This window comes from Leptodactylus fuscus, chromosome 9 (genome assembly GCF_031893055.1).
Source record: "Leptodactylus fuscus isolate aLepFus1 chromosome 9, aLepFus1.hap2, whole genome shotgun sequence".
NCBI lineage: Eukaryota > Metazoa > Chordata > Amphibia > Anura > Leptodactylidae > Leptodactylus > Leptodactylus fuscus.
In genome coordinates, this window is record NC_134273.1 from 32,232,623 (window position 1) to 32,375,935 (window position 143,313).

Below are 143,313 nucleotides of genomic sequence, written 5' to 3' on the forward strand. Positions count from 1 at the left end.
CTGTGTACAGGGGCCACTATGGGGCATAATAGAGCGCGCAGGAATGCGGCGGGGGGGTCAGTCAGACGAGGTCTTTAGTTTCGGTCAGGAAGGGGGGGCCATGTCAAAAGTTTGCCACGGGGCCCCGCCATTCCTAGTTACGCCACTGACTCTACTGATGGTAAACTCACCCTTATTAAAGGACAGGTTGACAAAATGCCAGTGGGTCTTTCCTCCCTGAGCCAATTTTAAAGTGACAACCAACATGGCTACACTGTCTTCCTCTATCGTACACACACTTGGTTATAGGCTAGTGATATGCTGCCATTTGCTAGGACTTGGAGACCTCTTTAAGGTTTATTAGCATTTGTCATTCATTTTGCATTGTACTGTATAATTACATTCTGCTACCAGATAAAATTGGGGTGAGGGGCACAACAGGGTCTCTAACCAATCTCATAAATGTAAGACGCACAACAGTAAACACTAATCCTGGAGACCTCACCATTAATGTGATTATGTTAGTAAGGACAAGGCTTCTAATGACTAGGACAATGTCAGGTTATTTTTTTTAGAAGGGACGTACAGGGCAATGAAAACTACATGCAATTCTAGGAGTTCAGTCGAGCGTTGCCAGGGCTACGTCTATTGCTTATTACTTACCTTAATTGAATTATATGCAAATCAGGGGTTAACATAAACATGGGGATCCCAAGTACAAAAGTCTAAATTTCTCTACTGCAGTTCCCGTGATTGGGCCGAACCACATCCCACCCACCCCCGCCCCCACCCGCTCCGATCCATCAGGACAAGGTGACTCTCTTTACGTATGTATATCCATATATTGTGGCCGGATGGAGCACAATATTCCGTATACTGTTTGTTATATTAACAGCTCCTCTATTAAAGCCTTTTGTATTGTACTCGGTTGTATAACAGGATCATTATTAGCATTGCAAAAAAAATATAAAAATAAGCAGAAAAACAAACATTTTCTGTTAACACAGCGAGAGCCGAGCAATGTCTGCACAGCCTCCGAGCTACGGTCTATGGGAGAAAAGTAATGAGCTTCATAAGGGCTTGTTCACTAGCTATATACAAGCAATATGTGGTACGGTACATATAAACCAGAGGGCCTGGCCCCCTCCTCACACAAAGTACAACCTGATTTCCACCAGATTCAGATGTTAGCTGCCAACTGGCCTGAAATTCCAGGAGGGTGTAGCTTATAAAACCCATCCAAAATTTGGTGGCCCCATGCGGTTTAGTTCAAGCGTGCCAGTTTTGGGGTAGGGTCAGAGGTAACAATTAAACATTCCTATATTACCAAAGTCAACATTGAAATATGGAGGTCACATACAGAATATGCCCCTGAACCGTCAAACAAAAAACTCTGAAAACATCCCAACATTTCCATCCCTTTATATCACTCAGATAGGAAATTAAAATGTACAGTCTTAGGGAAGCTTATTACACTAGCACAGGGACATGGACAAGCAGGAAAAGTCCCCAATGTCCCTTTATAGTGTTAAAAAAGTCTCCAACAGTCTCAATAAAACATGTCGGGGTCCCCTCACCACTCCATTACAGTCCTGTGTAGTTTTCTAATGGCATCTTGATCCACCTTTGTAATGGACAAATTATGTCACCAAACCGTTCGGCTTGAGGATCTGGACTTCACTGCAAGGAGACCACAATGTCGCTACCTTTTAAAGTGGTTTTGGTGTTACTGTTCATGCAGGTAAGTGCACCAAGAGATCAGGTAAAAACACAGTGTGAATACAGGTCAAGGTCAGGGCTGGCAGCACAGGTTCAGTAGTGAATAAAGAGGCAGAAAGTCAGAAGAATGGAGACAGCAGACATAGACGAGGTCAGGACACAAGCAGAGGCCAAGACTTTAGCATACAGGTGCACCAAACTTTGCTCAGGCAGGGTGTGACAGATAAAGCAGGCTTTTATACCTGCAGACTGACAGATATGGGAGAAGTAGTACAACGGAAAGCCATGTTCTGGACCTCTGTCTTGGCACCCTCACGTACACGTTCGCTTCCCTGGTTACAACAACCGTAGGTGTCTCCACAGGTCAAACTTCCTCAGACTCAACAGCAAAAGAAGATAAAATGAATACACCGGATAGACTGAGATTGAAAATTCACATATACTGTAGAAGAAGATCACAGGCCTTCCCCAACCGTATTTGCCATTACAGCTTTGTCGAGACGGCAAAATAAGTGTCTGCGTATAATGGAGTGAGGGAGAGACGCCGAGAATGTTTTATTGAGGCTTTAACAATAATTTAAGGGGCACTGGGGATTTCTCTTGTTGGCACAATTTATTTTGCTGGTTTAATCCTTCCATGAGATGCACGTTTTAATGTTCTATTTCCAAGTGATATAAACACTGGGATAAAGGATTAGGCTATTAGGACATTTGCAGAGAGATTGTTTTTTGCATCAATGTACATGTCAGTGTTTTGTGCAAGCAATATATAATGTATTTGAATGGAACTTGTCATCAGGTGTGACCTGGCCTGAGCACAGGTAACAAGAAATCCTGGCAGAGTCCCTCATGGGCACAAGAAGAAGAGTCTTTGCACAGGTAGGGTATGCAATGTGGCATCTTCTACCTTGCTTGGTAAGTCTCTCTGCTTGCGTGCAGACAGAGGCTTGTCAATAGACTTGAAGACATGGAGAAGATGGGGTCATTTATTAAAACCAGCATTTTTGCTGACCTGGGATGCACCAGAATTATTAAAGGGCTTATGTGGTCATATTTTTTGCAGTGTATTTGAGTCACTGTATAAACTTCCTTAGGCCTGGTTCACATCTGCGTTCTGTAATCCGCATGGGGACTCCCCGAATGGACTACTGAATGCATTGACAAGTGGTGAGCAGTGAAAACACACGGATCCCATAGACTATAATGGGGTCCATGTGCTTTCCGCACGGTCTCCGCACGAGTTTTGCGGACAGGAAAGTAGATCATGAAGTATTTTCCTGTCCGCATGAATCGTGTGGAGACTGCGGAAAGCACACAGACCCCATTATAGTCTATGGGATCTGTGTGTTTTCACTGCTCACCACTTGCCAATGCTTTTGGTATTCTGTTCGGCGGGTCCCCATGCAGACTCCCCGAACAGATTACCGAATGCAGATGTGAACCAGGTCTTACTCTATAGATGCGGGTCCTCCAGCAACCCAATGATTAGCTTTTCAGAGCACAGTAGGGGGCAGAACTGTGCAGCTCCCACTCTTGGTAACATGATCGACTCCATTGTACTAAATGGGCAGTGGTCATAATAAACTCTTCCCCCACCCCCAGGATGGTGGATGCTGGGCAGTGAAATAGGGATTATTATGCAGATGTTGGGCTTTGGGGAGAGTGTCTGAGCATGAGTGCTGGTGGACGTGCACATTGCTACACCTTTTGAACACTAGGTGGCACCATATTATGTAATACCTTTTCACCAAATCATTATTTTATACAGCAGGTAAATGCAGGTATTGTTATACAATGAATATAATATTTAAAGGAAATCTGTCACCAAAACCCACCATATCAACCACAATTCCCCAAAATATTTGTGTTACTAATCACTGGGGTGCTACATCGAAATTCTACAAGTCAGAGATTTTCAGTATTCCATACCTGACCTTTATTCTGTCACTGAGATAAATATGCAGTGTAATATTTAGTGGATGGCATTCGCTAGAATCCCATCCACTATGCAGAGACTATAAAACGCCAGATTTTTCCAGGGTCATCTTTTAATTCTACAGTATATTGTAGAACTGCTATTTATGCATTTTCCTAATGTATTCTCCATAGGCGGAGCTCCACTTTAAGTGATTTATGAGAATGCAATAATACTTTTTTTCCCATAGAAACGTAGTAACATTTTCCCATATGTTCCTGGCCTCAAACCTACGGCAGAGACCGACAGAAGATTCCCTGATGTCTTAATTAGTCTAATACATTCTTAGACATGGCCAATAATATTACAGATATTATTCAGATCCTCTGTGTATTATATTCAGATGTCAGTTATCCATGTTGCTGGGTCTGTAAGTTGGTTTAAGAATATCCCTATATACTGTATATAATTATATACGTGTCATTTATTATATACTGGTGCATTATCCTCATGAGGAAGACATGTATAGTATGAGAATGGTTCAGCTCTACAACCTTTTCTAGACTGATAAAAGCAGATTTTTAATGGGAAATCACAATGATAATTTTATGAGATACGATGTCTACTGTCTAATGGATGTATTGGATCTTTTAAAGAAACAATAGACATAAATATTCAATAACTATATTAAATAATAATAATAATAATAATAATAATAATAATATAATATTAAAAATAAAACCTGAGACTGATGAATTCATGGAACACTTTGGGGGAAACCAAATTCACACTTAATGCTGCTGGGAATCTAGGGTTGATCCAATCTGAAACATATGCTAAAAATTAGAGTAAAATGGACTTTAACCTATACAACGTCTTATCACCGCACACATCGTCTATACATAGTAACTTCAAGGCTTGCAGGCAGATTTTACAAGCAAATGTTTCTGCCATTCCTGCTGAGAGAAAGAGGAAGAGACAGTGAGAGAAGAAATTCCATGACTTTATAAAGCCCACCCTCCTTACAGTAACCATCAGTCACACAGAGTCTCTCGCTTCTTAAAGGGGAACCATCTTTTCCTAAATCCATAAAATTCAATATAGAGTATTATTACTCTAGGAGTTCTTGGTTTCCCCCACCGCCCTCCCAAAGCCATGTTACCCACTTTGGGTAGGGGATTAATCTGGACGTTCTGGACTGTACTTACCCATGTCCAAGAAGGCCTAGCACAAGAGGATTAGGCCTTCTGGTCTCCACTGCAGACAGTGGGGGAGGTTTCTGATACAGCAAGCTGCCTTGTGTTGTTGACATTCAGTTGAATAGGGCTGAACTCCAGACGTAAGGCTTGGTTCACATCTGCGTTCAGTATTCAGTTCAGGGAATCCACTTGGGGACCCCCCGAACAGAATACTAAACGCATTAAAAAGCGGTGAGCAATGGAAGCACACATACTCCATAGACCATAATGGGGTCCGTGTGTATTCCACACGAATCATGCGGAGAGGTAAGTAGTTCTTGAAGTACTTTTCTCTCTGGATGACTCGTGCGGAAAACACACGGACCCCATTATAGTATACGGGGTCCATGTGCTTCCATTGCTCACCGCTTTTTAATGCGTTCGGTATTCCGTTCAGGGGGTTCCCAAGCAACTCCCCGAACCGAATATCAAATGCAGATGTGAACCAGGTCTAACCCTGGAGCTCAACAGATCATTTGGAATATCCCATAAAAGTTACCCATCATATACACAGTCTGTGTCTTCTGTTGTGTGTGAATTGCCTATAAATGTACCGTATTAGACTAGGTCAGGTTCGGTTACATCAATTCTTCTATTTCATTTTTTTGTTCCATCCAAATCATTATCTCAGGAACTTCAGGAAGTTCGTTTGGTTTCTAATTATGGGAAATGTCATCTTCAGTAAGATCAGAACAGATGATCCACATTCTGTGAGCGTCCGGCCCGTCATCTTTGGCAGGGAATGGATATTACTGACTCACATTTTCTTTCTTGTATCTCCACCAATTCTGGACAGTTATCAATTTTTTCTGAACATAAACAGATTAGTGTTAATCCTACTGTATTCCCTGGGTACGAGCCAGTGCCAGTTAAAAACTGCTTGTAATAAATAAGCACTGGCACCAGGTTACAGCATAATGCAAGAAGCCGTCCATCTTGTATGTACCACTAAGCACCGAATCATCTGCCTCATAAATATGTACCAAAGTGGTTTTCTGACAGGTAACAAAAGTGTCTCTTTAGGGCCCCACGTTGAGAAAACGGCACAATTTGGCTGTGGCGGAATCCTATGCACACATTGCAGAAAAATATCCACAGCGGAAATACTGGGATTTCAAAAACCACAGCGTTTTTGTAAACTGCAGCATATCAAACATACTGTACGTACAGAAGCGCTGGCGGTTTCCATACATGTATAATAGGGACAGAATGTCTGCAGAGGAAAACTCTGCGGACATTCTGTGAAAAGCACTGCAGATAAAACCGCGATGCTTTTTGGCTGTGGCTCGCTACATGGTTTTCCAGAACTTATTAATTAATGACCTATCCTTAGGATAGGTCATCAATTGAAGATTTGTTGGGGTCTAATATCTGGGACATGGATAGATCCTGAGCTCTGCTGCAGCTTCACAGACCATGTAACGTTATATCACATGGCCTGATTGCAGTTCAGTCCCATTCAAATGAATGGGTTGAGCTACAACACCAAGCACTGCTGCTGTACAAATGTACAGTACCCAAATAGTGGCCAGGGATCATGGTGCCAGAAAACTGCCCATCCTTAATTGATGACCTATCCAAAGAATAGACCATCAATTATTTAGCCGATCATGGATAACAAAACCAAAAGAAGCGTTACACACCTTGCTAGTCCCCATCACTCATTTCATCACTGCCAGTACCCCAGCTGCTCTTTATTTCCTGGTCCCTTTTGACACACAGGAAATATCACTCAGCCAATGACTTGCCACAACAGTGACACACTTCCACCAGTGATTGGCCAAGTATTATTTTCTGTGTGGTCGTGAAGGACCAGGAAGTAGAGACCAGCAGGGGAACCAGAAAGAGGGAGCAACAAGGAATTGGTGATGTACTGGCTTCATATTTTTCTCCTATTCTGATGCATGTGTAAACAACACCTTTAATTGTAATGAAAAATTTATAACTGGAGGATGGAGGAGAGATTGTAAAGATAAAATTTAGGAGCCTTTAGGTGCTGCTTGACACCGCTTAGATGGGGTACAATGAAAGGAAGCCATGATGCCCATACTACCATTTTCTACTCGTTTGCTAAGATGCAAACCCCGTGGAAACCATATGTTGTTCTTACTACCCATTTATTAGGGTAACAAGACTAACGTGTGCAGGACTCCTCTTTCCAGGGGCCCCATCTTACAGGCACATTGATCCGTGCAGGTATTGTTATACAGTGTTCGTGTTTTCTATGTATGTACAGATAGGTACAGTAGTAGTTTATTTATTTTTACATTTATTTCAGTTTTTTATGCAATAGCAAAATTGAACTACTTAGAAAAAAAATATGAAAAAAAAATTATCAGAAAACAAATCACAACGAACATCTGAATTCACAGGACTTTCTGCCAACTTATAAGGGACGGACTTTAATTTCCACCCATTAATAGTCCCCCGCACTGTTATATTTAGTATTTTATTTGACGTGTATCACACAAAGTCCCAATTTTCATGTAAATAACCTTTCCAATGTTGATAAATGCTCTTATTAATGTGAGATAAGGACAGAATAGATCTTCGCTGTAGAAGCCAGTAGACCTTTATAGAGACAGATGGGGACATAATTTATTTGCCTTATGGTAAAGCTTTAATAAATACTAGAGTACAGAGTGAAAGCGAGCACAAACTTATAATGAGTTTCCAGTCTGTTGGCCACAATGCTAATCTCGATTCAGTTCTTAGTACGTACTTAGTTCTAGGACGTCTCACCAAACATACATCATAGCGATATTCTGTTTCCAGGGCTTTGATCCATATCAGGTTTTATATACAATTGCAGAGCTGGGAGGAGTAGACAGTCTCCGAGGGCACCACTAAGGAACCGGGGGTTGCAATTAAACATTAAAAAAAAATTTCTGTACTAACAATTTAATGCTTTCTCTGTAACTTGTCAGAGTCTTCCTATAGAGCTGACTAAAGGGTGAGCACAGTACAGGGGGCAAATTTGGCATTTCTGGGGTCCCAAGTAAAGTTGTATCTTTCCATACTAGCCCTTAGTGCCCCACACATAGTGCAATTACCTATTAGAGCGCCCACACATGGTTAAATGCCCCCTCAGTATCCACACACATAGTATGATGACTCCTTGGTACCCCCCCCCCCCCACACACAGCATAATGCCTCCTTAGTACCCCCACACACAGTATATAGCTCTCTTAGTGTCCCCACACAGAATAATGCCCATTTATTGCCCTCACATAGTAGAATGCCCACTTAGTGCAGTCGTGTAGTATAATATCCCATAGACCCACCACATACTATAATGTCCTCCCTTAGTGGTCTCCACACTCACCTGTCACATCAGCTGTAAGGCCGGTGCTGCCATAATGAAGTGTCTTCAGGAGCAGGGATGAAAAGGAGAAGCCAGGGGTGCGGTGAGGTGAAATCAATATGTAACATTAGCTATTGAAATAATCCAACAGGTACGGACTTTAAAAAGCTGCACCTCGGTATGTGGTGAACAAGGATGCCCCTGATCTCTGGGGCCATGTATGATTTGGCATAACAGTAAAACCATCTTCCTAATATTGTGCCAGATAACCTTGTGCTGCAAAAACTTGGCATGGACTCCTCAAGATCTTGGAATGTGCCCTGTGGTGTCTGGCAATAAAGATGCTACCAGCAGATCCTTTAAGATGCAAAGTGGACCTCCATGGATGAAATTTTTCCAGCACATCCCACAGGCACTCAGGATTTGGAGAGCAAGTCAACACCTCAAACTCTCTGTCATGAAGAGGTTGCTTGAGGGTGGGTTCACACCTGCGCCTGGTCTCTGCTTTGCAGGTTTCAGTCTGCGGCCCCTAGAAACTGGACAGGAGACTGAAACTGGCAGTCAGTTTTCAAACCCATTCACTTGAATGGGTTTGCAAAGTGACCGCCCGTGAGCGTTTTGTGTCTATCCGTGGCGAAACTATTTTTTAATCAGACACAAAGTCGGACATGCCAGACTAGGCCATCTTCTTCCCTTTCTCCAGCTCTGATACTCATGTGCCTATTATAGGTGACTTTAGTGGTGGACAGTGGTGGACATGGCTAATCGATATATAAGAGGTGAGATAAGGATCCAGGGCAGGCCGCAGTAGCTGGCAGATACGAATATAGACACAATATATAGATACTACAGCTATGGGGATAGTTGGGGGTCGGGAAGTGAAGAGTATGTATAATAAATAATAACACTAGGGATATAGTGAGAGCGCAAAGATATAACCAGTTGTCTATGTGAACTATCACGGTGTCAACTATGAAAGTCAACCATCATGGTTATTTTTAAAGACAATGGCGCCCCATAATGAGACCTATGCCTTGGGCATGGAAAGCACTTGTCTCGCTACTGCATATATGATTACTGCCGGGGAACTGAGAACTATATCCAAGCCTGATGGCTGCAATTGCTGCTCCATTAACCTCTATCCTGCTGTCAGGCTACATCTACATCACTGCCGTTACCTTTACCTCTATGTCACAGTCTTGCTAAGAATTGACCACAGATCACATTGTCTCCATTAAACATATGCAGGGATGGAAGCTGCTGCCTCCTCTCCACCATCATCTTTCTCTACACATCACAAGTATTATAGGGACATCGCTCCGCACCCCAGTCAAACGTTTCCCGATCACATAACACAAGACTTTGACATTACGAACCGCCATCTCTTTTATCGAAATTCCTAATATATTCCCAAGGCCGTGGTCTGAACTAAAAGTTGTTGCTTTTATTCCGGCAATCTCTGTGTGTGGCAGCGCAGGTCACATCTATGTATCATCACCAGGCTTGTACCCGCTGTATCCGTGCCCCTGTCGATTTGTTAATGAGCCCCGAAAGGGTCTGGTTCACTCCCGGCTGTACTAAACTTTTTCTTGAACTCCATGCTATCAAAGAGATGGTAACAGTGTGAGGTGGAGCCCCGGGTGCGGAATATTGGATTAAAACTTATTAAAAGTGATTTTTAAATGTCAGTTTACCTGGTTCCATTGGGTTTCTTAGCTCTGAAATGATAAAATATTCACAATTTCAAAGCTTTTGAAATGTGTCAGCGTGAGGCCTGGACCTTAAACAGATCAGTCAAGAGACTGAAGGTCAGAGAGCCCACCGCGCCTCTGTAACACGCGCTATTCATCCAATATGTTTGTAATTGTCTCTGCAGAGACTTTCTAGACTGCCGTTTCATGACCGATAATGTCACTTAGCTTTGTTTGCGTCCCCGCGGCCACTACCATCGCATCGCCAATTCTATTACATTAATGACATATTAATACATGCACTGGAGGGGTCTGAAATGTACAGTACTGAGAGCGGATTACAGATGGATGTAATGTAATTCTATGTGTCATATACTCTGCAGAACATCCAATGCAGTCCTATTATCCAGACACACGTCCCACTACTAACTATTACACAGAGATCAGACATCAAATTGTTTAAGTAAAGGGGAAATTGTCACTAGAAGAGTCATGCGGAGAGAAAATCTGTACTTTTCTCTCCGCATGTTCCATACGGACACCGCGCAGAAAACACACGGACCCCATTATAGTCTATGGGGTCCGTGTGCTTTCACTGCACACTGCTTTTTAATCCATTCGGTGGATCCCCAAGTGGACTTCCCGAACGGAATACCAAGCAAAGACGTGAACCAGGCCTTACAGATAATTTGTAACCATTGTTTTCCTTTTTCACTTTTTTGTTAGTATTGTACTTGGAAACATTTAATAAAAATAATTGAAAAAAAAGTCCTGACACTTGTCAATTCTGTAGTTTTCTTAACAGCAGTAACATCGTTGACATCAAACACAGCTAAGGGTCCATTCACACGGAGTAACGTGCCACGTGATGTGGCACGTATATGGCATTTGAGACTTTGCGCGCCGTAAAAGCTCCCATTGATTTCAATGGGAGCCTGGATCGTATACACCGCGTTATTTTGCGGCCGTGATTTTGCGTGTATACGATCCAGGCTCCCATTGAAATCAATGGGAGCTTTTACGGCGCGCAAAGTCTCACACGCCGTATACGTGCCACATCACGCGGCATGTTACTCCGTGTGAATGCACCCTAAAATTGATATAGAAGATAACACCTCTATAGATAACACCCATAGTGACCCATCATTGCATTCACCATTGACAATAGATGATGTTAAAGCTTGTCGATGACCCCATCTCTTCATAGAACATATCCAGAAAGCTCTTCCATAGACCTCAGTATGTTGCCTACATACTGTTTCCTATAGGCTTTGCATGCAATGTAGTAACAGCCCAGGCCCAAGAGACACTCTTTGTTGCCACTCTCCCTATTGACTTGAATGCTTCCCCCCCCCCCCCTATAAATTCTAATAGTATATTGAACATTAATATTCAAAACCAGAAAGGCCCTGTAAGATTTAGGACGACATTCTTATTGATAATGGATAGGTAAAGGGAACCTGTCAGCTGGTTTGGGACTCCTAAACCTCAAGCTGGGGCTTAGCGTCCCAGAACTGATTCAATTATTTTTGCGGTCCCAAAAATGTGTAAAAATTAGGTTATAATGAGTCCATGAGTCCGGTTAAACTCTTGTCACTACACCTTGCTTCACAGTACTTGCAGCCAATGTACAGACCTTGTGCACTGACCCCAACTTCACCAGGTGAAAAGCGCACATACCGATGCGGACTACCAGGCTCATCTGCCAGGGGAATTTTACTCGATTTTCTACAAATACATTTTGCATCCATAACATCGCTTTGGATACAGCCGAGCTTCGCCTATCGGGAGCAGCCCCGGACCATAGGTTTCTATTCTGTATTTCATTACCTGGGTGACAGCTGGCGTGAATATGGAGGAGCATAACATGCAATTAGGACAGGATTTTACAATCAGAATGCAGAAATGACAAGCGACGTAAATTCAGAGGAGATAACCAGCTCTTGTTTTGCATCTCTTTACAAATGAATCATTTGCATTTCAATAACATCACTCTTCGTTAATCACAGATCACCCTGCGGAAAACGCACGCATTATATCTGATTGAATCAAAACAGTCTGCGCTTCCAATTATAATGTGACTGGTAGGAATGACACATTATCAAAACCATTTCAAAGAACTATAGCAAGAAAGATTTAATTGTCTCTTAGATAGTCTAAAAATGTAATTATTCGCTAAAGTATTTTATAGGCTGAATGGAAATGTTACAAAGAACCAGAATCAAGAGAAAGATTGTGGTAAGACATGGTATTACCTGCTGACTGCACTAGAGGTGACAATACTGGATGTTGCATGTGGTATATAACATTGTAACACGGTTATTACAACAAGGTAACACTAAGGGGAAGTTCAGACGGAGGTTTTTGGTCCAGAACCTGAGGCGGAGGCTACCTCAGATTTCAGACCAAAAGTCGGGTAGCCGTGACTGAAATCAGCTCTGCATCGGCATCCAGCCGCGCACTCCGCTCCGGATTAGGCCCAATGAATTGGCCTAGTCCAGAGGAGGGAGTGCCTTGAGGCCGAATCGCGAGGCGAAATGGTTAGAGCTGCTTTGCACAAAGACTAAAGTATAACACTTTCTTCTACGCAAATTATATAAGGGGGAAAACACACCTGCGCCCCTGTGCACTCTTTCCTCCTAAGCCCCAGAGATACTGGATTGGAGACGCCTTCCTGGTGGTCGGATTTAAAGCTCATTTATTTGGGCTAAGGCCCGTAGCTATAAAGTGCTGCAGGAAAAAAACGCAACAGGAATGCATCGCAGTTCTTCCCGCAACGCTTGAACCAGAAAGTTCGCAGAGTTTTCATCCGCAGACTTTCTGTTACAATTATATCTACAGGGAAGCTGTGGGCGTTACTGTAGATATAATTGACATGCTGCGATTTCCAAAACCGCGCCAGCTTTGGAAATCGAAGCATGTCCACACAGCGGTTTTTACTGCAAAGTGGGCATGGGATTCGCAAGAATCCCATCCACTTTGCAGTTACTTACAATGTGGCGTTTCCAGCCCATGGGGCCCCGGCCTTGAATGGGTTTTAAAAGCAAACTGCTGGTGTCCGCCTTCAGCCTCTCTGTAGGGAAACAGTTGTTGTTTTTTTCACCAGACATAAAGTCCTGTATATCCGACTTTGTTTCCGGCCAAAAAGAAACGGTTTCCCCGTGGTGAGGCTGCAGGTGGACACCAGCAGTTTGCTTTTAAAACCAACCACCGGGAAGCCATCCCCTGTCCAGTGTCTCCAGGGTTTAGGACAGAAACGCGTCAGAATGACACAAGGGCACAAGTGTGAACGTCCCCTAACTGAATATGGCTATTTAGCGAATCACATGAGAGATAAAATAAACCTTGCAAAACTTATCTCACAAATATTTGAGAGGTTCACCCACCAAAACGTTTCAGTCCAAACCAGATTTGCTCTTCAGACCCCAGTGTATAATAATTGGAGGTGCGGAAAATTCATACTTAACACCAGAGATCACAAAGGAGCCAAGAGAGGTGAAGGATGGTCTCTTCTCATCAGTGGCCCTAGATGATGACTGGGGCATTTTGAGTCTCAACACTTTAATGCAAGCATCCTGACATTGATGCCCATCAAGTGACCACTGATGCCCAATCCGAGCCCTCTGCTGTCTTTCGGGGCCAATGATGTCACCAAGGAGGTCGGGAGAGTCCGGAACATAACCAGGAGAGAACACCTGGCCCTGAGAGAGAGAACAGGAGAGGTAAGGGAAGGGGATCATGACTGTTTATTACATTCCCACACCTCCCCTGAGCTTCTCTATTATACTGTGGGGTATGAAGAAGTCAGAAAGTAATAATGATTTTTGGGTCACTAAAATTAGAAGCAAATTCCAAGTACGGGATTGATTTGTAACTGAATAATGGGCAGACTGTACATCATTTATTCTTGCTTCTCTTCTACAAGCAGGAGATTTATATGCTAGAGGGTCACATTGCTCTTCTCTCCATATCTGTATTGTCTGAACATGGGGTTGAACCCCGTAAGGCGTGACTAATAGAGATTATAATAAAAGCTCTGACTATTTTAGAATTTCTTTTATCCGGATTATTATTATCCTAGTGGAGAGCACAATCCAGCGAAAGATGCCTTTTATCCGATTTTTAACTGTTTCCTGTGCCACTTATCTACAGGAAACAAACTACCAGCTGGGGGTGTCAATGACTTCTGCGGCCCCCTTATCTATATACGCATGATACTCATTTTGGTGTTCGTTGAACCAAAGAACGTGAGCAGATGAGCTATCGCTCTATGGTTTTAGCCCCTTCGAGTGAATATATGACTTTATAATGTGAAGGATCCTTGTTTTTTGTATGGTTTACTGTCTCCTCTCCTGTACGATGTGGAAAGATGAAGGTGCTGCCTCAGGTTGGAAAGGATTTGTCATAGGGAGAAACAGCAGGGAGAAGTGCCAAATTTGATTTTTGCTCTGGGTAACCAAGTATGTAAGATATGTCTTTGTATACCCCAAACTGGAAAAGCAGCTTTGTTTCATTGCAGATTTTTCTACATTCTCTGAGCCAAAGCCAGGAGTAAATTGGGCAGAAAGACGTAAAAGTCCTTTCTTTATATTTCTCATTCCTTTTGTAGCCACGTTTGACTTTGGCTCAAAAAAAGCAGCAAATCTGCAACGTAAAAAGCTGCTTATCCACAATGTGGGGGCTTAGCCTTGCTCTGTGTATGCCGCACTTTCAGCCAAGTAGGTTCCGTCTTTGTCCATCATATATCTATATTACAATAGTCAGGAGCTAAAGAGTTATAACTCCCCGGGTCACCAATCTTCATGGTTGTTTTGCAACTGAACACCCGCTTTACCATTCAGCCACACCATATCCCGTCATGCAGTACTTTAATTGGGGTACGCCCAAAAGGTGCCCCTCCCTAATAGGATCACCCACTGATTCATGATATAGATCACACTGTGAAGAGCTTCCTCACTGTGGCATACTGTGGGTGAATTATTACTCTTGGTAAAGTACATAAAGAAGATAATAAGACAAATATCTATATTAATTATATGAGGCTTGTGAAAAGGTCCAATTAGCGAGAACTTATTATAGAGACATCGCTCCAATAAAAGATGAGTTATAAGACTGGGGATTAATAACCAAATGTGGTAATAGGTGAGACCTCGCAGAGTAAATTGAGCATTGTTGTACAGAGTCTCACACAATATACAGAATAGGAATAAATCTGAAAAGTCAAAGACAGGCAATGAAATATATCTAAGAAGAGATAGAATAATGTAACTTATGAATTCATTAAGATGATCAAGTGGTGTGTGACCTGAATACAGTGCGCACACTTACCGGATTACCATGTTGTTAAAGGGAACCGGAGATTTCATTAAAAGTTGAAATCTGTGCAGGGTTATGCTGGGCAGTCTGTTTTCTGGCTGTGTAAACCTTCATACATGGATCCTGTGATGTATTAACCAATGTATTATTTTCTTTAAATGTACATTGTGAGCCCCATATAGAGATCACAATGTACATTTATCAGTATGTCTTTGTAAAATGGGAGAAAATCCACGCAAACACGGGGAGAACATACAAACTCCTTGCAGATGTTGTTCCTGGCGGGAATCAAACCCAGGACTCCAGTGCTGCCACTGAGCCACCGTGTTGCCCCTTAAGCAATGTATTATTGTGTATGTCATTGCATAATCATATTAGTCATATATATCTTTAGTGAAAGTTTTCTTTATACTTGTGTTATTAGTCCATCTCCGGCTAGGTTCGCACCTGCGCTCGAAGACTGTTCAGGGATTCCACCCTTCATTGCACCTGAAAAATGCAGAGAGAAAAGTCCTGCTTGCAGCATTTTTCGGGTGGAAAAATGGTGGATCCCATTATAGTCTATGGAGTCCACGAGTAACTGCCTTTTAAGTGGATTGGGTTTACAGTTTTCAGGTCCTGAAGAACGGAAACCTCAATTCAGGAATAGAAATGAGAAAACACTGTTCGGATCAGCCGTTCCGAACAGCACGCTCCCATAGAAATGAATGGAAGCACCTGGCACGTACACTTTGCCGGCAGCCGGTCGCCGTGGCAGGTGCATCCATTCATTTCTATGGGAGCGTGCTGTTCGGAACGGCTGATCCGAACAGTGTTTGCTCATCTCTATTCAGGAATGAACCTAGGGCCAGCGGTATTAAAGTGCACAAGGTGGAGGGGGGTCCGAGGTGAAATTGCTTTTCCTGGCTTTTATTTTTGCACAGAGATTTTCTTCACAAAACTGTATGATAAAAAGACATATGCCTACACACATAGGGCCTGGCATAAGTGAATCATTTGCCTAATAGTAGGGGGACCCCATAGGACAGTCCCGGTATGTTCCAACTAAGTTATCTGCGTCCTCCGGGAACAGATACATTTAGTACAATGATGCAGCAGAGACGTGTCCGGTTCATTGCTTTACCATTCTGCCCTTGCCCATGTCTTGGGGTCAGTAGGCACAATGTCGTTGTGTTACTTACATTGCATCTATTGCTCTCTGAAGCCTCTGGGATCAGGGATAGAAGAGAACTAAAAAATGGGGAAAGTTGATTATAAATAAAAAATACCTTTCTTCGAACCATTGCACTGCAGAGGCAACCAGGGACGGGACATGAAATTGTGGGAGCAGAAGGAGGGGGACATGAAATTGAGGGGAACAAAGAGGATAGGAGCGTTATACTGTGAGGGCAAATGGATGGGGATATTATAATATAATCTGTGAGGGACCACTGGTGGGGGAGAGGGCAGATTAATTGTGGTACGGGCCATTATATTACATGGGGCCACTGCAGGGGCATTTGACTGTGTGATGGGCCACAGGGGCACTAAATTGTATGGGGCCAGTAAGGAGGCATTATATTGTGTGAAGGGGCATTATACCGTAAGATGTGAGGCTCAGATAAATCCTCAGCTGTGTTGATGGGGAGATTACTTATGAAACATTTGCACTGGGTCCACCATTGACCACACATTTATTTTTTTAACCACGTTTTTAAAAAACTGCAAATATATACATTTTTGGATATCATTTTGTAGATAAACGTACAGCGTAAACCTGGCCGAAAAAAGCACAGGGACCCGAAATACCGAGAGCCGTCCGCTAGACAGGCTATAATGGGGTCAGGACTTTTCTCTCCACCGATTTTAGATGGAATCTGCTGCAGGGTCTCCTATGGAGACTGTAACGCCAATGTGAGCCCAGCCTTAGGTTAACAGGCTCCAGTTTTGCAAATGACATTTAATCCCCTGTATTTTCACCCCTAGATCTCTTGCGTTTGGACAGCTGCATACATTTATATAAATCTTGTACAATCTTAAGTTTATAAATCCACCGCTGATTCCAGTTTGTAGGAAGATTTTAGCTCATCCCCTCTAGAACATCCTCCACATTTGCTGTTATTTTGGTCACTATCCTCTAGTAATAATGATACAGTCACGGAGGAGCCCTTCGCCATTATGGAGAACACGCCGCCACCCAAACATCTCATTTGGTTTCCAGACACCTGAGGCTCCTGAGTCTTATGTACCTAAAATGAAGTTCTCCGCCGAACAGACTAGTGACACATATCCAATTATTTCTTTTCACTTGGGGTCTTTGCAAACTATCACATTTATAATAAGACTCATTAACATAATTATTAAGGTAATTATCTATGTTAATACAGAACAGCACCTGTTATGTAATATGATAGAATGACCGTAATGAAGCAGATGTGTGACCGGCTTGTAAATGGAATTAACAATACGCAGTAATATAGTATAAACAGGATTAGAGTTAATGATGAAATACATACATATCTGCTTCAACAGATTACAGGATATGAGCGCCATCTAGTGTCTGCTTGAATATTGCAGGTATAACCACAAAATAGCAATAAAAGCTAAAACAAAAAAAGTATTTGAGTTAAAAAAAAATGAAAATTTCTAAATAAAAAAAAGCAATGAAGGTCTACTGAACAGAAGCAGGATCCCAATAGGGGCTGTAATATAGGCCGTAAAATGAACGTAAAACTGGGCTTATATTAATATTTTTTGAGTAAAAATGGCACCTATCAAATATTATACCTTCATTTGGCCAATTAGCAGATTTTAACGTTGAACAGTAATGTGCGGAGCCATCTGCTTCTGCCTCCATATACTGTATACTACTCAGTCCAGCAGTAGCCGTAACCACCTGATCAATGAAGCCTGCATTATGGAGGGGGCCATGTGTAGACCCCCACAGATCAAATTGAAACCCGAAAAACAGAAATCCTTTTAGGCCAGGGCTCACGTCTAGCAAATCCCATCCCCAAGTGTGGGAAAATATATGCTGCAGACATGCTGCGATTTCCAAAACTGTCGTGGTTTTGGAAACTGCACCATGAGAATTATACCTACGGAAACGCCAGCGGTTTCTCTATAGGTATACACGAGGCGCTGCCTCCACGGTTTTTCTTGAATGCTTTTTTTTTACATGGGGCCATAGCCTTAAATTAAAGCAATCTGTCTGGTGTCATGTTCTCTTATAAGTGTACCTCTAGGTTAGATTAGGGATAGAAACACATGGCATTGTCACAAACTTTTACATTGGTAAAATAGGGTTCTATACTCGTGCCCACAGATTGACTGGGCTAACCCCTATGGGTGGGGTTTTATAAGCCGTACCCCTTTTGGGTCAACAACACATGTCCAAAGTTGATGGGGTTTGTTTCCAAATAATCAGAACAACTTTTTAACTTGGAGAATGTGATGAAAAATTTGCTTTTCCCATTGCTAACCTTAAAGGGGCTGTCAGGGGACCTTGCTTACATTTTGCCCTTTTATAATACAAGTTTTCAGATTTGGGAGACTGCTTGCCTATTTCTGTAAATTATAGTCAATTTGTTCCACATAATTTAATGTCCCCTCAAGTGGCCTGCACAACATAATGTCCCCTGCTCCCTCTGACCAATGAATGGATATATAGACATTATATTACATACAGATTAAAAAGTTATACTCTCCTGACTAGAGATGAGCGAACACTATTTGAAACAGCCGTTTCGAGCAGCACGCTCCCATAGAAATGAATGGAAGCGGCTGGCACACAGACTTTGCCGGCGGCCGGCCGCTTAACCCCCCCACGTACCGGCTACGTCCATTCATTTCTATGGGAGTGTGCTATTCGAAACGGCTGTTTCGAATAGTGTTCGCTCATCTCTACTCCTAACCCCAGCTGAAGAGGCCCCTGAAACCATAGGGCCCAATACAGATACAATGTTTGCCCTATGGTAAAAACAGTTCTGCCACTACCGCCTTTCTCCATTACAGTAGATGGAAGTGTTAGATTTTTGGATTATTTGGTTGTTGACCGCAAAGCATATAATAATTATAATAAAAAGTTTTATTTATATAGAGAGGTAAGTAGTGAGAGCTGGAGATAGACTGGAGAAGGTAAGAGGGGAAAGGTCACTACTGCAGGTCATAGGGCGAGAAGAAGAACGGACCATGGAGACAGGATGAAAAGATGAGAATGAATACGATGAAGTGATGTAGGTGAAGGGGGATCAATGCCGCCCAACCGTCCGCCATATACTACACTACACTCCATATACCACACAGTGTATACAGCCAGACTGCTCTCCCTATATGCTACACATACACAACTACACTACACTCCATATACTACACATATACAGCCAGACTACACTCCATATACTACACATATACAGCCACACTACACTCCATATACTACACATACACAACCACACTACACTCCATATACTACACATATACAGCCAGACTACACTCTATATACTACAGGTATACAGCCACACTAGACTTCATATACTACACATATACAGCCACACTAGACTCCATATACTACAACTAAACGTATACAGCCAGACTACACTCCATATACTACTGCACATATACAGCCAGACTACACTCCATATACTACTGCACATATACAGCAACACTACACTCCATATACTACATGTATACAACCACACTGCACTCCATATACTACATGTATACAACCACACTGCACTCCCTATATACTACACGTATACAGCCACACTGCACTCCATATACTACATGTATACAACCACACTGCACTCCCTATATACTACACTGCACTCCCTATATACTACATGTATACAACCACACTGCACTCCCTATATACTACACTCCCTATATACTACATGTATACAGCCACACTGCACTCCATATATACCACACTGCACTCCCTATATACTACATGTATACAGCCACACTGGTCTCCATATATACCACACTGCACTCCCTATATACTACACTCCCTATATACTACATGTATACAGCCACACTGCACTCCATATATACCACACTGCACTCTCTATATACTACACGTATACAGCCACACTGCACTCCATATATACCACACTGCACTCTCTATATACTACACGTATACAGCCACACTGCACTCCATATACTACACGTATACAGCCACACTGCACTCCATATACTACACGTATACAGCCACACTACACTCCATATACTACACGTATACAGCCACATTGCACTCCATATATACTACACGTATACAGCCACACTACACTCCATATACTACATGTATACAGCCACACTGCACTCCATATATACTACAGGTATACAGCCACACTACACTCCATATACTACATGTATACAGCCACGCTGCACTCCCTATATACTACATGTATACAGCCACACTGCACTCCATATATACCACACTGCACTCCCTATATACTACATGTATACAGCCACACTGCACTCCATATATACCACACTGCACTCTCTATATACTACACGTATACAGCCACACTGCACTCCATATACTACACGTATACAGCCACACTGCACTCCATATATACTACACGTATACAGCCACACTACACTCCATATACTACATGTATACAACCACACTGCACTCCATATACTACATGTATACAGCCACACTGCACTCCATATACTACATGTATACAGCCACACTGCACTCCATATATACTACAGGTATACAGCCACACTACACTCCATATACTACATGTATACAGCCACACTGCACTCCATATATAACACACGTATACAGCCACACTGCACTCCCTATATACTACATGTATACAGCCACACTGCACTCCCTATATACTACATGTATACAGCCACACTGCACTCCCTATATACTACACGTAGCAGCCAGACAGGACACAGAATTCCTCACGTGCCAGGCCCGCTCCCTCCTAAGAGCCCCCTGCCGGACACTGCCTGTACTACAGTCTGCTGTGACGTGACCTCCCAGTTTCACTTTGTTTGGCAGGAAAGGACTTTGACCCTGAATTCGGGAGATGAGCCGACACCCCGAGACATGAGCGATGATCCCCCGGTACCGATCGTGTGAGTACATAACCCTGAGCCCGAAGCGATAGTGGAGGAGGGGGCTGCGGTATTGCGGGCTGCGTTACCGGATAGTGCAGTTTGTGACATATTCACTGACGCATTAGTTATATTTCTCCCATTATTTTGCGGTCAGAAGTTTGTATTGTGTCTGCTCCTCCTGCGGGGATGTGGTGATACAATGTTATGGGGCACATGTGGGAATGTCTGACAGAAACCCGCTGCGGTACTGAAGGCTTGCTGCAGAGTAATGGCAGGGGCTCATGGCAACCAGACTCCAGCTAGTAAGCCCAATGGAAACTGAAAGCAGGGCCCTGATTGGTTGCTAGGGGCGACTAATAATGCCTCCTACCATAAGAGCTGCGCCCCTCACCTGAGCCCAGGTAGATTCGGCCGGGGGCCACATGGCAGGGGGTGTTGTACCACACAAAGTTGCACAGCTAGCCTAGACACACACCTCTAACTTGTGTGACTTATGGGGGACATTGCTCAGTCTTTTAGTGACTAGAAGTTGCAGTCATGGCACCCTCGGGGGTAACAATGTGACTCCATTCGCTACCATTAGTGTAGTAGTCGGAGGATGACAGGGCAACCTTTGGTCACTTGATGAATGTCGTGGCCACAATCGGTGTACTCCCTAGTCCTAATGTTCTGCTACTCCCATTGAAGTCTGTGGTAAAAAAAAGTTGCACGCCATTTGCAACCAGAATCCAACAGGCTTGGATTTGTTGCGACTGTCACATCACAGTCGTATATTGCTTTTCGTCATCGTAGACACACTTTGAAATTTTTGTCGCATGACATATATGGCTGTGTAGCCCTAGACCACGAAGACGATGGCCTCTGTCATGTGTAGTACTAGGAAGGTGGATGGAGGTTCTCACAAATATTTATACAATATTTATACAAAGTACAAAAACAGCAGCGCAATTTTAACCGCACCGTATTATGGTTGTGTAGTCAAGGTGTGGCGGCCGCCAGTGATCACACGATAATATTGTATAATCCTGTGACCATTGGTAGCCGGATGAGAGCAGGGTCTCTGTTACATGTGCATGTGTCACACACCCTTAGGCCTTGTTCACATCTGCGTCGGTAATTCGTTCGGAGGAGTCCACATGGGGACCCCCTGTATGGACTACTGAATGTACTGGCAAGCGGTGTGCAGTGAAAGCACACGGACCCAATAGACTATAACAGTGATGGCGAACCTTTTTGAGACCGAGTGCCTAAACTGCAACCCAAAACCAAATAAATTATCACGGAGTGCCAACACAGCAATTTAACCTTAAAACTCTGTGGGTCCACAATTGCGGACCCACAAATTACAGTCATGTGACTGGGGCTTTACAGATCTTGTACTGAAAGGTAAAGGTCTCTGCATTCTGTACTTTTAAACAATTAATTTTCACTATTTACATCGCACAGGATCTGTTTTATAGTTACCGTGCAATGTTATTACATCCTGTACTAATTTCACGTCTGCTATAAAACAAATACTGTGTGATATACATAGTGAGGGGACCCCACACAGTACAATCTGCCCCTCAGTGGCCCCCCCACACAGTACAATCTGCCCCTCAGTGGCCCCCCACACAGTACAATCTGGCCCACAGTGGCCCCCACACAGGATTATACCTGTATACTCCACAGTAGCCCCCTCCCACACAGCATGAACTGGTCCACAGTAGCCCCCTCCCACACAGCATGAACTGGTCCACAGTAGCCCCCTCCTACACAACATGAAATGGTCCACAGTAGCCCCCTCCCACACAACATGAAATGGTCCACAGTAGCCCCCTCCCACACAGCATGAAATGGTCCAGAGTAGCCCCCTCCCACACAACATGAACTGGTCCACAGTAGCCCCCTCCCACAGAGCATGAAAGATCCACAATAGCAGCATAAAATGGTCCACAGTAGCCCCCTCCCATACAGCATAAAATGGTCCACAGTAGCCCCTTACCCACACAGCATGAAAGTCTACAGTAGCCCCCTCCTACACAACATGAAATGTCTACCGTTGCCCCCCTCCCCTGACAGTGCAAACAAACACAATATAGTTACCTGAAGAGCTGCCGGGTGTTCTCTCTTCTGTTCACTGCGCGCGCTGATGACTTACGTCATCACGCCCGCGCTTGTTCAGAGGTCACACTCTGTAGTCAGTGTAGGCCGCGTAGTACGCGTGGCCTACACTGAGCTACACTGACAGCTTTCAGCTGGATGCGCATTTGCACAACCAGCTGAAGGCAGCGATCGCTCACTAACGGGGAATCCTGCATCGGATTCGCCGTTAGTGAGCGATCAGGGCGACAGCACGCGTGCCAGCAGAGGGGGCTCTGCGTGCCCTCTCTGGCACGCGTGCCATAGGTTCGCCATCACTGGACTATAATATGGTCCAAGTGCTATCTGTACGGTCTCCGCACGAGTCACACGGACAGTAAAATAGATCTTTTCTGTCCGCATGTTCTGTGCGGAAAGTACACAGACCCCATTATAGTCTATGGGGTCCATGTGCTTTCACTGCATATCGTTTGCCATTGTGTTCAGTAGTCCATTCAGGGGGGTCCTAATGCAAACTCCCCCAAATGGAATACTGACGCAGATGTGAACGAGGCCTCAGCCTACATTCACATGAACATTGTGAACGGCTGTCACATGGCTGCATTATTTTCAATGTCTGTGAATAAGGGTTATTGACATTAACGGCAGCCCCTCTGGTGCAAAACGGCTGTGAAAAATGGACGTTTTTTTTTTTTTTACAGACATTTTGCACCACGGTTGTGTGAATGTTGGCGCATGCTGCCTGTTTTCACCACAGCTTTTGCATACTCAAATACTGATGATGAAACACTGACTGTGAATATGGCCTTAATATTAATATATCAACTTGTAAAAATTCTACTTGGCCATTTCTTAGTTCCAAGTATTTATTTATTTTTTACCTTGCTGGCTAATGGATGCAATTACTACTCTCCTAGGATCGGTCACACAGCTCTCTAAGGACCCTGAATGGTAATTGTGCCCTATATCCTTTCCACATGGATTACTTCTTATTCCCATCCACGTGCGCTGTGTGTGGAGAACATGGACCATGTTTCCAACAGATAGCAGCCAGTCCTCCTTATGGCATCCATGTGCTGTCTGTGCTTTTTACAGACCCAGACGCCACAATAATACCCGTACTGGGAACGTTAGGCTTTCAACAAATTCTCTAGTCTGTTAATAGACTGTTTGCAGCTCGATCGGAGCTGTGGAAATATTTTCAGACTCCGAGGTTTGTGCTCAGTAGTAGTTAGAGCTCAGTCCTATGATTCACTGTGTTCATGGTGACTCAGGCCATGGATATAGTGACTCATAGGACGGTGCACATCTGCACTTACTACTACTGAGCACATGCATTGACGCTGGCACATTTTCAGTGTGGGCACTAGTGGTTGGATCTAGGACTGAGTCTGAGTGACTGGGGGCTATAAGCCCCTGGGTCAGGTAAACATACAGTAGGCAGCCTGGGCGAGTATAATCGAGTGCTATAGTACAGAGTCATATACACTATATTAGACTGTTTGTGTCCCAGTCCAGTATAGTATATCAGACTCTATACTTGGCTATACCTGGCTGCTGTGCATTCACTCACTGAAGTGAATAGAGTTGGGGTGAGTCTATGTCCACTGCGGCAACATTTCTTCCCCTGTTCCTAAAATTGGTGGGGTTTGAGCAGCAGTCAGGCCACGATCGATCAGAAATTTATGCACTGTGTTATGGATAGAGGATAGACAATTTTTGTGATATAACCTCTTTCAAGCCCTGCCATTGACATCCAGGGTCTTAACTTTTAGGTGAACCACAATTTGTTAAAAAAAAAAAGCCAGGTCTCTGCATACATCTCTTAGGGCATTCACATTGCATTTATTGATGCAGATTTTAAGGCTTGTATGCTGACATATTATTTCTTTGCATTGCTGCAGATTACTTACTCCTTATTGACTAAAAAAATACTCTTCAACATTGTATGAATAAGCTCTAAATAGGTAAATTTGCCCTTCAGGAATCTGGAAAAGCTGGATACCATCTATAGGTGGCTATATTGGTCATCACTCAGCTTTTCCAGAGAGAGCTCCACCCAAAAAGACATTAGCACAGGGTTAAGTGCTGTGAAGGTGAGAGAAAGTTCTCAATGCCAGCTGATCCTTAGATAAGTCTTGAAGTGGGTGACAGCGAGGTCCGGGCACTTGTGCTAAGCAGAAGGATCACTTTCTCATGTACATTATTGATTTGTGAAGTAGAAGCTTTCTGCACACAAGGGGTTAAGCCTGCCAAAATTTTGGCTTTTAGCAGAGCATGACTGCTGCACCGAGCAGGGAAGGGAAACCACAAGCAGGATCCAGTTCCACCTTAACCGGAGGGGAGGGTTCTGGGTGTAACCCAAGCTGGGCGCTTGCTGGGTTTGGTTTCTTGCTTCTGTCACTGACAGTCATCACAGACATGCATGGGAGGGACAGACAGACAGCCAAACAAGGAAGTCCTCTGCCTCAAGATTGCATTACCAACCAGAGGAGGTTGCAGCACTTCCTAATCTCACCATGACAGGTCAGTGATCCCCGACCACCCAGTGACTAGTAGTGTGACCGAAAGTTATCAAGTACAGGAAGGAGGTGAAAGTGACATTGGGTAACTTTGTAACTAGTGATTTATGTCTGATAACATTTTGTCAATGAAGTGTTAGAATAAGCAAATCCTTGCGAAAAGTGAAATCGGCTCAGTCATTGGTCAGGGGTGATGTGAGGACGAGCTGCTGACACAATACCGCTGCATTACGTTCCATATACAGTATATCTATATATATATATGTATATCACAAGTGCAGTCTGCCAAGACGTCAGGGCACATCAGTCAGATATGTCAGCTCCTCAGCTGTCTCTAGTCCCTGGCTGCACGTATTATATTCATATATATTTCTAAGATTTACATTTTTTTGTGTCTTTTATTATGAAACATTATATTGGCTCACTGATTTTTACGGCCCTGTGCACACTACCACAGTCATGTGTGAGTCCGTGGACACGGGGATGAGATTTACACGGATAGGATCCATGTCTTCAATAGAATACACTGACCGAGTCACAAAAACATACAGGTATAGGATCTGTGCCAGGTTTTGTAGCTAGTCCTATGGCTCCCACACAGATGTATAAATACTGCAGCTTTGTGTATGGGGCCATAGAAATGAATGGGTTTGCATGCTATCCAGGTCTGTAAAAATATATCGCACACTGACCAAAACTGCAGTCATGTGCATGGGGCCTAAGCTGGATCTGTCTTGCAGAACTACAATTCCCAGCTGTCAGTGCCTGTGGGGAGTTCATGGCTGTTTCTGGGTCTCCCATAGATCTGTAGGCATTGCTCCCTACTCTTGTGCAGTCCGCACTACATACAGTCCTATGAAAAAGTTTGGGCACCCCTATTAATCTTAATCATTTTTAGTTCTAAATATTTTGGTATTTGCAACAGCCATTTCAGTTTGATATATCTAATAACTGATGGACACAGTAATATTTCAGGATTGAAATGAGGTTTATTGTACTAACAGAAAATGTGCAATATGCATTAAACCAAAGTTTGACCGGTGCAAAAGTATGGGCACCTCAACAGAAAAGTGACATTAATATTTAGTACATCCTCCTTTTGCAAAGATAACAGCCTCTAGTCGCTTCCTGTAGCTTTTAATCAGTTCCTGGATCCTGGATAAAGGTATTTTGGACAAACAATTCAAGTTCAGTTAAGTTAGATGGTCGCCGAGCATGGACAGCCCGCTCTCAAATCATCCCACAGATGTTCAATGATATTCAGGTCTGGGGACTGGGATGGCCATTCCAGAACATTGTAATTGTTCCTCTGCATGAATGCCTGAGGATTTGGAGCGGTGTTTTGGATCATTGTCTTGCTGAAATATCCATCCCCGGCGTAACTTCAACTTCGTCACTGATTCTTGAACATTATTCTCAAGAATCTGCTGATACTGAGTGGAATCCATGCGACCCTCAACTTTAACAAGATTCCCGATGCCGGCATTGGTCACACAGCCCCAAAGCATGATGGAACCTCCACCAAATTTTACAGTGGGTAGCATGTGTTTTTCTTGGAATGCTGTTTCTTTTTGGACGCCATGCATAACGCCTTTTTTTATAACCAAACAACTCAATTTTTGTTTCCAAAATGAAGCTGCCTTGTCCAAATGTGCTTTTTCATACCTCAGGCAACTCTATTTGTGGCGTACGTGCAGAAACGGCTTCTTTCTCATCACTCTCCCATACAGCTTCTATTTGTGCAAAGTGCGCTGTATTGCTGACTGATGCACAGTGACACCATCTGCAGCAAGATGATGCTGCAGCTCTTTGGAGGTGGTCTGTGGATTGTCCTTGACTGTTCTCACCATTCTTCTCTGCCTTTCTGATATTTTTCTTGGCCTGCCACTTCTGGGCTTAACAAGAACTGTCCCTGTGCTCTTCCATTTCCTTACTATGTTCCTCACAGTGGAAACTGACAGGTTAAATCTCTGAGACAGCTTTTTGTATCCTTCCGCTGAACAACTATGTTGAACAATCTTTGTTTTCAGATCATTTGAGAGTTGTTTTGAGTAGCCCATGATGCCACTCTTCAGAGGAGATTCAAATAGGAGAACAACTTGCAATTGGCCACCTTAAATACCTTTTCTCATGATTGGATACACCTGGCTATGAAGTTCAAAGCTCACTGAGGTTACAAAACCAATTTTGTGCTTCAGTAAGTCAGTAAAAAGTAGTTAGGAGTATTCAAATCAATAAAATGATAAGGGTGCCCATACTTTTGCACCGGTCAAATTTTGGTTTAATGCATATTGCGCATTTTCTGTTAGTACAATAAACCTCATTTCAATCCTGAAATATTACTGTGTCCATCAGTTATTAGATATATCAAACTGAAATGGCTGTTGCAAACACCAAAATATTTAGAACTAAAAATGATTAAGATTAATAGGGGTGCCCAAACTTTTTCATAGGACTGTATGTTTCCAATCTGATTATAGAAAAGGGACCCTTGGTGGGGGGCCCAGCTCTGCTAGTAGTGACAGCCATTATGGAAGGTATGTGTGTGCGTGTCTCAGCCAACTATACTTTATAGCTTTACGTTACATGTTTTTACTGTACTTTGCAGGTGTTGTATACATATACGTTTATACCATCCAGATCATAAAAAAAGATTTAGAGAAAGTTTACCCTTTAAGGCTGAGGCCCCATCTTGTGGAAACGCAGCTTTTTTATTGCAGATTTTGCTGCATTTTTTTGAGCCAAAGCCAAGAATGGCTACAAAAGGAATTGGGAATATATTGGTAGTTCTTATAGTTCTCCCATCTATTCAATCCAGACCTGGCTTTGGCTCAAATGCAGCAATAGCGGCGACAAAATAAGCTGAATTTCTGCAAAGTGCGGCCTCAACTCAAAGCTAGTCGTGGTACCAGGATTGCAGCTTCACCCCTTGTAAGTAATGGATGGTATGGATATCTACTCATGTCCATAGCTGTCTCCTGCTGTACTTTATGTTGCATGCAGCTACTGTTCTGAACTTGCCTCGGCCCATGGAGGAAAGCAAGTGCAAGACAACAGGCCGATGAGTAATCAGCAGCAGCTCATAACAATACTTATATTATTTTCTAGCCTATGTTTCAGAAATGACAGCTGGTTGGTCCTCTTTGGTCGACCTTCTACCATTCCATACCTACTAATCTTATACATAGATGCTACATCAGCCAAATGTTAAAGTCTTTACAAAAAAAAAGTTACCACCAAGACTCTGACATTGACTTCATAAATGGCTGCCTGCCAGTGATTGAATTCCTACTTAAGGCCGGGTTCACACGGAGTATTCTGGCTCGTCATTTGGTACGTAGACGCCGCGGGAGGATTTGCGGGCCGTATACGCTCCCATTGTTTTCAATGGGAGCCGGTACCGTACACGTGGCGCTATTTTGCGGCCGCCGCAAAATCACGCCCGCAAAATAGCGCCGCGTGTACGGTATCGGCTCCCATTGAAAACAATGGGAGTGTATACGGCCCGCAAATCCTCCCGCGGCGTCTACGTACCAAATGACGAGCCAGAATACTCCCTGTGAACCCGGCCTAAGCAAAAATACAGATGTAGCAGAGTTACGGTAATCCAAATTAACCACAAAAACCAATGAAAAGTCAATAAAAAAATGTTTTTTCCCCAATGACATTTCATTGATTTTTGTTGTCTTCTGTGATAAGATGTTACTCTACAGTAGTTTAACCACTTGCAGAAGTTCAGGTTAAAGAGGGCCCTGGTAGCAGAGATATCAGTGCTGTTAGTTTCTGCACCGATATCTCTGCAGTGTCAGAGGGGTCGGCCTTACACCTCAGCGTCATTGGTGGGTGGTGAGGAACATCTCCTTCACGGTACACTTCTATAGGATTTTATGGCCTATCCTGGCCTGAAGGGGGTCGATAGACGGCCCCCCACACTAGTCTGCTGTATGAGTTTGCACCTGGTATACAGAATACAAGGCCAGAAGCAGATATCTCCTATCCTTGTATACTACACATCAGTTCCTATTGATGCCCCATTGATAGTTCACTGTCCGAGCCTGTGACACTTCATTCATTACAGCTTTCTAAAGTATTACTATAATGTTTAATATCCATCTGTGTTTATTCTTTTGATTTCACCATATCTATCACATGACCCTGGGCCGTAGATCACATGACCCTGGGCCGTAGATCACATGACCCTGGGCCGTAGATCACATGACCCTGGGCCGTAGATCACATGACCCTGGGCCGTAGATCACATGACCCTGGGCCGTAGATCACATGACCCTGGGCCGTAGATCACATGACCCTGGGCCGTAGATCACATGACCCTGGGCCGTAGATCACATGACCCTGGGCCGATTTTTTTATCCACTAGGAGTAAGCAGAATGAATGACAGAGATCTTAGGGATAGTTCACACGGGGGCGTACTGGCGGATTTGGTCCTGGTTCTGACGCAGGAAGCCGTGTCAGAATATGGCCAAATTAAAGGCAAACATGGTGGTTCACTAGTTAGCACTGCAGTCTTGCAGCGCTTGAGTCCTGGGTTCGAATGTCACCAGGATCAACATCTGCAAGGAGTTTGTATGTTCTCCCCCTGTTTGTGTGGATTTTCTCCCATTCTACACAGACATACTTAAAGGGGTTGTCCCATAGCAAGGATCCTATCTATACTGCTAGTTTATGTGTATTTAAGACTTTTTCTAAATGCATTGCTTTATCAAAACTGCTTTGTTTGGCCGCTATCTTAATTTATTCACTTCATTGTTTACACTACATTTCTATGACCAGGGCCCTGGACCACTGGCTTATTTGCTCATTCTCTGTGACTAGCTCCCTGCTCTCAGGGGAGAGGGAAGGGCTGAGTGCTTGGAGTAGCTCTGAGCTGTGTATAAACACATGAGGGAAGGGGAGAAGGAAACACAGCCCACTATTTCTGGAGGTAGTGCAAATGCAAGCATGAACCAAAATCAGGATGTAATGTCCATATATGCATAAAATCCCACATTTAAGAGTAAATTGCACGGTTTAAACTCCACGGTTAGGAGCAATTCAAATGTCCCTTAAAAGGAATTTCTTCCAAGGAAAACCAGCAATCTTCAGTTATGTAAAAATTGGCATTGCTTTATTCTTTACAGATTGTTTTTTTTTAAAAAAAAACATGTACAAAAAATTTTTTTTAGTGCTTCAAAAAACGCATGACACACATAGCATAGTATGACTCACATAAAGCGTAGAGGAGCGCTGGAACTGACGCGTTTCGGTACCGTGTGTACCTTAGTTGTAGGCTACGACTAAGGTACACACGGTACCGAAACGCATCAGTTCCAGCGCTCCTCTACGCTTTAACTGAGCTGTGTATGTCTGACAAGTAACGGAGCTCCTCAGATAGGGGAGGGGGAGGCGAGAGCTCCGGTATTTCTGAGCCGTCTTATCTCTTGCTCTTCCACTTATCAGCCGGTTTAATTGAATTTGGCTGATAAGGGCTGAGATAAGGAATCCGGTACCTCTGTATGTAATGCAAGCTGACTCAAATCCAGCTCTGCTACATCAGCTTCTGCATCAGCTTTATACTGTGGTAATGCATTTACAACCAATCCCTCATTACTGACTGCAAACATAGCAGATAGCAGAGCAAGTGAAACCCCACCTACCAATGTGCCGAGAAAACCAGGAAGTGAACAGAGCGCACAGCCTGCAGGTGGGTGAAAAAGGGTTATGGGAATACTCCTTTAAATGAAAAAAAAGTACATTGTGATCCCTATATGGGGCTCACAATCTACATTAAAAAAAAAAAAATATGGCCAAAATCCACCTGCTGCGACTTCCAACAGTCGCAGCACTCCGGTCCGGCGTCGGCCCAAATAAATGGGCCTAGTCCGGAGCATGCTGCAGTGGATTACGCCTGAAGAAAGGGCAGCTCGCAGTCTACATAGACCACCATTGTGAGGGTGCGGATTATGACGTGGATTCCACGCCAAAATCCGCTCCGTGTGAACGGGACTTTAGAGTACTGTGAGGAATTGATACAGAAATTATATTGGAAAATTATATAACTTTTCATTATACAAACAATAATATTTATTTGCTGAAACTGGAGAAGCCCTCGTAGCTGCTATAGATTTCAGTTCTCATTTATGCCAGAAAATGATTGTAAATAATGATAAATGTGGCCGGGCCGATGGAATCTGTCCCACAGTTTCTGGATGTCACACTTCCTATTTCTTCATTGTACCTTGCAGATAATGTCCTGAGGTTTCTCAGATCCATTACTCTTCCCCAGAGATGAAATAGTTGTGTATGAAGTTGAGCGAGATGTTAAAACACGAGAGGTCAGCAGTTATTTCGAGCTAATGGAGCCTTTTTACTTTTTTTTATCTGTAGGTGCCAACACTAAATAGAGGCCTAGGACTAAGCATTTTTGCAGGGCTTTTATAATAATTTATATGGCGATATATTGATAACCTATGCTAAGCTTCTTCACCGATCAGCAGCTAATACTCAGAGAATGGAGCAGGAAACAGACAGCGCTGTTCTCTGTGTAGTGGCCAGACCAGGTACTGCAGATCAGCCAGGACTATTCCTAGAGTCCTATCTTGGGCCAGCTGTAGTGTAGGTGTAGTATAGCTTTATTTCAGCAATAAATCTATGACTGTAAGCGTCGCGCTGGTTAATGTGGCTTCCAGTTATCTGCTGAGGCAGATTCCAAGAGATGTTAATGTCAACTATAAAACATTTTTCTATAAGTTTACAGTCTCATCTTGAGAAGGTGCAGGAAACACATTGTCCATCCCAATCATACAACGTATACTTTATAAGGGTATAAACCGAATACCATAAGGTAATTCTAGTTTATTGCTTGTACAACAATAATGGAGTCCTAGAATGCCAGAAATTCCATTTACAGATGCAGAAAACTTTAATTTACTTCTTAGTCTACATTCATACTTGCATCGGCCTCTCCATCAGTCCGGTCTGCTGGGGGACGTGAAAGATGGCTAGTCCCTCCACCAAAACAGCGGTTACCTGCAGACTACACAGATTATAATTGGGTCCATCAGGTTTCCAATGTTCTTATACTGAAACCGATGGAGAGGAAAGTCCTGCACAGAGGAATTTTGTCGTAAACTAAATTCCTATGTAGCAGAATTAATCTGAACTTCTGCAATTGGTTAAACTGCTGCAGCATTATATCTTATCACAGAAGACAACACAAAACAATGAAAAGTCATTGAAAATGTTTTCCAGTGACTTTACATTGGTTTTTGTTGTCTTCTCTGATAAGATGTAATGCTGTAGCAGTTTAACCAATTGCAGAAGTTCAGGTCAACTCTGCTACATCTGTGTACCGGTAAAGCAGATTTTAAAGGTGTGTTCACAGGGAGGATTTTGGAGCAGGCTTTGAGGCAGTCTTGGATAGAAAGCCCCTTATCTGCCGTGTTGGACCCTTCTATTTCAGGTCACTGAAAAAAAGAAACCTCATTCCCTATCTCACTGCAGTATCCACAGCAAAATGACTGCTGAAGCCAGAACTTGTGGCTCGTCCTCAACACTCTTAGGGTCAGTGCACACTGAGTTTTTTGCAAGCTGTGTATGACAATATACTGTATGTCTACAGATTTTCTTCTATAGAGGTGACTGTGTATCTAGTAGTGGCAAATGTCAGCAGAACCTGTTCGGACTTTGTGAGCAGTATGTCATCCATAGGGTATCCTTATCTGAGTGGGAGGTGTATGTATATATATATATATATATATATATATATATATATATATATATATGTGTGTGTGTATATATATATATATATATCATCACTTTATGATCTCTCAGGGTCTGACCTCTGGGGCCACCCCAATCCTCATAATGCAGGGGTCACATTGCTAGTTTACCACTTGTGGGGAATCGCTCAGGTAGATGCCTGTAGCAGTGCAGGAAACAGGAACACAGACACTGAATTGCACACAAGGTCAGGCTTTATTCATATGTAACGCATACACTGCTTTTGCAAAGCCACAGGATAAACAAAAAAGCCTCGGCTGAGAGACTAACTTAAATGTAAGGAAACTTTTCCCTGACTATACAGGAGCCTGGCTACCAGTCTCCCACCTTGGCAACAACAACGGGTGGCACAGTACCTGCTTTGTAGGTCCGGTCTGGACAGGTCAGCTCTGTCTGTGTGGTGCCACCCTGCTAGTCCTCACACTCAGACTGTTATTAGGGCCTGATTAGTCAGCTGACCTCCCTGGTGTGAATCTTTACCAAACACCCTTTAGATGCCTGGCTGGGACATACCTGTCTTCCCAGACCACACCCTTCATTCTCTCACACACTGCATCTCCAAGTTTTCCGCGCACAGTGCTGCAATGAACTGAACTGCAGTTTTCCTCATCACTTACGGAGCCGTGTAGCATTTCCCAAAGTGGATGACGGGGACATCGCTCTGCGGGGACAAAGAGTGGAGGTGACACAACACTAAATTATTGCCTCTTTATTATGAGATTCCCTAAGGGTTGCAGAGGTCGGACCTGTACCAGTCATGGATCTCTGGAGATAATGCATCTGAAACATGGCAATGAGTTCAGCGGTCCCGTTGAACTTAATGGAGTGCCGCATCGTGCCCAACCTACTGCATAGTTCAGAACTGACTGCAGAGCACCTCAGGGGGGTCCTACTCCAACAGATCAACCAGGGGAATGGTAACACCTAGTTGCCAGTTTATTCACACATTTCTTGGAGGAATAACAGAGGAACAGCACAACATAGCCTGTGATTGGGCCTCAGTGGGTCACGTGGCATCATAATGCATAGACGTAAGCGTCAGAAAGCTTTGTGACCCTCAGCGGTCCCTGACGTCAGTTAGAAGACCCAAAGACAGCAAGAAGTCATGCTGGAGTTCGGGAGACGTGAGTCTCCTGGGCCTCCTATTAATATAATTATACTCTGGGGTTTGTACACACCCTAGAATATAATAGCAGCTCCGGTTCAAACAAAACCGCTGAGCGAACCTTTTGAGACGAATGTCACGAGGTTCGCCCAACACGCACTTATACTGTAAACTGGGCGTGATTACAAGGGACGTAAACTAAATAATTGCCATTAATTGTAATGGAGGTAAGATGCTCTATTAATCGCAATTTTGATTTAGGTCACAATAGTCCAGCCCTAGTCAGATCCATCGTCTTTACATATTCTGTTCTGACAGATGTTTATTTTGTATGCAAAGAGGAGACTGAGCCCAGGATAGAAGTTATTATACAGTAAATGAGACGAGTCAGCCAAGAGATCAGCAAGAGGATTAGTGAGCGGTGTGTCGGGACGTTGTACAGAATATACTCTACTAGTAATCACTGCGGCTGGAAGAGGCCATACAGTATTACTCATAATGTCATTACGGTAGGCCAGCAAAACTACCAGTGTTCGGCATGGTGGCCACTTTTGGACAGTCATCAGCCAACTTGAGCAGATCTACTGAAATACTTTCTATTAACTAAAATGCCCCATCGGACAATACACTGTCTACCTATAAGTATTAGGACACTTGTGGTAGAATAGAAAAACAACATTTCTTCCTATCCTATAGTTGGTAGAGCCCAGCAGATGCTTCCTTACTGATGGGATTGATGGACACAATACTCCCGGATACCTGGTGAAACTCCTGGTGTATGTGAGCCATCAGTTGGGTGCGGTTTCTCTAGCCAGCACCTGTCGGTCTCTAGTATCTCTCAGTTTCGGGAGTCTGCCGACTCGGGGCACATTCAAACAATCACCGTCCACTTTCCACTTCGTAATCACATAGGCCACTGTTGATTTTGGGTGATTCAGTTCGCTTGCTATGTCCCTGAAGGATCAACCATTTCTGTGGTCCCCACAATTACCACTTTCTCGAAATCGGACAACTCTGCACTTCGTGGCATCTTGCATGTGACTAATGCCAATGCTGTTTCCTATTTAACGGCGAAGGCGTGACGTACATCACAACCACAGATATCTTCATTTGCATGGGTGTCCAAATACTTATCGGTAGATAGTCTATATAGTTGCTAATGTTGTCTTTGGGATTATTCATGTGATTGATCCCATCATACATTGGACAGCCACGTGAGCCATCTGAAATGCAATGTGTACGGCCTGCCATATTCCCCTCTCTCTATTAGGCTCCTGCTGAGAGTGCATGTGTATGGAGGTGCCGTGGTAATAATGGTCAGCCACCAGTAGTACACTGTATTGTTTCCTATACATACTGGCTGCTGTATGGCAGGGATATTCTTTTACAACTTTTTCAATATACCGCACTGTTGCGGACCTACTTTGCAATGTATTGTATAGCAATTCCTTTGATATTCCACAAGCGCCTGGGTACCATAAAGACCTGTCGTTGGGCTCCAAAGCCACCACAAAGGAGTCCGTAATTGGCATATTTAATCCAGATTTGTAGCACAATGGCTGTCAGATGTAATGGTCCTGCCTGAGTGCGTATAGCATCGGCTAATTGATTCCTGACAGTCTCTGGGGTATTGTAAAAGGATTTTGATTGTCTGCACAAATATAGGGAAACGTGGGTTTTCTATGGGGAATATTGAAAGATGAAAGAGTGATTAAGACTGAACGAAGCAAAAGAAATATTGTGATGAGCGGTTTTATATATATTGCTGGGACGTCTCTTTTGTTCACTTTCATAATCAGGAATGGGGCTGAAGGCACAGTAGGGGGTTATACGAAAAGGTTTGTACTAAAAGGTTTGTAAACTAGAGTTGGTCGGACACATTTAAGAACTTGACAATTTAAGAAGGTTCGGGCAACCTACTGATGGAAACGGCGCCAATGTTGTCTCTCCGTCTTTCAGGTTGGTCAGGGGCCCAAACAATGAAGAGCCTGAGCCCTAAGACAGCGGGCTCACATGGAGCCCACTGGACCCCGTTGACTATAAAGAAGTCAGTCACATGTATCTATCTGCGGGGCTGGGTTCTGGTGATAGACTCCCTTGATTCACAATAGCTTTGTGCTAGAGCTGGTCAGTGGTTATACACCTGCAGCCCCTATTGATTGTAATGGTGACTCCGGCACAGATGTGAACCCAGCCTTAGGTAGACAAGTCACCACCAGAGGTGTCAGACAGCAGCATAGCCCCCCGCCCCAATCAGAACACATACTTGTTTAGCTGAGCCAAGCATTCATGTGTATAGGGTGAGAGGAATAGCTGTCGATTCCTAATAAATGTATAATGCTGGTTGTTAACCATTTTTCAGGTAAATCTTCTAGATTCTTGATAGACGAGCTCTTACCATTCTATCATATTCTTCTATTTTCAGACCTCTCTTATACTGACCGGTTACTACAAGACACTACGTACTTGAAGAGCAATAGGAATTTGACTGAACGAATTGTAGACAAAATCATTCTGCAGCTAAACCGCGTCTATCCCCAAGTGCTTACCAATAAGGAGGCTGAAAAGGTAACATATGTTTAATACCACTGTGCAGAATAAAGGACTTTATTTAATCGGTCTCATTGGCGTGTCTACATGTTCTGGTCCTGGCAGTGCAGTGAGATGGTAAAACTCCATTGTTCCAATAGAGGAACTCACAATTAAGAGAAAATGCTTCAGAATTGTTATTTAGGTCCCAAATTGACATGTTAGGAATAGTGCCATAATGTCATTAAATAGGACCTTTCACCACCTACAACAAGTCCAGTTATATACATCATATTATAGTCACTGTTTCACTGATTCTGGTAGTTGGAATTTTTTCTCTAGTCCCTACCGTTCCTGAGCAATCAATGCTAGTTTTGGTGCCTGATATGCTATGTAGAGGGCGGTGTCAGGCAGGAACAGACTAAGGATGTGATTCTGAGCTTTGACACTGCCTGCTTCTGAATTGGAGCTCTTAATCACACCCCTGCCTGACACCGCCCTTCTGACATTATTGAGCTTACATAGCACTTCAGGCACCTAAACTAACTGCGCTTGTTGCTCAGAAATGGCGGGGGCTACAGAGAAAATTCCAACTGCCCTGGAATCAGTGGTGCTGCACCTATTACTAGATGATTAGAGCTGGAATTGGTGGTGGTGGTGAAAGGTCCTTTTTAAAGGGATATTCCCATCTAAAAATCAGGGGCTGCCCGACCCCCAACTATCACCTAGTGGAGAGGTGGCTGTGTGTGAGCTGATCCCTACATTCACTTCTGTAGATGTCCTGAACATAGACAATTCTGCCTTCCTAGCTATATTTTGAAGTGGATGGAGAGAGCTGCACACACGTGACCACCTTTCATTCACAGTGGCTAGGGGGCCCTATTCTCAAAATCGATGCAAGTCACAGAGGTGGGGCCTTCATACATCACACATGCTATATATGTGTCTGGGAATACAGTTCTAAATGTCATGTATGTTTCCAGTCTCTCTTACAGAGTACCTACAGTTATAACCAACCTTTCATAAATGAATAGTACAGGTGGATATAAGCAGCTATATAAAATACCTTAAGGAGATCTGTTTCCTTCACCACTGATTAAGCTATTCTCCTGCTCTTGATCTTCAATCTGTTTGCTTACTTAGAGGTCCATATCTATATTCAGCTCACACACAGAAGTCTATGGAGAAAGGAGGAGGAGAAGGCTGCAGCCGGCTGGTTAACTGAATATTGCCTCATTCTGTGGTGTTATCTGGAACGTATAGCAGTAGCAAAAGCCCCCGCTCATGGAGCAGTAGACTGTAGAAGCTGTGTATTTTCCAGCAGCCCCCTTTCTCCCCTCCCCATAGACTTGTATGTAGAAATAACTAGAAGGAAGGACCAGATTGCTTCTATATTACAAAGTTTCTTATATTAACCTGTACTGTTCATTTATGCAAAGCTGTTTATTCCTAAAAGGACACTTTAAGTATTGTAAACATTCCTATAAGGCTAAATTCACATTAGGTTAATATTTCTTTGATCCATCATAGAAACAGAGCAATGGACTGAAAAACTAATGTAATGGTGAATGCAGACTGATCACATTCTGTCTGCATCCATCATTCACCCAGATGTAAAAACAAGATGGAAGCTTTCTACCATCTTGTTTGTTACTGCTTTAGACAGAAGATAAAATTGTGCATGAAGGACTTTACGCAAACAAGGCAAAAGAAGGCTGCCATCTTGTTCTTTACACTAGAGTGAATGATGGTGGATGCAGATTGTGCTCCGCCTGCGTCCGTCACTACATTTGTTTTCCAGCCATTGTTCAGTTCCTATGACGGATTAGAGCAATGGACTGAGATGAGGCTGATGTGAACGTAGTCTTTATCAAAATACTACTGAGATAGCATCTCCTTCCGGCTGTAGATTATAAGTACCTTGTTATTCTGTACATTGTGAAAATCTTTATATTTTATGCCTTAACATGTGATCCTTCACAGTTTAGGTGTCTGCAGACCCCTCTACGCACCCGGCTGTCCGATCTCCTGAAACATCTCACCAAAAAGGGGGAACGAGAATGTCAGGAGTTCTACAGGGCTCTACAGAACAATGGAGACAAGGTCTACGCCACGCTGCCGAGCAGGAGCAGCCTGAGTGAGTGACGGCCGACAGTGGCATCAGATCCATTACATTTCATTAGAAAGCCCAGTCAGCCATAGTGACACCATCTCCGATATCATCAAGTGTCAAGTGCTGCCCATTGTAACCTTCCTATGTGAAACCAAATGGAATAAAACATGGACGTTTTGACAGCCTTTCATGGCTGAGCTGAGAATACTCGTGTCTCCGGTCGCCTGAGGTGGTCGGGATTACGGAAGCAGCCAAACGTGGCCATGCTATGCTGTTCCCATAAATACTATGGAAGTAAATAGGAATTATAGAAACGGCGTACAGTAACTCCTGGGTCAGAAGGGCTAATACAGTACTGTGCACAAGTTTTAGGCAGGTATATGAGGGAAGGGGGGGAATGCTGCAAAGTAAGAATGCTTTTGGAAATGGAAGTGTTAACTTTTGTCAAGTGAGTGAACAAAAGAGAAATGTAGATCACATCAAGCCTGGCAAGGAGAGGCCTGAGCGGAGCCACACAGGGGACACGTACTCCCATAGGAGGGGGGTGCACAGATTTATCAGCATTTGTTTCTGTGATGTATAATTCAGAAAGTTTTGCTCATATTTGGATGTGTTTTTGTTACCGCAGATCTCTCCGATCCCTTAGAAATCAGTCCCAACCAGGAGAAGGTTATCCTCAATGACCATGGTAAGTAGCCAGGTCACTGTGTTGTAGCAGAAGGGGTCGGGCTTTTTTCTGTCTGTGCCGGTTATAAACGATACAGAATATGATCTTATATCTTAGGTTATCATCCTGTAGGGCTTTACCACCAGGACGTTCACTATATAGAGACAAGCAATGCTTATTCAATTCAGGCGTTTCATTCAGTCCCATTGCCAGTCTATAAAATGCAGCCCCTAGCCTTGTACTTAACTTTAGGCTAAGGCCCCATGTTGTAGAAAAGAAACTTTTTCTGAGCCAAAGTCAGGAGCAGATTTAACCCTTAAGTACTATCATGGTTTCTATCATAATGATATGTCTATGGTAGTGGTGTATGATAGACACCATGATAGTACTTAAGGGTTAACAAGTGCAAACAGTTCCTTTATATATCCTATTACTCTTGAAGACACTCTCGTCTTTGGCTCACAATACAAAAAAGCAGCATGGGGCCTTGCATGCATTTGTTATAGAGTGGGTCGCTCTCTGAATTCCAGTCTCGTACTGTAATAGGATGTTATAGATGTAACAAGTCAGTTGTAGAAATCCCCCCCCCCCCTTATATATTCCGCAATCCACTGTGAATGGTATTATTGAAAAAGTGGAAGAGTTTAGGAACCACAAAAGCCCACCCAAGAGCCAACAGAGCAGGAGCGCCAAGTACTGATGGACACCGTACATAGAGGTCTGCAGAGTCCAAACCTCCTCCGGCATTAACATCAGTACAAAAACTGTGCCCCAGCGGGAGCTTCGTCCATGGCCTCGCAGCTGCATGTAAGTGGAGTGGTGTTCAGCACAATGCCACCACTGGAGCTCTGCAGAGTAACAAGTCCCATATCTATCTGACAGTATGATGGGCCGCAACATTACCTGCCTGACTGCATTGTGCCAGCTGGAGGAGGGATCATGTTATGGGGTTGTATTTAATAATGTAGACCCCATAGTTCCAGTGGAGGGAAATCTTAAAGGGGTATTCCCACGTCGCATACTCACCAGTATTCACTGCTGTAAAATCTTCTTTCTTCCTGGTTTCTTGCATCATTTGGTGGGTGGGGTTTCACATGCAACCTGCCGTTTAGCCCCACCCCCAAATTAGCGTGTAGCTCCGCCCACCCATATTGGAGTATGAAGTACAGGAAGCAGCAACTCCATTCTGTGTTACATAGAGAGACTGCTTGTCTCTGCCATAATGAAAAGAAATTGAATTAGCTAGCCTGATAACTGGGAGAACAGAAGAAATGAAAGCAGCTCCTCTCCCCTATCTGAGTGCAGGACCTAGGTCACGTGGTGTAGACACAGGAATAGCTAGAAACACAGGCTCGATCCCGTGCACTTAGCCCCTCCTCCCTCCCCCCTGAGAGCAGCAGATACATCACTTGACTCATGAGCAGCTAAGTCAGGGCTGTGGCCAGAAAGAATTGAATAATGTAAGATAGTGGACAAACAAAGCAGTTTTGCTGAAGCGTTGTATTTAGGAAAAGTCTTATATCCACATTAACAAGCAGTATAGATAGGATCCTTGTGATGGGACAACCCCTTTAATACTTCAGCAAGCCAAGATATTCTGGACATTTTATACTTGCTTCCAACTTAGGAGAAGATCCTCTTCTGTTTTCAGTTCTGTCATTACTTTGACCCAAGGTCCATAAAGGCATGGTTGGGGGAGTTTGTAAGCCCTGATCTCAACCCCATCATACCTTTGGGGTGATCTAGAACAGAGATTGGGCGCCAGGTCTTCTTGTCCAACAGCATTGTCTGATCTCACAAATGCTTTTCTGGGTGAATGGGCAAAAATCTCCATAGACGCACCCCAAAATCTTGTAGAGTGGAAGCTATTTTATCTGCAAAGGGGAAATCAAATTTGTATAAATTCCTACGGATTTAGAATGGGATGTCATAAAAGTTCCTGTAGGTATAATGTGTGGGTGTCCATATACTGACCTCATGCTGTGCTTGGTGTACTTGTCATAGCTTTGGAGGGTACTTTGCTATTTGAGTAGGAGGTACTTGGCTTGCAAATATTTATTCTAGATACATTTTGTATTCTGTTGATTCATCTGAATCTCATTTTTATTTGTCCCAGCCAACAATGGAGACACGCTGCACCTCATTTTCGGGAACAGTGGGCATCGCAGCAGTTGTACTCCCACCTATCTTACTCTTACGCTGTAGTGAGCTTAATATATTCTCTTGCATGTTTTCCATTCTCAGGGCCCGTCTTCTTCCTGGCATGCTTTAGTGTTGCAGCAGGACTGGCATTTTTAATGTATTACAATAACGTAGGTAAGTGTCTGTAAGATTGTATAAGGGATTTGTTGATGTGTGTAAGGGATTGTATTGTAAGTGATTATCTGTTAATAAGTCTCTTCTCCTGTAATATCTGGGAATACTATAGAATATGATATGCGGTTTTGTACACAAGGCATATTTATTCTGCAGCACCCTATGTATTCTGTCCGCCTACACATCACTGTCAGCCTGAACACCAGAATGTTATCACAGTCACATAGATCTGCTTTACAGACAGCCACTGTTAGGGGGCGCTCACACTACCGTTGGATGACCATCATGATGGGGTCCATTAAAATAAAAAAATTACGCCTATTATAATGGACATTAACATCAGTTAGTGTCCGTTCTGCTTTCTGACCATGCTCAGAAAAAATGGACAGTAATAAAGGACAGTATAAGACAGGGCCCTCTGTTAGCCATAGATATTAATGTTACATAATAAGACTCTTCACATCAGTCTTAAGTCCATTTTTTTTCAGAAGACCCAAAAATCCTGCACCCTGCGCTATTATCTCCACCAAGATAACTGAGTTGTCAGATTTGGTGAAAACGGACCCTAGTGGGGAACACACCGAATCTCATTGATAATAACATCTTCTGGCAGACTCTAGCAATGGACAGTTTCCATTCTGTATCTCCTGAGAGTGCTGAATCCCGCACAGCCAGGACAAAGCCATTGAACACACATATTGTGTAGTTGGACAATATTAGAACTAATGGATGAAAGTCCAAAAAATCATCAATCCAACACCTTGTTTTTTACATCATCATCTGATCTGATCCGCTCAGGGTCTTACTCAATGTCATATGGCTGGAAGAGAAGCTTAGGCTAATGTTCACACAATGGATTATTCCACAGCTGACCCTTGGATTACCACTTGGGTATGCTGATCCATAACTTGCTGTGGTTTCCGCATGTAATTTAGATGTTGAAAACAGCTGTAAAATATATATATATATATATATATATATATATATATATATATATATATATATGTGTGTGTGAACATACCCTTAATATGTAGCCATAGATGACAGATGGGGTAGGGGGATAGGGCATGTTAAATTTCAACACTCGATCCTTTTCTTACTGAAGATTGGTCACCATCAGAAGTGACTTATCGTGGTCTACTCCCCATTAAGAACACATTCACACTTTGCTGAACCAAATGTGCATCTGTATGGAAAAGTGAAGAAGAATAGCATTCAGTCAGCAGACACTTAGGCCCTGTTTGCAAGGGGCTAGTGACTGCGTATTTTGGTCCTGATTCTGACGCGGAAGTAGGACCGAAATGCGCCTGTTGCAGCTTCTGACAGTCGCGGTTTCCCACTCTGGAGTAGGCCCAAATGAATCGGCCCAGTCCAGAGGGTGCTGCCGCGAGGTGGACGCCGGGGCTGACCACCTGAACAAAGGGCAGCTCGCTTCTTTTTTCCATGAGCGGGAACATACAACTCACGTAAAAAGGAAGCTAGCGGTCTACATAACCTCTATTGTGGATTCTGAGGTGGATTCGGCATCAAAATCCGCCCCCTCTTGCCCTGTGTGAAAGAGCAAGATAAAATTGATTGTATATCCTCGTGATTAGACACCAATTTTAGATCGGTGGTGGTCCAGCGCTCAGCACACATCATCTACTGAATGGGCTGCAGTGTTCACACTTGCAAAAATCCACTGTGTGGGAGTGCTGAGAGTTGGATCTCCACTGAAGTAATATGTATGGCCTTTCTTCAGGTTAGTCCATCAACATTATCGAACTGGAAAACCCCTTTAACTGATACAAGGCCGGGGTAATGTAACCGTTCCTATGCTACATTTTGGAGGATTTTTGTATTTTGCTATGATCCATCCATATTTGACAACTTATGTTCCATTTCAGAGCCGAAGACACCAGGCTCAGCCAAAAAAGTATTTGGATTTACAGCCATTGGATTTGGGCGACACATCCGAAATATCTTAATATCTTTTCTGGAGGACGCAACATTAGGTCAATGAAAACCTCAACCTCTAAGTGACAATATACTTGAAGCAATCTGCCTTGCACTACTCCTTCACCAAAGATTCATAATGCTATATGTGCATGGTGTCCTCAGGCAAGTATATGACATGAAGCTGTCCTGTTGGAATTTTCCAAAAATATCACCGTCCAAAATTTTCTCAGAGTTTATTGTGGACCAAAGGCCAATACTGACAAGTCATTACACGGACTATGGTAAATTTACTATATCGTCTATTCATACAGAAACCGTTACTGAAAAACACACCAAAGTGCTTAAAATGGGTCAAACTAAGTGTTTTTATTATTAGGAAGTCTTTTCCGTAACATGTTTTTTTTTTTCTTTAGTTTTAGAAAGCTGTTTTACTATTATTTTCATGACTGATGGAATGGCGATGACTTCTGGGTTGGTTCATGCCGGGGTATCCTGAATTATCCATGTCAGTCTATTGCATGTTTGGTGCCTTTTTGTGTTTTTATGTTATACTTATTTTAACCTATATTTGTTGGGGGTTGGATTTTCTTTCATTGTAAAGTGCCTCGGAGCTATATCCCATGAGCGGTCTGCCTGCTTGGTGTATGTGCAGCATATAGACAATAGGATGTGACATCTAGCGCCGGCCCCTGCGGAGCCGCTTCACCCAATGGACAAATGGCCAATGTGATATAACCCTGAAAGTGACCTCTAGAACTGCACTGTTAGATTCTCCAGATAGAAGATAAGTAGATAGAGCTGAATTTTCATGATCTGTATATATAAGATGTTATACGCTACAGGAATCCAATATATAGCCTTTCGCTGGTCTAGTGTACGAACTATAAGGGCTAGTTCACACGGGGCACGGGATGGCGTATTTTGGTCCTGATTGTAACGTGGGATCCCGTGTCAGAATAGGACCAAAATGCGACTGTCGTGGCTTCCCGCTCCGCAGTAGGCCCAAATGAATGGGCCCAGTCTGGAGGGTGCTGTCACGGGACTGAATCAGCCACAGAATCCACCTGAAGAAAAAGCAGTTCACTTCTTTTTTCCACTCATGGAAAAGGGGAATCTAGCCGTCTCCATAGACCTCTATTGTGAGGGGGCGGATTCGGCGTCAGAATCCGTTCCCTCTTGCCCCGTGTGAACGAGCCTTAAGGGCTGTGCACGCAAGAGTGAATCCGTCTATTCACATCAATGGATCATGGATTGTGCAACAGAAACTTTTTCAACAAGTGAGAATTTTTAGAATTTTATATATATAATATAATAATATATATAATAAACTTTTTATTTTTTTTGCTTTGCACAGGGACACAACTTTCTTGCCATCGGCCACAGTCAAATGTGTCGGCGTTTTAGCCACTTTTCAAACATAAATGATGGCAGACCCCAGAGAATGTACCCGGCTTATGAGGCCTAGTCATAAATTAGGTGCAGGGATTATCAAAAGCAGATAAACGGACACAACACGGATGTAAAAAACAGAGAGATTCAACTATTATTCAAGCCTATAAAACGGACACGGTCGTGTAATTATTACGGTATTTACCTGACCATGTCTGTTTCTTGTATCCACATATGGCAGGTTTGTTTTGCATCCAAAATCTGTTCCATAGATGTTAATAGAGTTTCCTCTGCTGCAAGCTTGTGGATTTCTGTAAGGCTGCCTGCAACAAATCTGCTGTGTGTGAATATCGCCTAGCTCTTTAATAGGTCCCATTGTGCTATATACATAAGGACTATTTTACATGGATATATACTGTTCAGTATTTGTAAGCTGAAACCACTAATGAATCCTAGCCGTACTAAAGGTAGAATGGACAGGACCACGTATTCATCTTTCATATAAACACTATTATTGTCTATGGAGAAATAAACAGAATTTGACTTCTTCTTATAGTATCTAGTTCACATAGACTTCACCTAACATCTCCAGATTAGTTTCTACGTGTTCTATATGGCTGCTGTAAAGTATATCCCTAATTGCTGTTAACTTGAATCTAAGCAAGATGGCCGCCCACATGAACATGTCCAGAAAATCATTTTTAAAACCTCTACAATCAGACAGGTAAGAAAAATGTAATACCGTATGTATAGACATTCCCTTTAAGAGCACCTAAGCTGCATGGACACCTCTCCGCCATATGTAGAACTTTCTGTACTTCAGGCTTGGCAGATGATCTGATCACTCAGGTGACCCCCATGTATTTGCTGAGTGCTTGAGGCCAGTAAGTGTGACAGTATTCATCTCCCTTGTGACTTTATACTCAGGTGTACCAAACCTCCGATGGTTCTTACTGTAATGTGCTCCGTGACAGATGAATATACTTGGCCAAGGTGGTAGATTCGCTCTAAATATTTTATACATCTGTATAACACTTACAATCTCCTCCTAACATGTTGTCATAAAAGTTACAGGTCAAAAAAATTCTATGGATTGTCCAGAATTAAAAGAACATGCTTGCCGCCTTACAGGAACAGCACCACACCTGTCCACAGGTTGCATGTGGTATTGCAGCTCAGTTCCATTGACATGAATCAGGATGTGTTGCAATACCACACACAGCCTGTAGATGGCTGCAGTGCTGTTTTCATTTGAATAAAACCAAGTTTCTAATCCTGTATAATCTGACGGTAAATCAGGGGAGAGAGAAATCTGAACAGATCCCTTCTATCCATCAGAGCCCCTGTGAAAACAGAAACCATTTAGAGTCAGTGTGAACAGGGTAGAGGAGACGTGTCGGCTCTCTGGGGGAGGGATCGACTGCTGGCAATGAGGAAAACTGGGAACTGAACGGTTTCCTACATGGATCAGTGACTCAGGACGGGTCCTATTCCTATCCGGTTTTGCAGCCGTGCTTCCATGTACTACATTCATTAAATGAGTGGTGCCGCGGAAGCCATTGCATGGGCGGCACACGGATGACACCCATATACTGGCCATGCCATTCAATCACTGTCAGTGGCCCGCATATTGTCATGTGCAAACAGGCCTTAGGCTGGGTTCACACCAGCACTTGGATTCCATTCATCAATTCTGTCCCCGAAGTTGCTTGATAAATGAGGACAGAAAAGTCTCCCCCCCCCCCCCAGCAGGACTTTTGTCTAATTTTTTGGGTGGCAAGTTTATGGGGTCCAGGGGTAACCCGAAGTGTGAACCTAGTGTTACTTAGTAGAGACAGTAATACAGCTCAATGTAAGCAACCTCTCCCTGTGCACAGTGCTCCGGAGCTGAAATCCATCTTCAGTGCTTGCAGTGTGTTGATTTGATTGTAGAATTTTAGACTCTTCTCCACTGTGTGAATAGATACCTTGTATACTCTATGGCCTTGCCCTGACTGCCATTACAGCAGAAGGCTATTGGATTATTTTTCTACATTAAAAATTTTACTCACTTATTATTGTTTTTTGTATTTTTATATAAAATTATCAAGTGGACAGTCCATTTAAAACTACAGCCTACTGCAAAAAAGTGCTGCGGGAAAAAACGTGGTGGTAACGCTAATTTTCTGGTATACAAGGCATAAAAATAGCTCTGTGGCACCTTTGCCTCTTTCTCCAAAAAAGTGTCATAATAAGCATATGGAGATGTGATCGGGGAGAACTACAATAGCCACAAGTGTACCCAAAGGGCAGTTTGGCAGAGGTAGCCTCTCATCATTTAACAGGTATCCCCTTCCGATGGCTTCGGGGCTATTGAGACTGGTATGAGTAATGCCAGTCTTCATAAATCTGCCCCATTGTATCTACAGGAGGAGGAAACTGTCCAGCAATCTTTGGTTTATTATAAAAGTACATTTAAGGGGTTTTCCTATCTCAGTGTTTCAGCAGTTTGCCTGCAGTCTCTTCTTCTCACTTCCTGTATTTCTCCTCCCCTCCCTCTTGCTGAACGGGTCTGAGATGGATCACAATACTTATGGAGATCATATAATATGCACATGCTTGTAGAGGATGGACTCAGTGTTATCTGTACATTTACATATAGAGATAACAGACAGGGCTTTAGCTGCAAACTGCAATTAGCTGAACTGATTGTCACTTGTCTTATCTCACAGATCTGTAAACAAAAGGAGGAATAAGTTCACATAATAGGCAAACAAAGCAGCATTTCTAAAGCAATATATTTAGGAAAAGGCTTCAATTTCCATAAGCTACCAGTATGGATAGGATCCTTCAGATGGGACAACCCCTTTAAACTGTGCATAAAAAAATTACATCAATCTTTAATTATAAAACACAAGAAAGAAGAGAGACTGCCACTGTCGTATCCAATAGACACAAGTCCCATACAAAGCTGGAAGGTTTGTATGCTTCAGCGGTGCAGTGACCCATAGATCTCCGTCATATCGATCCCTGCAGAATCTCGCCCTTGGCCACATCACATGCCGTCATGCTTTGTTAACACATCCAAGTACCTGACAAAGCGTGACCGTAGATCACATGGCTGTAAGACTGATTCTTTCACGTCTCAAAACAGTCTCAATTTTAAAAAAATAAAAGGTTGGTTTCACTTATTTTACTAGTGGTCTATATACCTTGTACACCTCTGCTTTTTCTGCATGCAGTCTTGTCATTTTTCCTTTCAGTTTTCTTTTCTAAGAAGGTCTGAAAATTATAACACAGCCAAAGCACTACACTCATTCTACCACAAGAGGGCACACAAGGATTACACATTCTTAAAGAAAAATGACTAGACAGAGGACAATGTCGGCCATCTTACTGGTTAGAAAAGGAGTCTAATAAAACAGAACAAAAATATGGAAAAAAAAAACTTTAATAAAACAAAGTATTTTAAACACAAGCGTATAAAACTACAAGTGGTTTTATCGAACTTTGATCTATTTTTGCATACGTGTGCAGTATATCCAATGTTTCAGTGTATATGTGTAAGGTACCAGATAAATATACATATACATATGTATAACACATCCTTTGTATACAGTAAAATTCCTTTAATCCAGAAGGTGTCAGATTAACAAGAATTATAGAGGCCGAGATACTAAACATGCAGCGAAATGACATAAGATGGTGCCAATGATCCTCCAGCTTGATCCTGGATTATTAGGCATTTGCCGGAGACAAGTACCGGACTACTAGATGCTGGATTAGAGGAATTTTACCCTCTAACAATATATTCTTCGGTGTAATAAACTTTATGGGGCAGGCTTATAAAACTATTTTAGGGGTGAGGACACACTTTGAGGTGTTTCGATGCAGTTTTTATAGTCTCATTCAGGCTACGTACAGTCACACCGGCGTTGGGTGTCCGCTCGGGGATTCTGTCCTGCAAACAGGACTTTTCTCTATGCGCTTTTTGGACGGAGAAGCACCGGACCCCATTGTAATCTATGGAGTCCACAGGAAACTGATAGGGTTTCCTTTTTTTGGGTACCCGAAGAACGGAAACCGCAACGAAGGCGTGAACCGAACATCACTTTGCTGGTAGTGCAAAATGCAGAGGTTTTTTTTCTCCTACATTTCTGCAAAAGCCAAAACCGCTGCATATCCGCAACAGGGAGCCTAAAGCCCCATATTGTGGAAATTCTGTGTTTTCGGCTACATTTTACAGTACCAGCAACGTGAATGAAATTTCGTTTAATGTCATCCACTCATTGCGGCAAAAAATAAGCCGTGGAAAAGATGAGTTCTCAAAAAATGGAGCAAGTATGTTATAGTTCTGGGATCACCATCGGAATGAGGAAAAAAAACTAAGCGAAAAATGCTGCAAAAACCTGAAAATCGTGCAACACATTTTAGCTGCATTTTACTACCTATGGCCTTAGCCTAACCCTACAGCCACACGACCATGGGTGGAAACGGCCCAGAAATACGTCGACTTTCACGGCCATTTTGCACCCAAGATTCCTCACACATTGCAGTGTATGGTGGGATCAGTGAAAACGCACAAAAATAGAGCAGACCACCAAAACATCAGCCATGTGAATAGCCCCCATTCACTAACATTGAAATGAATGCGGTCATGTGGCCGTCGTCAGTCGTGTGAATATAGGCTTACATGGATTATACATCTTGATGATTTTAACAGCTTTGGTTTTTATCCAGCGAATATTTTGCGTAACAGTTTCTTGATCTTAAGGCTTCTTATTGTCCCAAATCGACAGGACGGTCCCCTGTATTACCAAGAGAAATTACTACACAAACCAAGACAGCGTTCAGACACAGCGATTGTCACAGGGAATTGTAGACTTGGCTTAATGTTATCTGCGTCTCATATTTAGGATCTAATCTAGATATAAAAATAATCTTAAAGGGGTTGTATGAGATTAGAACGCAGTTGAACAGGATTGAACTGTAATCCCACACACAACCTATGCCTAAGGGTGGCGCTGCTTCTGATCTCATACAACCTCATCTAGAGATTGGCAGTGAAGACAGGCTTTTTACTCAGGTCCATTGAGTATCGGGTACTCAACTTTATGGCTACTCGGTAAAGAAGGCCACCATAGTATTGCAACAAATGAGCTTTGGTTTACGACTAGGCCTTCCCTTATTATATTGCATAAACATGTACTATATAACATCACAGTGTCACATATATCCATAGGTCCTGGGTTCCCCAAAAATCAGCAGAATGAAGGTAAAGCAGCTTGTATGGGTGATATATCTGGTACTGCAGCTCAGGCCTATTCAGTATTTAAAGGGGTATTCCTAATGTAGATATTTATATATATACACAGCATAAATTGTCTAATAGAAGCGGGTCCCATCCCTCGCTCTTTCCATTTACTCCTTCACTTCCACAGGAGTTTGCCAAATTATTTTGGAACTCCCAAAAAGTGAAAGGAGAGAACCCTGCAAGTGTGAGGAAGAAACCCAGCCATGAGGTTCTTATTGTGGCCAGATTATAAAGTCAAGGGAAAAATCCCTTTAATCTGTCACTTTAAAGGAGACATTTCTCATGGTGCCAGTGGAAACACATTCCCTTGGCTTCTGGTTTTCACAGACTGATTCTACATTTTGTCCTTCCCTACACAAGTACATTGCATCACAGTGACCCTATGGACTGAAATGCCCCATAAAGTGAGAGCCAAGGCTTTGTATTCTGATACTTCAGAAGTCTTGGCATGGAAGTTTGTAGAGCTGCAGCCGGCACAAGTAGCCAAGGAGCGCATGAAGAAGCAGGAGAAGACGGTCATGTATCGCTAAAGTAAGGAAACCGTAAAGGGATCGACCATAAAACTAGAGGATCACCATATACAGTACATCCTGGGCTGGGAATGTGTATAATACGAGGGTGCACTGGTAATAGTAGTGCGGCATCTCTCTTCTGCATGGTTACATGTAGGAGGAAAGAAACCCTTAAAAGGTATATAGCATGCTATATACAAAACCGCAGGACATCAACTATGCGAGGCCCACACCTGCGCTAGGGTCACACTGCCACCATTGAAGTCTGTTCTTCTGATCCGACATAGGATCAGAACAAGAGACTGAAACGTCAATGTAATAACTGATGCAGGTGGAGCTTCTAACTTGGGAGAAAGCTGGATGTAAGCTTCTGTCTTGTTTTTCACATTATAGTTAAGGGAGATGAGGCAAACAGAGGGTGCTCCATCTGAATCAGTCTGTTACTCTCATCTTATGACAGATCAGAACAACGGACCTCAATGATAGCAGACATGTGGTGACTCAGTTATACAGTGCTTGGGCCAAATGACTAATATGATTTATAGGCTGGTGCGGTACAGCTTTACGGTTATGTGAAGATATGTCCTGACAAGATACTTTTCCATCAGGAAGGGCCGGCTTCAGGACCTGGCACAGCTGCCCTATGGTGAAGGCACTTTCTCCTGGGTATGTAATGCTCCTCCATCTACGTCTTAAGCACAAGATACCGGTTATAATAAAAAATGGACAAGGGTCAGCTACAAAATTAGAATTGGTCCCAGTCTGGTGGAGAGTAACACCACTTCAACCAGATTGCCCGGGCAGGAAGACTTTACCCTTGCTTTACTTCCCCCAATTTCCTTCCCATTATGCTGGACTTCATTGCCAATGTGGTTAGACCTGAGAAGAAATTATGGCTATGCAGGTTTTCACCGCCTGCCATTGGATTTCTCTGGTACATGCTTTGGTCAGCAGCGCCATAGTCGTGAATGGAGCGCGGGCCACACATTCACAGGAAGGCCGTGTCCCCATTCTCCCAATTGCTGGGGGTCCTAGCAATTGGACTCCGAGCGACCTGACTCTTATACCCTGTAAGTGTTTATAGGATTACAACCCCTTTAAGCCAATAGCCAGAATTGTCACCAGTTTCAGCTAATACATCTAGTCTGGGATCAAAGATATCCCCTTCCAAACACAATGACTTTTGGTCCGCCTTTAGCAAACAGCAGATTTTGCTGAAGGAAGCCTTGGCCAGCTGTGAGTTAATGTAGTATTACATGGCAGCCATTCTGATGAGCGGCTCAGGTCCTCCAGATAAGGAGTCACTCCTAGACAAAGTCTCACCATTCTGCTTCACAGAAAGGGAACCTGAGTATATATTCTCGAATACGGTATATGGACAGGAGTGGCCTTTAAGAAAACCCCTCTTTAATTCCAGCCGTAAATCAATTCCAACATTGACACAGCTGTAAGATTCGCACCGACCACCAGGCTTCTGCGGCTCAGCTCGGATACTGGCATAAGAATCACTGCTACCCCTTGTACCCAGACATCCCTGTACATTTTGCATATATGTTTGCTTAGTATTACAGTACAAGAGGCTTCTCTTATTTTGTTCCTTAAGTTAACTAAAATCATTAAAAAAATATTTTGTTAAAAAACCCTAAACTGATGTATTTACATCATGCTAGTAAATGGCTACAGTACAGCGGAGAGTGGCACGGGGGGATTGTGTGACGCGCTTGTTATTTGGCTTAGATGGTCCCCCCCACAACAGCACCGTGGTTACATATACTTGGGATAATATGTAGGCGGCATGCAGTGTAAGACAGAAGTTTTCTCCAGATTGCATCATCTTCTAAATGCCCGTCATTGTGGAGTAAGAAGACAAGATGAGTCACCGGACTATTCACAGATGCCGAATGTTCAGTTCTGGTCCACGGAGACTTCATCAGGACTGAATAAAAATCCACGTTCCCCGATCTCCGGATTGTTGTATCCTCTGAGGGGGGCAAAGAAACATCACTGACTGCAAAAACTAAATGACTTCCATGTGTCTCCTTACAGTTTATCCAGGGGGTGCGACTCAATCCACATGTTGTATCCAGGGGGAGTAGGCGAATCGGAAGACTTGAAATGTTTCGGTAACCGGTATCTTCTTACATGAAATCTACAGTATAGTATATCTATGTGATAAATAAATCTTCTCTTTTTAGTCTATATCTAGAAAAAGAGAAAGAATTTCTGTTTTAATGTCTAAAATTGTACAGATTTACTAAAAAGAAAGAAGGAAAATTTTGCTTATACACTATGGTGATAACCGCACAACCAAAAGAGGGGGCGAAAGGGAGGTGACAATATTTTCACCAGAAAAATGATTTTTCTTTTGAGCTTTTATGTTCATACACATAACATAATTTATAAAGAATTTTCTATTTTATTTTTTTTTTAATTTACCATTTCACATCCATATTTTTATTTTTAAAAAGTACTATATCCTGCAATTTTCACTCTGGCCACTAAACCTATTAACATACTGACATTTGCTAAGTCACCTCATTTACATCATAAAAACGAAATACAGGATTACAATAGAAGATAACACCTCTATATTCACACTCATCATTGTATCCACCACTGACAACAGATGATGTCATAGCTTATCTACTCCCCTCCCTGTACAGATCAGGTCTAGAAAACTACCATAGGTCTGAAAGAGTCGGTTTCAGTCTATTGCAGACTCTAGCCATGAGACTGCTGTAAAGCATATCACTAAATGCTGTCCACAGAGAAGAGCAGAAGCTTAAGAAAGATGGCCACTCCCATAATCATGTAAAGAAAATACAATTAAAAAAATAAATAAATCTACGATCATAAAGTAAAAACAAATTAGAATGAAAGTGATATTTCAAAACTTGGTAGCACATGCCCTTTAATACAAATGACCAATCCAACTACCAGAAATGTAACTGATCAGCTGATTGAGTAGGCAGTGGCACTAACACCAAACACATATAGTGGTCATGGAAGGTACTGCAACGCAGTCCCATACACACACACAAACATTGACTGTATTTGCTAATATTAACCAAATGGCACAGTATTTTTGTACAATTTGGGCTAAAGGAAAAGGAGATCTGTCCCTATAATATGCTGCCCTCAAAAGGACAATATAATATGATGACCCTTTAAGTGCATAAAAAAATGTTACCAGATGTGTTAAGTATCACTTGAGTTCACCTTTTTCTTTCTATACTTTTGTTTGTGCCTCTGGTGGTTTCTGCACTCCAAATGCTGTAATAAACACGTTGACCACGACGATGATGAACACAAGTCCAGTTGCAGTGTTATTCAGGCTGTCCAGTTTGGCGTGTTTAGCAGGATTATTAAGGTCATACTTTACTGGGGGAAAAAAAAAAATCATGTTGTTAACTTGTAGTTCTCACGAGTTATAAAACAATAACTGGGTATATCGCTTTTAGGGGAACACATAAAATAACGGTGTGTGTATAGGGCTTCTAAAAGAGTCCTGCACGACCCTTAACTCCATCGAAACTATGAAGATTATAAAAGTTCTTCTGAGCAATATAAGGATGAAAAGTCTCATTTATAATTTGAAGAACAAATAGGTATTCCTATCTCAAGGATCCTATCTGAACCGCTAGTTTATGTCAATTATAGGACTTTTCCTAAATACACTGCTTTAGAAATGCTGCTTTATTTATCTGCTATGTATAATTATTCCACCCCATCGTTTACACAATGTTGTCTACGTCTCAGGACAGTTGACATGGCTCACTGCTCTCTGGAGGGGAGGGGGGCTGAGTTTTTGGACTGTGCTTGAGTTGTTATCTCTCGTCTTGGGTCAGTTAGTTGCAGTTTGCCAATAAGAGTTGGGACAGTGGGATTAGTGCAAACCCACTGTTGGTCCTGGCAATATGCAAAGTTTTTTTTTATTCTCCAAGCCTGTGTAATGTAATATATGTTTACTGTGCATATTATTTGATCTCCATTTATATTAGATTTCTAATTTCTAATAATGATAATAAATAATCCCTCATGGTAAAGACAATGTATATATCTATTGAGGTACTTCATAGTATCTTGTCCAGAAAACAGTCAAAGCCACCCACCAGCTTGTGGAAGAATACAAGAAGTGGGAAGAAGAGAGAGCAGGCAAACTGGTGAAAGGGGGAGATGGGAAAACCCCTTTAAGGAAGAAGAAGAAAGAAGCAGTAGAAGACCTAGGGATTGTCTTCACATAAAGTCTCATGCACCCCATCTGTTTTTCTCTTCAGTGTCCATTTTTTAATAGATCCATGCACCCATTCCGCTTTTTACATAACATGTCAGTTTTTCACTTTAAACTTTGCACACTAAACTCTAGGGGATCCTCCATTTTTCACACATGCACTGATAAAAAAAACAAAAAAAAAACAACTGAACTCTGATATTTATGGCCAAAACTCATTTTCTGTAAGAAATCCAGTCCGCTCCTTAGCTCTAAATATGATCATCGGTCAGCTCATAATACAGTCATGTGAAACCAGCCGTAAACTGACCTTACACAGTTTTGTTGGGGTTGAGAATCCATCTAAGGCTTGGCTCACATCTGCATCGGATTGCCAGCACTAACCTAGTATAAAGTATATAGTAGTGCCCCGACTATCCCCATTCAGAATACTGGGAGCTCATCCTTAGGACATCTAACCTAAAACCTGGAGAATTCCTAATGGAGATCTTTAGGATGGTCGATGTTATCAGAAATATAAAGAGTTCTACAAGAATATAGCTTTCCATGACTGACCACCAGGAAGAAAGCGAAGAAAGAAGAGGTATCTTAAGGGTTGTGTAGATCGAAGACAGACATGAAAGGATGAAAACGTGCTAAAAAGATCATACAAACCAATGAAGATGAGCAGCACCCCGACCACAACCTGGAGGACGAGGGATATTGTGATGAGAGTGATGAGTGGGACGTAGAATGAGAAGGTCGGTCCCTGTTCAACTACGGCCTTGAGCTGTGAGGCGTTGGCCATCAGTAGGGCGATATCCAGCATGCTCTCCGCCGCGCTCTTCTTATTGGCGTAATGATTTATGTTCAGGTTTCTTCTGGCTCGTGCAGGGACAATCTGTAACAGAAAGAAGTAGCGTAAGGATGGTCCAAATGTATTATATAACCAAAGCGTAAGGGATAGTCCTTGTATTTAGAAATGGATACAATTTCCTATTATACTTTTATATAAATGGAGGAGAGGCCAAGATGCAGGGTTAGAAAGCTGCAATATCTTCATAACATGGATATATAAATTACACTCACCGGCCACTTTATTAGGTACACCTGTCCAACTGCTCGTTAACAGTTAATTTCTAATCAGCCAATCACATGGCGGCAACTCAGTGCATTTAGGCATGTAGACATGGTCAAGACAATCTCCTGCAGTTCAAACCGAGCATCAGTATGGGGAAGAAAGGTGATTTGAGTGCCTTTGAACGTGGCATGGTTGTTGGTGCCAGAAGGGCTGGTCTGAGTATTTCAGAAACTGCTGATCTACTGGGATTTTCACGCACAACCATCTCTAGGGTTTACAGAGAATGGTCCGAAAAAGAAAAAACATCCAGTGAGCGGCAGTTCTGTGGGCGGAAATGCGTTGTTGATGCCAGAGGTCAGAGGAGAATGGCCAGACTGGTTCGAGCTGATAGAAAGGCAACAGTGACTCAAATAGCCACCCGTTACAACCAAGGTAGCCAGAAGAGCATCTCTGAACGCACAGTACGTCGAACTTTGAGGCAGATGGGCTACAGCAGCAGAAGACCACACCGGGTGCCACTCCTTTCAGCTAAGAACAGGAAACTGAGGCTACAATTTGCACAAGCTCATCGAAATTGGACAATTGAAGATTGGAAAAACGTTGCCTGGTCTGATGAGTCTCGATTTCTGCTGCGACATTCGGATGGTAGGGTCAGAATTTGGCATCAACGACATGAAAGCATGGATCCATCCTGCCTTGTATCAACGGTTCAGGCTGGTGGTGGTGGCGTCATGGTGTGGGGAATATTTTCTTGGCACTCTTTGGGCCCCTTGGTACCAATTGAGCATCGTTGCAACGCCAAAGCCTACCTGAGTATTGTTGCTGACCATGTCCATCCCTTTATGACCACAATGTACCCAACATCTGATGGCTACTTTCAGCAGGATAATGCAATGCCATGTCATAAAGCTGGAATCATCTCAGACTGGTTTCTTGAACATGACAATGAGTTCACTGTACTCCAATGGCCTCCACAGTCACCAGATCTCAATCCAATAGAGCATCTTTGGGATGTGGTGGAACGGGAGATTCGCATCATGGATGTGCAGCCGACAACTGTGTGATGCCATCATGTCAATATGGACCAAAATCTCTGAGGAATGCTTCCAGCACCTTGTTGAATCTATGCCACGAAGAATTGAGGCAGTTCTGAAGGCAAAAGGGGGTCCAACCCGTTACTAGCATGGTGTACCTAATAAAGTGGCTGGTGAGTGTATATTATATAATAATATTGAGATATGTGAAGTTTAGATTTGGATGTGATTGGAGTAGAACTAACACATGACATAAAAAGCAGACTGTGCTGTAACAAAAAAAAAGCAAAGCGAGCAGTGCATAGTCATGTCTGGCTGCACTTTGGAGAGACGCTGTAAAACATCAACCTGACCGGTCATTGTAGTTACTCAGTAAAGCTTGAAATAGACAATGTCAGGCCATAATCTACAGCATACCGCAAACTGAGCAAGGAAACGTTACTGTTACTATGTAAGTGTGACAATATGTATTATATATATATATATATATATATATATATATATATATATATATATATATAAATAAGTTTGGACACACCTTCTCATTCAAAAAGTTTTTTGTGTTTTAATGACTATGAAAATTGTAGATTCACACTGAAGACATCAAAACTATGAAGTAACACATGTGGAATTATATACTTAACAAAAAAAGTGAAACAAGTGAAAATCTGTCTTATATTCTCGGTTCTTCAAAGTAGCCACCTTTTGCTTTGATTCCTGCTTTTCACACTCTTGGCATTCTCTTGATGAGCTTTAAGAGGTAGTCACCGGAAATGATCCTCCAACAGTCTTGAAGGAGTTCCCAGAGATGCTTAGCACTTGTTCGCCCTTTTGCCTTCACTCTGCAGTCCAGCTCACCCCAAACTATCTCGATTGGGTTCAGGTCTGGTGACTGTGGAGGCCAGGTCATCTGGTGTAGCACCCCATCACTCTCCTTCTTGGTCAAATAGCCCTTACACAGCCTGGAGGTGTGTTTGGGGTCATTGTCCTGTTGAAAAATAAAAGATGGTCCAACTAAACGCAAACCGGATGGAATAGCATGCCGCTGCAAGATGCTGTGGTAGCCATGCTGGTTCAGTATGCCTTCAATTTTGAATAAATGCCCAACAGTGTTATCAGCAAAGCCCCCCCCCCACACCATCACACCTCCTCCTCCATGCTTCATGGTGGGAACCAGGCATGTAGAGTCCATCCGTTCACAGTTTCTGCGTCACACAAAGACACGGTGGTTGGAACCAAAGATCTCAAATTTGGACTCATCAGACCAAAGCAGAGATTTCCACTGGTCTAATGTCCATTCCTTGTGTTCTCTAGCACAAACAAGTCTCCTCTGCTTGTTGCCTGTCCTTAGCAGTGGTTTTCTAGCAGCTATTTTACCATAAAGGCCGGCGGCTGCACAAAGTCTCCTCTTAACAGTTGTTGTAGAGATGCTTCTGCTGCTAGAACTCTGTGTGGCATTGACCTGGTCTCTAATCTGAGCTGCTGTTAACCTGCTGCGATTTCTGAGGCTGGTGACTCGGATGAATTTATCCTCCGCAGCAGAGGTGACTCTTGGTCTTCCTTTCCTGGGGCGGTCCTTATGGGAGCCAGTTTCTTTGTGGCACTTGATGGTTTTTGCAACTGCACTTGGGGACACTTTCAAAGTTTTCCCAATTTTTCAGACTGACTGACCTTCATTTCTTAAAGTAATGATGGACACTCGTTTTTCTTTACTTAGCTGCTTTTTTCTTGCCATTATACAAATTCTAGCACTCTATTCAGTAGGACCATCAGCTGTGTATCCACCTAACTTCTGCACAACACAACTGATGGTCCCAACCCCATTTATAAGGCAAGAAACCCCACTTATTAAACCTGCCAGGGCACACCTGTGAAGTGAAAACCATTTCAGGTGACTACCTCATGAAGCTCATCAAGAGAATGCCAAGAGTGTGAAAAGCAGGAATCAAAGCAAAAGGTGGATACTTTGAAGAACCGAGAATATAAGACAGATTTTCAGTTGTTTCACACTTTGTTATTAAGTATATAATTCCACATGTGTCAATTCATAGTTTTGATGCCTTCAGTGTGAATCTACAATTGTCATAGTCATGAAAATACAGAAATCTCTTTGAATGAGATGAGATTTGATATACCCCAATTTGTTTATTTATGTTTTTTTTTTTTTTTTAAAAAAAAAAAAAACGCTATAAAAAAAAAAAAAACAATTAAAAAAAAAACATTACTGGAAATAACCCGTATTCCGACTGGTTCCTGTTTCTTGGTAAGGACGCCTTTCAGTTCTGCTCTCTCAGAGTTAAGATTCCCAATTGTGCAAATGCCTTTGTTATTACGAAAGGGACTGGAAAACACAGAAAACCATTGAAACCCAGCTAATCGTGAACAAATGGCTCACGTGACCATATGACCTCCACAGCCACTGCTTTCACTGCAGCCTGGTTAGGAGACGTTTCATTCAGAGGCGTAATTCCGGAGCTAGAGACACACATTATTGGGGCAAATTGACTAATAGTGCAAATATAGACCAGCGCAGAGAAGACAGCCTATAAGTGCAGATGTATCACAGTGGCTGATGCTGAATGAGAAACCTGGTGCATCAAGTCTAAGTTTATTTAACCTATTAATTGACTTACTTTGGAACAAGTCAGATTTTTTACTTTATTTGGCACATTTTGTTGCAACCCACAGCCATTTTATGAGCACATCTTAAACAATTTTTGCAAAATGCACCACATTTTGGCACATATTATGGCAGAGTCAAGTCATAACCACAATAGTAAATCTGTCCTAATGTCGCATCATAAGATCCAAACCGTAATGGCCATTTATGTGAATGGTCAACATGTAATACTACATTTTCCCTGTAGAGGCCAGTGCAAGGAAAATGTATGGCTAGTTGTAGGCTGCCTCTGAATCCTGCCCCACCCCGATCCACAAAAAGAAGCTGTCAATCATTCTGTGGGTAGGAGAAGCAGGACTCGTGCTTTCTCTAGGAATCTTGGGATTTAGGTTAAGGCCCCATATGGTGTAAAAGCTGTGTTTTGTAGCTGTGACTATAGGCAGCACTGTGTATGCTCTTAACCGTGTACTTTGTTGCAAAGAGTAGGGAGCCCTCTGTTTGGGAACATTGGGAAACAGGAGACTTCAAAGGGAAGTTCAATAAGGAAACCGAAAAGTGCAGTTTTGTGGGGAATTTCCCACTTCGGTGTTCTGAGAACTTCCTTTGTGACAACATAAGGATCACAAGACTGAGTATTCCCATTATTCATATATATGGACATGATTGCTTTTCTCTTTTGGTAAAGGGGTTGTTTGGGACATGACTATGGATATGGCTGCAGCTCAATCCCAGTCAAATGAATGAAGTTGCAATTCTAAGCACAGTCACCATATAATATACACTGTCTACCAATAAGTATTTGGACACCTGGGGTATTACAGAAAAATAACATTTATTCCTATACAATAGTTGGTAGAACCCAGCAGATACTTCCTTACGGATGGTATTGATCGACACAATACTCCCGGATACCTGGTGACACTCCTGGTGTATGTGAGCCATCGGTTGGGTGCGGTTTATCTGGTTAGCACTGTCAGTCTTTATCTCCCAATTTCAGGGGTCTGCCGACTCGGGGCACATTCCGACAATCACCGTTCACCTTCCACTTTGTAATCACATAGGCCACTGTCGATTTTGGGTAATTCAGTTCACTTGCTATGTCCCTAAAGGATCAACCATTTCTGTGGTACCCGACAAAAACGGACAACTCCTTCCTCGCCAGCTAGTAGCAGAAAAAAGAAGCGCGATGCCCTATCTTGCTGCGGCCTCTGCGGCTCGAGGCACACTCCTGTTTAGGCCCAATCAGGAGCGGGATGCCGCAACGGAATTCCGATGCACTGCCGCTCGGCGGAAACCATTACCGTAACTGCCTCACAAACCAAAATCTGATATTTTGTCTGTAGGCTACTCATTAAAAGGTAAAACTAGTCACCATCCAGGGACATGCGCAGGACTTTCCAGTGCTGTAGTTGCAGAGGTGGGTGAACAATATCACAGGCATGAGGGACCCCTATCTCACATGAGGCAGGGGTATCACAGGAGGAGTTCTCCCATACACACTACAGTGTTCCCCCATATAATATAATTCCCCGAGGTCCCATACAGCATAGTCCCCCAGGTCCCACACATCACTGAGCCTGGAGAGCAAGCAGCAAGGACCATTGTCAGTACTTACCACTCCTAGGAACAGAAAGTATTGGAAATCACACTCATTGCTGACTCCCGGGCCTCGCCACAACCCTAAAATCTTCCATCACTACTGATGGAAACGCTCAATGGTTACCAGGCCAATCACTCTCCTGAATCATTCATACCACACCAGCAAGGGGACAGTTTTAATCACAAAATCATCCTGTAACTTTTCCAGTGAGCACTCCCCCTTCCTCCAGGAATTAGTTGTAGAATACAAGACCTGCTGGGTGCGCCCAATTTTGTCTTTAGTGATGCGAAATATAAAGTGTCACTTCTTTGATCAATTGATGATACTTAGATTACTATAGATGGGGGCTTGTACACGGAAACAGTAATGTCCACATGGCAGCCCACGTACATGATCAGACCAGCTATACAAACGTCTCTCCCTACAGTTCCCCTTCATTTTAACAGATACCGCAGCCTGGGCAGAACTTTGTCAGGGCGTTTGCCAAACACTTGTGGAGCGACTGGGTAAACAATATAAATCAGAGTGGAAAAATACCATCAAAATCTAAAGTGTAAAACAGAAAAGTAACACAGATTATAAAAAATACACATTTATTCTGAGGATTATTTTTAGATATTCTGTGGATCCAGATGCCGCAGACTATCCATATAATCTACACTGTATCTGCAACAGTTATACAAACTTCCCTTCTATTGTATACGTCCATGTAATGTAACCAGACACTTGTCAGCTGCACCATTAGTGAAATATTAACATGGTCACTGGATCTCTCCACAAGAGCGTATTTATAGACGTCATGGCCCCCGCTCTCATATCAGCATTCACATACATTGTTCATACACACAAGGCCGCTCGCAGCTGACTGTGTCCTAAAAGATAAGGCAAGTACAACAGGAAAGTGCGGCACAATTGTCAGGCAGCTTTTCCTCCATATATAAAAAGTAGTTTGAAGAGAGAAGGGGAAACGTGAAGCTGTCATTTTAGCAAAGTAAAAAAAGTATATTATAAAGTTCTTAAAAGCTCATGTTTATACAGTGTAAGGGAATTCTAAGTTAATGGCGGAGTGTCCAGTGTCTCCCACTCTGGAGGACCTGTCCTGTCCTGCATTACACACAACCATTTGTCTAATAAGCTTTGTGTAATGCTTAATTCCCCCAGTGATGGCGCTGTAGTGATAAGGAACACCGACTGCCAAGTCTCCTTCCAGGATACATCTCAATACTGAATGGTGATGGGACGGTGAGCCAAACTTCTCTGGTAGTAACTTATCTGCCGGAGGAAGAAATGATCAAGTAACGGAATACGTCCCAATCCTTATATCCCCCCCATCTGTCACAGGGAGATTACGGCGGGTCCCATAGACATTACATAGTTGGCAGCTCCTGCAGTAGGTTCTGCCTATCGTCTAATCTGTATGGCCAGATTAACAAGCATGGGTTGACTAAAGTGGCCCATTGTAGTAGAAGGAACATCTAATTTGTTAGAGGTCGCTATGAACCTCCAGACTGACGTAAGAGAGCAGAGACCTGAGCTTGGCTCATTTTAGGGTTTTATACGGTTCTGAAAATGGTCTTGGGTTTACAGCCATGACATGGGGGCAGTACAGCTACCTGTACATGATACTAGTACTGGAGATCCAGGGTGGTCCAGATGGTCAGACATGATCTACTACTCTCCAGACAATGACATATTACATGACGGCTTAGTAGGTTTCAGTCTTAGTTATAGTAACTTTTTCCAGGGCTTCACTTATTCAGCCGATCAGAGATGGATTCTCCTCACATGGAGACAAGACTAAATACACGTAGTAAACCCTGCAAGGGAAATGTGAGGGCCTGCGGCAGCCCTCTTTATTGGGATTAGAGGTGTCAGGCTGTGTAAGGAGGGGGTTGGGCACATGAACAGTTATTGCACCTTACCTGTCTCTTCAGGGGCCTTATGCATATTTTACTAGCCAAACTGTCTAGACAGCTCGGGATACCACAGGTTACATGTCCACCAGGTTTTCATGAAGTAGGACCCTACGCTGTATGAATTTGGAAACTTGATAGAATATCAGCACTGAGTCGCTTGTATATTCTCTTCATGCACTCCACATAACTACCAGAGTCTATAGATTGTATATAGTGCTATGTATGCATGGTTGTACAAGGGAATAGTCTCCTTTTACCAAATTTACTTTGCCTGGATCAGGTTCAACCTGTGTGTATACTACAAAGCCCTCACCGCAATACAATTGTACAAACTGTATTAAAAAGATGCAAACAGCAAGAAATAATTAAAATAACTTGTGCAAAGTTTCTTTTTTTTTTTCACCTGCTTTGAAGAAGTTCTGTCATTTCAGCTAAATTTGGACAAGTCACGCAGGCCTGTGAGGGCCCAGGCACCAAGAACCCATGAATGAAGAACCTCAGTTCCTGCCTGACATTATATTCACATCTATGTTCCTTGTTCTGGTCCATGGAAGGAACAACAGGCATATGGCTGCTAAAATAGTGGACGCCAATGGTATCCAGGGAACGCTACTGACTATAATGAGATCTGATGAAGTCACATTTGCAGCAGATTTTCGTCTGGCGATTTACGGTGGTCAATGCGACAGTCTCAGATGCAGATGTGAACCCAGCACTGAATGAGAGTCACATCATATATATGATCTTCAAGGATAAAGGATGGCACCTTAAAGAGGTTTTTTAGGAATGAAGACAATGATGAGGTTTCCAATATCATATTGGTGGGGCCTGACACCCCGTGCTGATCAGTAGTTTTGGAAAGGCTGCAGTATATGACAGCTGGGCCTGATATAATCCCATTCACTTTAATGGGACTGAGACACAAACAGGCCATATGACAAATATGACATTACAGGCCTCTTCAAACAGAAGATCACCTGGGTTGCCAGACCCCCACCAATCTGATAATGATGACTTATCCTAGCATAGGTCATCAGTATTAAAGCTCCTTGAAATCAAAGGAGTCTGCCACCAGAACCCAACATACCAACTCAACCCCGCTGAAAGATACAGGGTCACCTGAATAAAGTTGAGTTTTCCCTTTGTGAATTGTTGCCTCCGTTGCAGAGATGCCGCTGTTTTGATCAATATGCAAATTAGCCCATTGTAACATCAAGGGTGATGCCATTTACATCGCTCGTTCATTCAAAGAGCTCATTTGCATATTGGCAAAATCGGCAATATCTCAGCAATGGAGGCAACGATTCACAAGGGGAAATACAGTGTGTGATTCAGGTGACCCTTAACCTATCGGTCTGCAGGGATTGACATGTTGGGTTCTGTATGTGAGGCCCTTCATTCTAGTAATTGTTGGCAGTCAGAGCATTGATCATTTTTCGGGGATTCATCAGTTTTTAGCAACCCTTTAGATATGACAAGTCTTCAGAGCAAGCGTCAGAATTTTCCCCTTTATACGGATATTGCTCCATTGCCTCATTTTGACCCAGGAGTTTTTCACGACTCTGCAGTTTAACTTCTAGTTTTTTGGCCGGGATTTCCTAATTCCCTAGAATTCTAGAGACAGGCTATACAATGGAAATCTGCTGAGATCACTTTAGTGTATGAATCATGAGGGCAGTGGTCATACAATAAAGGACACTTTGATAAAGTATCACTAGTTTGCTGTGGGCATCAATTCCTGTCTATGTATGCTTTATGAATAAGGTTTCACCCATCCAAGATGGCAGAACATTTACAGTATGACCATATAACATGCTCAAACGTTGTATAACAGATTATATAGGCTCTATCTCTAAGTCTCTGTTCTTCCTGAGCCGACTGGTCTCCCATACGCCACACATGATAAAAAACACAAGGGATACTTTTATCCTGTGTCTCTAGCCCAATCAGGAGTAGCAGCAAAATATATAAATAAATCAAAGAGATGTTGCTGACCAAAGTAATGTGAGTCTAGTAGCTTAGAGACAGTAAGAACATTCTATAACACTTACCTATAAATGCTGCAGGACATGCTATAACACTTACCTATAGATGCTGCAGGACATGCTATAACACTAACTTATAGCTGCTGCAGGACATGCTATAACATTTACCTATAGATGCTGCAGGACATGCTATAACACTTACCTATAGCTGCTGCAGGACATGCTATAACACTTACCTATAGATGCTGCAGGACATGCTATAACACTTACCTATAGATGCTGCAGGACATGCTATAACATTTACCTATAGATGCTGCAGGACATGCTATAACATTTACCTATAGATGCTGCAGGACATGCTATAACACTTACTTATAGATGCTGCAGTACATGCTAGAACACTTACCTATAGATGCTGCAGTACATCTGTCGCTTTAGCTCTGCTTCTCTCTCACTTGACTTCTCTCCCCTCTGCATAAACTTTTGATACATTTGTGAGCAGATATTCAGCAGAAACTGCAGAGTGATCATCAGTTTGGGACAGAGGGAGGAGTCAGATAAGTGGAGAAAGAAGCATTTTTCTTTTGATATATTATTACATTTAGCAGAGCTTCTTGAAAGGTTAGTGACTTTGTAATGCAAACTTATGTGACAAGTAGATTTTTTTTGTTTTTCAAGGATCATAATATTGATGGCCTATCAGAAGAACAGGCAATGTATAGCCAATCAGGGGAGTTCTGAAGGGACCAGGATCTGCTGGATCCATTATTATTATTATTATTATTATTATTATTATTATTATTATTTTTTTAATGGCCCACCCACCTACCTGTATACTTAGCCATGGTCAAACAAGGAAGTTTGCAATGATTCTATACAAATTAAGGCTAAAATTATGCAATTATGACAAAAATGTGTGAACCAAAGCAAGGCTAATAATAGAGGGGGCAGAGAATGGAGTCTAGGTAACGCTCGCCATTATGTCAGTTATGTAAATACAGGAAAACAGTCCAAGGGACAAGTGCGGACAAAGCCAAGTTCAGTGGCGGAGAACCACAAAAAAGCAAAGTAAACTGAGCTCAGTGCTAGAGGAGATCTTACATAAATCACAAAAGCTAGCCATTGTACCCCATCTAGTCTTTCATGTATGACGCCATCTTGGAACCATTCACCAAATCTTATCAGACAATGCTAACCATAAATGAACACATTTTCAGTGCTCAGACAAAGAATACTCAAAACTTCACTTCAGTACACTTCCTTCCTTTAGCTTACTTTTAGTTTAACATGATCCACCAGCGTACAGATAAAGTGGTATGCCGCTTATAACAGGTTTCCCCTATCCAATGGAATGGGATAAACTGCATTGTCTTGCACCGCTGCTATTGAGAAACAAAGCTCCAAGAGCATTGAAAACCTGGCAGCGCTTCAAGCGCCATAGCCCAAACAGGTGACTGGCCGAGAGTCAGACCCTCGCCCATCTGATAGTGATGATCTTGCCTAAGGACCCATGCCATACGGACCCATTCAATTGTATGGCCCCATAAACAAGTCTCTAGTTTTCACTGATTATGTCCAGGCCGCAGAAACTGTCAACAAATTATGGAGCAGGTCCTATGCTTATAAGTATTTGCACCACAGACACCAGTGTAGATTGATCCTTAAGACTTTTTGAGAATCTGTGATAGCAGACGACATACTGATGCAATGGGGATGTGTTTTTTGTGGATCAGTATTTGCAGACAGTAAAACCACCACGGTGCATGTTCATGTTCCCCCAAGGGATAAAATAGTTCATATACAGCAAAATCTATAGACACCTTTATTCATACGTTATATATTGCATAATCTTCTGCTCAACCTCTGTAGCTTGCATGTATTACAATACAATGCAAGCTGTATCTGCAGACAGATTATTAAATCAGTCTGCAGATACATTTTATCTCTAAAAGTACACACAATGCAATAAAAAATGTGCTAGATATTTCATACGGCTTCACATACTAGGATTGTCATAACCATTAACAAATCTCAGTACAAAATGTTTGCGCCCGTTTATTGCAGGTTGTGAATGTAGGTCACTTATCTGTACAGAGGAAATACTATACTACAACGTGTATAAAGTGGTGGCGAGGAGGGGAAGGAATTATTGGTTAATTATAGATAGCAAATCTTTTAGGTGCTTTCCATACAGAACAAACATAGCAGCTATACAATACCAGACATGCACCAATTTCCTGCTGCTATAGTTTAACATTTGGACACCAAATTATAACAGATGAAGGCTATAAAGTGGGGGAAGACATATTGTATATTCTGTTTAATCCACTCAAAGCATCGGTCTGAGGACTAACAACATGCCGTAGGGTAGAATATGGTTGTCTGTCTGATAACATTACATCAAAGAGAATCTGTCACCAGAACCCAATCCCACTAATAGGTTTGGATCACCTGAATTGTGAATCTCTGTCTCCATTGCCAAAATATCACTCTTTTTGTCAATATGCCAATGATCTCTTTAGGGGAACCAGGGAGTTGCCGCTTACCTCTTTGGAGCATCAGCAAAACCATCATTGCACCAAAGAGCTAATTTGCATTTTGGCGAAAATAGTGATATCTCGCCATTGGAAGCACCAATTCACAATGGGCAAAAACACTGTTTGATTCAGTTAAGTTTTGATTTGTGGGATCCGAGCGCCGATGCTCCCACCAAGCACTAAAACAGAAGCAAAAAAAGGACAGACCCCGAGTACTGCGTCTTGTCAAGGAACATTGGCTCTACTTGACTCTCCATGGCAGAGCGCGGTCCTGCTGCTCAACCATCTTGTTTTGTTGGAAGTCCTTAGCAGCTGTCACGTCCTCTGTCCTTTTCCTTAGACCACCGATTGGCCTCAGCAGTCACACAATGGGGACTTCCACCAGAAGAAGACACAAGAGCAGCAGGACCAGATTGTGTTGGGAGACACCAGAGCACTGGGACAGAATATTTTTTTTTTTTTTTAAATAATAATCAAAAAATGTATACTGGAGATTCCCTTTAAGACTCTATTAGATGGGTATTCCTGGGAATTTTTAGAAAATTGCTGATAACTGCCCTATCTAGTGCTGCCAACCACTGAATGTTTGTTGGAAATCACTTTGTGTAACCAAGGCTGGTAGTAATCAGGACAGCCGAATGGTGGAGGAACTATCGCAGCAGAGATCATTCCTACCCCATTCAGTTTGCATCAGCCTTTTTAATAAGATCAACTCAAATGCGCATCAGTCAACGCGTTTCTCGTTGATCGCCACTTGGTTGCCATTGAGTTGTCTAATATAGCCATTGCTATGAGCCGATTGCCCACTCACTCTGACAGTCTCTTCTAGTATCACTACGGGGTCTCAGCACTCAGACTTCCACCAATCTAAAGTTATGACATTTCATGTGTAACATTTTGGGCTGTTTTTGTTCATGAAAGTTTATTTTGTGCAGTCAAAAAGCCAAGTACCCTCTTTGAACAGTCTATTACACCTGCAAAGTCTACTGGAATTTGTCCACTTCTAGACGTCTGACTCCTGGACTTTGTCATGCACTTTCTATCTACAAGAAGCAACTAAGAATTCCCTTCCCAAGCGGCCGCCATCCTAAGGCCAGCTCTTGGAGACTGCACTGAAAGACTATATTAGGAAGAGTTACATCTACTTTGTTTTTTCAGTGTGAAAAGATGAATATACTGCTGTCTGATCTATTTTAGACATCTTATCATTTATTGGTGTCCGGGGTCTGACACAAAAAGTCCTATCGTACAGTACAAAATAATTTATTCAGAGCAGTAATAATATTTAGAGTGGCGTGAAGTGATATAGTGGATAATTTCAAGATGCACACGGTTATTCTTCTCCATGTGCACACCGTGTTCTGAAGTTTGTACAGAAGGATTATATTAATCCAGAATTAAACATGATTTTCTTAAAGGGATCCTATCATTGGATGCCCTTTTTTTCTGACTAAAACGTAGGAATAGCCTTAAGAAAGGCTATTCTTTTCCTACCTTTAGATGTCTTCTCCGTGCCGCCGTTCAGTAGAAATCCAGAAATGAGTTCTCTCGCAGCACTGGGGGCGTCCCCAATGCTGCGACAGAACTTTCCAGCGACGCCTCCATCTTCTTCTGGAACGCCCTCTCTCTGTGTCTTCTTCTGTCGTGAGTTTCAAACTTCTAGGCCTTGGGTTCAGCCGACAGCGCATGTCTGGGCCACAAGAAAATGGCACACACAGTAAGCAGGTAAGCCCTTTATTATGACTGACATACAAAAAAGTTAGTCTTAATAAATCAGCCCCATTGGGTCCCGCCTAGAGTTCTTTAGACCCGTTTTACTACAATCATGTGCTATTACTATGGCGCTTTCTGCGGTGACCCCCCAGCCTGTCCATATAGTGATACCGTTAAACATGCAAAACAATCAAAAAGCGATAGAGAAATTACTTCTTTTCACTCTTTATCTCTTATCCTTTTTCTAGGTTTTCGAAACTTCACTTTTTTGGTTTCTAAATATAAGCCCCACCGCAAAAAGAAGGCAGAATACGCAATACAGTTGTGCAAGTCCCAAAAGCCGGAAACCATGTTATTGCCTGAGAAGACTCCACTTGTCTAAGAATAATTAGGAGACAAAAAAATTTGAGTTCAACGATTAAAAAACAAACAAAGTCCTGCTCAGAGAGGCCGACCTTAAGTTTGCTTTTATTTGACGTCCTCGTGATCTTAGTTTACAACGTCCTTATTTTTGCTTTTACTCTGTAAGTCAACACTCTTATCATCCGAAATTTGACATACCACTAACCAGGTCGGTATTGTAGCAGGAAACCATGTTCTTTTTATAAAAGTGCAGGCTTCCTTTTTGGAAATGCTTGTTGGCCCAAAAGTCAAAAAACACTCCACATTATATATATATATATCTATATATATATATATATATATATATATATATATATATATATACACTCACCGGCCACTTTATTAGGTACACCATGCTAGTAACGGGTTGGACCCCTTTTTGCCTTCAGAACTGCCTCAATTCTTCGTGGCATAGATTCAACAAGGTGCTGGAAGCATTCCTCAGAGATTTTGGTCCATATTGACATGATGGCATCACACAGTTGCCGCAGATTTGTCGGCTGCACATCCATCATGCGAATCTCCCGTTCCACCACATCCCAAAGATGCTCTATTGGATTGAGATCTGGTGACTGTGGAGGCCATTGGAGTACAGTGAACTCATTGTCATGTTGAAGAAACCAGTCTGAGATAAATTCCAGCTTTATGACATGGCGCATTATCCTGCTGAAAGTAGCCATCAGATGTTGGGTACATTGTGGTCTTAAAGGGATGGACATGGTCAGCAACAATACTCGGGTAGGCTTTGGCGTTGCAACGATGCTCAATTGGTACCAAGGGGCCCAAAGAGTGCCAAGAAAATATTCCCCACACCATGACACCACCACCACCAGCCTGAACCGTTGATACAAGGCAGGATGGATCCATGCTTTCATGTTGTTGACGCCAAATTCTGACCCTACCATCCGAATGTCGCAGCAGAAATCGAGACTCATCAGACCAGGCAACGTTTTTCCAATCTTCAATTGTCCAATTTCGATGAGCTTGTGCAAATTGTAGCCTCAGTTTCCTGTTCTTAGCTGAAAGGAGTGGCACCCGGTGTGGTCTTCTGCTGCTGTAGCCCATCTGCCTCAAAGTTGGACGTACTGTGCGTTCAGAGATGCTCTTCTGGCTACCTTGGTTGTAACGGGTGGCTATTTGAGTCACTGTTGCCTTTCTATCAGCTCGAACCAGTCTGGCCATTCTCCTCTGACCTCTGGCATCAACAACGCATTTCCGCCCACAGAACTGCCGCTCACTGGATGTTTTTTCTTTTTCGGACCATTCTCTGTAAACCCTAGAGATGGTTGTGCGTGAAAATCCCAGTAGATCAGCAGTTTCTGAAATACTCAGACCAGCCCTTCTGGCACCAACAACCATGCCACGTTCAAAGGCACTCAAATCACCTTTCTTCCCCATACTGATGCTCGGTTTGAACTGCAGGAGATTGTCTTGACCATGTCTACATGCCTAAATGCACTGAGTTGCCGCCATGTGATTGGCTGATTAGAAATTAAGTGTTAACGAGCAGTTGGACAGGTGTACCTAATAAAGTGGCCGGTGAGTGTATATATATATATAGTATATAGCTCCATGCCAGCACGTAATGGATCCAAGAGTGTATTGTACACGTCCATTTTGACCAACCCTTCAAATTTTGTATAGAATTAATTTACCTAAAATAATGATTAGTTTTGTAATGAGGGTGCGCCTTATTTACGGCAAGGAGCACGCCTCCTCATAAATAAGATGTACCCTCTGCTGGGCCATGGAGCGATACCTACACCAGCATGTAGCTAGTGTATAATCCAGCATCATATATGCCAATTTTCTGGTAATAATATATAATCCTGTGGGGCCGATGGTCCTCGCCATACCCACTTTTTGGGAAACCGGATGACACAAAAACACTAGTTGCGATAATGTATATAACTAGTGTTTAAAAAGTCACAAACCTGATACTTGGAACTTTTTTAGGCCAAAAATCTGTTGTGGGCCCCACTGAAATCAATGTGTGAAAAAGTTACAAAAACCGCCACCGTTGTTTTTGCCCTTCATGTGAATGAGTCAGCCAAACCTGTCTCCAGAGAGCGGCATATAAGTCCGGGATTCTAGTTCTTTTTAATCTTTTTTTGTCTCTACTTGAAGACTGGAAATAACAATAATGTAAGAGAAACATAATGGGAACATGTACCGACCTGATGTATAGAACTACAAGTGACTGTCTTCTACATGTCTGGCATTGTAATATTAAACCAAGAACAGAGGTCCAAACCCGGCGTGTCTGAGGAGCTGACTCATCCGACCTATTTATTACCAGACATACAAAAAATGACAGATATCGCTTCTCAGGAATGCCAGAACATCGCCATCCAATGACACTTGGAGACCCGTATCAGTGAAGCAGAACAATGCCACCAATGTTACCCGAGGTCACCAGTAAAGTGTTTGCAGTCACTTACGCCAAAGCAATTCTACAGAAAATGAGGTTAAATATCGTCTGCGGCCGGCCATGATTGAATTCCCACACGGCTCCCAGAGCCGTCTCACTAAAGATGTAGTAAAGGAGCCGTTATTAAAGGTGGAATAACGCCATTAAGGTGCATGGGCTTCATCTGCTGTATAGTTTTTCAGTTATATAGATCCATGGCCTGACATCGCCGCACTGAATCTGCCGCCATTTTTAATATTTTTGTGTAGTTTGCACAGTTTAATATACATAACATTGGCTATCAATAGTAGAGATGAGCGAACACTGTTCGGATCATCTGTTCCGAACAGCACGCTCCTATAGAAATGAATGGAAGCAGCTGGCACGTACACTTTGCCGGCGGCCGGTCGCTTAAAGAGGACCTTTCACCATATCCGGGCACATGCAGTTCTATATACTGCCAGAAAGCTGACAGTGCGCTGAATTCAGCGCACTGTCGGCTTTCCCGATCTGTGCCCGGTGTGAAGAGCTTACGGTCCGGTACCGTAGCTCTTCTATGGTCAGAAGGGCGTTTCTGACCATTAGCCAGAGACGTCCTTCTGCCTCGCGGCGCCTATCCCGCTGTGCTGTGGAGCGGGGAGGAACGCCCCCTCCCTCTGCTCACACAGCTCGTCCATAGACGAGCATTATCAGGAGAGGGAGGGGGCGTTCCTCCCCGCTCCACAGCACAGCGGGATAGGCGCCGCGAGGCAGAAGGACGTCTCTGACTGACTGTCAGAAACGCCCTTCTGACCATAGAAGAGCTACGGTACCGGACTGATAGCTCTTCACACCGGGCACAGATCGGGAAAGCCGACAGTGCGCTGAATTCAGCGCACTGTCAGCTTTCCGGCAGTATATAACACTGCCTGTGCCCGGATATGGTGAAAGGTCCTCTTTAACCCCTCGCGTGTGGCTACGTCCATTCATTTCTATGGGAGCGTGCTGTTTGGAACGGCTGTTCCGAACAGTGTTTGCTCATCTCTAATCAATAGCAGTGTACTGTCAAGTGTCAGGGTGCTGTCCTCTACTGTCCAACCCATACACACCATAGTCTCCAGAATTACAATGAAGCATATTGTGCAAGATTCAAACAAAATGGCGGCAGAAGTCGAATATATCTCATTGTAACAGCTGTGATCATTTTACCCCAACTTTGATGTCTGCAAGAATATTAAAAGGAGGAATAACTTCCTGTGAAAAAATAATGAGGCCATAAGATGATAAAGAAGAGTGATATTAACCCCTACCATCCCTCTAGTTCAGTTCTGACATTGCCTGGTCAACAACACAGGAAGTGGCTAGAGATGGCCGCTCAGCCAATCACTATTTAAGATGGGTCTCTCCTCCGGTTTACTTCCTGGTATCTGAACACAAACAAACAGGAAGTGGCTAGAGATGGCCGCTCAGCCAATCACGACCTAGTATGGGTCACTGCTATGGCCAGTGATTGACTGAGCGGGATTTTCTAGGGTATGGTGTAGGCCCGTGTGGAAGAGAAGAGCGGGGACCTGTAGGGCTGCAGAGTCAAAGTCAACCAATTTTGGGTGAAGAAAAAAAAAAAAAAAAAAACTCCGAAATAAAATGATTACTTTTATTATAGAATTATTAATATTGTATAACACATTTAATGTATATCATTTTATCCATATTTACTTTCATAGGATTTCAATCACTGGCTTCCTAATGAAAAAAAAATAAAAGAGACCGTACCCCTTCCCCATATACAGCAGAGCGGAGAACTGCAACGGAGTGCCATCCAATGAGCCCGCGTTACATGTAATACCAGCACACTGCCTTAGCCGCTATGGTACAAGGCATGGGAAAATGTAGACGTAGCCTTCATTCTACCCAGTGAACGCCCATACAAATCATGGAATATCCCGTGTTGTGATAGGGTCTGCCGCACAGGGTGACGTATTCTCTACTCAGCGTAGATGTAGCACAGGGTTTACTTTATTTACAGAGAACGTCCCAGTAGCAAAGTGCTGCTGGAAATTTTGCTGGCAAATCCACAGGAAACTGGAAAAGCCAAGGAAATGGGTTATACCAGGTCGAGCTGAAGGAACCGTCTGAGGCTCCTTGCTTAGAGATCTCGTAAATACAAGAAAGTATTGAGTGAAAAGGTAAAGAAAAACTCGTCAAAAACAGAAGCAGCAGAGGCCGAGAGATCTGTACACGTAGTCATCCCAGATAGGTTGGCATGTGCCAGGACGTTACAGCTGAAAGGATTCCTTTGTAAGTTTACACCATAGTGTTAAAGTGGAAACGTGGCCAAGGTTTAGGGTAATAAAAGGCCTTCAAGGTATGCGATAACTGTGTGTGCAGTTTATACATGAAGTGCTATTAGTTTTTGGAAAGATTACAGTAAGGAGTCGACGTGGTCTTTTCCCCAAGAAACACATTTGCTGAAATAAATGGAGCTGAGCTGCAGTACCAGATGCTGCCCATGCATAAGAGTGGCACTATTTTGTGCAGAAAACCAGGCCCATTTTTCTAAAGCCGCATTGTACAATACAATCAATAGTAAAGGGCCTTCATTTTTTGCAGCCAGCCCTTATTGGTCCTGTTGGGGTTTTTGCATTTGTTACACAATGCAGCGAGCTTATCCCATTCGTTTCCATAGTGTGTACATTACACTGTGTCTATTCAGATGCTTCACATGTCATGACATTTGTGGAATCTACAGACAGATTTTGAAGGGTTCAACAAGACGGAATGTATGGAATTTTATCAATATACATCAACAATTAATATAAATTCCTTCCTAACCACAACCGGAACAGCTTTAAGGATACAATAGAAATGGTGCAAAAAAAAAAAAAAAATATATATATATATATATATATATATATAAATATAACACCCGGCTGTCCCAAACAAAAACATGCTGCTAATGTAGGAACAAACAAGGGATTGTTTTCATTCTTTAGTGAAGGATGACGACGGATCGCACTCCCGCAGATACACCGAGTGCCTGCTGAAGATTAGTATATTCCCACACCAAAAGCGCTACACTTGTCTACAGGTTGGTTCTGGTATTGCACATCACCCCATTCCAAGTAAATAGAGTTAAGCTACAATAACAGATACTACCCATAGAGAACGCTCACACTAGTCACTTCAATGGGGCTGAGCTGCAATACTAGACACAACCTGTGGACAGATGTGGCGCTGTTTCACGATGAAAATAGCCATATTTTTCTAATCGTTCACACCCCTGTAAATATCCCTTGGACTGTGATCTATCATCCGCTGACCCTGCCCCGGTGGGGGTCTCAGCACCCGGACTCTTAATCTAACCTTCTGACATGTGACAATGATGTAACATTTTTCAGAAACAGCAGTTAACTGCAGCTCTTCGGTTAGGTTTCTCACTTTATGACATATAATTCATCCATGTCTTGAGGTTACCGTCAGTAAGGCAATGCACAACATGGCAAGGACAGTTCTAGGAATATCCTAACAAGCCTATTTGCTTTGGTGGCCAGCAGCCCCTGGACGCCCCCTCCTTGGGATAATATTCCGCTACTCAGCCTAATGCTGGTCCACAGGCGCTGATATTTACCTAGAGATCTAAGTGCTTATTCCTCATCTCTGTGCAGTATCCTTGGAAAGAAACACAGCCCACACCCTCCGCAGCTGCAATCCCTGAGCAAACAGAGCTCAAAAGTGCAATAAGAAACATATTACTGACGGCATCCATAGGGCTTAGTGACTTATAGGGGACGTCCAGGAATTCAGTTGTTCGGAGATGGAAGTAGATGGCTCTGTACACCGCTGAAAACAGATGAATGGTGGGAGCGCTGGGTATCGTCTGATAGTGATGACCTGTCCTGAAGCCAATGTCACATCAACATACAGTCCATGAGAAGCAGACTGGCTGTCAATTGTGTCTCAGACCAAACAATGAGACGGGACCTGGATGTCCGGGATAATAGTCATGTATAATATTAGGAGTCACAGCCTCCCCATGGGACCACTGTACTATAATGAAAGGAGGCATGGACTCCTAGTATTATGGAGGACTATGATGCTAGGAGTCCACGTCTGGCCTGAGAAATACAGCCGACACCTGGTTTGTTTCTTATAGACCTAAAACATCAGAGTGAAGCTGCTCTGACCCCGCATTCACACAACAGAGTTTCAGCCATGATGGGAGGCTTCTTTTTCACTGCTGAAATTCCAGACCAAATTCCTCACCATTTTCCTCCGTGTGAATGGAGTTCCTCTCCTGGAATACTGTCCAGGCCAGGAAATCCAACAAACACAGACCGAGGTTAATGGGTGAAACCCGGTTGTGTGAATAGGGAGTTAGGATAGGTCATCCAGGAAATGCAGCCAAAATCTGGTCTATGTGCAACCAGCCTAAGGATAGGCCACCATTATCTGATCTTGGAGAACACCTTGACACCATAACACAGTGTAATGAAAGAGTCTGTATACTGTTCGTATTTACAGATCCATAGTTATGGACAGTATATGGAAAATAAATGCAGTCATGTGCATGAGGCCTTATGGGAGCTCTGCTGCTTCTATCAGACCAGGCCGGTTATCCATCCATTTATGAAGAAGTTTGGCCCAGAGGTGGGATGGTGAGAAATGGAGGACTCAGTGTCATTGGTTTGGCCTGCAGACTGATAATAAGATCATGTGCACAAGGCCCAACGGAGTAGACTCCAAAGTGAAAATGAAGCCTCTTATCAGTAGTAGGTAGAAGGTTACTGACAACGCCTGATCTATTATACTGGCTGAGCCAAGATATACGTAGCTTAGACAAAGAGGAGGCACAAGGAGGAGTAAGTAGCTCATCTCACCTCCAGTTAAAGCCTCTGAAGCCCCCTCCTGTACAGCTTTTCTGTTAGGATTACCTCCAGGAATAAAGTGATGGAATATCCTATCTGTATACTATCCCTTTATAAAACAAGAGTATCCCTATAGGTTGGGGACACCAGTTGTGTACTCATAGCAGGTCAGTCCCTGCAAAATCACCGGCAGCGAATCCACTGTGAATGTATGATAGCAAATCCCATCCACACATTGTAGGAAAAAAACAGCAGTAACACTGCTGTGTGTTTTCAACCTTTGCAATGCAAATACTGTAAGCTGGAACCAAACACCCAGGAACCAAGGCTGAAAGCTGTGGCAATAACCAGACGTTTTCAGTGCACATCCCACAGTGGACCTGACAAATTTGGCCTTGGCTATATTACTTTCAGGCTAAGGCCCCATTTACTGGGCAGCAGCAAAAAAGGACTGCGGGAAAAACCAAAGCACCAATGCATTGTGTTTTTTCCCACTTTGGACAGAAGGAAACCTCTGCGGACTTTCTGCTTCCATTACACCTATAGGGAAACCACCAGCATTTCCATAAATATAACTGACATACTGCAATCTCCAAACTTGCAACGGTTTCTAAGATTGATCCTTAAGCAACATGGAAGAGCTGTAGCAGCAAGTGTAAGTAACGCAGCGCTGAAATATATGGGATAGTGCTGCAGTACTGACACTCACCAATACGCGGCCTGGCTGTCCTGTGCAGCCTCAGTACTGGTCATCTGCAGGGGTCCTGGGTGTCAGACCCCCCACAGATCCAAAATTGATTGCGTATCCTGAGCATAAGCCATCAATATCAGAAACCGGATAATTCTTTTAAACAAAGCAAAATAAAATGAGCAAAGTATTATTTAGAAAGGTGAATTCCAACACCCAGCACAGCAGAGTCCCCAGCTGGAGAGCAGCACATAAGCGGGTACAACATGTAATAACAATGTGCAAAAAGCCTGCTCAGTGTAAACAGTAACCAGAGTCCAGCAAACGGATGTGTTTATCTCACACGCCCTAGAAATCCCTGGGTACTTGCACTTCAGTATAAATATCCTCAGGAATTATTCTCAACCTTACACTTTTAGGTCACAAAATATTTAAAGAGCAAAAGCAACTAAAACAACAAATAATACTTAAATACTAATATTAAATACAGATACTAATACTAAATACTGATACAAATACAGTTACGGATACTAAATACTGATACTAATACTAAATACTGATACTAATAAGGTTACAGATACTAATTACTAATACGGTTACGGATACTAAATACCGATGAAATTTATATTTGTTATTAAAAAGCCAAAACACTAATGAACAATTAGTAAAATAATGTGACACAAACTTGAACTGTAACAATTCTAAATCTTTACCTCATTTTGGTCAATTTCACAATCACATTTTAGGTCCTGTATTACGCCCCCAAACCAGGAGACCCCATTCCCCATGGTCCTACTGAAACAACTCGAGATCACCAGGGACGCCAAAATGAGTCAAGTTTGGTATAATCGAGTGGCAGGTGACCTGAAGAAGTGCGCAGGAATATGAGGAAGCTAAAATGTGTTGCTTGAGTAGCAGTGTGCTGTGATAGTCACCCAAGAATAACAAAGTTGCACAACTCAAACCACCGCATCCCAGCATACAAATCAGAACACTGCGGACAGCTCCACGCGGGCATATCCGATGTGTGAAATACAGACTATATGTTCGTATCACACCCCGGGGTCCGGACTCCGAGCACCATAGTCCTAGCATATATGATATATATATGATGCTGAGAGTCTGCGTCTTGCTCAGTGTTTGGTCCAGGAAATACAACCGTCATATGGGTCGTATCTCATAGACTGTAGTCCATTGAGGAATCCATGAAAACGGCTCAATGACATGCTCTATTATGTGAATAAGTTCTTAAAGGGGCGGTTCATGATATTTTAGTACTGCAGCAGAAGGCAAGGGAAGGTGAATAATAAAATAATAATAAACAAAAAAAAACAAACACTCACCTGTCCAAATGCCCGCGGCAGAAGTCCTCACTGAATGTCACCTGAATGAACCGGGACGTCATCTGAGACATTAGACTGGTTAGCCTCAGTAGTCATGTGCGGTGGGGACTTCTGCCGGAAAAGTTGCGGGACTGGGCCGCAGCCTAGGACACCGGAGCACCGAGGACCGCTATGGGGTTATTTTTACCTTTTCAGGCCTCCTTCTGTTATACTAAAATAGTGTGGAGAAAGCCTGGAGCTGGGGTCAGGGAGATGAGCGCAGAATACATACAGGCTTGATCATGATGAACATGTATGGGTTTTTTGAGGAGCAGGAGGCCAAAACAGCATCAGACGTGTGAAGTGTATGAACAGCGACCTGCGCCATTGTAGGCAATCCTGTCCTGCCAGTCTATAGAAGCAAATATGGAGCCTGCAGCGGGCGAGTTTTTTGAATGGGCCCCATGTAACTGAGGCAGGAGGGTGCTGGGCACACAGGTAGCAAATAAGGACATACCAAGCACAGCTCCTTGCTCAGGTTACAGTGACCAACCTGCTGGGGGCGCTGCAGTGCAGCAGCTCAATGTAAATGAGGAGTAACAAGTGTATGACAATGACAAGAAGTGGCAGCATCGCCTTATGACAGGGCTGTGGCTACACATTGTGTCCCTCATGTTACTCCTCTGGGTAGGGCAGTCATGGTGGTGATGGGCAGCCTGTGTAGTGATATGGTCACCCCAGTACATACAGCTGGGGTGCAGACACATTGGGGAGCCCTCATACAGGGGCTGCACTGACTATAGGGCATAAGTGGTAGCACAGGGTATGGGGGGCACAGAGAGGGCTCAGGACATAACACACTGCGGGCCATTACCCAGACCACCTGCCCCCAGCCCGTACACAGAGCCCCCGACTGCTTAGCCCCTCCCCCGTTACCTCGTCATCGTGCAGATGCTCCATCTCCCCCGGCCCGCCGTTCATCTCCATGGTGTCTGATCTGGTCCCCATACTCCTGGGTATAACACACGCCGGGGTCTGTGAGGGCTGAGCCGCCCGCTGTGAGCTCCAGGCTGCCCGGGATCTTATGGCAGGATCTGGAAGTGAAAGCAGGGAAGTGGCGAGGAGGAGAGAGAGAATAACACTGCGCCACCTGGCGGCCGAGCCTGCAAGTGAAAGACAATGTCTGGTATTCTCCCAGCAGCGGCCACTCTAATCTTACACAATCACCATCATATCACATCATCATCATCCTCATCATCCTCATCATCACTGCTTGTGGGGAATGGTCTGAGGAAAACTCTAACTATACATTCTATCTATTATCTATCTATCCATCCACCCATCCATCTATATCCAATCTAGCTGTCTATCTAATGTATCTATCTATCTATCTATCTATCTATCTATCTATCTATCTATCTATCTATCTATATCCTATCTATCTATCTATCTATCCATCTACTATGAGCCTATGGCTCGCAAATCCCTGAAATGAGGCGCTCCTCTTGAAGTAGAACAATACCACCTTGGAATATACTGAGCCAGGCATATCTGTTGAATAAAAGCCTGATTCAATATATTCCAAGGCGGTATTGTTTTACTTCAATACGAGCGCATAATTTCGTGGATTTGCGAGCCATAGGCTCATAAAAGATTTTGTCCACATGGTCAGTTAGCCAGACGACCGCTTCCCCAGACAGATGCAGCCCTAAAATCAACAAGTTAACCATACAAGTCTTAGCTCCGCACCCTATGCTGGGTTAAGCAGGTTACCCCAATATTTGAGGAGAACTGCAGGGGATCCTGCTTTACTTCCCAACAAGCAGAAGGAGCGCAGTCTGTCCTGTTGTTTTCCTCCACATCCTAATATCTATCTATCTATCTATCTATTTCCTATTTATCTATCTATCTATTTCCTATTTATCTATCTATCTATTATCTATCTATCTATCTATCTATCTATCTATCTATTGCAGCTTCTGGGCCCCAGTGCATAGTTTGCCAGGGGGGCCCCCATTCCGCTCCAGATTAGGCCCAAATGAATGGACCCAGTAAGGAGGGAGTGTCGTGCCGTGGACACTGAGGTGGATTCCGCCGCGGCAAGAAAGGCAGTTCGCTTCTTTTTGCCGAGAGCGGCATAAAACCAGTAGCGGAAAAAAGTCAACGACTTCCATTGAAGTAAATGGGAGGTGTTTCTTGGGGACAGATTCTGAGGCGGATTCCGTGTCAAAATCTGGTCCAAAAAACCCAGTGTGAACTTACCCTAAGAAGTGTGAAATAATAATGTACATATCATTACACAGGTACTCCAACCAGAAGCATTACACAATTATTCACTGGATTGGCGGGGGTCCAACCACCTTCAGCTATTTCCATTATTGCCATAGACTATGAATGGAGTGGCGTCGAGCCACGATCTTACAGCTTCAGATAATAGAGGACCGTAGAGGTTTTTTCTGGAGATTTTTGGGTGTCCAAGTTGACACCCCCCATCAACGACAGTCTTCCTAACTCCTGCGTGAACAGAGGGTGCACCTTATTTATGACAAGGCATGCACTTCTTCCTAAATGAAGCGCACCCTCTGCCAGGCCATGTACCTGGAGTGAAATCTATACCAGGTCCTCGCTGGTGTAGATTTCCATCATCATATGCACCAAATTAATCATAATAAACCTAGCACGGACACCAGCACATCCTTTCCTTGCCTGTTTTTTTTTTTTGGGAGGTGGGAGTGGCGTGGGATATTGCAAAAATTTCAGTTGTGACAATTTATGACGCTCTTGGTATTTAATATGCGACAAACGGGTGTAAAATATTAGATTTCCCCCATGGTTCCTTTCTACATCTTTTTCCTTTATTGTATCTTTCTCTCCACAGGAAAGTTTTTATTCAGTGACTGGAAGCCAAAAACAACCGATCATGGAGCATATGGTATTACAGAAGAAAGAATGATGTAATGCTGAAATCTAATCATACAGAAATTATACACCGTTTATTATCGCACCATTTATAGTGTCTGACATACACTGCGTATACCAGGGAGGCGCTAATTTCATTCACATGTTTGTGGATTACAGCTCACTGTCCGGTATAAATTATGGAGGCAGAGATTAAGTAACTGGAGTTATCGCATCTGCTTGCTGCCAAAACAACCCCATTCACATGAGAACTGATTTCCAGTCATAGAAATTTCGTCATTCAATCTGCGTCATGTGAACAGCCCCTAAGTCCACTTTCACAATTATTTGTTTGTTGTTTTCTAAAAATAAATCAATTATTCAATAGGTCTTTATTAAAATGTTCATTTGTTACATGGCCTGTGTACTACTCAACCACATTCAAAGATGGCCTACTGTGAATTTTTTTTTCAGTTTCCCAGTACAATACAGAAAATTTTAAAGTACAATGTGTCCTGAAAACATATGGCTCTGTGAACGGAAAAATAACAAAAGTTATGGGGTTTGGAAGGTGGGAGTCAAAAACGAAAATCCTACCTGGTTTCTCAACATCCATCTGCTGAACCTCAGGTGCATGAGCAATGAACCTTAGGCGTACATGCTTGGTGCCAGTGACACAATAACGGTTCAGGATACACCCAAATTTGGAGGGTACTATGTTGTATGTCCTAAGAGTTGTTGGAGAGTGGGTGCTAGGAACCTTAGTCCGACACTGCTTGACAGATAACACCCCAAATTAACCTGACAGGTTCTCTTTAATAGCAAAGTGAACCAACTCACTATTTCTGAATGAAAATCACTTCTGCTTACTGGAAAAAGGAAAATTATACCTGTAGCACCAACCAACTAGAAGGTAGCATCCCTATATATCAGTGTTGGACTTTTAAACAAGGCTTTTAACATGACTTAAGATATCAACCAAGCCATATAATATCTTCCAAAAGGACACCAACCCACAGACAGAAGTTTTGGGGCTCTTGTCGCTTATCAATGCATAACAAGGTAATGTTAGCTATATAAGTCACGATTGATGTGGGTCAGGAGGGGTCCTATGTCCTCTTGTGGAGACCACCATATCAGCGTAGAGGCCATGTGTAATCCACTGGGAATTTGGTAAAAAGGTATACTAATATCTGTATGGCAACCACATGAGCTCTAAAACAGCCAGCCTCCTTGGTGCCACCTATCTCTAGTAAAACATAGGCTCTAGCTTGTGCCTAACGTTAACAGAATTTCCATGACCAGTGAATGTCCAATTTTGCTGGAAATCAGACCTAATTCCTCTCTCCACCTTATAATTCTGGCTCTTGGATCTGCATTGTGGTTTCCTTGTTGGTTTCCAAAATCTCTTATTTAATTATCGACATAGTAACTATAACGTCTTCTTTGTTTCTTTATGCTCCTTGATGACAAGTCTTTGGTCCCCGCAGATTATATCCATTAGAAAGGCTGACAGTTAGCATGTACGAAGCCACCTGCACCGTGAGGGTGGAGGTCCACAAGAAGGGAGTTTTCTAATACAAGTTCCAGACAATCATGAGTCTATATCCAGATGTTTCATGATCATCAGTCTGATGGATTAATCCTAATCTGGGTTATGTCATGTTCTGGTCATAATGTCCTATTAGTCACGATAGACTTCTTATTCTATATTGCAGTGCGGTGGTATAACTGGAAGCTTTGTGTCTCGTGTTATAGTATTGTGACTATTCTTTTCTGAACCAGCCATATATACATGGCTTGTGTATTAGAAAACTGGCATACAAACGATGAAAATGTTGTAAATTTAGTGCACAAGTGAGAATTTTGAGCAAATTGCAACTTTTTAAACAGTTTTATGCCTGCATGTCACTTTCCTTTAAGGAGCATGGTGGAAGCACGATGGGGTCTCCCATCACATTTATCAGAATTTACACGAGTTTTCTTGAGTAATTGATGCCAGTATGCTACACCAGCAAGGAGGTGGCGTAGATTTGTTTAGGTGCTTTCAGAACCGTGAAGTTCCCTTGGGGCCCCATCTTCCTTGTGCTGTATATTTTATGTTACAGAGTGACTTTTGAGGCCCCCTCAGGGTCCAGGGCTCAGTAGCAACTGCTACCACTGCACCCCCTGTAGCTACACAGTTGGGTGATCAGACGCTGGAGGATCCACCTTATTTATGATGAAGCATACATCTAATCATAAATTAGGTGCAAGCTCCAGGGGGACTGGGATTACGAAAATCGGCATGAAGGAGTCAATCACCTCCTCTACTCAATCCTTGACTGTCATTCGACAGCCTCACACTGCAACACAAGATGCCAAATAGACTGCCCCCACGCAAAGCAGACCCCTTCATTCAGACACACATCTGATATAGCCAAACTCCAGACCCCAGAATTAAAGCAAACATCATATCAGGCAAAATAAATTCAGATCCCTTTCTCAACTTAACTCTCTCCTAACTTCTCTTTCTTTCAGGGTGGCGGTACAGGCAAGATTCTGAGAATGGCTTGGGGCACAACGGTGGCTCAGTGGTTGGCACTGTAGCCTTGCAGCACTGGAGTCCTGGGTTTGAATCTTGCCAGGAACAACATCTGCAAGGAGTTTGTATGTTCTCCCTGTGTTTTTGTGGATTTCCTCCCATTCTACAAAGACATACTGATAGGACAAAAAATGTACATTGTGATCCCTATATGGGGCTCACAACCTACAAAAAAAAAAAAAACATTATTCTGAAGACGGTTGTTCAGAGAGCAGCTGCTGCATTCTAGGAAGGAGAGAAAAAGTCCAGGTCTGTAACTAGAGCTTTAATGCAGCCAGCCTACTGCCACCTAGTGGTTGATCAGAATTATGTAGTTAAAGGGATCGTCCAGGGAAAAGTTTTTTCTGTGGTGGTAAGGGAAAGTGAAAAAAAAACAACAACAAAAAAACATTACATACTCATCTATCCCCGGTGTCCCACAGCATCCCCTGCTTTTCTAGTGGAAGTCGCTGCAACACGTAACTGCTGAGGCCAATCAGCGGCCAAAGGAAAGGACACAGGACATCACTTATATGTGTCACCTGTGGCGTTCCAATTCCTTTCTTTAGGCTGCTGAGTCTGCAGTTTGGTATCAGCGTTCATGTGCAACAGAGACTTCGCACGTTGCTCAGGGCACTGCAGGACCAGACAGCTGCCTGGGACACAGGAGCACGGGACAGGGGAGTATGTTTTTTTGTTTTTCATGTTTTTCACCTTTTCCCGCTTCCTGCCATAGTAATAAAACATCCTGAAGCTTAACCCTGTAGACAGAAGAACACAAAAATCTACTAAAATACGAAAGATGAAGATTTACATATCTTCTTAATAAATTTCAACAGGACATTATTTACATTTCTAAACTACACAGACTAAGGTTAGGGCTAAGGCCTTATGTATTGAGCCACAGCCAAAAAGGGCTGCGGGAAAAACCACAGCGGAAATGCATTGCAGTTTTCCTGCAGTGATTTTCCCAGAAAGTCCATTGAGTTTTCCTCTGTAGAATTTCTGCTTCAATTATACTTATAGGTATAGATGACATGTTGTGATTTAAACAAAAAAAATACAACTTTTTTTTTTTTAAATCGCAACATGTCTGCTGCAGATATTTTTTGCAATGTGTGGATGGGATGAGCCAGAATCTAATCTACGTTGCAGGAACTGTAAAATACTGTATTTTTTGCAAAATGCGAGTACAGCCAGGGGGCCATTCCTCACAGCCCAACATCCTTTCTTAAGGATATTCCTACGTGTCAACGAGAAAAAAAAAAAAGATTTTAATGGTGGAATCCCTTTAAGAAAGAAAATGATGTGAACTGTAGTTGAAGTCTGTGCCTAGCAGGGGTGAACCTTCCCCTTTCGCCGCCCGAGCTAACTGCAGAAAGCCGCCCCCCCCCCGCCGGGAGGAGGGGGCAGATAGGGGGCGTGGCTGGGTGGATAGGGGGCGTGGTCGGTGGATCGGGGGCGTGGCCGAGTGAAGGGGCGGGGTTTAGCCCCGTTCGCTGGCAGAGAGTAAGCCCGGAGACTGCCTGCTCTCTGCCTGAGCGTGAGGGGAGGCTGCCGGAGCAGCGCTGCTCCAGTGGCCTCCCTAAACCACCGCTCGGTGATAAGCCAGTCCAGGACAGCTTGTCCTGGACTGGCTTAGGTTAGGAAAAATGCCGCCCTCCCTGAGGCCCTGGCATAGCGCCGCCTGAAGCGCTCGCTTCTGGTCGCCTCATGGGAGGTGCGGCACTGGTGCCTAGTAGCTGTAGATTTCATTTTCTGTATATAGTCTAAGGTGATTTAAAAAATATTAAGTAATACTTGTATTTGCTTGATCATAATTCCATAGTGCAGGTGAAAGGAACAACTTTTGTAATGTACTTTATTAAAGAATAGTGCCTGCAGCAAATTTAGCCCCTCTCACTTCTACTTTGACTCCGTCCATTCCCATCTATTTCTCTTTGTGCCTCCACACAGTATAACACCCCTACAGTCACATGCTCCCACAATATAATGTCATTCTCTTGGTGCTCCCACAGTGTAATATCCCCCTCCGTGTTGGTTTTGGAAATTGCAGTGTGTCCGTGCTGCAATTTTAAATGCAAAGTGGGCATGGGGTTTGCATGAATATCATCCACATTGCAGTTACTATAAAATGCTGCGATTTATCCCCTGGTGTTTCTGACCCGTGGGACCCCGGCCTTATACTCTCCTCACTTCCCTGCTGCTCTTTCTGAAATCTCTGCTCCCAGAATCCTCACTGACGTCATCTCAGGGGGTCGAGTGGTGAAGCAGGGAGCGGATGGCTCCTGCATCACCACTGTATTCAACTCATCTGTGTTCTCCAGATGCAGATGAGTTGATATCAGGACATACCTCCGACCGACCAGGATAGCGGAACAGGACCCAGAATTCGGGACTGTCTTGCTGAATCCAGGACGGTTGCATACCTCCCAACTTTTGAAGAACCGAAAGAGGGACAAAATGTGCGGTGCGTGTAGCGCGCCGCGGCAAATTTAGCCCCACCCACTTTTGTGTTGACTCCGCCCACTCGTTAATTTTTCATGTGCCCGCACACAGTATAATCCTCCTACAGTCACCCGTAAATTATATGTCCTCCCTCTATCTCTCCCCCAGTTTCATATACACCCTTCATCTGCCCCCAGTTTCATGTCCCTCTTCCATCTCTGCCCCCAGATTCATGTCCCTCCATCTCTGCCCCCAGATTCATGTCCCCTCCATCTCTGCCCCCAGATTCATGTCCCCACATCTCTGCCCCCAGATTCATGTCCCACATCTCTGCCCCCAGATTCCTGTCCCTCCATCTCTGCCCCCAGATTCATGTCCCCATCTCTGCCCGCAGATTCATGTCCTCTCCATCTCTGCCCCCAGTGTCATGCCATCCTCTCCATCTCTGCCCCCAGTGTCATGCCGTCCTCTCCTTCATCTGCCCCCAGATTCACGTTCCACCTCCACATTAAACTTACCTTCTCCTCCGCTCCCTTGCCGCTCTCTGCCCTCCTCTCTCGCTGACACATGCGGCTGAAGCAAGGAGCTGACACAGGTCAGCTCCTCGCTTCGCCGCTGCCCGCCTCTCTCCCTGACACATGCGGCTGAAGCTGCTCGCGTGCTCACTTCGCCGCTGCGTGTCTCTCTCGCTGACACATGCGGCTGAAGCGAGGAGCTGACCTGTGTCAGCTCCTCGCTTCGCCGCTGCCGCCGGCTCCTGGCTTGTACATCGCGTCTACAAGCCAGGAGCCGGCGGCAGCGGCGAAGCGAGGAGCTGACACAAGGCAGCTCCTCGCTTCAGCCGCACGTGTCAGCGAGAGAGACACGCAGCGGCGAAGCGAGCAGCTTCAGCCGCATGTGTCAGGGAGAGAGGCGGGCAGCGGCAAAGCGAGGAGCTGACCTGTGTCAGCTCCTTGCTTCAGCCGCATATGTGTTCAACTCAGATCTGCATCCTCTGGACGCAGATCTGAGTTGAAATCGGGACATACCTCCCTCCAACCGGGACCGCGGGACATGTCACCCAAATCGTGACTGTCCCGCGGAAATCGGGACGGTTGGGAGGTATGCGGTTGGGAGGTATGTTGACTGCTCAGGAACGGTGGGGACCAAAGAAAAGATTCCATCAGTGCCAGAATCAGTGGGCAGCAGCTATTATTAAAAGATTTGTCTTCACCAGAATTTGACAAGGCAGAGGACCTAGCACATATAAAAGATGCAAAGACTTGGAGGAAGTGAAAGGTCCCAATTACAGATATAGACCAGCGCAAGAGAATCCATTTTCTGTATGTGACTGTAACACAGAGTTACAGCAGGGTCCCATACAATATTATGGGTGCTTTATTACTTTACCATACAGTTTTTGGGCTGTATGGAGAAGTAATATGACCATATGTATGAACTTTTAGGCACACTAAGGCTACATTCATTGTTCACCACCATCTTGCACCCGTTTTCAAGGATTCCCCCAAAGATTTGAGTGTACGGACAGATCCATGAAAATGGACAAAAATAGTACATGACGTATATTTTGATGGTCTGTTAAAATAATAGTCATGTGAAGCCCCCGTTCACTGACACTGAATTTAATACTGCCGTGCAACGCCCATAAAAAAAGCGGACATCACAAATCCATTAATCACATTCATGTGGACGGTGACTTGTAAGGTTCTTTTCAGACCTCTTCACCCACACATTTACTTCTATAAAGCAGAGATTCCTCTTTCTGCAAAGCACCAGCAAAAGTGGAGAAGACCCAGAGATGGAAGAGATGATGCACCCTAGTGACAACCAAAACTACATGGAGGAAAATGCTCTTCAAACTCCTGAAGAACTGTTTAATATTACATTATGTTACATTACAAATAATAACAGAGACAATTCCATATAGTTTCAGGGAGGATGGGGTATTCTCAGGTATTGTTGGTAAGTACCTAAGAAAACTGCATTGCAGCAGTATCTGAATCTGAATCAGAGGCAGAGCTAATGCCTACCAGCAGATGGCGCTCAGTGATCTAGTAAACCTGCAGCCTGGGCTCACTTGTCATGGTGATGAGTCAGGAATTGCTCTCATAACTTTCAACTGACTGCAAGTGGATTCCTGATCATAAGGCCTCATGCACACCACTGTACTTTTTATCCATAATTGCAGATAATAGTACAGACCTGTACATATGGATTAGATCCTACACATGTCTGCACTTGCTGATATGTCAATTCATTTTCAATGTATGAATCAGTGAAAACCACCCATGACACACGAATACCAAACCATGTAATTTTTACTGACAGTCATGTGCATGTGACCTAACTGCTGTAATAGAAAGTATAACCTCGAGGATATATGAACATCACTGACCCCACTCTACTCCATGTAAAAGACGGAGGAGAAGAGCAAAGACTGAGTCAGAGCCGCAGGGGAGGTAGAGGAATAAAAGACTTAAATCCTAACAAGAAACTGCAGAGAAGAGAATTTACTAAGGCTAAGGGGGTGTTCACACTACCATCATTGTCCGACAGGTAGTGTCCGCTCCTAGTGTCCGTTCAAAATCTGGCACGGACATTAGGAGCGGACACTAGCTGTGTCCGTGACACTTGTCATTCACTTAAATGGCGATCGGGTGCGTTCTTTTGCACTCTGTGCCCTTCCTTCACTGTCCGCATGTAAAGATGTCCGACTTTTCAAGTGGACAGAAAAACCCGACATGTAGGTTTTTTCTGTCCGCTTGAAAAGTCGGACATCTTTACATACGGACAGTGAAGGAAGGGCACGGAGTGCAAAAGAACGCACCCGATCGCCATTTAAGTGAATGACAAGTGTCACGGACACAGGTAGTGTCCGCTCCTAATGTCCGTGCCAGATTTTGAACGGACACTAGGAGCGGACACTACCTGTCGGACACTGACGGTAGTGTGAACGCCCCCTAAGGCCTCACTTTGCGGAAATGCAGCATTTTTTGTTGCAGATTTTTTTGCAGTTTTTTGAGCCAAAGCCAGGAGTGGATTGAGCAGAAAGTAGAAGTATAAGGGCTAGTTCACACGTGAACAAAGTGGCGGATTTTGACAGCAGATTTAGCTTCAAAATCCGCCCCTTTACAATAGTGGTCTATGTAGATTGCATTTGTTTTTTTCTGCTAGCAGCAAAAAAGAAGCAACATGACCTTTCTTCACTTGACCGCTTCACTCTCTGTGTCAAAATCCGCCCTAAGGACTCATTCACATGAGGCAAGAGGGGGCGGATTCTGACGTTGAATCCACCTCCGAATCTGCCCCTCACAACAGAGGTCTCTGTAGACCGCTAGATTCCATTTTTCCGTGAGTAGTATGTTCCGGCTCACGGAAAAAAGAAGCGAGCTACCCTTTCATCAGGCGGATTCCACGGCTGATTCAGCCCCGGCGTCCGCCTTGCAACAGCACCCTCCGGACTAGGCCCATTCATTTGGGCCTACTCCGGAATGTTAATCCGCAACCAGGGCCGACTCCAGGTTTTTATGGGCCCTTGGGCGACAGAGCCTCAGTGGGCCCCCTTGTAAAGGAGGTGGGGGAGTCGAGACACTGTGCGTTGCAGATGAAGCGAGTGACGTCATGCAGGAGTGTGGCGTCACCAACGCCATACCTCCCAATCTTTTAAAGAGTAGAAAGGGGGGCAAAATGTGCGGCGCGCTCTGCGCGCCGCTGCAAATTTAGCTCCACCCACTTTTATGTTGATTCCACCCATTCTCATTCATTTATTATGTGCTCCCACACAGTATAATCCTCCTACAGTCACCTGTAAATTATATGCCCCCCCTCCATCTCTCCCCCAGTTTCATATACACCCTTCCTCTGCCCTCAGTTTCATGTCCCCCCTCCATCTCTGTCCCCAGTTTCATCACGTTCTCCCCCTTCATCTGCCCACAGTTTCATGTCCCCCGTCTCTGCCCCAGTGTCATGCTGTTCTCCCCCCTCCATCTGCCCCAGTGTCATGCCGTTCCCCCCCTCCCCTTCAGTTTCATTGGGCCCCCTCCATCTCTGTCCCCAGTTTCATGCCGTTCTCTCCCCACCCCCTCCATCTGCCCCAGTGTCATGCCGTTCTCTCCCCACCCCCTCCATCTGCCCCAGTGTCATGCTGTCCCCCCCTCCCCTTCATTTGCTCCCCAGTTTCTTTGGGCCCCCTCCATCTCTGTCCCCAGTTTCATGCCGTTCTCTCCCCACCCCCTTCATCTTCTCCAGTGTCATGCCGTTCCCCCCCTCCCCTTCATTTGCCCCCCAGTTTCATGGGCCCCCTTCATTATGTTTCACCTTAATATGTAATACAAAACAAACACTTACACTCACCTTCTATCACTCACCTTCCCTCGTTCCCCCGACGCTCCTCTCTCCCTCCAATCACATACGCGATGCAGGAGCTGTGAGATCAGCTCCTGCCTAGCTCCGGACCGGCTTGCGTGTGTAAGCGTGATGTGATGACGTCATCGCGCATACACACGCAAGCCGGGCCGGAGCTTTAATAAAGCAGGAGCTGATCTAACAGCTCCTGCATCGCGTATGTATTCCAGCTCATCGGCGGACGGACACCGATGAGCTGAAATTGTGACAGGCAAGTGCCGGGGGGCCCCCAGAGGCTCTGTGGGCCCCGGCACTTGCCCGACTATGCTGTGCGCTGACGCCGGCCCTGTCCGCAACAGTTGCATTTTGGTCCTCTTCTGACGCAGCTTCCCACATCAAAATCAGGACCAAAATACGTGGTCCGTCACGTGTGAACTAGCCCTAAGAGCTTCTTATATATTTCCCATTCCTTTTGTAGACATTTTTGAGTTTGGCTCAAAGAACCGCAACAAATTCTACAATAAAAAAAAACAAAACAAAAAAAAAAAACGGCGTTTCCGCAACGTGGTGCCTTAGCCTAAATGTCACTAAAGTGATGGTATATGGCATACAGCACACCTATAAGTGTCCCTCTTTGACAGCCCAAAAAGTTGGGTACTATGGCGTCCTCTTATTCATTCGGAGAGATTATACCCATGCAAATCATAAGTTTATGACATCACTAAGATTTGCCACAAGAACCAAGGGCAGCATGGGAAATACAAACACCTGTTACTTGCTCTTGCCCTAAGTTTCCAAAACATTTGATGCAAAAGAAGGAAGGATTGACAACCCCCCCCCCCCATGAACAAGCACTTTTAATACATGTGACTTGCATGCTTTTCAAGCTGTAGCAAAGCTTTGTTAATTCATTTAACAATGTAAATTGCTTTTTTCCCCAAAAAACAGCGCCACTCTAGTCTGTTGGCTGTCTCTGGTATTGCAGCTCAGTCCCATTGACTTAATAACGGAGATTCTTTTTGTGGTTAAGCAAAGACAAAACAGCTGTGACACTGGAGAAGTATTGCTTGTATTTTACAAATGGATTGTTGGGAAAGATGTAATTTTCTGTAATTATATTCTTCAGAATTACATTTGAGAGATGACACTTTCATAATAAACATTACCCCTTACATTAACCACAGAAGACGCTCATTTGCCTGCAAACATGAACACAAACATTATTTCATGGTCTGCCGACTACACGCCGAGTCATTTGTTATAGGGGAAATGGATTGCTCGCAACTTTTTCAGCTCATTTTCGGAGCTCATATTCTCCATTGTGTATGAATACAGGTATTTATACAGAGTTCTCTAGCAGACGCTCAAGCTATTGCAGACTCATATGATGGAGAGCCCATTGCAGATGTGAACCTAGCCTAAGTCAGTGGTGTAACATGAAGTTTCTGGAGCAGATGCAAACTCTATAACAGGACCTCTCCCTTCCAACATGCAATTTATACTACAAGTACCCTCTTATGTGGCAGGAACAGCAAGGCCACCTTAGGGGGCATTCACGCGGAGTAAAGTGGCGCTGATTCTGCCACGGTAACTCACGGCAGAATCAGGCTATTGTTTGGCTACACAGTATGTCTTTTCACTTTATGGGGTGTATTGCAATGGATTTGGGGGGTAGCGGATCTCATAGGATCATAAGTATATTTATGATATTTAATAAAACCTGACAATATCTCTTCACTCACAGAATGTGCTCGTCTTCAGTGGATGTTATAGATTTCAATGGCATACGGAAGTACAAGCCAGGTATATACAGTAGGTGCTGTAGGTGGTAGTATGAGATTAACAATGCTGCACATATTTCTTAAATAGTCATTTTTATAATGCACATTATTCTGCTTTTTGGGCAAATGTCATTTGAGAAATGTGCTCTATTATACTATGTGCCACTACTGAGCGAGTCAAATGTGGAGGTACAATATGGCCGCTATTATGTTTTCATACCATTAGGACAGCAAAGAGTTTGACATAAAACCTGGAGGTGTCACTTTTGGGGTTTATTCATACTTTATGCTCCAGTACTTTACTGAAATGATAACGTGTGCTGTTTTTGTGGATATGTTTTTAAAAAAGTTCCATTCACACAATTCAGCTAAAACCTTTCAGTTTCCAAGGCAAGCTGCAGTTTGTCAAAATATGATTTTCTTAGTTATAATGGAGAAAAATACAAGACTAATAAAATGAACAATGAGGTAGAGTTTTCCAAGTCTAATGAAACAGAATTCTGGCTGAAAGGGGCTCTATCATTGGGAAAAGTAATTTTTTTTTTTTAAACTGTAATTTTTATTGAAAGGATTTTTGTAAAATACAATACAACACAAGAGTTGAAAACCTAAAAAAACATGAATGTGAAGCAATGCATATAATGTCAAATAGACTGGAAATGTATACACATCACAAAAACCTGAGAGTAGAAATGAGGGGGTGGGGGAGGAAGGGAAGGGGAAGGAGTCAGAGACCATTCAAAATACAGTATGCGTAAATGGGCAGTCAGTTTGTTCATTCCTCAGTTATTAACAAAATATCCTGTCACTTAATGTGTCCCTATTCTGACTATCCTGGAGCAGTGGCTGCACATCAGCAGTGATTCTGCTGCAAAATATGTATGTTACATTGGGATTAGTTATTCCTCCAAGCATCCCAAATTCAGCAGGGCCGTCTCAGTATAATGTCCCACAGCGGCCCCTCCACACAATACAATATCCCTAGTGGCTCCTATGGTGTATGTTACAAATTTTGCAAAAATGTCAGGTTTGGCAGAAATCTTTGGGGTTCACCTCTCACAAACTGTTCTCTTCAGACCCCAGAGTACAATAAACTGAGGCACAGGGGAGATGATCAAACATTTAAAAAAAAACAGACTCCAGAGTGTAATAATAGCAGTTTCATTTCAGCCGTGTTATGTCTGAACATGAGGTTCGCCCTACAAACACTCTAAGTTTTACTTACTGATCCCTGACCCTGCACCTACTGATCCCCAGAGCCACCGCCACTTCCCCTTAAGTATCTGGGTGCTCTGAATAGTGTCAGGGCTCGTTCACATCTGCGCCCGGGACTCCGTTCTGCTGGTTTCCGTTTCCTGCACAAAGCAGGACAGGAGACGGAACCCTCCGGCATCTTTCAAACCCATTCATTTGAATGGGTTTGAAAAGTGTCTGGCCATGAGCGTCGGTGAACGTTTTATGCTCTCTGCGGCAAAACCGCTTTTTTTTTTAACCAGACACAGAGTTGAACATGTAGTACTCTGTGTCTGGTTTTAAAAAAACGGTTTCGCCGCGGAGAGCTCAAAACGCTCACTGGCACTCACAGCCAGACTCGGCATCACAGGTTTCCATCTTCTGCCGGCAGAAGACAGAACTCTAATACGGAGTGCCAAATGCTGGTGTGAGCCCAGCGTTAGTCGCATCCTGGTGCTCCTCATAGTCAGTGATGTGATGTGGGACACATGGGGACCTCTGGAGGGCTGAAGTGGGAGCTGAGGCGGCTATGGGCAGGAGCATGGAAAAGTAAATTGGGATTATTATCTGCTGGCGTAATTCAGCAGGTAACAGCCTAAAGAAAAAAAAAAAGGGGCCTCCTAAGGTTGTGGGCCTCGTAGCAGCCGTTTATGGTGGTGGTTCTTGTATAGCAAGCAGTATGTCCCAGTTACAACTCTTCAGAGCACAGACAAAGTTGCTGCTGCCGCCACACGGTGGCTCAGTGGTTAGCACTGCAGCCTTTTAGCGCCAGAGTCCTGGTGTTCAAATCCCGCCAAGGGCATAAAACCATCTGCAAGGAGTTTGTATGTTCTCCCCGTCTTTGCATGGATTTCCATCCCACGTTCCAAAAGACATACTGATAGGGAAAAAAATGTACATTGTGAGCTCTATGTGGGGCTGACAATCTACATTTAAAAAAAAAAAGTTGCTGCTGCCATCTGCTCCTCTGTTCACCACCATCGCTGCTGCTCCTCTGTTCACCAATATTGCTGCTGCCGTCTGTTCCTCCGTTCACCATTAAAGCTGCCGCCTGCTTCTCCGTTCACCACCATCTCTGCTCTTGTCTGCTCCTTCGTTCACCACCATCAAAGCTGCCTAGCAGGATTTTATCTTCTGCCTAAAACTATAACAAGCAAGACAGAAGAAAGTCTTTTTTGTATATTACAGTCACTGATGACAGATGTGGATAGAAGGTCCCCCCCCCCTGCATCCGTCATTTAGTTTCCATAGGATCAGAACAATGGGATGAAAAACCAATAAAAGTAGCAGATGTGAATTTTTAGAATACGATCATCTTCCTATCAACTTCGGTACAAAATTCCATCAGTTTCAGCTAATACAAGACTCGCAGTTCATCAGCAACTAATATTTGCCAGAAACTATTAAAAAACAGACAAATAAAAGCCAGAGCAGATCCTGCCACGGGAATATTGTAACCGAACATGTGTGTCTATAGGTGACAGCGACTGTCTTTGTTCCTTTCCCATGGTGTATAATGGATTTTGTCTTTAGGGTGTTCATTAAATGTAAGTGTAAGAATGACTAAATGGCAGCCTATTGTAAGGTATTCAATGGAAAGCGAACTGCAGAGCGTTGACTTGAAGCTTTAACAGTCTAGAGCGTGACACGTCTGCCTGACATCAGGTATAAATGGCGGTGATTGACACCAAACAGCTTAAAGCCTGCATCACTTGTATTTAATATGGATGAGGCAATTCTCTCTCCGCAGTGCACGTCAGGATCAACCTTTTCAACATTTAACCATTAAGTATGTTCTGGTGTGCCATGGTGCCGGGCCCAGGTATTATTGTAATATACAACAGATTTTCACTTGGTAGCACCCTCTTAGGAATGGTGTTAAAGAGGTTGTCAAATTCAAAGGTCACGGTTTTAGGATGGACAGAAACAAATCACTAGTGGTTATCATATGGATCATATGTCTGCCGTAGTATACTCTAGTGTCTATACTCATCAGCTCACATTGTAATCATTGGACGGCCATGTATGTATGGCAGGGTTCATGCTGTGTTTGGGCACTACATAGATATCTGGAAATACTCCTGACATATACATCTACTATTCCGGTGTTTCTCAACCTTTTCAAGCAAAGTACCCCTTAGTGAGAAAAAGTCCCAACCAAGAACCCTCCAAAGTTGCAATATCTTATAAATTATAACTTCTATTCATTACGTAATAGCCCCTACACTACCCCCGCATATAACATAATGGTTCCTACAGTGTCCCCACACAATGATCCCTACAGTGCCCAGGACCGTGGGCACCATCCTATAGAGCAATGAGCACTTCCATTAGTATTGACCACTCGCTCCAAGGGTCAGTAATTACCACTGACTGCGATGAAAGCACTCATTGTGCTCTTACAGTAAGCATGGCACCTACAGCCATGCATGGGCATCTCTTTTAGACAGGGGGGACCTAAATTTAGTACAACTTGTAATAGAGACCAGTGTTTCTTAGCCACAGCTTGTACCTCTGGGGAATGTGGGACTTACCCCTTGGGGTATGCGTGTCACATGTTGAGAACAACTGTACTATGCCCATTGGGTAAGTTATAGTCTAATGCACGCAATAGAAAGTAAATTGTCTTAAATAGTTAAAGAGAACCTTTCGCCACCTCCTGTAACTCTTTGTATCCTTCAGTAGGTGCAGGTTCACTTTTCTATCACAGTTGAAATTTTATTCTCTAGCCCATTCCCCACTGTTTCTGAACAATGAGAGCAGAACTAGAGAAAAAATTACAGCTGTGATGGAAAAAGTGACCCAGCACCTACTGAAGGATAAAATAGATGGAGGTGGTGGATGATCTTGTGAGGCTAAGTTTCAATGTGTAATGTAGCTAAAAACGTTGCAGAAAAAAAATGCATCAAAAACTCATTGTGTTATTTTCCGTACCGTTTTTCACGGCGCTGTTCTCTGCAATGTTTCTTCCTTCATTAAATCTATAGGGAATACGTCTGCAGGTAATATTGACATGCAGATTTTCCACAGCTTTTTCTTTTCCCACAATGTGTGGATGGGATTAGTCAGAATCGCATTCACTTTGCTGGTATTGTAAAATGCAGCATTTTTTCTCTGCTGCGTTTCTGCAACATGGGGCCTCAGCCTTAAAGGGATCCTATCAATAAAAGTAATTTTTTTGTCCCTAACACATAGGAATAGTCTTAAGAAAGGTTATTCTTCCCCTACCTTTAGATGTCTTCTCCGCGCCGCCATTCGGTATATAATCCAGTTTTCTTCAGTATGCAAATGAATTATCTCGCAGCATTGGGGGAGGTCCCCAGCATGCAAACAGCACTGGTGGCGTCCCCAATGCTGCGAGAGAACTCTCCAGCACTGCCTCCATCTTCTTCAGGAATGGCCTTTCCCTGTGTCTTCTTCCGGTGGTGGCTTCAAACTCCTAGGCCTCGGGCTTAGGGCAAAGCCGACTGTGCATTCCCACCGGCCACAAGAAAATGGCCGCTTGCACTGTCGTGTAAGCAGCCATTTTCTTGTGGCCGGCATGCGCAGTCGGCTTTGCCCTAGGCCCGAGGCCTAGAAGTTTGAAGCCACCGCTGGTAGAAGACACGTGAAGAGCCCATTCTGGAAGAAGATGGAGGCGTTGCTGGAAAGTTCACCCGCAGCGTTGGGAATACCCCCAGTGCTGTTTGAGCGCTGAGGCCCGCCCCCAGTGCTGTGAGAGAACTCATTTGCATACTGGCGAAAACCAAGATTTATACCAAACAGCGGCGCGAAGAAGACATCTAAAGGTAGGAGAAGAATAGCCTTTCTTAAGGCTATTCCGACATGTTAACGAGAAAAAAATTTAGTTTTAATGATAGGATCCCTTTAAAGAGTCATTCCCATCTCAATTAATTATGGCATATCCACAGCATATGCCATAACTACCCAACACATGCAAGTCCAACCTCTGGACCCCTCACTTATCTTGAGAACGAGGGTCCACTGACCCCTGTCTAGCAGCTGCTCAGATTGAAGAGGCGGCCATGTTTGTACTTTTAGAGGACTCACAAAAATAGCCATGCAGCAGAAAGTCCACAAACTGTATAGCAACAGGATTAAAATTCACCTTGACACAGAAATATCCCCAAATGTCCTCTCCCAACATCTATCACATCAAACAGAAACTGGGACTATTGTGAGATTGAGATCATATTATTGGGGCATTTTGCTAGCAATATAGCCCCGAAATCTCTTTGTAATAACACAATGTGGTCTTTGTCCGCACAAAGATACCAATGATGTTTGCCGACTGATAGTGCTAATCTATAGACATACAAGTACAAAGGATATTATTTACTTGCCCACTTGCTTCATTCTTATCAACCAACTACAACTTTACCTATAGTGACATGTTCCATTTTTGCACGTCGGCTGCATATGCAAAGGCTATTTCCTACTTTGCAAAAAATTCATCTACTTTAACTGCAGACAAATCCCATATATCATGCATTGTTTGATGCACAGTTTTGACAAAAATCAAAACACAACCACACTGTATGAATATACTCTAAGGGTATATATTATGGTAAAGCACCGAAAGCAACAGGGAAGATAAAGGAAGGACTAAGGTTACATCCACAGTGAATAATGGCCGTGTGACGTCATATGCCAGAATTAATTTCAATGTCAAAGAATGGGAGCTATTCACATGACCGTTGTTTTTTTGTTTTTTTTTTTTAGGTGGGCCATTGTAATCGACTTTCAAAGTTTAGGTCATGTCCTATTTTTGGACGTTTTCATGGATTCCTCCATAAACTGAAATGTATGGGGATCTGTGAAAGCGGGTGCCCCTTGGGCGCAGGACGGTGGTGGAAAATTAGTGTTGTCAACGGCTGTTTGACACCTCTCTTATGTGAATCTAGCCTTAAGCCGGGTTCACATGGGGGGGTTTGGACCGGATTTTGACGCGGAGGCCGACTCAGAATCCGGTCCAAAAAACGGCTAGCCACGACTGGATGCCGATGCAGTGCATACAGTGTAACAGCATCCAGTCGCGGCATTTCGCTCTGGATTAGCCCCAAATGAATGGGCCTAGTCGGAAGGGAGGTGTCACGCCGTGGAATCCACCTCAAGAAAGGGCCTGTCGCTTTTTTTTCGTGAGCGGGAACAAACTTCTTGCAGAAAAAGAAACCCATTGAATTCAATGGGAGGTGGTTTTTGAGCCAATTTTTGATGTGGATTTTGCATCAAAATGCTGAACAAGAAACCCTGTGTGAACCCGGCTTTATACCTCTCTGTTCTGCTGGACATACTTTGGTTAAAAAGTGTAGTCGAATAAAAAAGGAAAAATAAATTATTAGCACTTAGATGTAGTATGGAAGTCTTAGGGTGCATTCACATGGAGGAAAATGGTGAGGAATTTGGTGTGGAATTTTCCGCGTGGAAAAAAAAGCCTCCCATTGATTGCAATGGGTTCTGTTAGCTTTCTGCTAGCGGAAAATTCCTCTAGTGGAAAAAAAAAGCTAGCAGAGCAGTGAATATCGACTGTATTGCCACATGTGAATAGGGCCTATTCACATGACTGATGTTTTGACAGTCCATTCTCATGAACCGTCAAAGTATAGGCCATGCTCTATTTCTGTCCATTATCACAGATCTCACCATACACATGTATGTAGGATCAATGAGAATAGCCGACCCTCAACTGTTTTCACTCAGTTATGTGACTTTAGACTTAGGCTCTGTTCAGATGTCAACAAATGAGGAATTGGAGGTGGACGTCTACCTTGGATTTCTCCCGGCAGAATGGTGATGCAGAACATCGGTATTGCATTGCGACTTTCCATCGCTAATTAGGCCCAGATGAAAATTGGGAATGTCCATTTTTTGTTGTTTCCCTTTAAAGTAGCTCCACATGTCACATGACTCTTTCCTGAGCACAGGAGGGGTCATCAGAGGCTGAGCTCAGCTGGGTATAATAAGGTGGCTGCACATTGTATGGCCTGATGGAAAGCGCTCGGCTTCATTCATGATTGTACCATAGCAGGCTATATAACCTGTAAACCCTGGAGTTGTAAAAGTAAGTTTCTTTCAATTCCCATATTCCAAGTACAAATAACTTTGTGATCGCTTTTATATTAATGCAGTTATAAATCCAAGGGCATGGGTCCCTATGTGTGAATTATGTGCAGGTGCTGTATCCCTCTTTGTCTATTTACTGCTGGAGTGTCTCTTAAAGAGGATCTTTCATTCCCTCTAAGGCTAGGATCACATCTGTGCCGGAGTCTCGTTGGAAACTCTGCCACAGAAACTGGTGAAAATCGGCAGCGAGAAAAGTCCTGCACGGAATATGAAAACAGCGGACACCCAGTGGGCACCATTATAGTCTATAGGGCATATGTGTAACCGCTGTATTGGCAGTCCAGCTTTCCAGAGTCTGCAGACCTGAGCACAGATGTATACTGCTAGAAAGCTAACAAGGCTCTGAATTCAGTGCCCTGCCAGCTTTGCTAGTATGGTCTCCAGTGCCAGATATATTGGTGCTGTTAGTTTTGGGCAGGCCTTGTAGCTCAGTGTCATTGTTTCACCGTGAGGAACCCCATCCCCCACAATGTAATGTAATTAATTGTTACAGACAACAAATGTGTTTTTTGGTTTTTTTACACTAAGAACCATGTAGTGAGCTGCAGCCAAAAACTGCTGCAGGTAAAACTGGCGGAAATGCATTGCAGTGCTTTTCACAGATAATCCAAAGAGTCTTCCTCTGAACTTTCTGCTTCAATTATATGTATATGGGGACAACACCGTGGCTAACACTGCAGCCTTGTAGTGCTGGAGTCCTGTGTTCGAATCCTGCCAAGGACAAAACATCTGCAAGGAGTTTGTATGTTCTCCCCGTGTTTGCGTGGATTTCCATCCCATGCTCCAAAGACTTACTGATAGGGAGAAATGTAATATTGTGATCCCTATATGGGGGATTATATATATATATATATATATATATATATATATATATATATATATATATATATATATATATATATATATATATATATATATATATATATATGTGTGTGTGTGTGTATTGCAGCGTTTCCGTAGGTAACTGACATGCTGCAATTTCCAAAAAACACGACGGTTCGACAAACATTCCCATGACTGTAGATTAGGACATGCCTGAACCTTTATATCATGAAATACCAGAAAGTTGGCCAGACCTTGGCCTGTCGTGATCAATGATGGAATAGTTTGTATAAATGATCCCACTATAAACATTAACCAGTAAACTGCCTGATTGGGGAGTTGTTTAGTTTCTCTTCAATGGATGGCTTATCCTTTCGATAGATAATAAGTTGAAGATCTTTGAGGGTCTGACACCTGGGACCCTGTAGATCAGCTGTCTGGAGCAGGTTTATCAGTCCAGTGAATGGGCTGAGCTGTGATAATAAGTATGGTCACTGTGTCACCTGAATGCTGCTGACCCTCGTTGGACCCCTGCTGATCTTCAATCATTGACCTATCCTAAGGACAGCTCCTCAGCTAATAACTCCCAGTAAAAAAACGTGAAGAAACCTGCAAACAGTCTGCACAACTTGGCTGAAGAATCGCCAAAAGTAGCCGATCACGCTGGACGCTGATATTTTCAACAGAAAATATCTATTTCTGGCCGACTATGGCTAAGTTTCCATCTGTGCTGAAGTCTCCACAAAAGTTCTGCAAGTAGGATTGTTCTCTCCACTGGTTTCAGTATAAAAGCAGCAGAAACCCAACAGATCACATTATAGTCTGGCTCTCTGTCGTTCGGGTTGCCCAGCAGATTTGAATGAGCGATACTCGTGTGCAGATGTGAACCTAGAATACTGTACTTGCATCTCAGTATATTTTTTTAGATATTTTTGACAAAAAGTCTGACTTTTGGGCTAGGTTCACATCTGGACTTTGCTCTCCGTCTTTCGTGTCCACCAGAGAACCCAAATAATGTAGAGCCAGACCGCTAAAACAATGGTTACCCAAGAACACTAGAAGACCCCATTGACTAAAATGGGGTCTGCCGGGTGTCCGCCATAAAACAGCAGAGAGACTCTTTTCTATGCCAATGCCAGTGAAGACTCCACAAATGTGAACTCGCACTAGCGTTCTAGTTTCCATCCTTTTGGTCCACGTGGGGACCTGAAAGACGGAAATCCTATTTGTCTAAAAAATCATGACACGCCTGGTTTCTGAGAATTTTATTCTGAAATTACTTCTTACAGGACTTTTCTCTCCACCAATTTTAAGTGGAATGTGGGTTGGAGACTCGGACGTTAGTGTGATCCTAGCGTTAGCCTTAGGTGTTCACATTTATGTAGGGGCTTCATCGCAGTGTCTCTATGAAATTGGCAAGCGATAGTCCTACACGCAGCACTTTTGCCTCTGACGGACCCCATTATAGTCACTGCGGTCCACGGGGCTCCATATGTAACTGTTCTTTTAGTGGTCCATCTTCCCACTGTTCTAGTCTTATGATGGACCATTAATATGGGCAGGTGACCCTAATGTGAAAGTGTAGTCACAATTGTATTGAAATAGGTCCCAGAAGGATTCCCAATGGTGGAAAGTATTAGGCAGAGTCTTATCTAACCGACTTCAACGGGAGTTCTTATAGAGCGCTGTCCGGTTTGCAATCTGGTCATAAAGTGGAGCTTCAAAACAGTGACCTCCACCCTGCCAGTCATCTGCCTGGCGCTAAACCCTGCTCCCCCTCCACTCACCTGCCCTGCTCCCCCTCCACTCACCTGCCCTGCTCCCCCTCCACTCACCTGCCCTGCTCCCCCTCCACTCACCTGCCCTGCTCCCCCTCCACTCACCTGCCCTGCTCCCCCTCCACTCATCTGCCCCGCTCCCCCTCCACTCATCTGCCCGATGTTATATCCTGCACCCCATCCGGTCAGCCCTATGCCCTGCCAGTCAGCCCTATGCCCTGCCAGTCAGCCCTATGCCCTGCCAGTCAGCCCTATGCCCTGCCAGTCAGCCCTATGCCCTGCCAGTCAGCCCTATGCCCTGCCAGTCAGCCGCCCGTCTCTATACACTACTCCCCCTCCAGTCGGCCGGCGGCGTTATGCCCTGCACCCTCGGCAGTCAGCCGGCGGCGCTATACGCTACCCCCAGCACCGGCTGCTATCATCATCATCATCCTCCATCAGGGAGGGGCGAGCTCGCAGATCCAAGCTCCTTCTTGGTCCAGGGCCGGTAGGTCCCTCCTCTCCCCTCCTACCCGGCCTCTCCCTCTCCTCCTCCCGCATTGCCCACTTAGGCATCCCCTTGTCCAGCCGCCGGGCTCTCTCCATGGAGATGTCATTACAAAGCCGAGGACGAGCTGAGGGGGGCGCGGATTAACCCCTCCATCCCAGCCATGTCCTGGGGGCGTCCTGTGATCAGGGTGGGTATGGAGGGAGATGATGCAGAGCATGGTGGGGTGGGGTCAGCATGAGCCTGGGCTGGAGGACTAGGGGGTCATTGTGAGAAGGTGAGAAGTTCCATGCCTATAATGTGGCAGGCATAGATTTTAGGGAAGAAGTCTCCCTTGGGATCCATGTGAGTATTGTTTGCCTCTCCCCACCCTTTGCATGCATGTGCTCTCTCTTAGCACCCAGCCCCTTTTTGTGTGTTTCTCTCTCTCTGGTGTCAGCCAGCAGTGTAAGGGTTAAACTGGCATCATGCCCCCGCAGGGCCACACAGGAGCTTCTGGGCTGCACTTTGTCGCAATTCAGAATATCATTAATGTCTACATGTGGATGCCATCCTGGGGCTGGCATTGGAGAGGATGGCAGGCCTGGCACCCCCTCTGTATAGTAAATATGCCAGGCCTGATACCATTGCTTCATAACTGGCTGCCAGGCCTGGTACTGGTATCATTTTGTGTGATCCTATACTGTGCCCACCTATTCTTTGTTTATTTGAGGGTGCCAGGGCCTGGTTGGCAACTCTTTGTGTTCAAAGAAGGGTCTCGGGCCCATCTAGGGGGGATGCCATGCCAGAATATGAAAGCAGCACTTCTTATTTCTGAATGTATTACTTCCTATCACACCCATGTTGCTCCTTTATCTGACCCTTTGTATGATCCCTATGTCCACAGCTCCTTATGACCCTCGCTAACCACATCTTGTGCTGTTCCTCACGTTGTCTTAAGACGTCAGGATCTATAGACCACCGCACCCACGTGTCTTTGCTGACCCCAGTAAGATAGGAGGTGGTGCTGGACAGCTCCTGAGTGTAGATGGGGAGTGGAGCAGGTCCTTGGTGTGTGTGTGTGTGTATCTAATGGTTTGTCTCATTCCTGCAGGCTCCTGTGGTTTTCTGACAAGATCTGGGCTTGCGGTGCTGACAGAGAATCTGCAGTGATCTGGGGGGGCAGACTTCTATAACCTTTTCATGGGAGCTTTAGGAAGGGCTGCTGCAACTGCATCTGCCTGCGTCACAGCCTCCTGCGGGGAAATCTGTTGAGTTGTTCGTTTTCTCTTAAACTGATATGTACCATGATTCCAGCAGACTGGGAACACAGGGCTCTCTGCCTGCAGCCACAAATCTAAAGCAAAGTGGGGTACGTTGCAAAAAGGATCCGCTTCTGAGGCAAGAGTGTCCTGCAGAATCCAATGACTGTGCGGAGAGACCTATGAATATTCATGGGATGAACACTGGTGTGAATATCATGGACACTGCAATGCTCAACTCGGGGAAAGAAACCCAGCTTGTGCCAGCTGCTAAAGACTCTAAAACGGTCAAGCTGAGGTTCTTAAGAAGGACTGTGGTAGAGTCGGATCAAGAAGAACCTCCGGTTCTGGACTTGAATGAATCTCAACATCACAACAAGGTCATCCCTATCTCTAGAGCCAGAAGAGCCATTGCCAAGAGAGCACATGGGGCCAGTGACCAGGCTTTGACCAAAGAGGCCCCTGAACCAAAATGTGAGACCTCTACGGAAAGCAAAGCAGAAGGACTACCAGACCGAGTTGAACAAGAAAAGAAAGATGAGCCCGAAACTTCTAAAGAGGTACCAAAGTCCAAAAAAGAAGAGGAAACGGACGATGAAGAGGAGGCCGACATAAAAGCTGTTTCTACCTCCCCCGATGGCAGGTTTTTAAAGTTTGACATTGAAATTGGAAGAGGATCCTTTAAGACAGTGTATAAGGGTCTGGATACAGAAACGTGGGTGGAGGTAGCATGGTGTGAACTGCAGGTAAGACTTATTTTACATTGCCTATATAAGATGTATGTGTTAGAGGTCATGGAGAATCTATACTTTGTAATGGTCCAGATTTTCTCACTTTAAATTTGGGGACACCACATATTGTATGCAGGATAGATTGCCTATAGGTTATCTAATTGCTAATTCTGTAGAAGTGTGTTTGCACCAGTCTTGCCTCATAAGTGATGTGTTCTGTATTGATTCATGTTTCGAGCCTTGTGCCTTGGTCATCTGATAGATCTCATCATCTCCCTGCAATTCCCGGAAAATGGATTTATTTCATTATATAATCGCCCACATGACACGCTGCCCTAGAGGTCTTCATGGTTATGTAATGATTATCTGCACTACTAGTCCTGTGACACGGCAAGGAGCTCTTCGCCTACGTCATATACTCCCTAAACCTCTGAGCTAGGGAAGTGTTCACATCAGGGTTGTCTCCAGTTATTACAGCAGGGGGGGGGGAATCTGTTAAAATTTCAGCTTTTTGGCTCTGTGGGGGATCTACATGAGAGCTATGGCTATATATTGTGCAGGTTGTGCTATCTCCAGTGTAAGGGTTTGTGTATGTTGCAATATGTATCACTTGTATTGTAAAATGTGTCATAATGTTTATAAATAGAACTTAATCCTATAAATATTTTATCCTCAAACCTAAAATGTTGGTAACTTTACCTTTTAGGATCCATTTTATCAGGTTTGTGCTCTTTAACAGCCACAGTAGTGCAATTTTAACCGTCATGACTCTCGTCATATAGCGGAAGCCATGACACTGGTGTGAACCAAGTTTGTGGATCCCTATATATGAGCTCTGATTTCCTGAATGTTCATTACAAGGATCTGTCCAGTCAGCCATGTTTCTCGTGAGTGCTTTGTAATTCATAGGATGAGATGTACAAGTGTTTCATCATGCTCAGGTTTCCAAAGATTAACTATAAATGGAGGCAAATCTGTATTTGTTCACTTATGTCTTCTTCAAAGTAATCTTCGATATAGAAGTCTTTTTACTGGGTCATGTTGATCGTACTTTCCTATGTGCGGCATAAGCTTCCGATATTGTTCTGATCACCATTGTGTCCTATATGGTTTGCTGTTATCTAATGTTATAGGGCAGCTGTAGATAAAATTGAAGTTTTAAGGTGCCTGTACATCTATTACAGCCAAACCAATTATTCGGCCTCACCATATACATAGACACTTGGTTTGGTGAAAATGTGCATGTCTATGTATGATCGTCTTCTACACTTTCCAAAGATGTCTGTCATATTCTGCATTGCAGACACGTTTTCATGAAAAAAATGTTTTTCATCAAATCGTCTGAAAAGGACTTTAGGGGCTCATCTTCTCCTGCTGGGGCTCTAGATAACCACCCCTATCTGCAGAGAGTGTGACAAAGTGCCAAGTTATACCTATAAAGGTCTTTTCAGCTAATTTGCATAATCAGATTTTCATGAAATTGGAGTTACAATGCAGAATAACAAAGGCCTATTTGGAAAGTGTAAAAGTCACCCCAGAAGGTTCGGTCATTAGTCTGATACAGATTTTCCTGCTGACACACTCCCTTTAATGGGGAGAGTTGAATAAGCCACTGCCAGGGGTTACCCAAGCTGCCTGGTTTCTTTAGAAAGATTCCCATTTCCTCTTCTCAGGCAGTAACATGATGTAAATTGGTCACATGGTCGTGCTGAAGTCCATTCCTATTCATTGCAGCATATTCATGTGACCTACAGATGTGATATCCCTCCCTGAAAGAAAGCAGCCATGTTTGCTAATTCTGAATAAGCCCCTTTAAAAGTAAATGATTGGACATTTGAATTTCAACATGCCTGATCCATATTATATTATTTTTCGTACACCCCCCCCCCCCCCCCCCCCGAAAACTAACTAGATCATGCACATTAGATGAGTAACCACTGCAGTGCCACTGTAATCCGTGGGTACGACCATCTTAATTTTTTTTTTTTTTTTTGGGCTCCATTTCAACCTTCCTAAGGTTGTAGTTGCCTAGGGCCCTGTGATACTGTACTTGGCCTACCTCCTACAAGTCATAGCAGTATGAATAGGCCCGTGTGCAAATGCGCTCTACTAAATTAGTACAGGGACGAGAAGATAAAGTGTGGCCTACAGAGCAACGGTCAGGGGCTGCTTCTCGGCTTGTGGATTTTAAAAGCTTCAGTATGCTGTATCCATTGCGGAAATACAGCAGATTTCATTCATGCAAAGGGTTAAATCTGTGACTATCTCAACAGGACATAAATCTTATGCTGTGTGTGAACCTGGACTAAGGCGGTGCCCTTACTGTAGCTTTGGGTTTGCTGGCATGTGGCAAGTCTGTAATATCACAATGCTATAGGTCTGAAATATGGACCAGGGTATGTACCTACTGGTATATATGGACATTAGTACTTTACAACTTTTATTACAACTTCATGACTTCACTGTCCGTAAGTCTTTACTGGGCCAAACTATATATAATATCCTGTTTAGAGGTAATATATATCAATGCTGAGTGCATGTACCTGGTATACAGCACACGGAGCCACATCATGGCTGGGCTTCAGCCATGACCATAGAAAGTCCCTGCATTCATGGTCACATCTTTCTGTGTTCTGGCACTTGTTAGAAACCACATTTATACAATTTTTCAGTTAGTTTCCAATTGATACCATCATAAATGCAGAAACGTTCCACTCTGAGTGAATGGGCCTAATCAGGAGGGAGTCGGATGCTGGGGCTGAGTCGGCTGCGGCAAGATGGGGCATGTCGCTGCTTTTTTACGGTACTAGCTAGCAGAAAAATTAAACGAGTGGCTCCCGTTGAAGTCAACGGCCGCCGTTTTTGGCAGCGGATTTTGAGGCAGATTCCGCTTCAAAATCTGCTGCCAAAAAACTCCATGTGAGCATACCCTTAGACAATCCTAAAGATGCACCAAGTTTATCATCCAGCTTGAACCACTGTGATAAATCTGGCAGATCTTTACATTGCCTAGTGCAAGTTTGCGCTGTCTAAAAATTAGACAGGGTGAATAAATCTGTCCTATTCTACTGTAACATGCTGTCAATGGAGGTACCGTAGTCTCATAGAAGGATGGAATATGTTGTATGCGTACTAAAGGATGAGGCCTTTACAGCACACCCGTATCACATATCCAGGTACTGATGCGCAGTATGAACATGTCCTTAGTGTCATATGTATACTATCCTTACATACTATGGCAATTAAATCTGCATCATGACAGTAGACTTTTTAACTGAGTCATGCATGATGTTAAGGAGGCTGCCCTCTAGAGGGCGGCATACAGATTGCACTGTTCTCCTAATTACATCCTGGAGAATAGATTTGCATATTTTTTTACCCAGAATCCCTAGCGGAGCAGGAATGACTTGTAAGTCTCTGTACTGCTTATGTAGGCAAACACTCTCCCTGATGTGTACGATTATCTACATACTATATATATAAGTATTGGACCTTGGATGTATAGAATTCTGCAGCACATAATATATATTATATATTTTATGATGATGCAGTGAAAATGTCCCCCCCCCCCCCTTTTCCTATGGTAAGTCCTATAGAAATGTATTGGCTTGTGTGTTCAGCGCTAATAATAGTGATGTCTGTGTCCCGTGTTCAGGAGAAAAAAAATACATAAACTCAAAACTGCTGAGCTTACATTATGCCGCTAACTGGAAAATTACTTGCTGTGTCCTGCTGCAAATCTGAGCCTATCAGTAGTGTTATACAACATCTGACATTGCTGAATTTATCTATATGGAATGTTCTATGGCGGATCTATCCATTGCCACTTAGTAGAACTGAGCATAGTCTCAAGTAGATAAAGGGTTATTAAATGGCATGAGAGGCTTTAAAGGGAATGTATCGCCAGAAAGTGGCCAATGTGACTATGGTTGTAACTAAATCCTGCAATTTTTCACTCTGTCTACTAAGCCTAATAATAGGATGACACCTGCTAATTTTCTTTAAAGCAGTAATCTCATTTACATCAGACAATAGTTCAATAAAAGAATGTCTCTATAGATTCCACTGGCCAATGATCGCAACCATTACTGACTGTAATTATGTCACAGCTTATCTACTCCTGCCATCCTGTACAGAGCATATCTAGGAAACCTTCAAACAAATCAGAGTCGGCACTAGACTATGGCCATGAGACTGCTGTAAAGGAAATTACTAAATAGGAGAAGCTCAGGCAACATGGCAGCTCCCAGAGGTGTCTCTTAGGATTGTAAAGCATTTTCTGGTGACTTAGGCTACTATAATGGATGGTGATTGAGAAGAAGTGATGGGTGGTTTTTTGTTTTTTTTGTTTTTAATATCGAAACAGAGGCTGAGTTCACACAGAGTTTTTTTGGTCAGGATTCCACCTCAAAATTGGCCTCCAAAAAAAATCCTCCCAATAGAGCTCTATTAGGAGGCTTTTTTGGAGGTAAATTCAATACCAAAAAATTCAGTGTGAACTCAGCCTAACTGTGGGGAGGGAAGGCTATCTGCTAAGTCCCCAAATACAGAAATCAAGTACATAAACCAAACAACAAGGCATAAAGGAATGGGGGGGGGGGGCGCAACCACAAGAGACAGGGAAGCAACAAAGGGGAAAGGGCGAGGGAAGGAAGGAAATCAAGGATCAGAGACCCTATATAATAAGTGTCCCAGGGAGAACAGATTGATTGGATGGTGTCCAGAGTATTATTAAGGCTGGCCGTCAGGGATTCAAGGATCCTCATGACCTTCATTCGAGCCAAAATGTCCAGACCAGAAGGAGAGTTCACTTTCTTCCACTTTTTAGCAATGAGGGTCTTTGCTGCAGTACAAAGAATAGCCTGGATGCCTTGCTGCCTAGATGTCTAGGAGGGAGGTTCAGGACTCTGATGAGCTTTTCCTCTTGTCTGAGCCCTGATCTCCCTACAGAAGCCCAGAATAAGGGAACATGTCCAGAAAATATGATGCAGAGTACCCTCCGCAGTACCATAGTGCCAGGAATTGCTGAATTCAAGACATGAAGGAGGGCAGCGATGTGATACCAATGCATCAACAGTTTGTACTGAGCCTCGCTAGCTAGAGTTTTTTTTGCAGGCAGCTTTTGACGCGGAATCGGCCTCAAAATCCACCTTCAAAAATGTCTTTCATTTCAATGGAATTCCCTCGCTCCCCCCCCCCCCCCCCCCGCTAGTGAATTTAATTTAATTTTTTTCAACTAGTGGGGGGAAAGAGGGCATGTCGCTTCTATCTTTCCGTGGATTCTGCGGCTGAGCCGCAGCGCCCAAGGCTCTAGACTCCCTCCTAATCAGGAGCGGAATGCCGTGGCGTGATGCCAATGCACTGCGTCAGCTAGTCGCACGGAGAAGTCACATGGCGGAAAAGGTTTCCGCCGTGTGAACATACCCTAAAAGTCACACACTGGCAGATTGTGTGGTCTCTGGCTTAGAAAACCTCTCGCTCTCCTAGGGTTATAGATCTACCCACCGCCTCCTCTCATCTGGAAACATAACTGTGACTAATGGAAGAGTCACATCTTGAGATGCAAGAAGCTGGTAGAGGAGATGAGGGTCCTGGTGGACGTGCCTGCACGGCAAATCTCGAAAGCAGTGGGGAGTGATGGAGAGAGCGGACAAAGTGGAGACGCTACCTTCTTACAGCTGTAGGTACAGTCACTGAAAAGGATCAACCAGGCAACGTGGTACTAAGGAAAAGTCCTATAGTGCTCCGAGCGAATATGGGCTAAAAATACATTTAGCTTTATTTTCATTTATTATTTATGGATTTATACATTTGTATAACTTACCAACATGGGCTGTAATGCTGAGTGCTTGCAAGTAATAGGTCAGGCCTAGAAGGAAAATGGCAGCCTATTATATATGTCTCACCACTAGCTGTAGCGATGTTCACAATCTTCCTCCGAATTTTTAGCTTACAACCCCTGATACAAGTCACTGACGTATGTAAGGCCTAATACTTAATAAAAATGCAGCTAAGAACGTGGATTTATGACGGTTCTTCCTCAGCCGTTTCCTGGTGCATTTGCTGATAAATCTAGGAGTTGTTTGTGGACTTTTTGCCCAGTGATGTGTTCCCTGGTTTATATGATTTATACATGCTTCATGAATTTTTGCTGCAGCGCCGCTAGTATTCATTGAATCCTTTTATTGCTTCAGGCATCTGCTCGGTGCGCTATATAATTGGCCTCCGGTTTGTTAGAGGAGCATTATATATATTTCTATACATTCTATATCATGAGAACACCTCTTTGGGTAATTCTGTGGGTGACATTAATTGGGGTCTATGGATTCCATCTTGTGGGTTTAATGTCAAACTATTAAAGGGGTTATATTCAATATCTAATATTGCTAGCCTGTCCTTAGGATAAGCCATCAATATAAGATCTGCGAAGGTCCAACATATGCGACCAACCCCCCTGAGATGAACTGCGTCAGGACAGTGCGGTGCCCATTAATGTTCACATGCCATCAGCTATGCTCTTCACTTGCCATACAAACCTCTGAGGACTTAGACCTCCATAGATCAGCAGTTTGGGGGACAGCGCAGCTCTTGATAAGGATAGGTTGTCAATATGAAAAAGTAGATAACCCATTTTAATTTTTTTTTATATTTAAGCAGTTTTCCAGGGCGTATTATCTATCAATGTAATGACTTTGCCATAGGATGGATCCTCAATTAAAGATCGGTGGAAGTCTGACATCCGGGTCCCTGACTGTATGAAGACGCTGCACTGTTTCAGTACTTGCCAAGCAACATGAAGAACATTTGCCTTGGCATCGCAGCTCAGTCCATTCACCTGAATGGGACTGAACTGTGATTAGCTCGTGTCCAATGAAAGTGTCTCATGGCCTTAGAAATAGGTACCGTAATCAGTGGGGATCCTGGGTGTCAGATCCCCAAGGATCTTCAATGGATGACCATCAAATTAAGTCCTGGAAATTGCCTTTAACCCCTTCCCTCCACAGCTATATTTTGATTATTTATTTTTACTTTCAGAGCTTAATGTTTGTTGGACAAATTCTACATCATAATAGAACCACTTTTAATATTCCATATGATGTACTGGGAAACTAGAAAAAAAAATTCAGAATGGAGTGAAATTGGAGAAAAACTGCATTTGTACTACTTTCTTACAGGCTTGGATTATATGGCATGTCCCAGGATCCCCCAAATCCCCCACCAGCCCTATAGTTTTGCTCTTGCAGGACAGCCTCAAGACTTTGCTGTGACCGACCTGGGAGCCTTCATTAGGCCTCTAGCTGTCATAGGAACAGAACGGATCCCACAATGGCAAAGGGCTTTGGGTGTCTGCTCTGCAATATCAGAGCGGCCACCATCTTTAAAGACACCGCATTTGCCATACTATTACAAGGAATGTTGGGAATGGGTTAAGTACATAATAGACTGTAAACTATGAACACCGAGACTCCTTCATGTTTTGCTGTGTCAGGAAGGGATCTATTGGCTTATTTGCCTGTCTGCCGAATCACTGGCACAGTGGTGGCGAGGGATTCCCTCACAGTACATTGCCCAGCTTAATGATTCACTAGCAGTATGAAATGCCCGGAGCTGTAGTTATGTGCCTTGTTTAGCCAACACAACGCATTCAGATTGCTTCGACTTCTTAAAGGGGTTGTCCAAGACCTTGATATTGAACTCTACTTCTCTTCTCAGACCAGTAACCTTGCGTCCATTGATCAAATCCTGATCTCTGCGCTATATGTTGCGCTGCTAGGGAATAATATGTGTGCTGTATTTTCATGCTGGGAGTCATATAGGTCCTGTACTGTGCAATATGGCACCATACTGGTGGGAAATACTCTGAGGGTCCCTGGTCTATATTTATGTTCCTTTACTGCCGTTGCAATGTGGTGTTTCCAGAAGGGCGCTACTTTGGATGAGACTTGTAGTCGGTAAAAGCAAATTGGGAAAATAAATCAATTGAGATGGGTTTTAAATTGGAACATGGCATTTCACATTTTCGGCGTATATATTTTTATTAGGCCGTATTTGTCATGGGTCATAGTTGCGGATGAATGCTGCTCATCAGACTCTCGCAGATCAGTCCATTTTATAGAGATGTATGAAATGAAGAGAACAGGGATTTTTCTAAACTAATAAACCAGAAATTGACCTATGTGTGTTCTCCGCACATAATTTTTGTCTTGCAGGGCAGTCTAGTATGGATGATCTGGAACGAAGCGTGTTTGACACGGAGAGTAACTTTTATTATATAGTGACATTTTCTATCTATGTTCTGAAAAACATTCTTTGATTTTTAAAGTTGCGGGAAAGGGGGAAAACTAAATGTGAGGTTTGTCCTCCTTAGGGAGGTCCAAACTGTGTGAACATTCTGGTTTAGGAATCTGAAGCAGATTTTGGGAGCCGATTTCGATGCTGATTCTGAAAATCTTCTTCAGAAACGGCCCCATAATCTGCTTCCTATTCATTTCAGTGCAAGTTTCAATGAGCAGGATGTTCCCTTTGTTTCCCATTGAAATTTAATTTGAGGCCGATTTTTATTTTTTTTTTTATTTTTTTTTTTCCCTCAAAATTGGCTCCAAATTCTGCTTTCAATCTGCAATAGTCAGCTCCAAATTCGCACATGTGAACATACTCTTACTTTGTTAAAGGTTGCCCTATAAAGCACTGCGGAGAAAGTTAGACCCTCCATATTGCTGGTGCGGTTACCCATGTAGGTACCTGTTCCCATGCCTGTTTTTTTTTTTGTTTTTGTTTTTGTTTTTTTTTCATTTTATGTAGAGCTAATACTAAAAATGGACCTGTAAAGTCAATAGGCCAAACCACCAACTCCTACTCCTATATCTCCACAGCCCGACTCTGGCTTCTTCATAGATGGCCACAGTCAGCCTGAAATATTAAAAATCCTCTAATTCATTCAAAAGCCAGTAACCGTATGCCTATGAAAGTAAATATCTAATAACTATGAATTTGATAGAATACTAAAAATTGCATATTATAATTAAAAAAAAAAATATAATTTATTTTGAGCCAACTTCTGCCAACACTGTTGGGTTGGGGGCTATAAGGGGCAGATCATGAGGTAGAGGAGGGTAGGCTTTTTCATAGAAGGGTTAGGGCAGAAGAACAGGTGATAGGACAGTAAAGGGATTGTATCATTAGAATCCCATTTTAAGCTAAACCCACATCAGAATAGCCTTGAAGGGGTATTCCCATGAACATAACCATATCTATTTTTGTACAGTAGATACTTAAAAAATCTGATACAGGATTCCCCATTAGAGAGCGATCGCTGCTTTCAGTTAGCAAATGCACATGCAGCTGAAAGCAGTCGGTGTAGGCCACGGTCCACGTGACCGCGGCCTACACTGACTGCGGAGTGTAACGTCTGCCTCGACGCAGGCACAATGATATAAGTCATCAGCACCCGCAGTCAGAAGGACACCCGGCAGCTCTTCATGGGTAAGTATAATACTGTGTGTGGTTATGGGGAGGGGCGTACTGAGGAGCATATAATATTGTGTGTGCTGGGGGCATACTGTGGAGCATAGAATACTGTGGCGAGTATAATCTTAATTTTTATTTATTTTTTTACTATGTCGGCCCTCCAATGGTCTGAGAAACTGGGGGCCAGTTCACTGTCCAAAAATGAAGAACCCTTGGTGAATAGTATCTTTAGTCAGAGTCCTCCTGTCTGTACAACAATCTAAACACTCTGATGTGACTTAATGAAGGTGAGAAGCCGGGTAAGGAAAGACTGAGTCTTTCTAGTCTAGTAGACAACTATTTTTACTACAGAGGGGGTGGACTTTGACATAGAGTAAAAAAAAACAAAAACAAACCTTCTTTTCATGTTCTATGGTGAATACAGGGCTTTACTAAAGGGGACCATTACATAGCTACTTTCCTTAAACTCTTATTCCTCCACTTAACATCCAGTTGTCAATTTTCTTTTGCCTTTCCCTTTGTCAAAGCAGTGTACCTTCTACAGCCAGAAGTGATTGGACATGTCAGATTCTGCAGGCACAAAGATTGCATAAAGAACCTTCTAAGAGACTGGAGTGGTCTTGGCCTAGACAACCAAGGCAGCAAGTCAATGTGTTAGCAGGTGACCTCTCCAGTGAGAGTTGGGTAAAGGATTTATTTAAAGTTGCAATACCAGAAATGGCCTGCAAACAAAATTGGCGCTATATTTTAATTTTTTTAATTTTTTTAAATCCAAGATACGGTAACTTAAAAAAGATGTAGGTACTTCTAAACTACAGAGGAGCGTGGTCTTTGATGTCGGTATCTGGGGCTATAAATAGTTTCCAGTAACTTAATGGTTTCTTTGGGTTCTGCATAAATAATGTTAATGTATGACAACACGTTATTTTTAGACTTTGCCTTTTCCTCGGTTTCTTAAGTCTGTTTCTCACATCAGGAACATTGGAAATCCTTTAACAGCTTTGTGTTTTCAGACTAATTTTGAGGCCTGTAAGTTTGCACCCCCCCCCCCTTTCTGCTCCCCAGACCTTGTGATTCGGTGTTTGCCTATCTTAGAATAGCAGACGTTGCCGCTTGGTCGTCTCTGATATAAAAGTTATTTTGAGAGGCAGAGACATGAAGAATCTGTGTCGTGCTGAATCATTGTGGATTTTAATAAAATCGCAACGTTATGATACGAGATAAGCACATGATGGATTACAATAATGTCCTGTAATAATCTTATTCAGTGTATATAAAGGAATACGTGATTTGAAGACTGTATTGATGTGGAGCGAGCGGTTTGAGGTCCATTTATATGGTTATACTGTTGTTGGGAATTACCATTGCTATGACCGCTCGTTCCTAATAAATTCCCAATGGTCGGCTTTCACCCCATAGCTATCAGTTAAACTCCTCTGTTTTTACAGAAACTTTAAATGAGTTGCCGAGACCATGGGTAATGGAGTCTGATGATCTATCAACAGGATCAGTGGGGTCTGACATCCAGACCCTGCGCTGATCAGCTGATTTGGCTTGTAGAAGCTGTATATTACCAAAGCCCTTCTGCTTCTATTGAAGTGAATGGGAGCGGAGCAGCAGTTCCCTGGGGCCACTACTATAACAGTGGTAGGACCTGACTATTTCAGCTCTGCTCCCATTGAGTTCCTTACACCTTGCTGTCAGACCCCCACTGATCAGATACTGATGACTTTGTGCAGAGGTAACTTCTCTACCAGGCCCTGGACCGTACACCACTATTCTAAATGGCACAAGGCAAGAGACCCCATTACAGGTTTTGCATTAAGGCGCAGGAGCATGAAGTTATGCCATTGATCATGTAGATAGGTGCTCCATTATCAGTCTCGGAGAATCCCTTTTTTAACCCATTTATATAATGAAAAAAACAGAAAAACTTTATTTACTTATACAGAGACAGCAAACAAACAAAAACCATCATCAGCCTGGTTCTCCCATATTTATTGTGGAAGCAAAAGTTTACGAAGCTTTCACCGTGTAACATGAAAATGAAGGGGCCACAAAGTGTCTCCCCTGCCCTTCATCCAGAATGGAGAATAAAAAGATAACCTGCATCTAATGTATAGTATGTCTAATACAGCGCTGACAAACTGTCCTTGCATCTGAACCAGTTAAATAATGTAAATTATTTCCTTGACCCCCATCACATAAATGGCTTCTAACAAACATCCTGGGGCTCTGAGCAGTCCGCCGCCTCCTCCTCCCGGTGTCACTTAAATCAATTTTCTTTTGTGCCATGCACGATATAACCATTCGGAGGTTGAGAAGTCATCCACCGTACTGTGATTCATGTTTGTGTCACTTCCATTAGTTGCCGAAAGCTTTAATGTGTCTCATCGATTTGCACTAAATTGGGCCAGTTTTTTTTTTTTTTTTTGTAGTTTTGTTTTAGGTGGATTTCTTACTGTATACACTTTTACCCTATCCCATATGTAGGGAGTGGTGGAGTGCATGCATGACCACCACTTTGTTCAGGTCTATGTGGCTGCCCAAGATCACGTCCTTTAGTCCCATAGAAGTGAGTGGACAGGTTGCCACTTATGTGCACCATTATGCTATTTACATGCATGTGGAACACGGGAAGTTACAGGTCCCTTTTCTTGTTACCATTGGGATGTCTCAGTCTTTGGACCTACAGCAGTCAGACCGTTCTCTTCCAACTGTCCTGGATTCAGGGCGCTGTCCTAGGCGGGATGTATGTCTGGATGCAGAGGCGTTGGATTCAGTTTTGAAGCAAGTAGCTGTCCCCGGGGTCAGACACTTGTGCCCTGTCCTTTGTGAGATAACTTCTAAAGACACGCGTCTATTAAGGGTAAATTCACATTCAGCAGATTTGTTGCTGAAAATTTTGAAACTGTCACGTTGATCTGAATGATGTTTACAGGAAAACTTGCAAAACAACCCTATTCAGAGGTATGGAACAGATTCGAAGTTCTAGATATTTCTGCAACAAATTCTGCAATGGATGAATTGACCCTTTAAAGCACTGTTAAGTAGATACTCATTGTCATATGGCTCCCCTTTTAGGAATGAATGAATGTCATGTGGCCAATGTGGTTTTTACTTGTTTCTATGACACCGTTCATATGTAATGTCTAGATTGTTTCCAGACACTTGTGTTATAACATGATGAAATCATTGGTGAAAAAAGTAAAACAACTTGACAGGTTTAGAATTTGTCTGGATTGCGCTAGATTGACACTTGTGCTCAGGATTCTGTTCTTTGGGTCCGCATGGAGACTCAAAAAACAGAAACCCAATTCCTTTATAAAGCGGTTATCTGTGGACTCTATAGACCAGGGGTAGGGAGCCTTCAGCTCTCCAGCTGCTGTGAAACTACAACTCCCAGCATGCTCCATTCACTTCCATGGGCGTTCCAAGAACAAGCAGAGCAAGTATGCATGCTGGGAGTTGTAGTCTTGCAACAGCTGGAGAGCCGTACGTTCCCTACCCCTGCTATAGACTATAGGGGTATGCTGGTTTTCCGCCTTGAAAATGTGGAGAGAAAAGTCCTGCCTGTGTTGAGCCCCACCATAAGACAAATGTTTTGCCCAAAATATGTAGACAAAATATTTGGTGCCAAAAAACCTAGATGCAAAGCATGTAGACTAAAGAAAACAAACAAAAAACAGCTTTTTAGTATGCATCAAAAACCCTGCAATATTTGCCGCAAAATAAGCAGATTCAGATCTTCTCTCACTTTCAGAAGAGACCAGTAGTTGAATTGTGCTGGAACTCCTAATTCCAGCATAAATTTAATTTTTTTTTTTTTTTTTTTAACTTGCCTCTTCTGGGTCCAGAAAGCTTCAGACCTGCTTGGTGATGTCCCAGACATCACATGGGCTGGAGCTTGCGTCCTTATGCATCGCGATGCAAGCTACTGCTGCTCACGTGATGTCTTGTACGTCATTGAAGATGGGCAACCTCTGCGGGGAGTATACTGGAGCCAGGGAGAGGTAAGTAACATTGCTTTTATGCTTTGTATCCTCCCCTGGGTCTCCGGTCATTATACTCTGAGGTCTGCAAAGACCCCAGAGTATATTGTTCATGGGTGTCCAAAATGGGGCATAATACTGTGTTCAGGGGCCACTATGGGGCATAATACTGTGTGCAGGGGCCATTATGGGGGGGCATAATACTAAATGGTGGGGCTAGGTCAGGGTCTTTGGTGGGGAGCAGTGTTCCCACCAAAAAATTTTTTTCCCTAATTTAAGCACTAGAGGAGACAAATATGAGCTGCACCAAGGAAGGAATTTATGGTGCAGAAAGTAAATTGGCGTAAATTCATAAGTTTACCCCATCTTAAATCTGGTCTATCTTGCACAAGAAAATCTGCGCCATACCCATTATTTTTGGTTTCATAAAGTGAGACACTTTTAAACCAAAACAATTCTGGGGCATGTTTTTCAAAAGTGTCAAGCCATATATTCTGTTATTTCTGGCCCACATTGTTCATGTATATGCCAGAAATTCTGTGTACTATAAATTTTGTTGAAAATGTAGACCGAAAAGTGTTGGACTGCTATTGATAAATCTGCACCATTATGTCCTAAGACTATTTACTGATGACTCAGTAAAGGTGTCATCCAGTTTAGAAATTAAAATTTTCTTATGTCAGAATTCCCAAATTGGGAGTTCTTGGGTGCAGTAGATCCTGGGAAAGGGGAGGGGGTGTTTTAGTTGTCTGTCTGTCTGCCCCTTCCCTGAGCTTGCGGACTGGGTCCCCCCCCCCCCCCCTACTTGGAATTCAGTCTGGCTGAATATAGGGTATCTGCAGTGCTCTTAACCCCTTCCCGACGGAACAGGAGCACTGCAAATACCCCATATTCAGCAGACTGGACACTTTGTGACACATACACATTAGATATCCCTGTGTCTTAGTCATTTTCTACTTTTATATGTATTCTAGGGAAAGGAGGGATTTAGAACTTTATTTTTTTTATTTTTTTTTTACAATTTTATGGGAGATTTTATACATTACTATTGCGGCTGGTCAAGTATAAGCCAAGGGGGCATTTTCAGCACAAAAACTGTGCTGAAAAACTTGGCTTATACTCAAGTATATACGGTAGTTTATATATTGATGTCCAAGCACAATGGTTATTCTAGTATTACTATACCTTCCACCTGAAGGTTTTGTCTGCCTGTATCGGGCCTGTATTACTCGCCACTAGCTGTCAGAATCTTTTGTGTCTTTGTAGTGCGCCCCTGTAAAGTGCTGCAAATAACAAGACTATTAGAAGGCATTGTGCTTTTCTATGGCAAAGGAACTCCTCAAGGGAACTTTGCATATGCTTAAGCATATTCTTAAGAAATTAAGGGTTGTAACACATATATATATATATATATATATATATATATATATATATATATATATATATATATATATATATATACACACACTTGATTAAAGGCTTGAAAGCTGGAACTGAACACTTGGAAGTAAGGAAGCAGTCTAGCCAAAATATATTTTTGCTGGTGTTCTCAGCGGTGACCCTGGTGACATGACTTCACCAAGGAGTCAGAGAGAACCTTGGACACCATGAGGAAGCCCAGAAGACTTGAGGGAAGGGGAGTATAATTGGTTTTTATTTTTTTATTTTTTTTTACACCTCCCCCTGGTCCTTTACTTATTATACTTATAATAATTTCTCTTCTGGTTCTATCAGAACTTATTCGACCTGAAACAAATTGGGGGCCTGAGCTGGGTGAAGCCCAAACAAAATGCATCTTGGGAGGTTAACCCATGTCTAGTTGGTTGATAGTAAAAAAAAATACACTGATACTGAGAAGGTTAAGGGTTAGCAACCTTTTTGATGGCATATTGTCAGAGGCTTGACTGTCTGCGTTTATAGGTACTGCAGCAGCTTCCCATAGACTTGAATGAAACCCTACTGCAGTACCCATGACCACCACTACTAAAGGGATACGCGAGCAGCATAGCACTTGGCACATAAACCATGCCAGGAGTTGCATGCAACTGCAGGAGGCCTGACAGTCGGCTCCCCGGTGATGTAAAATTGATGGACTATTTGAAAGATATCCCAGCAATTTTTAAAAGGCAGCCCATTTTAGGCTAATGCCCCACTTTGCAGAAACACAGAATTTTTAATTTTTATTTATTTTTGAGCCAAAGCAAGAAATAGGTTGAGCAGAACTCAGAAGCAGAGCACTGTATGGCATTCTTGATAAGTTGAGTGGAAGGAAAAAGTGTGGTAGAAAATGGTGCACAAGCAACAGAGATGACCGCAGCCTTGATAGGATTAAGAAAAGGCCATTCAAAAATTTAGCGGAGAGTCACAAGGAGTGGACTGCTGCTGGAGTCAGGGCATCACGTGCCGCCACACACAGACTTATCCAGGACATGGGCTACAAGTGTCACCTCCATGTGCCGAGCCACTCATGACCACGCCAGGGGCATCTTATCTGGGTGAAGGAGAGAAAGAGCTGGACTGTTTCTCAGTGGTCAAAGGTGTTTTCAGATGAAAGTAAATTTTGCATTTTATTTGGAAATCGCGGTCCCAGAGTCTGTAGACAGAGCAGACAGGCCGCTGTACACAATCCAAGCTGCTTGAGGTCTAGTGTGAAGCTTCCACAGTCCGTGATGGTTTGGGGAGCCATGTCATCTGCTGCTGTAGGTCCACTGTGTTTTATCAAGGACCAAAATCAGCGCAACTCTATTATTAGCTTGTATATTGATGTCCAAGCACAATGGTTATTCTAGTATTACTATACCCTCCATCTGAAGGTTTTGTCTGCCTGTATTACTCGCCACTAGCTGTCGGAATCTTTTGAGTCTTTGTAGTGCACCCCTGTAAAGTGCTGTAAATAACAAGACTATTAGAAGGCATTGTGCTTTTATATGACAAAGAAACTCCTCAAGGGAACTTTAATTTCTTAAGAATATGCAAAGTAAGGCTTGTAATACTATATATTACACACACTTAAGCCCTTCATGCTTCCCTCTGCCCACAAGCTTTTTGGAGATGGTACTTTTGGCAGTGTGCACAGGGAATGAAAATTCCAAGACCTGGTTTAATAACCACAGTATCACTGTGCGTGATTGGCCAACAAACTCTCCTGACCTTAACCCCATAGATTCTCTATGGGGTATTGTCAAGAGGGATGAGACCCAGACCCAACAATGCAGACGAGCTGAAGGCTGCCATCGTACCACCTGGGCTTCCATAACACCCTTGCAGTGCCACAGGCTGATCCCTCCATGCTGCATTGATGCCGTCATTCATGCAAAAGGAGCTGCGGCCAAGTATTGAGGGCATTTACTGGACAGACTTTGTAAACAAATTTAACAGAAATGTCCAAATGCAATTTGTCATGTATAATATTCAGATTTTTCTGAGAAAATGACTTTTGGGTTTTCCTTGGCTGTAAGCCATAACCCTCAACATTAACAGAAAGAAACACTTGGAAAAGTTCCCTTTAATGACTCAATATAATATATAGTTCTAACTTTTTCAATTGAATTAATTAAAAAAAAATTTATATTCTAATTTGAGTTGCACTTGTACATGCTCACAGCCTTCCAGTACCAAACCACCTGTTCTTTTTGGGTTACAGCTTGCAGTATTACATTCTGGACATCGGAGATTACACCCACGGGTGTGTCTCATTTGTCATTGCAAACGCTTACGCCATTTTATCAAAATTGTGGTTAAACTAGTGTATAGTTTTGTCTGCACTTGGGTGGATGTCATAGATGGAGTCCCAAGCAGAAACCTCTTTCTTCCTCTGAGTACGTCTTCCCACAAGCCCGGTATACTGTGTGGGTTGTGTTGACCACCCTTTGTATACTCTTATGACCATACCGTGCCCCTTTAACTAGATGTGTGATTCAGCTTTAGGTGTATTTTTGGGCTTTGACTCTTACTTGCACATGAGTGCTGTACCACCCATCTAGTGCAGACTGGAAGGGAGTTGTTCTGATTCTATTGTATTGGAAACTGTATTTCTTTGGTGTGCGAATGGGTGGGCAGAGCACTAGAGTTATTTCTGGTTATCGTATGAATGGATAGTGCAGAGCCGCATATATAAAGCTGATAAATGGGAGTTCTTTGTCAGGCGGAAATGACTCGCTTTTCTGAAGGTTTCAGAACACCTCTGGGCATTGAATGTTTTATTGTATTGAGCATTCAGTATCTTAGGCAGGATCATCGCCTAGGACCATTGTGGGCTACTGCTAGTTATTAGACATCAGGTCCTGCGTGGGCAGATGATCAATAACACATATCTATCCTACTCCATCCGCCCATAGCGTGCCAGGGCCTCGGGCAGCTCTCCTAAACCAAGAGTGTTCGGCCTGCACTCCTGGTTGTGTCCATGAAGCCTAGCTGTGAGGTGTCCTGGGATCCTTGCAGTAAATTCTTTCCAATCTCCACTCTGTGCAAAGTGAAGACTCTAGCGCCCTCCAGGATGGATGCTAGAACAGTAGAAGGAGGGAAGTGTTTAGTACGGAGGGCCAGGACATGTCACAATAAGTGGTTGTTCACATGGCAGATGTTTTCTGAGCTGAAACATTCAGTTCCAATAACTTTATTTTTCTTTCCCAAATTCTGCAAATTCCAGGCGATATTTTCTGCTTCTCATTTACTTCAATTGGAGTTATCTGGTGGAATCTGTCTAGAGATCGAGCATGACACTGATATGTTAGCTGAAAAAAAAATCTGCATCTGGCTGCCATTGAAAGGAATGGAGACTGGTTTGAGTTGAGGCTGAATCTGCCTCAAATTTAGTGCCAGATTCCTCCATGTGAACATACCCTTATTGACCATCACTGCAAGAAACAGAAGGATAGACTTGCTAGTTGGAAAAGGAAGAAAAAGATGTTCTAATCTGAGTTTTATTCCCCCCCCCCATATAGTCTCAGGAGTTTCCAGTTTTTGGGGGGGTTTTTTTGGGCAGTGGGGGGGTTCCCCATCATTTCACGATTTGTGCAAAACGACAAGTGCCAAATACTTCTAACTCGTATTAGTTTTTATATTGTCGGAGAAATATGTAAAAACTGTCATGTTCACATTGAAGGTCATCTTCTACTGCCGCTTTTCCAGAGTTCAAGTAGGTTCAAGGCTGTAAATGAAATGGCAGAATCCATTGTACGTGTTCTCTAGCCCTGTATTATATGGGGTTGTTTAACTGCTAGGAGGCACGACGCAGACTCGTCATCCATAGTGTTTGTAGGGTTGGTTGTCTGACTCGTCTATGTTGAATAAGTGTGTTACACCATGGTAAAGTTTATGTATTGTGTACATGTAAACGAAATTTACTAAGTAATAAGTTTAGATGTAATGGAGGACAGGAAGATACAACCATAGTCGGCCATTTTGAAGTTTTATAAAGCTTTTTGTAGTCTCCCGGTCATCCTCTCCAGTGTACACGGTCCAGTCATATTAATGTGACCACCGCCTACTTTTGACGTCAACGTTAAATAACCAATCGCAGAAGGCACGTGTCATCAGTCATCTGGGTGCACTCATCACTGTGGAAGGCAAGGTGGATCACACAAGTATGCATCTATCTTTGCAGACCATGCTCATCTCTACATGCGAAATTTTTCCTCAGGATGATAGCATCTACCAGCAGGACACTGCGACGTGTCATAAAGCTCGCAGTGTACGTGCGTGCTTTGAGGAGCACCAGGATGAGTTTACCATACTCCCTTGACCAGTAAATTCCCTGGACTTGAAGCCAATTGAGAATTTGTAGGACCACCTCGATTGGGTTGTTCGCGCCATGGATGCTCAACCGCGTAACCTAGAACAGCTGGAGTCGGCATGGCTCAACATCCCAGTGAACATCATCACAACATCCCCTGTCTTCTTGCAACGTCTATCAGCGGTCCGCTCTGCAAAAGGCTGGCAACGTATTATAGGAGGATGAGCTGCGCACAAGTTACAGAAACTGCATGGAACACTGAACTATGCGGTTTCTATTTAATCGTGAAGTTACGGAAACGGTATACCTCGCTGTGCTACACCGTTTCTTCAACTTAGTCACCCTTGTGGGAGGTAAGGAAACATGGTATCAGCCAAGCAGCAGTGCTCTCTGCTGTCTCGCCCTTGGGATTTGGTAAATGACTGCAAAGATGGGGAAAACCCCTTTAAGTTTACTGTGGATTGCGTGTGGTTTTGCCCAAACCTCTGATTTTCCTCTTTAACATTAACCTGTGATAAGCACTTAGTGTAGAAGAACCGAATCTGTGAATTCATTAGTCTCACTATTATTCCTAGATTTGTGGCCTATTTGGGAAGTTATAAACGAATGCTTATTCCTAATTGTACTCATCAGTGGATATTGTCTGTATTACCAGAGGCAAGAAATCTCAGGACGTCTCTAATTTACTATTGCCATATCAAAATCATTTTGTGGTATAAGAATCAAGGAGGAATATTAACCCTGTAGATATTTTCACTTTTGGAACTTTTGTTTTTTGGAAAAGACTATCTTTACTCTTTACAATTTTTATCTCTCAATATAGATCATGAATCGCCTTTCATAGTTCAGGAAAAGTTGCAGGAATTATTTCTTTTCAGATGTGTCACCTTGCTTGGGTTTAAGAGTCATTGCCTTCTTTAGCTTTCTTCACATGACTGTCCTGGTTAAGCTGAGGGCATATCGTCACTCCATAGGGAGAGACCACCATTTAGGTGTGTGGAGTCTTATTAGGCCAAGAGCACTCCACTCTTATTGCATATTCTTCCCTGGTTAAGCTGGCAATATATGCCAGTAGATGGCATGTATTGTATACCTACCCTATACATTCTCCCCCCCCCCCCCTCCTGACACCACGACCAAGTCATGATGGATCCATTGAAGGAATTTTAAAAGATCACAGTTAATCGTAACCTATTGATGGATCCTGTTCAAGAAATGAAGAATGACCCAGTTTTGTGAATGAACAGCAGTCAACCATACAAGTTCTTAACAACAACAATCTCATGAGTTTGGCCAGTGAGACCTTGGACTCGATCCCAATGTTGTGGTGTCTTTGTGTGTGTGTTTTTTTTTTTTTTTTTTTTTTTTAAATATAAGAATGGATCACATGATGCAGCCCTATGGTTATACGCTGCACTGCCAATATTTTTTTGCAAATGTGCAAAAAAAACAAAAAAAAACACATTCTGCACTCATTGGGGGGGAATTTGACAGGTCTTTCCTAGGCTAGTGTGAATTCATGCCCCCACTGGAACGAGAGACCAAGAAGTTCTGGTGGCTCTTGGCATAAATATGGGTTGTGCATCAAAGTTGGCACACTTGTACACCAGTTAATCCCCCTCTTTAGAGTTTTTAAAATCTCATTCACTTTGCTGCTAATGTAAAATGTGCAGAAATACCACGGCATTCAGCATTGATATATCCTTCTACTCTCATTGTATACAAGTATGGGGTTGGTAGCCATCAGCTGGGCACACCATCCAATACAGTTCTACATAGAAGCAGCAGAAGTGACCAGATAAATAAGACTGCTTAGTAATGTGCAGGTGGTGCTGCTGAAATATTACTTTGTCAAAATGTGTTTCCTCTCGAGAAGTGAAGCGTAGAAAAGTTACTTCAGTCCATGTCCTTATTCCACCTCCAAAGAGGACGGAGATGCCAGCATTTTTTATTATCCAGGGACACATCTATGCGGAGTTGGTGCAGTAAAGTGGCATACGGCAAACCTCATAGTGTCACTGGCACTGACTTTCATAAGCGTTTCTGACTTTGTAGATTAGCAGAGGTGGTAAAAATTACATTGACTGTGTAGAATAATGGCAAGACCTATAGATGGCGAGGAGGCTTAAGGTTCTTAACCGGCCTTATCCTTGGCCCCTGGGGTAGCCGGGTAAATATGGCTATATTGACTCCCCCTGCAAAGCACTAGGTTTCTTTCTCCTACTATTCTTTCATCTAGGCAGTGCCTGTGTTACATCAGGTATTACCAGGTGTTGTGCCAGGAAGGTCTGTGGAAGCTATAGGAGCCATCTGTTCTCCGCATCATGGGGATTCGGAAGTTCACACAGGAGGCTTACTTATCTGTATGTGGAAATGAAGCTTTAAGACATTAAAGTGGATTTGTGACCAAGATTATCAGCCGTATCTATCATAATGGTAATATGACCTTGTCTGGAGGTAGAAGAATGACATCATTAGACGTGTAGCTACATCCAAAGACTTGTCTGTTGCAGAAAACCTTTTATGGTCCCTATATAATACTTTATACTTTTAGTTCTGAGTCTCGGCGATCAGTGACTTCCGGGGAAAAGTATTTGGATTTTTGTGCCATTTGTCCATTCTTAACGTAAATTTTTTTTATTTTTTATAACATATTTCACAGAACTTTACAATTCATAAGCAAAAAATCCCAATGAACAATCGAAACCACTGAAATAGAAGTGAGGGCCCTGCTTGAAAGAGCTCAAATCTGAGGGAATGGCTGAGAAACAAAAGGTTGAAATAGTTCTTCACATTTTTTATTTTTTTAAAGGAATGCTTGAAACCAGATATTGGAATTTAACCTATGTATCTGGAGTAGCGCATTCCAGAGAAGTTGTACAGCTTGAGCAAAGACATGAGGACTGGACTAGGAGGTTTTGTGAAGTTTATAATCATGTAATATATGAAAAACATTGTTATCCATAAAAGCTGAATACTAGATATAGTTGCTTATGCTTGAAACTTGTATAATTTTATATGATAAGATGGTACCTGCATCCAGGATGGGTGCAAGAAAAACCATTGCTTGGCTTGCTGCCAGAAGACAGCTCCCCAAGGTTACCACACAGGAGCAGGAGCAGCTGGCTATGTATGGCACTGCTTAAACTTTTTCTGTTTGCATGAGATGTACTATGCCAATCAGGAATGAATATAAAAACGTATGTTGTTGTTGTCTCTCTTCCTTTCTTTGATACTATTTAACCCCTGTGTCATCAGCACACATTCTTTGGTTAAGAAAAGAACGAATACCAATACATAGAGTGGTGTGATTTCTTTAGCGCTTGGCACTCAGCCTAATTAATTAGGGCGACGACAGTTACCCGGGATTATTGATCAGTTAGTCATAAATACAACTCTGACCTTATCAGTTTGACCTATGGAGGATGTTATCAACACCAGTCTTTATAATGGCATCGAATCTCATATATGACAAGGCAGATGCAGCGCTCGTAAGTGAGGCGCCCCCTCCACTGGGCCGTGCACCTGGAAGGAAATCTATGCCAACTCATAGCTGATGTAGGTTTCTAGTATAATTTACACCAGATCTCAACCATAAATGATAAATCTGGTTGGACCAATAGCCATGCACTCCCACTATCGATAAAAGTGGTGAGGGTGCTGCAAGTTATATAAAGCCAATTGCACACAAAAAAAAATATAATATAATGTGCACTGGAAAACTAGAGTAAAAGCCATAATCTGCCCATTTTGTTTAACTTGTTCTTCATTATTTGCCTTTCATGGAAGATCAAGTTAAGTTCTTCGAAACGTTTTATGCTAAATTATAGATACCTCATTTATAATATTGGGTCATTTAACAAGAGGCGCTCAGAGGAAGAGTCACTTTTCAGTCAACAAATAAGTTTCTTTGATCCGTGAAGTGTTTCAGTGTCTGTAATGGCCATAGTGGTGACGGAGTGGTTTTATAACTTCTGTGGAGCGCTCTTCATTTAATGATGCTGGGAACTTGTTTAATTGGGCAGCGGCGATATGAAATGCTGGAAGTCATTTTAGAAATAATTGATCCTGTCTAGTTAGACTGATTCTAAATATTAGCAGAAGACTCCGTCCCTGAAGATAATTACTCTGTGTGTCATACACTTGTCAGCATGAGAAAAGAGGGGGCGCCATAGCAAAGGTCACAATAGACTTCCATGTTTTGCCAGGAAAAGGGCCATATCCTTTCATGATCAATCGACCAATACAAAGTAACTCCGCTGCATGGTGTGATGTCCCTCCCCTGAAGAAATGGAAAGGGGCCCCCTCTTACCATAGTGGCTTACCAGCATGGATCTCACTGTATGAAACAATTCCAGTTACTCTTTTTGGTAAAAGTTCTATAAAAATTTCCATTGGCGATATCCCCCCGTGGACCCCACTGATCTGTAGAGTAAAAGGGGCAGCAGTGCGCTCACAATCCAGAATAGCATCTTGCTAAATATGCCTGGGGACCTCCTCCGATCATGACTCATAGGCTACCAATGTAATATCCTGGAACAACCCTCTAAAGACCTGCAGAGCTGTATTCATGAACTACTTGGTCATTATTTCTACTATTTTTCTTCCTTTATGCCAGTGATTTTCAACCTTTTTTGAGCCGCGGCACACTTTTTACACTTAAAAAATCCCGGGGCACACCACCAACCAAAATGGCACAAAATGACACTAAAACAGTACATATTATACATATAGTTAATAATATAGATTCTAAATGGTTGATTCTTTGGTTGAAATAAACTGCCGCAAAATCTGCAACAAAAACGCTGCGTTTATGCAACGTGGGGCCTCAGCCTTACGCCTTCTGCATACAAGTGGCACGCATGTGGTTTTCACTGATATAAACATTAAAAATTAATTGACAGGGCCACAAATGCAGACAGATATAGGGTATGTATAGGACAGATATAGGGTAGGTATAGGACAGATATAGGACCTGCTCTATAATTTTCAGCTCTTCAATTTGGCCCAGATACACAGCCACAAAAAAATGGCTGTATATATGGGTCCTTAGAAATGTATAGGTCTGTACTCTTATCCACAGTTGTGTATAAAAAGTCTGGTCATGTATATTACAGGTTACAACTCAATATGCCTCATATTAATAGCAGTGAACCCCATCATGTCCCTCACGTTAACCCCCTGTGTGCTTTACATAAGGGATACTGATATGTGAGACATATGGAGGTGATAATTAAGTAAATATCTTCATTATATAGTACCCCCATATGTCACACATGTTATTAACTCTTATGTGAGCCACACAGGAGTTAATATGAGGGGCATGATGGGGTTAATTGCTATTAATGTGAGGCACATGGAGTTACTAAAACTAAAGTAATAACCCCAAATGCCTGACATTCATAAGAATAGTTACTAACCTGGTGTTTTCTTTTACTTTCACTTTGTTCAGCTTCCTCTCCTCCTCTCCTCAGGGCTGCAGACGGCAGGAGCTCCTCCTCACATGTAGCAGCAGGTCCAGGGAGCCCTTATCCTGTGCAGTGAGAGGCTCACCTCTGATTGGTGGGCAGGGAGAGAAGGGGGCGTGTCCTACACCTCAGTTCTAGCTAGCAGAGCAGTGAAGGGACGCTCCGTCTACATTTACACGGGGACTGGCTGCTGTGCCAGCAAAATAGGTCTCCCGTGCCAATCTTGGCATGCGTCTGGGGAACTTTCCCCGCGGCACACCCGACCATGTGTCACAGCACACTAGTGTGCCGCGGCACACTGGTTGAAAATCACTGCTCTATGCATTTACCTTTTGCTGTAATAGGATTGTATCTATTTGCCGCATGTAAATGTTCCCAGATCTCTTTGATCTCTGCAGGGTTTTGTGATTTATGCCTTTTAGAAGATCTAGTTGCTGGTTCAGATGTGCATAGCGTTGGTGGAAAATTCTTCAGGATGTCCTTGGGTAATGACTAGACAAATGTACGCCTACCACGTGAGCATGAGCTGTTAGTAACACTTAAAGGGGTATTCCCACCTCACATACTCAGCAGTCTTCACTCTTTTAAAATCTTCTTTCTTCCTGGTTTCTTGCATCATTTGGTGGGCGGGGTTTTACAGGCAACCTGCCGTTTAGCTCCGCCCCCAAATTCCTGTGTAGCTCCGCCCACCCACATTGGACTATGAAGTACAGGCAGCAGCAACTCCATTCTGTGTTACATACAGAGACTGCCTGTCTCTGCCATAATGAACACAATTGAATTAGCTAGCCTGATAACTGGGAGAACAGAAGAAATGAAAGCAGCTCCTCTCCCCTATCTGATAGCAGGAAGCTAGGTCACATGGTGCAGACACAGGAATAGCTAGATACACAGGCTTGCTCCCTGCACTTAGCCCCTCCTCCCTCCCCCCTGAGAGCAGCAGATACATCATTTGACTCAGGAGCAGCTAGGTCAGGGCTTTGGCCACAAAAAATTGAATAAACTAAGATAGTGGACAAACAAAGCAGTTTTGCTGAAGCAATGTATTTAGGAAAAGTCTTATATCCACATTAACAAGCAGTATAGATAGGATCCTTGTGATGGGACAACCCCATTAACTCAATGCATTTTTGAGAGGAATGCAATAGTATTTAACTTCTATAGTGTATAATCTCCAAGGACATGGCTTTGTAGGTTACTCATTGCTGAGTCCTTTCCTTTTGGGGGGGGGGGGGTTTACCTGCCCAGTACTAGATTTACATCTTCTGGTGCCTTAAGTTCCACCTATTTAAAGAGGATCTAACTTTTGCACCCGTCTCTAGAACAGGGGTCCCCTGAGTCTACCCTGCCTGGGGCCGTGGCCGTAGTGGCCAGCGATGTAGCTACCCATGTTCAGCTCTCCATTAACTTGTATGGGAATTCCAAATTCAACCATATGTTCAGCTCTGAATAATGGATGTTTCTATGTCTTTGTAAAAACACATACAGTCCTATGAAAAAGTTTGGGCACCCCTATTAATCTTAATCATTTTTAGTTCTAAATATTTTGGTGTTTGCAGCAGCCATTTCAGTTTGATATATTTAATAACTGATGGACACAGTAATATTTCAGGATTGAAATGAGGTTTATTGTACTAACAGAAAATGGGCAATATGCATTAAACCAAAATTTGACCGGTGCAAAAGTAAGACATTAATATTTAGTGGATCCTCCTTTTGCAAAGATAACACAGCCTCTAGTCACTTCCTGTAGCTTTTAATCAGTTCCTGGATCCTGGATGAAGGTATGTTGGACCACTCCTCTTTACAAAACAATTCAAGTTCAGTTAAGTTTAATGGTCGCCGAGCATGGACAGCCCGCTCTCAAATGATCTGAAAACAAAGATTATTCAACATAGTTGTTCAGGGGAAGGATGCAAAAAGTTGTCTCCGACATTTAACCTGTCAGTTTCCACTGTGAGGAACATAGTAGGGAAATGGAAGACCACAGGGACAGTTCTTGTTAAGCCCAGAAGTGGCAGGCCAAGAAAAATATCAGAAAGGCAGAGAAGAAGAATGGTGAGAACAGTCAAGGACAATCCACAGACCACCTCCAAAGAGCTGCAGCATCATCTTGCTGCAGATGGTGTCACTGTGCATCGGTCAACAATACAGCGCACTTTGCAGAAGGAGAAACTGTATGGGAGAGTGATGAGAATGAAGCCGTTTCTGCAAGCACGCCACAAACCGAGTCGCCTGAGGTATGCAAAAGCACATTTGGACAAGCCAGCTTCATTTTGGAAGAAGGTCCTGTGGACTGATGAAACAAAGGTTGAGTTGTTTGGTCAAAACAGCAACAGTCAAAAAAAAAACCGCATTCCAAGAAAAACACTTGCTACCCACTGTAAAATTTGGTGGAGGTTCCATCATGCTTTGGGGCTGTGTGGCCAATGCCGGCACCGGGAATCTTGTTAAAGTTGAGGGTCGCATGGATTCCACTCAGTATCAGCAGATTCTTGAGAATAATGTTCAAGAATCAGTGACAAAGTTGAAGTTACGCCGGGGATGGATATTTCAGCAAGACAATGATCCAAAACACCGCTCCAAATCGACTCAGGCATTCATGCAGAGGAACAATTACAATGTTCTGGAATTGCCATCCCAGTCCCAGACCAGAATATCATTGAACATCTTTGGGATGATTTGAAGCGGGCTGTCCATGCCCGGCGACCATCAAACTTAACTGAACTTGAATTGTTTTGTAAAGAGGAATGGTCCAAAATACCTTCATCCAGGAACTGATTAAAAGCTACAGGAAGCGACTAGAGGCAAAAGGAGGATCTACTAAATATTAATGTCACTTTTCTGTTGAGGTGCCCATACTTTTGCACCGGTCAAATTTTGGTTTAATGCATATTGCACATTTTCTGTTAGTACAATAAACCTCATTTCAATCCTGAAATATTACTGTGTCCATCAGTTATTAGATATATCAAACTGAAATGGCTGTTGCAAACACCAAAATATTTAGAACTAAAAATGATTAAGATTAATAGGGGTGCCCAAACTTTTTCATAGGACTGTAGCTAAACTTGCCTTCACATGGGGCAAAGAGTTTTAGGTGTTATCTAAATACCCTTACCAAGGCAGAGATTCTTCTGGATACCCAGGGCACCCGTCCTGGCAGCCTACCTTCACCCATGTTGTTGCCACTTTGTACCATATTTCTTTTGTTCGAGTGCCATTTATCTTGCTGAAGAGGAACAAAATTATACGGCATTGGAAATGTGCGCTATAAGTATCTACCTCTGCCTGGATAGTCACTACCCGAGCAGTATGGTTATTGACTTCTGCTGGTCACATTGACTTTTACTAGGATTAGATCTGTTTAAGGACAATTGGTGTTAAAATGAAATAACTGTAGGCAAATTCTTACATGTATTGTATTCGATTGTTGTGTTGGAGTCTTGCGCTATGCAATGGCGTGCCGTTAGCAAAGGCCTAAAGTGTCTGTCATTTTTTCTTACATTATAGTCAATGAGAATGGACATGGATGAAGGGGGGGAAAGAGTTTTAAGTCTTTGGGTTTGCACAGGAAGGATTCCATTCACTGACACTAAATTGATCTCTTGAAAAGGCTGGATTTTAATAATTTTCTAAAAAGTTACCAAACCTTATGTAAGGGTGTCTTGTAGCAAATCTTTACCTATCCTGTATGTCACATATATAAAGTTCTCCAATAATTATGCAATAATACTAAATGTACATCTTAACTAGAGATGAGCGAACACTGTTTGATCGAATAGATATTTGATCGAATATAGGCCATTCGAGGTATTCGATTCCAATCGAATACCACAAGCCAAACGAACTAAAAATTCGTATCCCCTCCCACCTTCCCTGGCGCTTTTTTTGCACCAATAACTGTGCAGGGGAGGTGGGACAGGAACTACAACAACGGAGGCATCGAAAAAAAAAAAAAAAAAAAAAAAAAAAAAAAATTTGGAAATGGTAATTGGCTGACTAAATCAGGTGACCTCCAATTTATAGGAATGGTGGATTTAACATTCAGTTAATTTGAGACTGAGACAGGGATAGATGTACAGGCAGGGTTAGCTAGGGATTACCTTTATTTAGGTGGGAATGTTAATCACAGCTCTTTGGGGCTCTATCTGGTCGGGATCCCTGTCAGCTTGCGATATGCACGAGCTGACTTTTTCCCATAGGAATGCATTGACCAGCGTTGATCTGGCCGAATTCCATACAGAGTACAGCATTCGGCCAATCAACGCTGGTTCTGCCGGAGGCTCGTCTGTGTAGAGGCAGAGTCTAAGAACAGACCAGAATGGAGACTACTGTGGACCGATCCTAGACTCCGCCCCCTCTGGCAGAACCAGCGTTGATTGGCAGAATGCTGTACTCTGTATGGCATTCGGCCAATCAACGCTGGTCAATGCATTCCTATGCTTGAGATGTAGCAGTGCTGGCTGTGCGCTCAGCTCGGGTACTCTGGAGATGCAGCCGAGCTGAGCGCATGGCCAGCACTGCTACACTGGAGAACCGCTGCTACACCGGAGAAACGCTGAACCCTGCTGCACACTTAGCTCTGCTGCATCTCAGCAGAGCTGAGTGTGCAGCAGGGTTCCTGCGCATATCTGATGCAGCAGAGCTGAGTGTGCAGCAGGGTTCAGCGCATATCTGATGCAGCAGAGCTGAGTGTGCAGCAGGGTTCAGTGTTTCTCCGGTGTAGCAGTGCTGGCCGTGCGCTCAGCTCGGCTGCATCTCCGGAGTATGTGAGCTGAGCGCACGGTCAGCACTGCTACATCTCGGTATAGGAATGCATTGACCAGCGTTGATTGGCCGAATGCCATACAGAGTACAGCATTCGTCCAATCAACGCTAATTCTGCCGGAGGAGGAGGAGTCTAAGATTGGTCCACAGCATTCTCCATTCTGGTCCGATCTTAGACTCTGCCTCCTCACAGACGAGCCTCTGGCAGAACCAGCGTTGATTGGCCAAATGCTGTTCTCTGTATGGCATTCGGCCAATCAACGCTGGTCAATGCATTCCTATGGGAAAAAGTCAGCTTGCGCATATTGCAAGCTGACAGGGATCCCAATGTAATACAGTGACTTAGGCATATTAGATGCCCCCAGACATGCTTCCCCTGCTGTCCCAGTTGTATTCCAGGGTGTTGGCATCATTTCCTGGGGTGTCATAGTGGACTTGGTGACTCTCCTGAGTCGAAGAGTGGGATCCTCTGAAACGAGCATTCCCCCCCCCCCCATAGACTATAATGGGGTTTGATATTCGTTTGAATAGTCGAATATTGAGGGGTTATTTGAAACTAATATCTAATATTTTACTGTTCACTCATCTCTAATCTTAACCTATGTATGTTTATTGAGCGTTCCATAAAATACATAATGATAGTTTTACACGTGTGTGTGTGTGTGTGTGTGTGTGTGTGTGTGTGTGTGTGTGTGTTTCTCTGTGTGTTGGTTTTTACAACTTCAAACATGTCTCAACATACAATGCTTGGCTGGAGGTTTCGGCATATCCTCATGGTCACTTTGCTGGTATAAACCCTGTATTAGTGAAGTGCATGCATAGACTAGCTGACAAGTAGCGCCTCTCCACAGTATAGGGCAGTACTACATGTTCTACCTGTGCTAGTGTGAGCTGCTCTTTAAACACCAGGTGTAAGTGGCACCATGTTACTTTTTGGGGTGCACTGTGTATACTGCATCAGGACCCCAATAATCTCTTTTCACCATCATGGAATATGACTTACACCTACTCCATTTACAATGGTTTTGTCTTGTAATGGCCGTCCTGGAACCCATTAATATTGTAACATAAGGGAGCTCTGTATTCCCACTCTTGGGTATCCCGACAAAAATCATATAAAGAGTATACAAACACTTATATAGCAATGCACCCTCCAACAATAATAAGTGTTCAGCTTTTCCTATAAATGTAATACAAAATCAGTGGTGAAGTCCTGATCAGGACATGTAGGACGGTGACAGGCACAGCGTTTGGTTCAGAGCCTTGCTGGAGGTAGTTACTTGGGTATTATAGAAGGAGACCTTGCTTCTGGATTGGTTTTGTTTTACCAGGGGCTGTGTAACAGAAATGGCACCTCCGCATCTGTCACAGACAGGAGAACGCTTCATCTGGAGATGACTCAGAAAACTTGCTTTATGAATCATCTCTGCGTGACACTGGTCCCACGTTACCTGGTGATTGACGGATCATAAGCCGCTTTACAAATGTGTTTTCAGTAGAGATGGGGGAGAACAATATGTTCTGTTTGTTACTATTTTACTTTTGTTATATTCATGTTTGTGTTTTTTAGATTCTAACAATCCATAATTAGAATAGTTGTGTCCCTGTCTGTGTATGGAAATATTGTTCCCTAAAACAATGTCTTGAGGGGACAATGCCTTCATATACATAGATGGGGGCAAGGTATAGGGTCATTATACACAAACAAGTATTCTCTGTTAGGAAATGGTCGGTTCTGATCAAATGCTCAACAATCCATGTTCTGTCCGAGTTGTATGGAACGGTTCAGAAAGGCTTTCTTGTAAAATCGTAGAAGTGAAGGTAAAGTAGTCGCGTGCGTATCAATAAAGCCTCAGTACAACCATGTGCCTCTGTTTGCAGTGGTTGAGTATTATGGTCCAAGATATTCTGAAGGAGCGTACAGTACATCTGGATGACCCACCAAACCACTGCCTGGGCCCCCTGGAGGATTCCCTGGGACCCTGGTAGGCAGGCCCAGCACAAACTTCATAATAGCAGAAGACTCATAAATTTGAAAGGTGCTATAGTCTGTTTCCTAGGAGTTGTTGGCAATTGGACCCACGGAATCTTCCAAGGAACACCAGTTCAACACAAACCTTTGTAACTAAGTGGGTACGGGTACTCTGGTCATTGAACATTGGTTCTCTGACCATTCTTCTGAACAGGCTTTGCTGCATTGTAAATGAACGGAGAGAGTCACAAAAGGGGTGGGGGATGAGGGACACTGGTATAGGTCTCAATTCTGGGACCTACACCTTCCAAGTATTCATCCTGTATCCAGTCGATATGCTAGTCTGTCACCAAAATTCAGCCCTTAACATGGGTTAGGGTCACCTGAATCAATCCATCGAAGTGTGAGGCTGGATATTGATGATTTATCACTTTATATTGGCTGCAAAATGTGAAGTTTAACTTTAAAGACCTCTATAGGATGATGTAGTTGGAGAGTCGGTGGTTTTGGTAAACTATAAACTGCAAAATATTCCCCTTTGTGTGCAGATGAGGTCATGTGAGATTCCATGGTGCTTTTTGAGGCGGACATGGGACTTTCCTATTGCTCAGACTTCTTTACATTTGAAAGAGTCTGTAGCTCAAGTGAGTGCTTCTTCAGGATGCTCCGAGTACAGATGGGGTCAGTAGCCTTTCACCAAATTTTTTAAAGAGGAGAGGCCATGAACATATGTAACTGGGCTGCTGGTTTGGTAACGCTGAAGACTCCTCAGAATAACAAGACTCCAGCATATGTTATTACAGTGTGCATCAGTCATGCCCTCCATCCTCTATAGAGGACATTGCATCCAATATTGGAGCCGCAGCTAGCTTCCTGTAGTCTCATGCTGCAGAATAGCCCAGCGGCCTCTGTTTTTCATGTTTCCTGATCTGGAAGTTCTTGTCTCCCATTGTCCTTTCTGCGGGATAGAAAACCTAATGATGTGCATTGGATTAGTTATGTCAACTCAAAGCATTAAAATACTCTCACATTTCCACACTAATATGTACAGGTTCTAATTGGCTTAATTTTACAAAAAATTGGATTATTGTGCAGTTCGGGGACTGAAACAAAGCTCAGATTGCAGTGGTGCCAACTAGAAACTCCAGGACCCCATTTCAAAGCCCTAATGGACTCCAACCATTGCACATCTCTAATACTAGTCATAGAGGCCAATGGAACCTTTTTGGCTCCCCCCCTCATTGTTTTGTTAACCCCATATTTTCTGAATATCCATAGGAAAGGGGCAGAGGCATATATCAGATCTGGATAGAACATATACTGATGACACAGGTATAATTGATTGTGGTACAGATGTAGCAGAGCCGAGTTAAATGCAGTAGAATGGAGTTTGTCATGTTGCATAATCTTGGACAGGCCCCTTTTAACCCTTTGTGGTATAATTAACCTCTGCTGTATAAACCTGCCGTACATTACGGTTCACAAACCGAAAATATCCTTTCCTGCGTAAGGTGGGGGCCTTTTCTATCAAAATTTCCAGCCAGCACCTTGTATTTTAAGAGCTGGATTTATGTTTGGCTATCCTTGCAGATAGGGAGAAATATCTGCAGTCTCACATCTTGCAGCTGCTGGCGCGGTTCCCAGCCTGAGAGGTTCCATGAGCCTCTAAATATTTGATGAGTTTATCTAGATAGCAGCCAAACATTTTATTACTTGGTGGGGTGGGAGGAGGATGAAGGCACAGAGCGTGGGGTATATATGAATGCAGGGTGACCTGTATCGCGGCCCAGATCATTCTCATCCACCTGCTCAGTATGCCGGGATTTTCTTTATTCAGGCGCGTACGGTAATGAGGACCTTTGTGGAAATTAGAATGTGCAGGACTGTATGATGTGGCCAACTTTTATGGAAGGTCTGTAGGCAATGAAGTAAAACATACAATTCAACCGGCCTTAATTGGAATATATTCGGTATTTTGCAGAGGTGGCGACTTTATTCCTGTTAAAGCTGCATTTACCTGCTTGGTGGAAGCAACGTGATGGTGATATTACCTGGGGAGCAGGCCCTGATTTACATTCTGTCTACTTAGGCCATTCACTACCAGTGAACAATAAACCTCACTCATGGCTATTGTCTTGTTAGCTTAGTAGAAGGTTCTTCTTAAATGAGCTCCCAAGATATAATCATTAGAGATGAGCGAACACTAAAATGTTCGAGGTTCGAAATTCAATTCGAACAGCCGCTCACTGTTCGAGTGTTCGAATGGGTTTCGAACCCCATTATAGTCTATGGGGAACATAAACTCGTTAAGGGGGAAACCCAAATTTGTGTCTGGAGGGTCACCAAGTCCACTATGACACCCCAGGAAATGATACCAACACCCTGGAATGACACTGGGACAGCAGGGGAAGCATGTCTGGGGGCATAAAAGTCACTTTATTTCATGGAAATCCCTGTCAGTTTGCGATTTTCGCAAGCTAACTTTTCCCCATAGAAATGCATTGGCCAGTGCTGATTGGCCAGAGTACGGAACTCAACCAATCAGCGCTGGCTCTGCTGGAGGAGGCGGAGTCTAAGATCGCTCCACACCAGTCTCCATTCAGGTCCGACCTTAGACTCCGCCTCCTCCGGCAGAGCCAGCGCTGATTGGCCGAAGGCTGGCCAATGCATTCCTATGCGAATGCAGAGACTTAGCAGTGCTGAGTCAGTTTTGCTCAACTACACATCTGATGCACACTCGGCACTGCTACATCAGATGTAGCAATCTGATGTAGCAGAGCCGAGGGTGCACTAGAACCCCTGTGCAAACTCCGTTCACGCTAATAGAATGCATTGGCCAGCGCTGATTGGCCAATGCATTCTATTAGCCCGATGAAGTAGAGCTGAATGTGTGTGCTAAGCACACACATTCAGCACTGCTTCATCACGCCAATACAATGCATTAGCCAGTGCTGATTGGCCAGAGTACGGAATTCGGCCAATCAGCGCTGGCTCTGCTGGAGGAGGCGGAGTCTAAGGTCGGACCTGAATGGAGACTCGTGTGGAGCGATCTTAGACTCCGCCTCCTCCAGCAGAGCCAGCGCTGATTGGTCGAGTTCCGTACTCTGGCCAATCAGCGCTGGCCAATGCATTCTATTAGCTTGATGAAGCAGAGTGTGCACAAGGGTTCAAGCGCACCCTCGGCTCTGATGTAGCAGAGCCGAGGGTGCACAAGGGTTCAAGTGCACCCTCGGCTCTCCTACATCAGAGCCGAGGGTGCGCTTGAACCCTTGTGCAGCCTCGGCTCTGCTACATCAGAGCCGAGGGTGCGCTTGAACCCTTGTGCACACTCTGCTTCATCAAGCTAATAGAATGCATTGGCCAGAGTACGGAATTCGGCCAATCAGCGCTGGCCAATGCATCCCTATGGGAAAAAGTTTATCTCACAAAAATCACAATTACACACCCGATAGACCCCAAAAAGTTATTTTTAATAACATTCCCCCCTAAATAAAGGTTATCCCTGCCTGTACAGCTATCCCTGTCTCATAGTCACAAAGTTCACATTCTCATATGACCCGGATTTGAAATCCACTATTCGTCTAAAATGGAGGTCACCTGATTTCGGCAGCCAATGACTTTTTCCAATTTTTTTCAATGCCCCCGGTGTCGTAGTTCCTGTACCACCTCCCCTGCACTGTTATTGGTGCAAAAAAGGCGCCAGGGAAGGTGGGAGGGGAATCGAATTTTGGCGCATTTTACCACGCGGTATTCGATTCGAACATGGCGAACACCCTGATATCCGATCGAACATGTGTTCGATAGAACACTGTTCGCTCATCTCTAATAATCATATTGTACTTGTTGTATAAAGGAGTTGGCCAACAATCTTTTATTTATGACCTATCCTTAGGCTGGACTATAGGTATCCCACTTCTGACACCCATACTACTCACAATACGGAGCAGTTGGCCTCAGTCCCCGTATAGTGGTCAGGTGCTGGTACTGCATTTAAGCCAGTAGGCACTGAGCTGCAGTACCAGAGCTTGGCTTCTCACTTGATCAGATTTGTGGCCAAGAGTCGCATAGCGGCTATTTATGGCCTGTCTTAAGAATATGCTGCGTTTTACAGTACCTGCAATGTAAATGAGATTCTGGCTAATCCCATCTACACATTGCAGACAAAAAATCTACCACGAAAAAGCTTCACCGTTGCAAACTGCAGCTCCTTCATTTTGCAGTTCAACTTAATGGCAAACTACTCTTTCCATCTGCCCCATACACCTGCACACTTGGCTCAGTCAAATGTTTGGAAGATTCTACCCATCTCCCAACGCAGAATACATGGACTCCTCAGCCAGCAGTTTACAGTACATATCCTAAGAACAAAGAATCTGTCATGTTGAAATCGAACATCCTTGATCAGCCTTTCCTTTCTTTCATGTCTGCTTCCACTTGCGCAGGATTCACCCGATTTCTCCCCCATCTTATCTAGGATACATGTAACCAAGGACAGAGCCTACTAATTTCTAATAGGAACAAATACTAACTTGGTTATTAATCCTACCTGCACCGACGGCACATTTAACTTGCAGTCAGCTGGCGGTATGTTATATAGCTGGGCCTACAATGTATTAATGTCCATTTTGTTTATAGGATACTCTTTACAGGAAGGACACATTACACAGCTGGCATTTAGATGACTCTTTCTCCCGAAGTTATAAAATTGATTTGCGGCCTACCCCAGGCGATGTGACCTTTTTATGTTTGGCTCAAGGTTTGCACCCTTTTCCAATTTTAAATGCATCATCTAGATTTGTCTTTCATTGGGAGTGACAATTTACCCTTGGAAAAGTATTTATTGCTCTTTTCGCCGATGCCGAAGTCGGTTCTAGCCTCCGTTTTTCCCTTCTGCTTCATTTCCTTGTCTAATTGGTTTTATTGTTTATGGTATAGATTTTTGCCTCTGTAACATACAGCACACAGAGAATGGGCTCGCTCTGTGTTAAGCCAGCAAGTTGCATGTGGTTTGTAATATATAAACTGTAAAATTAGATTTCTGTCGCTGATCCTTGAGACTACATCTTCTAAGGGATAAATGTGTGGGTTGGTTTTTTTTGTTTTTTTTTTGTTTTTTTTTTTGTTTTTTTAGTTTTTTTTGGAGTAGTCTGCATGAATAGCACCAACTTCATGTCCCCCCAGCATCTCCTCACTTGGTTCTTGTTCATTGAGTTTATATTCTGGGGCCCAAGACCCTACAAGGCCCTCACTTTAGCGATGACCTACAGTAGCTGAACACCAGCACCATTGTATGCAAGGGTGTAACTTGAGGTGGTGCAGGGGGTTTGGTCACACCAGGACCCATGATACAGATTTTGCATTGGAGCTTAGGAGCATCATGTTAAGCTTCTGCTAAACTAAGTTAATCTTGACCTCCTTTAGATGGGTGACCATAGATGGCAGTATACAGTATCCCCACTGAAGGCAGGTTGGCATCCCTGGTGGCGGTATATTATTGTGGTTACTCAGTGTTGTGCACACTTCGCTGACCTCTATAATTCCATCTTAATGCAAGGAGTTGCATTTTCTTGTTGTTGCATTGTGTAAAGTGGAATTGTAGCTGTGCCCTGGTCTTTTATTATGAAGGGAGTTACCTT

The 143,313-nt window shown here is 43.4% G+C and overlaps 3 protein-coding genes across 9 annotated transcripts in view; 2 read left to right on the forward strand and 1 right to left on the reverse strand.

The window, feature by feature from the left end:
* Positions 1 to 21,132: 21,132 nt before the first annotated feature.
* On the forward strand, positions 21,133 to 47,646 carry CARD19 (caspase recruitment domain family member 19). 2 transcript variants are annotated; one of them, XM_075287159.1, is made up of 6 exons: positions 21,133 to 21,234; positions 37,131 to 37,273; positions 39,218 to 39,371; positions 39,976 to 40,035; positions 42,259 to 42,330; positions 44,217 to 47,646. In XM_075287159.1, exons 1-6 carry the CDS (start codon positions 21,213 to 21,215, stop codon positions 44,330 to 44,332), a joined length of 567 nt encoding a protein of 188 aa, XP_075143260.1. In that variant the 5' UTR covers positions 21,133 to 21,212; the 3' UTR covers positions 44,333 to 47,646. The 2 variants fall into 2 exon arrangements, with proteins under 2 accessions (XP_075143260.1, XP_075143261.1); XM_075287160.1 differs by lacking the exon at positions 21,133 to 21,234 and adding an exon at positions 25,740 to 25,824.
* A 1,493-nt stretch (positions 47,647 to 49,139) lies between these two features.
* Positions 49,140 to 80,930, reverse strand: NINJ1 (ninjurin 1). Its single transcript, XM_075287161.1, has 4 exons — positions 80,761 to 80,930; positions 56,348 to 56,573; positions 54,682 to 54,843; positions 49,140 to 53,664 (listed from the first exon to the last, which is right to left on the reverse strand). The coding sequence occupies exons 1-3, from the start codon at positions 80,830 to 80,832 to the stop codon at positions 54,692 to 54,694; spliced, it is 450 nt and encodes a 149-aa protein (XP_075143262.1). The 5' UTR covers positions 80,833 to 80,930; the 3' UTR covers positions 49,140 to 53,664; positions 54,682 to 54,691.
* A 23,439-nt stretch (positions 80,931 to 104,369) lies between these two features.
* The window catches only part of WNK2 (WNK lysine deficient protein kinase 2), a 117,263-nt gene continuing 78,319 nt past the window's right edge, over positions 104,370 to 143,313 (forward strand). For 5 of the 6 annotated variants that reach the window (XM_075287137.1, XM_075287134.1, XM_075287136.1 and 2 more), the window contains exons 1-2: positions 104,370 to 104,491; positions 105,395 to 106,288. In XM_075287137.1, coding sequence (XP_075143238.1) covers positions 105,581 to 106,288 — 708 coding nt within the window. In that variant the 5' untranslated portion in view covers positions 104,370 to 104,491; positions 105,395 to 105,580. Of the gene's footprint in view, positions 104,492 to 104,577; positions 104,647 to 105,394; positions 106,289 to 143,313 lie in introns of those variants that run through there. The other variant, XM_075287135.1, reaches the window with a different exon arrangement.

Excerpts from the sequence above, each read along its gene's own strand:
- CARD19 (XM_075287159.1), top strand. The coding sequence starts at position 21,213 with ATGATCCCCCGGTACCGATCGT. Across the intron at positions 21,235-37,130 it reads GATCCCCCGGTACCGATCGT|ACCTCTCTTATACTGACCGG; the intron begins GTGAGTACATAA and ends TTCTATTTTCAG. Across the intron at positions 39,372-39,975 it reads GCCGAGCAGGAGCAGCCTGA|ATCTCTCCGATCCCTTAGAA; the intron begins GTGAGTGACGGC and ends TTGTTACCGCAG.
- NINJ1 (XM_075287161.1), bottom strand. The coding sequence starts at position 80,832 with ATGGGGACCAGATCAGACACCATGGAGATGAACGGCGGGCCGGGGGAG. Across the intron at positions 56,574-80,760 it reads AGCATCTGCACGATGACGAG|ATTGTCCCTGCACGAGCCAG; the intron begins GTAACGGGGGAG and ends TTTCTGTTACAG. Across the intron at positions 54,844-56,347 it reads GGTGCTGCTCATCTTCATTG|TAAAGTATGACCTTAATAAT; the intron begins GTTTGTATGATC and ends TTTTTCCCCCAG.